The following is a 144,179-nucleotide window of genomic DNA, read 5'->3' as shown; positions in this document are numbered from 1 at the left end:
AAGAGGCTGAGATCAACCCAAGCTTCATAGAGCTGAGTCAACCTCAGCTTGTTCCATAAATTCTCTCTTTTTTTTTTTTTTTTTAAATCAGCAAAAGTTAAAGGTAAAAACATGGAAATTCATCCAAAAAAATGCCCTGCTGCTACTGCTCAAGGACTGTCTAAGATCATGTCTGATAAACAAATGCAGCGTAAAACTGGGTCTAAAATGTTGTGCCAGAAATTGGGCCTTAATTGATAGAACAATGAGAGGCTTGCCTCTTTCTCCTTTTACTTTCTAATTAACAAAAGGAGAAGCTTCCCTTAGCTAATCAAGGCTGTTTCTCTTCCAGCCTTTCTGTAAGTTGCTGGAAGCAATGTCTCCAAGGCCTGGTATAGACATTAGACTTTTACCAGTATAAATAATCGGAAACCAATCTATAACCATAGCAGAAAATGGTGCCCAATGCGACATTGGGACTGCAAAATCTGGAGGCTCTGTGAATTAGGTAGATCCCTATTGATATGCCTTCACTGGGGGCATGTACAGGCTGCTGTGAGGGTCTCCCAGCTCTCTGAACCTCTTGATCCATTTAATTTTTCATAAATTACAGTCTTCTGCTCCCATGACCTTTGCAAGAAAAATAATGTACTATATTTCCATTAAGGGTTTTGCTCAAGCAAAGCTAGCATTAAGCCTTCTGGAACGGAAAGGGCAAGCCAACCGGGGATCAGAGCACCTGCTGTTAGACAAAGCTCTGTCAAGACAGTGGCATGAAATTTTCATGCAGATTAACCCAGTTGGGCATCTGGAGGGGTGGGCAGTAGGGGGTGGGGGAGTGGGAAGAAAGAAAAGCCACATAGGAAACAAGCACGCAGGGCTCCCGGATTCTATCCCGGCTCTTAACGAAGGAGCCAGGGAGTCTCATTAGTGCCATCTTCAGCATCGGGTGTCACCCAGGTGACGGGGAATTCTGACTATTGAGGACAAAAGTGAGTCTTAAGTTTGTGCCAAAAAGAAGAAGAGAAGAAAAAAAAGAGAAAAAACTAATTAGCACTGTAGATACATGTGCGGCACTGGACACAGGATACAGTAAGTGCTGTTCAGCTCTGCGTTTCACAAGGATATTTTCCCCTGCAGTAGGCTGACAATTTCTGAACAAACCCTCGGTTTCCTAATGTACTGAATATTCCCCATGTGTCTTGGATATATAGCTTCCCTTTGATGGAAGCTGCAAGCTCTTTGGAGCAGAGACCATCTTTTTGGGAGGAGGGGGGATGTTTGCACAGTGCTAGCACGAGACAGCTCTGACTAGGGCCTCTAGATCCTATCATGAGACAACCAGGAATAAGGACTGAATCAGGCGGCTTCAAAAGACCATAAAATGGTGCTTGGTCTTCTATATGGGCAGCTCTAACCGTTAACTTAGGCTACATTTGTGATTGGCTGCTCATGTGCCGAGGTCAGCCACCCAAGTCACAGGGTATTTATTCTGCTCCCTTGTTGGATGATAAATTTACTAAAATAGGACTAGAACTGAATTCAGACTAAAGTGCAATCAGCCTGCACTTCTGAAGCAACAACCACCCATAGCTAAATGCTGAGCTCTTCCTGGCCTGGTGAATGAGGGTCACCCTGCCCCGTCCAGGCTGCAGCTTCAGTGGCATCTCTCCAAAAGCCTTCAGTGAGGTGCATCCCCCTGAGCCTAGGAACAGACATTGCATTTGTCCTTGCTCTGTGTTTGTCCCAGAACAGAAATGTCCCAGGATTGGCATGTGCGCACATTTCCCTTTTAATCAGGGTTCAGTGAGCAGCTAAATTCATTGCTGCATTTTTTCCACTGTTGATCCAATGATGTAATCCCGGGACACCCATTCAGATTCACTTCACAATATCACTCGATAAACTGTTGGTACTTCGTATCCCATGAACCTATCTTAGGACAGCAGACATAGATGGTTGTACAAATTCAATTTGACCTGGGATAAAAATCCTGGCATACGTGATGTCTCTTTGTAGCCTGAAGGAGCACTAATCATTTGAGCAGCAACTCTGAGTGCAGATGTTCTGCTATCCTAAAATGTTTCTTGACAGTGCTTATAGTCTTACCATCCTTTGCCTCATAGTGACCTCATCTTCCAGAACAGGAGCAAGTTCCTTTCTACCTCGGAAGTAAGGGACAACAGCCACAGCTCCTTGAAGCCCAATTAGGTCTCCAGGCCGGGAGCTGTTCCTGGACTGCATTTTCTGTGCTACCCTATTTTTAGCTTGCTCTTTCTTCAATCCCACTTTCATTTTCAATAGGCAGATTGTCCTGGCTCAGAGGCTTCTTAGGAGAGAGGCTCTCACATTTCAGAGACAAAAAAACCACACCACGCAGCGTCTTGCAAGTAGTGCTTCCGATGCATTTAAATTCACACTCTGACACTTCAAGACACGTGGCTTCAAACGTGTCTGCCTGACAAAGTCCCCCAAGTGTCCCAGTGAAGAACACCTACTGGACAATCTGCATATGGTCCTGACAAGCATTAAGAAAATGGGACATGGCACCAAGCAAAAGGACTAAAATGCAGAGACAATGCCCTGGGTTGCACTGTGCCCTGTCCAAAGGACTGCAACTCTCTGGTCTCTAGTGCTGAGGGCTGCTTGCAGCCTGCTTAGGAGGGCCCTTCAGATGAGCACAGAGAGGACAAGACAGTTGCAAGCACAGGTCCTGGGTTCTGGTTTCCTTCAGCCAGAACCACACTGGAGGGAAATGGGCAGCATGGGAGAGCAGGACCCAGAACTCTCCCTGGCATCTCCCAGGGAGTGCACGCTGCAGCAGCAGCAGTGGCTTTGCCACCCTTGCAGCTGGTGTTGTATGAACCCAACCCACTCTCACATGACTTGTGCAGAGACAGAAGAGCAGCCTCTCCCTCTCCATTCCACAGCCCCTTTAGCATCATTAGCACAAGCCTCTTTGATTGCCGAGAGAGGCATGGGAGCCCTGAATGGGAACGTGCCTTCGCCCTCTCTGAAGTGGGCAAAAGGGATTTAAAAAATGACAGAAAAGTTGGGCTGGGAGGGACCTAAATAGATCATATTCCCCTCCTGCCTGAAAAAGGTAGGGAAAATGCTATGGTTGAGACTTGTACAACCTTAATTCAACAGCTCCGTCCCCATCTGCATCCTAGACAGTGCCCCTACCTCCTCTACTCAATGGGATGGATATACACAGAGGCTGAAATAAGGTTGTGGGGGCAACCTGAGCTGGGATCTTTAAACTTCCAAGTGTCTTTGCAATCCAACAATATTTTTTGTGATCTCCAAACAAGGGGCAAACTGACATGAGCATCTTCCTTCTGATGAATGTTCAAAGGTGTCTGGGACCTTGCAAGTTGGCTTCCCAGTGGAGGAGAAATCAGAAAGCAAAGACTTGTGGTAGACCTTACTGTATTTCATGTACGTGCACTCAGCAGACTTGTAAGTGAGGTGGTCCTAAACCCCATGAGGCGCAGGCTCCTCAAACAGGAACAGCAGTCCAGCACCAAGTGCCCAGTTCCCAGGGAGAGACGGCGGGGATGAAGGCCAAGGACACATACCACTTCTGCTTGCACAATCCCCTCTCCTCAGAATCTTGCATCGCAGGATTAGCACCCCATAGCATGTCTGCCCAGGCCCGAACATTGGTTCACATGGTAAGAAAGAAAACTCAGCAGACCATGTGTAACATTGCCATCTGGTGGCACCTGCAAAACACTCTTGTCCCACCAAGTTCAGACTGGAAGCATGTTGACAGCTGCTAACAGGATGCCACGCTAAGCCACGCATTCATTGTCATCACCTTATTTACTGTGGGAGAATAGCAAGTCTAGCATACGTAGTAGTTACAGCTATGGTTACTGAGCATGATGCATAACTATGGCAGGAGAACGCACTGTCGGGGTGTGGGGCTATAGGTATTACCTACAAATAAGGATTAGTAACCAACATACCTCTAGGCAGTAGGGGATCGTAAGGAAAATGCCATACTTTTAAGTATAAACAGCCATTACATCTTCCAGGATACTTAAATCAGCAACTTCTTTGTATATTCCTTAGACCACCCTAAACTGCAGCAAGGTACAGGAGGACTGAAAGCAAGCAGGTACTTTCTGTGCCTGAATGCATGCTACCACCTGAAGTAGATAAACACTCACTTCTCCCAAGCTCTGAAAAACATCCCTTGTCACTGCTTTCCATTTGTTTAAATGATGGGCTGATTTAGGTTATTCCAGAGATGTTTCCCTGCCTACCTGCCACCGAGATGAAAAGACTTCAGTAAGTCGGATGCCATGGAACTCCTGCTTGTTTTACCGACATCTTATTTCCAAATCCGCGTGGCCCTGGACGCTCCCATGTGTCATGAGGAATGGACGGAGTTCCCGAGTGTTGCCATTGCCTGCTGCTGCGTCCCTCTTCTCTGCGTAACTGTAATCTGGCAAAACTGCAGTCGAACTCCAGACATCCAGAAGCATGAAGCTGAACACTGGGCTCCATATAATCCCTCAACTCCCTTTCTATAAAATTCAAGAAGCTCACAATCTTTACTTTAAGTAGGGAAGTGCTATTATTCCCATTTTACAGATAAGAGACTGAGGCAGACGCACCAAAGCTTGTGTCACTGGGACTGCTGCCAAGAAAAGCTCCACCCACTAACTTTTCCTGTACTCAGGCATAAGTCTAACAATGAGCAGCACAGAGGGTGGCGCTGGGCTCTCTGCACTGCCTCTGAGCTACCTCAGACCTCTGTGGACACCCAAGCCTGGCAGCTAGGCAGGGCTTGTTTCAAAGCAGTGGTCTTGGGCTTGGCAGGGAGGCAGTCTACATATGGCCTAAGGGAACTGCCTACGGTGATGCCAACAGTCTTTTGAGAAGCAGGAACAGAACCCGGGCCCTGTTGGTAGAGCATCCTCCCTCTCCGAGCCTAACGGCCTTGTCCCAGCAGAAGTTGATGGCAGTCCTTCCAAAAGCCAGCAACATTTTACAGGTGAGCAAAATACTGAAAGAAGTCACAGTTCCATTGGAGCGAACAATGAAGCCATTGGAAATTCACTGTTGACAAGACGTCCAGCCCAGGATTGCAAGGGAAGTGAGCAGGGGAGTAGCAAACATTTGAACATTTGGTTTTGGCCACGGTTTTTGCTTTGCAGCAGTCCTGAGCTGGTAGCTACCTCCACTGACCGGCGTCCCAGCACAGCTGAGCCCGTTTCTTTGCCTACCTGATGGTTAGAACCTAACACAGGTCCTCGGCCCCAGCGGGGTGGCAGGCTGCTGGCCGAGCCAGGCCTTCATTTACCTGCTCGTGTCCTGACAGTCCTCTACAAGCTGTAACGCTCCATCCCTGTGGGATGCAGAGTTTTGGGTTTGCAGCTCCTCCGTCTCTGTGCTGGACACTAATATAGCCTCTAAGACAATATGTTACCAGGTAGGGGCCCTTTCTGGCCCATTTCTCCTCTGCCCTCAGGCTCTGGGCTGCCTTCCCAGCAATGTAATCAAAATGGTCATTGCTGTAATGGCACAGCTACAAACACAGTGTGCGATAGCTGGCAGCTTTTTCCTATACTGCACACACAGAGAGGATCTGGGCTCTTCAGAGAGTTGCACCATCTATCCCTGCTTGCATGGCTGCCATTTCCTCTCTAGCGTCTCTGTGGCAAAAGGACAACGCAATTTTGTTTCTCACTGCCTTTGCATGGGCTCAAAGTCTTGGGTATTTTACCCACCACCTTTTAAACTGTTTTTTTTGCATAGTACCTTGAGTGAATCCCAATGCCTGCCTTCTCAGTCAGTCCACCTCTGTCCTGCCTCCTGGGTTTCTTAGCTTGCCCAGCATAGTGGCCATTTAAAACCTTTCCATGGATGGCTCAGTATTTCCTGCTGTTTGGAGGCATTTCTCTAGGATTTTCCCCTCAGCATTATCTTCTGCAAACTGGAATGACATAACCTACAAAGGCCTCTGCCCTTAACTAGGGGACTATAAACGGTGCGTGGAGGCTGGAGGTCTCAGCTCTGTATTGTGACTACCTGCCCCCGCCTCGGCTTCTCGACTCCTTGCAAAATAAGCAAAGAAAGTCAAATAAAAACCTGCACTTCTGGGATTAGAAATCCCAGTATTCGTCTTTATCAGCTAGTCCAGCATTTTGGGCAGAATACCTAGCAACAGTATCTCACTCATTTCTTGTCCTTTTTTACCCAATGAGGTAGTAAACCACCAACTTTACTTTTGTCTTTTCCCCATCTTTCCAATCATGGACAGCTTCATGTACAGGCTCAGTATTTGCTTCGTTATTATACGTTATTGTGGCTTTGGGGCTAATAGGAGAGAGTTTTGCTTTTTGATCATTTAGAGAGTCAAAAGCATCATGAAGAGAATGAGCTAAATTGAAGCCACCCGTCTCATCACTATACATCTTTCTTTGGAGCGATATTTAATGTCATTCTGTGAGTAGTCAACCTTCCACCAGCAACAGGTGTTTAAAAAGTAAACTGGAGACTCGTGGCTCTCTAGTTGCTTGCTGTTCAGCTGCCTCAAAGACAGTAGAATTGTTCTGCGGCTGAAATTGGGTAAAACTGTCCCTATGAACATGAAGTCATTTCATGGTCTCACTTCTTTCCAAGCTGCCAATTTGCCTTTGATTGCTGCAGGAGGCACTAGAAATCATTCACAATAAGTCTTTTAAATTGCACTCCATCTGGAATAAGCCTCGATTGGTCACATTGTGCCAGTAATTGATTGGCGCGGCCTGGCCTCGTCTTCGCAATGTTGTCAGCGTTTAATCACCATGCCTTCGTCATTCTGAAACCACTTTCAGTCCAGCCCTGCCATTATTGCCTGCTCTCCCCCAGCCATTAGAGCATCCTAAGCAGGAACACTTGAGGCAATCAAAAAGCTTTGGACTCATATGGACAGCAGCTACACAGGTGTTGATGTTATTGTCAGTGGGAAAGGGAACAGCGCTTCCTCCAGGGAACCAGAGGCAGGATGGAGCCTCACACAGGCTACTGGAGGGCACAGCTCTGAACTCCCACTGGATTCAATGGGAATTCTCCATTAGGGAGGAACAAGGGCCACCTACAGACAGTCAAAAAGCCTGAGGCTGACTCAATTCAATCTTCGCAGGTTAGTCTGCACTGTGTAGATTGAACCAATAAGCAAGTAAACAGACATTCACTTTTGAATCCAAAAATGCAGCCACAAGCCTGCAGTGGCCCAGACCAGAAGCTGGAGAGGTGGGTGCTAGAGCGTGCCTCCCTGCTCAGCCGATCCCTTCTCGTCAGCACAGAGGCAGAAAGGGGTCTTGGAGTCACTACTGATTCCAGGATGAAGATGAGCCGCCAATGTGGGGACGCGGTCAGGAAAGCTAGCCGCACCTTGTCATGCATCCATATCAAAGCATCCTGCTGGGGGACTGTGAGTTAACTTGAATCTAGAAGGGAACTGGGATAGAAGTTCAATAAACCAATTTAACCTAAATTAGTTAAGTCTGATACTACATCCATCCAGGTTTATTTTAAACCAGTTTTGGACATTTTGGAAGCGGTTTACATGCACTGAAATTCAGTTGTGTTACAGATTTGAACTGGTTTCCAATCATTTATATTGTTTATGTCTAATTTTTGTCCCTAATCTTGGAGTTTAACTCACTTATATTAAAGGGTTTCTCTTCCCCTTTTCCTTGCCTTCTGAGGGCCCATCCTGTGAGTTGCTGCATGCCCCTTCCTGCCATTAAAGACATTTGTAGAGTGCAACAAAGCCACTAAATATGAATACAACAAGCTGTACAGAGTCCATCCTTCATCTTTCCTGAAAGGGGCCTGGTGGACTGACTTCATTACGTTTCTTTGCTTTCTGTATTACTTCTCATTTGCCAGTGTCCTCCTGGGTGCAGTATTCTGAGGGATGTCACATCACCTTTGTCTCTGGGTTGGTGGAGCTAACACAGCAGCATCAAATTGTACTGGCCCTTTTGTCTTGTTTTAGGAAGGAAACACAACAATAAACTATTGCAGAATTACAAAGGAAGAGGGTTAGAGAGGCTGGTTTTGTGCTTATGTTATCAGATTGGGACTCAGGAGGTCTGGGCTCAGCTGACCTTGGGCAAGGTGCTCTGCCTGTCCATCCCTTAGTTGCCCTAGCTGTAGAACAAGGATCTCAGTGCTGGCTTTCCTTTTTCGAGTGGTTCAGGAACTATTGATGGAAAGTCATAGTTGTTATTTTTAGTTATACCATGGAAAAGGGTTTGACCAAGGGGATCAGCATCCCATTTCTCTCTCTATATGCAAGGGCTTCAAGTGTCATCCCATCACCACTGCCAGGCTCCAAGCTCTGTGCACTTCCACCATACTTTCACATAACAGAGGCTGTGCAACCCCCTTTCTGCTTCCCCAGCCTATACCAGGTGCCCAGTGCCATGAGCAAAGCCTGCATCTCCTTGAGCTTTTCCATTCAAAGCACCAAAATAGAAGGTGTGGGCAGACAACGGCAGCCTTCTTTCTGACCGTCTTTCCCCTACACGATGGGGCAGGTTATATGAAGACATGGTGTTCAGAGGGAGGAAGCAATGAAGCCTCCTGCATGCTCTCCTTCCTCTAACTCTCCCTACTGCACGAGCATCTTGCGCCCAGCAGCTGTTGGGCACCTCTCAGCAGGGAGAGCATGAAGCAGCTTGTCTGTGTTAATAGATGTTCCAATTTTCACCCAAATCCACAGGGATTGGCCCTAGAATAGACCCACCACTCTAAAATGGCCAAAGTGTTCACAACTTCTCATTACTTCAAGACAGACCAGCTCCCAGGTCATTGTAAAGCCAGAAGGGACCACTGTGCTGCAATCTGGGACCACCTGGCCTTCAGGGTTGGACATGGCTGAAATAATTCCTGTTTGAATGGAGACACGTAAAGATGTACCGTCAAGCTGCATCCGTTACCTCACTCCACTCAATGAGCTCTGCTTTCTCTCAACTTCAGACTGCCATGTCTACCTAGATTACTAGATTTGGGGGTGGAGACTGCCCCTTACTTGCAGTTTGTATAGCTGCTAGGGCAATAGGGCTCCAAGTTTAGAGGAGGACACTAAGCAGCACTGCAGTACATACAGAAACTTGGGACTTGGTGCCATTTTCTTTTCTATCATCATAGCCAGGTTCTTCTTTGCCTCTGAAAATATCTGCTCCTGTCACCATCAGCTTTACTCTTTTCCGCTTCCATTAGATTCATCCTGGAAAAATACAAGGCAATTTCTACAAGGATAGCTATTTTTTTCCTTCACGTTTTTCCTGTTGTTACTGGCATTTTCACTGTTCAGTGTTGCAACATCTGCCAGCTTGCAATTTGCTCCCTCTTAAATCAGACAGTTACGTACCTTGTGGACTCGAAACATTACCCTGATTGGGGTCCTGGATGAAATGCCATTAAATAAGATGGAGTCTAACACCAATCCTTGCAACAGCTTGTTAGTATCTCTGGTTCAAATTCATGTAACATCATGTTCATCAGTACTTACACATGTTTGTCTATATCACAGTTTTCAATTGGATTTTATCTTGGGTACAAAACATTTTTTGATGATGAAACGCTTTGCTACGTGTCCAAAACATGGCTTAAGATCCACACAGCTTTAAAATCCCGGAGGTGTCAGTGCTGCAGGCACTTAGGAACGTAAAAGAATTCAACTCAAATGGAAGTTTGGAATTCTGTTTTAAAAAGCTCAAGTCAAATCTTGACCCTAGGGAAGCAATTGGGAGCTTTGCGACTGATGTCGGTGTAGGAGAATTTCACCCAGTGTTCAGAAATGTCCGTTCAGTTCAGGCTATTGCAGACCAATCTTTCACTGCTGGCTTGTTTCTGCAGCCTCAATTTAAACATTCCTTCTCTCTATAGATTCTGGTATGGGGCTGTCTCCAATTGTTACAAGAACAGCTGTCCTGTTCTTCCAGCACTCACTTTATCCAATTCCATTACCGCACCAAGGACATTTGCGATACAACCCAAAGGAAAACCCCCATTCATTTATAATCCTGTTTTATATACTTCCTAAATGAGAATGTTATTAAGGCAGAGAGGAATTAAACCACACTGCTGATGCTATGCCTGGTCGAGGGTTTACAGAGTGATAATTAAGAGGAGCACTCTCTCATATGAGAGCTCTTTAGCTGCAGAGGAAGAAAGAAAAAAAAAATGTTTCTGCTTATTTTAATCAGACATTGACAGACTGCATTAATCAGGTATGCCAGCACGTCACCATGATCTTCCTGCTACAGATCTGCAGCTCACTCTCTTTCCATCTCTCTTTCCGATTGAAGCCTACTCAAGTCCATTGGAAGAACACCTAATGGTGCCAGTGGATTTGGGATCAACCCCTTTGTGAACAAAAGATGCATTTCTCCCCAAACAATAAGGCCTCCTCAGGACTCTGCAGCTCTCCAATCCTTTTCAGGCAGTCGAAGATCTGCAGGCCCTCCAAGGGTTCAATCCCACTCTGAAGTCAGAGTTTTGCTTTTAATTGCAATGAAAGCCAAGACCAGATCTCAAAACAGGGCTCCTGTAAAATTTCCTAATTTCAGTGCAGTCCTTTGTCACCTTCTGCTTCATTCCCCATCCAAGATCGAACTCTTAGTAAAAGAGCTGTCTCCCAAATTTGGCCTGAAAACCTACCGGCATTTCCCCCTGCGCTGCTGTAAAAAGCGAACTCCCCTTTTATCCTGACCTGACAATACAGGTGCAGAGATGTGGCAGCCCCTGCAATGTATTTGTTTCAGCTTGCTGAGCATCGATTTAGAGCTCCTGGTGCTTCCGTGGCACTAAAACAAGAACTAATTGTGTATATGCTTTTTCCAGATTCACCAGGAAAGACCTGCCTTACACTGGGCCAGTCTCAGTGGATACAAATCAACAGAACCGAATTGAGGGCTGAGGAGCTCACATCCTATCTCCAGTAACAATGACATGGAGAATCCTTACATACCTGGAGTTAGTAAGTCTTGTTCTTATTTCCTTCGGGTTAAAGTTATATGCTTGACTAGCATCTCTGGAGGAGGTGCTGATGACACGTGAGCAAGTGAGACCCCTGTAAGTGTACCATTTGAGACTTTAAAATGTCCACCAGCACTGTGCTATCCGAGTAACTCCCAGTGATTAATGCATTGCTTCTCACAACACCCCTGGGAGGTTGGGAAGTGCCAGTCTCCATTTCACAGGCTGGGAGCTGAAGTAGAGAGAGAAGGAGGAGGCAACTTGCCCGTGGTCACTCAGGGACTCCAGCAGAAACCCAGGACTTTGGCTAACAGCTCAGCCCCTAGACCACTCTCTGTCCATAGCAGCACTCAGTCATAGCATCACCACCATCATCACGAGCACACAGCGGCCCAGCTAAGGAGCAGCCCGAGTTGAATTACCAGCATCTTGGTTGAAGTGGTTCAGGGAGATCAGTGTGAATAGTTTACAGACTCCTTGGTCTGGAAGCCACTTGATAACGTCAAGTGAATTTAAAAAGAGGTTCCCAAAGTTTGGGTGTGAAGGCCACCCTGCCCTGCTCAACATTTGGGTGACCCCCTGAATGTCCAACATCATTACACAGCTTAGCCTTTGCTTTCCTGCCATAACAGTTTCTGTTAGTGACTGCCACGTTAAGCCCCTGCTAAGGAGGAGGGATGGTGGGATAGGGGGAGGCGCAGACAATTGGAGATGGCTTGTGAAAGCAGGAGGATTTCTCCCCATGACCCACTAGTCCCTGCCTCCTCCCCACATCTTGTAGACTCCCCTTTGTCTGCTCCCCCTGTGACTGAGGATGAAACGAAGAGAGGAGAAAACCAGTTAGCAGCTGCTCCCTGTGACGTTGCCTCCGCGCAGAGCTGCCCTCTGCATCCACGCGGCAGCTGACCCTGCTGGCAGCGGCATTCGTTTCTCCATGGTCAACTTCACAGCTGCTGCTGCACATGAGGCAGCTGTCTAAGGAGCCATGCCAGCAGCAGGGCCAGAAGGGCACCACGGAGAAGCTCCAGGATCCATTGGCCTCAGGGTATATTTCCCACGTCCCTGGATCGTCTGGGTGAGGGTCCACTTTCTACGTAGCATCCATTGCTCCCCAAGGGGGACCCTTACCAACTGTCCAAGACTGTCTGCTCCCCGCCGTTCCTCTGCACCAAAGGAAGGTGCAATGCAGCCATAATTGCCCTCAGTAACATTCATATAACCCCGCTACACCCTGCTGAGAGTTGGGTTTCATGTCAAACATGGAACCGGTCAGCTTCTTTGGAGAGGATACAATGCAGGCTATAGCTCAAAGAGACTCTTTCTGTTAACTGAAGTACAGAACTTGGACTAGGAAATCCTGTCTATGGCCTGGCTGTCATTTCACTGTCTGATGTTCAGTGATCTGATCACTCTGCTTCCGAGCCACAGTTTTCCCCAGGTGTAAAAGGACATTTCCCTACCTCTGCGGGGTCAGATTTCATTCTCAACTGCGCCATCCCACGTTTGGGATTGATACCCAATGGGCAACATTAAAAGTTGCAAAGTCAAGCACTCAAAAGCAAGAGGATGGCAGGGTTCACAACATGTGCGCGTGCAGTTTTCCCTTTTCTTTTTTCTTCTTCTTTTTTTTTTTTTCAAAAAAGAACGAATTTCTTTGGCGTCCATCTTTTATCATGAGGCATCATCAAGCTTGGGATTTATCGATTTACCACAGAGGCCTCTGCTATAAGGTGTTATGAAGAAACCCATTGCAGTAGTAGGCTGTCATCTTGTGTGTGGCCAGCAAAGGAATAGTGTACCCCTGTCCCCAGGGCTTCCCCCACTGACCAAACTTTAAATACTCCAGTCCAAAACTTTGGGATGCCCAAGCAAGTCAGAGAAAAGGTCTCTGGTATTTTATTTTAGTTTCATATGGACAGTACCTTTCCCCTAAGCTAATGCTCCAAACCCTTACGGCTGACTATTTTTTGGAAGATATTCAATCTCAGATTCCCAGTATATAGCACTGCAGCCAAAAAAATTAGTTTGGCAAAAATTACATGCTAATAAAACTAAAGCCTTATAACAGGAAATGTCAGGCAATCTTAATAAGCAATTGTAGAAAACATGAGGACCTAGTCTATGTTTTCATGAAATGTGTCCCCCTTGTGTAATCCATCCACTGTTTTATTGTTACCTTCTCAGAAGTTAACAGATTTTCATTAAACTCATTATAGGAAGATAGGGAAGAGAGCTCGACTATCAGTCACAGTCGCCAGTGAAGGTGAAGGACTCTGAACAAGGGAAGAAGCTGTATTCTGCTTGAACAACGGTGCTATTTCAGAAGCTAGGCACTAGGTGCAACCTAGCTACTAGGTGATACTAGCTACCTTCAGATCTCTAGAAGAGGAAGAATAAAAATCCCCCCCAAAAAGGGGACCAATGAGGCAGTGTCAGTACTGCTTTTTAAATCCATGAAATCCAAGTAGTACAGGAGAATCAAGGAAAAGGCATACTTCTTGGGCAAAAGGGATCCATTTGGACTGTTGCACCAACAGAATTTGAAGGTTGCAGGGAGCAGGGATACCAGGATTTGGAGGATAAGACACAATCCAGGAGAAGGGACTTAAAATCCTGAAAAGAGATTGACCCATATCTTAGACACCGCATAAGACTGATAGTAAAACTGAGGCAGAGAATGCCTTGATCTGTGCTTATCCAGTGCTGTCTCCAGGTGAAGAACAATTGTGCATTATTTTCTTTAACCTTTCTGTCCTAGAAGAGATATAGATAGAAAGAATTAAACTATGAAGTTAGAGTACATAAGAAGCATGTGCTAATGCCATTAGGAGACTTAACAGGCTCAGCATTGGCATTGATGCCTAGAGCAGCTGGACTGTGAGGATACGCTTCTGTGAATGATTTTGAACAGTCTAGAGATCCAGGAAGCGTGTCCAAAAGGCTGGAGTCCAAGAGAGTTGTGGCCAAACCCTGCTGAGACCCAGAGGAACTTAGGGGCATGTGGATCCATCACCTGGGTCCAACACCAGCAGCTGGGTACGTGCTCAGGCAGAAGCCTCTCACCCAGGAGCACACGAGCTGTGCTGTCTGTTCCACCAGGAGCAACTCCAGTGGTAGCAACTGAGTTACCCTGAATCATCAACGTCTGTAACAAGTAAAATGCTAATGGTGGTCAGCAACAGCAGTGGAGTCCAGGAGCTCTGCCGTGTAAGCCAAGAGTGAGTGATAGAAGTGGAAGTAGCAACACAAAAATGCAGGGGAGTACAGGGTCAGGCCTAAAATACTGAGCCATACTCCTGGTTTTTATCTACTATCCCACACTATCCTTCTTGCAGTGCTCTCTGATCCTTGGCCTAAGTCAGGAAGTGTACAGACATGCCGGAAATAACTGAAAGTTAGCCATACCTCGCCCGCCCTGCCCTTCACATATCAGCAAAAGTCTATTTTAGGGCATGTAGTTCTGGTTTTCAGCAGAAGCTGAAGACTGTTTTTCCTCTAACCCAGTTTGCCTAGGCTTCATAACAGCATTCCAGTCTCCATCTCCCCATGAGATAACAGGCAGTTCTGTTAGGCATTAAAGCAATTTTTTTCCCAGCATTTGCAGATCCACTCTCTGAGCTCCACGTGGGAAGAGGCTGGGGGCACTGCATGGGGCTGGACATACCTCAATGTAGAGTCAAGCCGTGTGCCAGAGGCACAGTCAGAAACCCGTACGTGAGGATCTTATTGTAATAATGCCTTGAAGCACAAGCACTGTCCTTCTCCCCTTCCTGGCAGTGCCCAGCTCAGATCTGCCTTCACCGCGGGAGCAACATGCAAGACACCATGGTGTTCCTTTGAAGGGAAAGAGCTTTCCAAAAAAGACAGTTGTTATTTTGAACGGTGGGGTGGGAAGAGCCATGGGGGTCATGCTTCACTGTGCTGCTTGTTGCCAGAGGCACTGTCCAAAAAAAAGTGAACCATCAAAAATACAAAGTCAAGACACTCCAGGCTCCAACCGAGTGCCAGAAGCAGGTCTGACATCCAAGTGTCCACCCCGGAGGAAAGACCGGACAAAGTGGAACGTCTGTGCCTTTTGGAAAGCTTTGGGCCTCCCACTGCCTCTCACACCTTCCTGCAGCTCCGTGTGGGGAAAGAATTAAAAGTATTTGTTAGAGGAGGGAGCTGCGTGCAACTGTGCCGCCCTCAACCCCAGGTACTGCTGGTTTGACACCTGCCAAATGAACTGCCCTGATGAAGAAGCCAATACAGAGATGCATGACTGGTTTGGAGCAAGATCATTACTGTTGCTGCCACGACTGCCCTGTAACACGTCCAGTCCTGCCACGCTGAGACAAATCATTAAGGGACTGCACTTACTGTGATGATGCATGTGGCGTAAATGGATTAAGATGGAATAGACAAATGGGATAGACATCGCAAGAGAGAGGGGCCCAGCTTCTGAAATAAGGCACATGCACCTAATCATGTCAGACTAATTAACAAGCATAACTACTCAGCATGCATGTTCAGACCATGTGCAGAGGCAAACCACCTACTGTAAGACCCTTCATCTGTGACAGCCAAAATTAGGTGCAAAATTATACGGGGCTAATTTGAAAGTAAGGCCAACTAGCCTAAAAATTAGCCTGTGCTGGATTGCAACCCACTGAGCTTTGAGGAAGTCTGGATAGATTCATACTTCTCCACCTGGCTCCATCTTGGTTCTCCTGCTCTGTCAGTCCAGAGCCATATCTGCCTCTTTCTTACTCTGGTGCAAGTCAGGAGTCAATTGAGTTAAAATAGTGCAGGTGAAAGGAGAAATCAGCCCATGTAATATCTGGAGGGATGGATCAGTGGCCTAACTGTTTAAAAGTTTTCCAATTAAAAGTAGACCGAAGGTTCAGAAAACTAAAAAAGATAACAGAAAGGAGTTGGAGAATGAAGAAGACATGGATGGAGAGAAGGCAGCAGGGGACAAGGTAGAGGTTACACTTCTTCTAGCAAAGCCTTGAGCAGCATAACCTGGGGCCAGCATCCCAGCACTGAAACCCCAAAACAGGTGAAGACTCGCAAAACGTTCAAAACTATCAACAGATCAGTCCCAGCTGAGCCACTAGCCACCACAGACAAGAAAACCCCTTAGCTTATGCCAGTCTTTCAGGCAGCCCTATGAGAAACCAGATGAAGGCCTTGCTTTGATGAAGCAGGAGGTCCTCTGAAGATAAGTCCCTCCAGAAATAGCCATGCAAGGTCATGCACACAGTGCCTATCAATTACTATAAGACTCAGGTCTTCCATTGAATCAAGACAGCTATAAAACCTTTGGAGATATTGGAGGAGGACTTTTGAGCAGGTGCTTCCCTCAGAAAATGAGAGTTTGACTCAGGCTCGTAGACGGGAAGATTTTACTTCGGTCTTTTCATCCCTGAAACAGCTGGATTGAATGAAATTTGGTCGTTTATTCAGTTTCCGTGGCCTAATGTCCTCCAAGCCTTCAGCCACTCCCCCCGGGTTTGTGCCTACAATATCTATGAACCTCATCCATGCACCAACCAGGCCCAGGACTGCATAGCTTCTCATATCAGGTACATTATGTCAGCACAACAAATTTCCCAGTTATATATGGCAAGGAAAAAAAAAAAAATCAAACCAAGAAACAAAACACAGTCCCAGAAAAGTTACATACACCTAAGTGTCTCTTTAGGTCAAGCTGGAATATGGCCATTATTTGCTTCAAACATGGAGCTGGAGGACAACAATGCCTTTCTTCTTGCAGGGAAGAAACAGAACATATTGCAAATATATGGAATTAAAGTGAGGAGACGGGTAAACTGGCTGGTGTGTACGTATGTGTACACACGTGTGTACATGTGTGCGTACCCCTCTGACCTGGCCACAGCTATCCGTCTCATCAGAACCAGCTGTCTATATTTCTACAACAATCAAAGATTAGAAATAACTCTCTGTAGCAAGTGAGCGGCCTCTGTGCTTTGGACCAGTTCTGTTCCTCCCATCTCTCTGCAAAGTCCTGACGTAAGCTGTCTAAGGTAGTAACTATCATTAAATCAGAGGAACTTCCAATGTACAGTAGCTGTAGTTGTGCCAGATGCTGGTTTCAGGTGTCCTTGAGTGAGTTCTGATTTGGGCATAGTACTTAAATCATTACAATCTAACTGAAGTGTTACAGCAGCCTAAGTCGTTTTTATTCATGCTGTTCTGTGCTTTTATTTTATGCCATTGAGTGCCTGGAGAGGAGCATTTCACAAGTCAGCACTGAAAAGGAGCTCTGCATGCACTGGGTTGCTGGGGAAAATATCATAGTAAATAATATGGGGTCATGTTCCACTTGGCACAAGCCAGCCTCCGTTCCTTCCTTCACTGTGACATAGTCATCACGTGCCCCTTTGTTTCACCTCTATGCCAGCCACCAACCTTTAGAAAACTCCAACTAGCAGGGGAAGCTGCAGTCTTGCTCCTGAGCCATACAGGCAACTACAAACACTTCATACTCATCCAACCCACCCATCTCCACCAAGAAAGAGCAGCTCCTTCAGGCATTCGCTAGCCTGGAACCAGCTTTGATCAGCCAAGGCTCTGGGATGCAGACCATGGCAGAAACCCCACAACTTTGGCAGAAGGGCTTTCTCCAGGGGTCAGCCCAAGACTGGGGAATACCTCACTGCTTTCTGCCCTAAGGCCTAGATTAAAAAAGGCAAATTGATATGGCACTAAGACAGCACCAGATTACACATTTGTTTTAGAGAGGGATTCCCCTAATGGGCTTACCTGTCTAATGGTTTTATTGAACTAGAGGAGGATGAGGGTGCTCCCATTTTATGGTCCAGTGGCCTGGTGGTTAGGACCCTTGCCTAGGAAATAAGAGACAGTCTCCATCAACCTTAGGGGGAGTAGAAGCCATCTTCCCCACATCCCAGGAAAGAGCCCACACCAAGAGCAGCCCTGGTCACCCTGCCTCAGTTTGCTACAGCAGACAGAGGTTGCTGAATTGCACATTACAGAAAAAGTGCACACAATGCAGCCAACAAATCAGCAGTGCACTTAACTGTCTTTTTGAATCCAGACCCAAGGGTGCGGGGCACTGACCGTCTCTAACTTCAGTGCAGAGCAGTGGGAACATTGAACAACCCCCAGAAGAAACAACACAATTCTTCCCTGGAGGAAGTGGGGAGAAGAGGCGGAGATGAAGAGTGAATCACATGTGGCAGGCTTTAGCCACATTGCTTGCTATGTTATTGAGAGATGTTCTGCTGTGCTGTTGGGAACAGGGCAGTTATGAACCCTGTACAGAATGAAACCTTGAAGGACATCCCAGCAAGCAAGGCCGTACCTGAGAACAGCCTGTGCTTTTATGAAAAGCATAAACAAACCAAGAAACAAATAGATCCAAGGCTGGCGACAAACACGCGCCACTTGGAAAGGTTTTCATCAAGGCTGAATCCTTCAGAGTTATTGTTTAAATTGTAACTGTGCTGAAGGGGAATATATCTACCGAGCAGTGGCAGGAAAGAAAAATGCTACTGCTCCCACATAACCGGAGGTGCTAGAAGAAAGTAAATACTGCTTGTAAATAAACTGCCTTGATCATTAATTGCTAGCATAGACATCACAAGAGGAGAACTCAGAAAAAGAAATGCTTTTAGTAAAATTTAAGACCAGCAATGCGCAAATTGCTAAAAACACCACATTTCAGAAATGAGTAAAATCCCAAGAGCTTCCTCTGCAATTTACTTAGTGCTAGTGGAAGTTGCCATCTCAGCTTCGAAAAGTCAAGATGTCAAGAAGAGGTTCCAGCCACAAAACACCAAAGGGCACCCCTTAGTTAGATGAAACAGGCCCTAAACTAAAGGGGTCAACTAAGAGGGAACATGATTAAAGCATGCAAAAGGCAGGAAAGAGGTTAAGTATTATGATGGGGGAGATCTCCAAGTGGACCAGCCATCACTGTTCTCAGGGCAATAGATAAGCCAGGCTGCAGGGACAGAGCAGCACAGGACAAGCAACAGGAACCCCACTCTTCAATGTGGCTTCCCTTGCTAAGTAAATGAAAGTGGCTGCAAGTAAAGGTTGAAGTTTCTGACAACTAGTCTAGGAGCTACAGTTGAATTCTAATGCATCTCCAGACCTACCCCCAAGCCCTGGCAGGGCTAAGCAATCCCTCCATGAAGTTGCTATTGTCACATGAAAACATATGAGAACAGGCAAGCACGAAGGCTGACAGCTACACCAAGGACTGACCACTGCAGAGCTAGAGGCATGAACTACTATGGTGTGAGTTAAGGAATCCAGGCTCCTACCTGCAACAGGCCACATCCTCTGCAAATCAGGCACAGATTATGACTGTAACATGCAGATGTTCCTGAATGTAGCTAGTGAGGCACATGCAACAGGGAGCTAACATATCTGCCAGGCCTCCTAGCTCACTCTTGGTCTCAGTGAGTGTTTCACTTGCCCAGATACCCTGAAGTAGTGCATGGATTCTGCAGTGGATGCAAGAGGAGACCTTAGGAAGAAGGAGGGACCCTTCCCATCTACATCCAGGCTCTAGCCCAGAGGTGGGCTGATCTGGCCAGCAGCTGGACTCCCCATGGCTTGGGCCAGTCTCCATGGAGACCCTAGCAGCTGTTGCCTGTGAAAGCTCAAGGCTGGGTTTGCCATGGAGACTAGCCCCAACCATGCTGGCAGGGCACATAGCAGAGCAGGGCAGTGGGCTGCTCTGGTGCTGCTGGGATCTTGCAATGGAGGCAGATTGCTCTGGAGCCAGAGCAGAGCCACGATCTGTCACCAGCATGCTCTGGGCAGGTGCGTGCAGGCAGGGGATCATGGCTCTGCCCCTGCTCCAGACCAGGCTGTCACTGCTGCAAGGAGCTGGGGGAGAGCTGTGATCCCCTACCTGCGTGCCCCTGTCCAGAGTGTGCAGGCGACAGATCATGGCTCTGCCCTGGCTCTGGAACAAGCTGCTCCCATTGCAAGATCCCAGGAGCTCCAGATCCCACCAGCTCCCTTGCCCTGCTTTACCATGCGTGCTGCCAGCATGGCTAGGGCTGGTCTCCATGGCAACCCCAGCCTTGAGCTTTCACAGGACAGCTGCCGCTGGGGTCGCCATGGAGACCGAAACCAGCCATGCACAAGGGGCAGCTGGGAAATGGAGTCCATGGCCGACCGGATCTGGCCTGCAGGCCGGACTTTGCCCATCCCTGCTCTAGCCCATATTGGGACGCACTTGCTTTATCCAGACACTCTTTGTGACCAAGATTGGAGAAGCATGCAATTGAAAGAAAAAGGACAGGCCTGTAGGAAGGTCCATTTGGATGGGTGCAGGGTGCCCCCAAAAGGTATCTGCTATCTATCATATTTGCCCCCAGTTCCAATCCAGGCAGGTTTTGATGGGTTCCCTGTGGCTGGTGAAATATGTAGCCATCCATTCTGTTACCACAAATCCAGATGGCAAGCAGACATATTTTAACCCTGTGACATGCTGGCACCAGAATGAAAGGATTCACGGGAAGCGGGACTCACAAGGTCAGAGGTCACTGAGGGCTGGGACATAAGCTACATTGGTCCACACCCTGGTAGCAGAGCTCAGTATCTCCCCCATGCTCCCACTCCATCTGTGTCAGCTCTGGAAATGAGCTGGTGAGTGTTAGAGTAACACTGTGGATTTTCAGGGAGCATTGAATCTGCAGCTGGAACAAGGCTTTAAGCTGAGGCCTAGCAGAGCTGCTGACCACAAGGCAGAATGATAGCTAAGCTAGCCGTTTGCTTATGCTAAGTAACCATCTTAACTGTGTCAATCATTTTCTGAGGAAAAACCAGCCAGTGAAGCTGTGTGAGTCTGTGTGCTGTGAATGAGGCGATGTTTTAGGAATGTGGAAGATGGTACAACATGAGACAGAAAAACAGACTGGAAATGTGAAAAACAGCATCTAATTGGTAACAGAATCCGAGATGAACATATGCGAAAAGGTGAATGGTGATTGGTAAGAAGCCTCCAGAATCTTCCAGGTTTTGGTCAAAGTCTGACCATTGACTGAAGAAGAGAAGTCAAGGTCTTACACATGTGCTTATAGCAAACATACATGTAAATGAATGAAATGCATAGGCAATTCCATGCTAATGAAGCAAGCAGTAAACAGAGGCGGAGCTTGAGATGGGAGGAGAAATGGGTGGAACAAAAGGAGGGACAGAGGTGGAATGAATGTTAATGAGCACAAACCAAAATGTATAAATGTGGGAAAAAACTATTGTTCATTGCTGCTCCCCATGCTCATAGACTGGGTGTCTGTGAGCGAGCTTGCCTGAAGCGGTCTCCATTCTGAATAAAGGTGGTGCGAGCAATGTGTGCTGGTGTTTGCTCCCTGCCTGATCTGGCTAAATGAGTAACAGAACCCATGAGCAATTGGACCGTTGTCTCCCTAGTTGTTGGGCGCCGCATGGAGTTGGGGTCTAACAGCAAGGGTGCTCTGGGGACGTTCCAAGCTGGAGTCTCATATCCTCAGCATGGTACTAAGACTGTCCAAGTGGTGTCCTGCCTTACTCCAGGATGGAGGCACACCAGATAGGAGTGGACAGGCAGAACTCATGGCAAAATTGAACCATCTGCCATCACAGCACAGGCATAACCTTAGGGGCTGATTCTGAACCTGTTTCAGTTACTAGTACAAAGGGCAGCTGTGAGTTAACCATGCAACGAAGAGCAGTGGCTTTTGTTCATTATGGAGATGGAGGTGTAGGTTTCTAGTAGGACAATCTGGCTCGCAAGCATCCCACCTCATGCCTGCCACAGGGGATGTTGGCTGGACCATCCTGTAGAAGCAAAGCTAATGAGAAATTACACCAAACCAGCAGTGCTGGAGCTCTCAAACCTCAGCTGCAGATAGCAGCTCTTGAAGGAGGAAGAGTCAGGAAAGGAAAAAGTTACTAAATCTTATACCTTTAAAAGAAAGTTGTACTTGAGTTTGCTGCTTTACAAAAACACAGCTCCTTATAAACAAATCCACGGCTGCTTATCTCTGGGCAGAAAAACATCACATTTTGAAACTTCAGACAGTCAACTTCAGATGGCCAAAAGCACAGGACCCTAACACAAGCAAGGGGAGTCTAGGCAGGCTGTGACTACAGGGCTTGTGACCTGTAAACTATCAATTCTGATTTTAACCAGAGGAGGGCAGCGATGTGTGTCATTCTCTCTCTCTCTCCAGTTGTCCCTTGCACAAAATATCTGTCAACCAGGCTTCTTATGAAGGAAAAAAATGAAAGGAGGAAAAACCCTAAAAATGTCCTGCATATTTCAGGATTATCCTGAACTAAATGTAAGACAAAACAAAAAGAACCTCTATAGAAAATATTTAGAAGCACTATTGAAATAAAGCTGGAGGGAGAGATTATAAACAGGGCAGTGAAACCCAACTAAAGCAGAGGTTCAAATTACTGTATAAAATGAAATGCAGAAGTAGCCATGCACATCAAGCTAATGAAATTAGCCCACAGATTTACTACCAGCAAATTAAATTGCCTACTTAGCATATATTATCCAAGCTGCAACCCCAATTCCAATACAATCCCATTATCCCAAACACACGCGTTTCATCATTAAAACACCAGCAAAGCTCATAGTTCTTACCACTCAAATAAAGGAAAAGATTTACATAATATAGTATCTCTGGCATATATGTGCCCAGGCTGTAAAACTAAGGTTAGAATCTGAATGTAACCCAGGTTCAGGGGTATTTGTATGCAAGGTTCAGGCCTAGCTCCAAGTTATGCCTACAGTGTCAGACGGATGAGCTCCTACACCACAGATCACAGGACATCAGGGACATGTCCACCCTGCCGTCTGTCCTGTGACTGAGAACTCCATTGTGGAACACATCCCAGCAATGTGATCCCATTCCACATGCCAAATCCTAGCTGCTTTATATTGGCCATGCACACACACCACGAAGCATGCCTGAGACAAAGAACCTAGAAGTGGCTCAGAGCATAAGTTCAGGGCTGCTCCAATCCAGCTACACTGCTGATTTCTGGGAATCAGAGAGTGTGAAGCATGAGCAGGAAGGGTATGATTCAAACTAGTGCTCCCTAGCACAGCCCAGAGGCAATATAGATACACAAGCACGTTCCTCATTATGCAGCCACAGTGTGGAAAGTGATTCCACACATATGGCTGTGACAGTTTCATGCCCAGAGAGGCCACCGATGGGTGGTGAGTGTGCTGTTCATGATGCACCTTTCTCCCCACCCACCACAACTTTGCTGTTTCTCTCAGATGAGATTTTAATTATGGGGAGGTGATACCTTGGGTCCTTTGGTAGTCTTGGTGCAGTCAAGTTTGCACAGAGCATCTGTGGGGCTCCTCCTCCCCTATGCCCCACTCCTTTCCATTCAGGTGTTAGTGTTGGACCTTGATGATAAGTCAGGTTCCTACTTGGTTCTTTTCTTCTCTAATAAGCACTCGGTGAGATTCAGATTGCTAGAACAGTGCCTGTGCTTCTGGCTCAAGAACTACAAGAAAACAGGTAACGAAACATAAATAGCTCAAACTCACTGGTCAGGCGAGACACTGATGCCTCAGCATGGACTGAGCTATTCCCTTTTGGGGTACTGACATTAGTCCTGGGTGCCCTGGGCCAGGCTCCCAGTGCCTGCTGGTCCGTTGCCCCAGTCCACGAGTTCTCCCTGCCTGCATTCCTGGCAGGGTATCACGTGGCTCAGGCCAGTGAACGCTGATCTTGCGCGGGGCTGGCATTGCATCTGGCTGGTTTCTGGGGCACTTCTGGCTGCGGGCTTTCCTGCTGGTCCTGCAACATTAGATACCCATCTTGGCATGGCTCCTCTGGCCATGCCCCTGCCCAGCTCCTCCATGCAGCCTGCTCCCTTCCCTGCCTGACTTGCATCATTCAATGTGCTGTCTTTGGCATGGACAGTGTCTTGGCGGCACCTGGTGTGGGGCAAATGTGTGGCTTCTCTCCTGGAGTCCTGGCATGTCCTGTCTCTTTCTCTTCTGGACCATTCTTTAGCCCTCTTCTGTTGGGCTCTGGGCCAATGAGCATTTCAGTTCTGCCTGGCATGGCACCAGCCGGCCAAATTATAGAGCCTGGCTGCCTGGGTCTGGGCTGCTCCGGGGGCCCCAACTCCTGTGGCAGGGACTCACACTCTTCTTCTCCGAGTCCAAACCAACCACCTCTTGTCTGGTGAGTCAGTGGGTGGGGCAGGGTCCTGTCACAGCAGCACTGGGGACTTGCACTTCCACACTCCGAGGGACTCCAAATGAGCATGTGAAGTCAGATGAGAGCAGAGGAGGAGAGGTCACCAGTTAGAGGCCTAACTGGATCATCCATTTTTCCTCCAACCAACACAAACTTCTTCTCTAGTGTAACTCCTAGTATAACAGCTCAGAGGTTGGAGGTGCCATCTTCTGAATGAGGCCTTTAGTGCTGGAGCATTAATCTAAGCTTCCCAAACAGACGCTAACATTGCCACCTGCTGTACACACTCCTAGTGAAACTCCTCCCCTGGTTTCAGAGTTAATTTTGCTTCTCTCTCCCACTGGGGTAGCATTGGCAATGAAAAATTCCCATCCTCCCTATCCCAGAAGCAACTGCCATTCATTTGGCAGTGAAAAAATCCTCCCCCATACAAATCATAAAAGCTTTTTGGGATAAATACGCAACATTCATGTAAAAAGTCTGCAAGTCAAACCTCTACCCTCCTTGGCTTTAACACATCTTTTGTAGTGCAAGACAAATGACCTCCACTGAAGAAATACAGAGAGATGGCAAATATCAACCTTTCAAAGTCAGTTAAAGTTTTCAGAACGTACTTGACAAAAGTTCAGTAGCCTCAGCAAGTGTTTCTTTCTCCAGGACATGGCCTCATCTGAATACCACAAAGTCCCCTTCAGCCTGTCTTGATGTCTGATTTCCCGCCTGGATCTTATTATCATTACTCACTGGGGAGACCAGGTATGTTTGAAAGGAGCCAAGTCTTCCAGCCTGTCAGTTCTGAGATGTCGCCTCAGGCTGCTCAGGCTCTTATTATTCCTCATTCAGTATGTGGTCCTTGGCTACCTGCAGCTCTCACCCTCTTCGTTGTACAGATGAGTTTGTGTTTCAGTGGCGACCATTTATAAAGAGGTGAATTGAAGGCATCTTTGGACATTATGTTACAAACCACAACTTGATTGAAGGCTGCGGAGCAGCAAAGTGTAGTCTGAGCGGAGGTGATGTTCTTGTCAGAGGAAAGCCAATAGCAAATCCAACCCATAACAGAATTTGGATTCCTGCCTCAAGCGCAAGCCTGCACCTTGACATGCCACCTTTAATTTCCCCAATTAGTTTGTTTATGTTGATTTCTTCACTAAGCTTCCACGGGGCTACATCTCTCTACCTCTATAGCAGGGTGCTAAGAGAGTAGTACTGCTTTTGACAGCAGCACAGTGTTCAAACAACAAAAGGATAAACAACAAAAGGAATGAAACACACTGAACATGTTTCAAATGGCCAGCAATACACCCAGCATCAGGATTAGGGGATTGAAACTACCGTATTTACTTGAATCTAAGTTGACCCTGAATTTACTTGAATCCAAGTTGACCCTGAATTTAAGGCAACCCCCCCAATAATTCAATTCTATATATAACAAATTATACATTTTTGATAATATTCCAACTATAGAATTTAATTATTGGAGGATTGTGTTAAAATTTGTCCCCCTCCCACCGCTATAGCAGGGAAAGCAACAGTTGGGGGGTGGGGTCAGTGGCTAAGGGGGGAAGGAGTCAGGAACCCTTCTTGACCTCTTCCCTCCTTCATCCCCCTGCAGCCTTCCTGCCCCCACAGGCTCTTCCTCTCTCCTCACTCCCCACAGGCTCTGCCTCTTCTCCCCAAGAAGGTGATGGCGGGGGCAGAAGCTGCAGAGGGCAAGCAGATGGGTGGTGGGGCGTAGGAGGCTGTTGTGAGTCTGGCCCTGACCTAAATAGCATCTTTCACTCAAGCACATGGGGATCAAGTAGCATCAAGTTTTGAGGTCGACTTAAAAGAAGCTTTCAAAGAGTAGAAAAGCAACTCTTAATCTACAAGTTTAATCAGCAAATACTGCGAGGTGTAAATAGTAAGAGATGAGATAATTCTACCTTCTCCAGAAATGGGCCTGTAGATCCCCGCAAAGCATTCACTACAAGGCAAATTCATCAGGAGGCTGCTTGCTTCCTAGGCACAACAGCCAGCTCTCTGCCCCCTGTAGAAAAGGTAGCATGAGGAGAGGACCCAGATGCTTCAGTGGAAGATCCTACAAGGAGAACGAGGGCTAGGGATGGGGCAGCATCTAGAACTGGGCTGAACCAAATGCTAGAAGAGCCTACAACTGAGAACCAAGCTGGGAGCAAGGGGCACCTGGCTGGGCATCTTGTTCAGGTCCACTTTGAGTGGGATGTTGGCTCCTTCACCTCCAGTAGTAACCATGCTTGCCCTCTCAGGGCAAGACAGCATTGACCAATCATTTGTGCAACTAAAATGTTGATTTTCAGGGCAATTATTTGCAACACACACACACACACACACACACACACACACACACACACACACTGTTCCTCCATCAGGCCGAGCAGATACTGGGGCAAACTGTTGTCGAGGTATCCATCATCTTTTTTGTCTTTATACTGACTGGCCACTAACTCATGCACTAGTGTTGCCCTCAGCATCATTCACTCTGCTGGTGATAATAAACCTACCCCATCTTCTTTCTCTCACTCTTCCCTTTTTCCGCCCCCTCCAAACTCTCTCCCCACAGGAGTATAACCTAAGCACGCTCCCCCAGCACATATTGAGCATGTACTAGATTATTCAAGGGATACAACTAGAAGCTGTGTTGCAGATATTGAGGAGACCTTTAATTGTGCAGCTATAGCCCCGGAAAGATTTATTTCACTATGGCACAACATACATCTCTTTGTTGCAAGATCTGCATTTTTTTGAACATTAAGCAAAAAAGAATAATTACATCCGTTGGGTCCCTTTACAAAAACAGAAGAGGGGAACCTACAGTTTTACAAGCTTTTCCAGAGCTACCTCAGGCCCGTAAGCAATGCTCCCTCTAGTGGAAGTATGATGGAAGCCATCCTATGATAACAGTTGAGAAACAAGTGAGAAAAATCATTTCTAAAGAAGTGTAAAAAATGCAACCCAAAGGCAGCTAAAGAAACAGCCTGAAATCACTCCGACTCCTTTGTCATTATCCATTCCCTGCATAGATTTCCAATCTACTATCCCTTCCCCTCTCTGTGCATAGAGCAAAGATGTTAGTAAGAGCCAGCAAAAATAGTCACCATAGAGGGTCACAAATCTTATCTACTGTTTAGCTTAACACGTTTTTGGAGAGCTGTGTGGGCAAGTGCAATGCCAATTGACTCCTCTCTCACAGCTGAGTTTGGTTCAACAAACTTTTGAAAGAAACTCAGGGCAGTTCTATGGCATTTTTAACCCACAACAATCAAATCAGTGAAATTAGAGTTGCGTGAGAAGAGCAGAAGTAGCTTAGCCTGTCCAAGCTGTTAATATTATACACTCCTAGCATACGTTCCTTCCACGCAAACTACTCAAAGAGCTTTATGAACATTAGGCCGTGGCTATACGAGACGCTGACTGCGCACTAGCCCAATACTACTGCACAGTAGCATCGCGTGGCAACAACCGTGATGCGATGTTACTACATTGCAGCATTAGGCTTTTGCGCAGTAGCATCACAAAGATGACGTTTGTCGACACTACTGCTCAGTAAGTACTAAATGACTGCGCAGTCAGTGTCTCATGTCGGTGTGGCCTTAACGAATAAAAGCCTCATCCCACCTCCGAGGGAAGCATTATGAGCGCCATGCTGCAGACAAGGGAGTATAACCATAGAGATGCCCAACATCTAGCTCCAGGTCACGCAGGCCGCTTCTACACGAGATGCTGATTGTGCAGTCAAAAATGATTGCACAGTAACTGGAGTTACTGCACAGCAGCATCACCAAACAGCTTTTAGGTGACACCGACTGCACAGTAGTTCATTACTACTGTGCTGTAGTGTCATGTCATGCTTCGTGCCACATGATGCTACTGCACAATAGTAACGAGCTACTGTGCAGTCAGCGTCCTGTGTAGACACGGCCACAGGGAATTGCTGACAGAAACAGTGATCGAGTCTGAACCCTCGGATCCAGTCCTTTGCCTTTAAAGCAATGCTCTGTATCATTTAAGGGATAAATTAGACGAACACTTCTCAGGGGCATCCCAGGTTCAGTTTGGGCACAGAGCCAAAAAGTTTGCTGATTATCCGAACTATCCCAAGAAAATCAATTGCAGACTGAAAACCTGACTAGGTAACAGCTACTGTGCAAAAATAAAATAAATAAATCAAGAGGACTTTTTTTGTAAAATCCAACATGTACTTTAGCACGCTAGTGGGTGGGGGCCTCTGTTCTGACTGAATTACACCTCGCACTTAGAAGATTCTTACTAGATGAATGACCTCCTCCATTAGAGATGCATCTACTTTGCCAAAGGATATTATCGATGCATTATGATGGGTACATCTCTGGTAGCAGAGACTTATTAAAGAGTGACGACACTCTTATAGGAGTACTCAGTATACTTAATGCTCATATATTATATTTAGTCTTGTAATTCTTATATTTAAATAAAGGCTCTTCATCAGGTCCAAGGAAATTGTGGCAGACATGGGGTAATTTTGCAGTGTTATCATTAATCCCATGAATAGAAAAAAACTAAAAAGAAAATACAGCATGGAAATGAAGCCTTTCTCTAAACAGCCTCTCCTCTATGACCATGGCATAAAAAAGAACAAAGAAATGAATTGCATCCAATGGGCACTGGCACCCTGGGTCAGATGTCTCTGCAGCCAGCTCGGATCTTAAGGTTTTAACCATGGAAGCTGAAAAAAACACCAGATGGCAGCAAAGGACATATTCTGGGGAAGGCATGGCCTTAAATCACAGGAATCTCCTACCCTAAGCTTAAGTTTTTCACCTCCTAGGAGGAAAGGACGGTTCTGAGCGGTTGCATTAGTGACAAGTAAACCTAAAAAAGGAACAAAAGCTTTCTAGACATCACACCTCTGAGCTGAGGGAACAGATTACTGCATCACACAGAGAAGACAACTGCAGAGCCTCTCCCGCAGCACCGGACCGAATCCCATGATACTGCTCATGCATTACTTTTGTTTCTGTGTAACAGGTTTTATTGCCCATTGGCGAACTTAAGCTTGAGCAGCAGAGGCTGAAAAATGGCAGCAAGGTGAGCCTAAGGAATTGGTTCTTCCCTTCAGTGAAAGAGAAGTGGCAGAGAGAGGAGACTGGTTTCAGGCCATAGGCAATAAAGGCAGTCCTCAGACTTAGGACACTTGGTTCCTGAAAACCCGTGTCTTAAGTCAAAATGTCGCAACTTGGAACCGATTTTCCCCATAGGAAACAATGATATAAATAGGGGATTTGTTCCTGAACCAATGCCCAATACCCTATTTTCACTGAAGATACCCTAGAATTTGGTACTCAATCAATTATAGAAGAGTAATATAGCTACATGAATGTATTTATATTGTAAATAGCAATCATATTGATTTGGAAGGACTTCTCTGAGGTGACTTTGTTGGACTTTTTGAAGGATTCTTGGCTGGAGTCTTCTCAGGAGTCTTGGCTGCTGGTTTTTCTGGAGCCTTGTCTGCTTTTTTAAAGAAAGTGTCCAAGGAAGTTTGGAGAGATGTTCTCCAGGGAGATGGGTGATGCAGTGAACTTGTTTGCTGGCATGGCGTTGTGTCAGATCAAGCGTTGTAAAATCAAAACTGACATCAGGACGTTGAAACAGGGTTTCAATTTATAAAGGTTGTAAGTGTAAAACATTGTAACTTGAGAACTGCCTCCATTTAGATAAGTGTAAGGACCTCGGATGATAATTTAGCAACAAAGCCTAGTGAATGCAACAGAGATCTGGGTAGGTAATGGGAGTGTCAGCTCAAGGGTTTTGAACTACAAGGTTGTACTATCAAAGCACGGACAGGCACCTCCTTCCTACCTGCTGCCATCACATTTCCTCAAGGGTCAGACCACAGACTGGTGCAGCAGAAGGAAAGGTTCAAATTGCTGAGGGCAGACTCCTAACCCCACTGCAACCACCTGGACTAAACCCAACTCTCAGCTACACACGCCTCTTACATCCGAGTCTAAGTCAGACTTTCTTTCATGGCTCAAGCCCCTTTTCACCCTGCAGTGCCCTGTCCCCCCTCCCCATGCACACTTGTACAACAGGGACTGTCAATGGGCAGTAAAACACAGGAAGGATGCAGGAACAATTGATATTTATGCATTTATACGTGTGAACAGACACTCACAGGAGATACTTTTTTGCAGTCTTCTCCCTCTCTCAAATGATTCCTTGCCATACAGGTACAGACGCAAGCTGTGTTTCGCAGAATGCAGGACTGTGAAAGAGCCCAACTTCGAATCTAGCTTGAGCAGCAACGAGCACAAGTTGCCACTGGGCAGATATTTGGGAGTTTGGGTAAAATAGTTTCCTGCCCTTAGACGGGACCTACTCAGATCAATGTCTGCACCTTGGCCGATACTACACGCCCAGTGAGAGCGCAGCCTTGTGGAAGAAGCCAAGCACTGAAAGGACACTTGGATAGATCTTTACCCTAGAGAGGGTCCCTCTGGGCCAGGGTTTGAAAACACTGATGGAGAGCCAGGGGACTGCACCATGTCCCAGCTAGTGCCTGCTGAATGAATGGAGAGTTCATTTCTGCTATGGGCTGAGCGCTCTGGCCCTGGTCTAGTAGAGCACCTCACATGAACCAGGTGAATCTTCCCACTGAAGTCAAACACACACATGATGCTTTATGAGGCAAGGGGACCTTCCATCTTCAGCTCCCTCTGCACAAAAATGAAGTTTATTTCCTACCTATGGGGACTCTTTACCATCTACACTTTTCCCAGAGCCTGATGAAGGGACTTTGATCCTGAAAGCTTGCAGAAAAGAACAATTTTCTTGTGATTTCCCAGTTGGTTTAATAAAAGCTATCATTTTGGAACCAAGAGTTCTAGTTTTCGTGTGTCTTCTCATCTCAGACCAACACAGCTACCAAGTACACCCCTGATTAAAGCCAAAGCACTAATGAACCTGCGTAAAGAGTACTGTAAATACCATACTTTTTTGTCTACAACATGGCCCAAATAAAATATGCGCCTTGGTTTTTGAAGGAAGAATGTGGAAAATAGAATATTTTTCCAGAGTCATGGCTGACTGTATGACAGAGTATGTGTAGGTTAGGCAGCAGCAACGTCCTGCCTCCTGGGATTAGAGCAAGTCCAGGAAGTGCAGTATGTCACACAAGGCTAGGCCCCTGACCCCTGCAAGGACAGCGGCACAATGGTGAGTTCTTTACAAGAAGTAATTCTTTATATAAAGCTCCTGTAAATAAAGTGTTGCTTCCCCAGCAGAAGCCCATCAAGATGCTACCAGCAGCTCATGTGCTGCTTCCAGCATTAGTTACAATGCTCATCCAATGGGTGTGAGAGGGTTAAAACACAAGACTCCTTTCCTTTAGCTGGCTGAGCCAGTGACATAGGTGACAGCCATCTGGACAGCTGCATGGCATGCAGCATCTCCCCCCAGCATGTTTCTTTTCCAGCAAAGAAAACAGCTTCTGTGCTAAATACATACACCTCCATTTTGGAGGCAAAGTGCATGTTGTATGTGAGAAAATACAGTTGTACCATCCATAACAAAGCAGAAAAACGAATCAATGCATGTTGACATGCTTTCAAAACCAGGTGGTATCCTCTCGGTTCAGTTGTTGCTTAGATCCAATGGGAGCTTTGCCATTGTCTCAATTGCAGGGGTCAAGCGCTTCATTGGAGGTTAAGAAGGCAGAGACATAATATTTGAAATATCACTGAAATATTTCAAGAGGTGAATGCACAGATGGTACATGCCTGATAAATCTCCCAAAACGTACCCAGAAGGAGCAGGTACTAATTTGCGCTATTTTGTGAAGTCAGGGTGCAGGGAGCACTCATTCTTCCTCCCACCCCTGTTGAGGGGATGGGAGAGCAGAACTGCAGATCCAACTGAACTGCCCCCTAGCCCTCCCCAGCCTGGCGAGCACCACCACTCCCTACCAGAGCAGTCAGTGCTTCAGTAGAGGAGAGAACGGGGTGAAGGGGAGGGCATGGCAGGAAGGTAGGTCCGTCAGGTACAGACAGATGCGTCTGTCAGTGGCCGAAACAACGCAGTCAGTCCAATAAAAAAATATCACCCACAAGAATTCTTGCCTCTCCATCTTTTAAATGTTTCATCTGTTTGTACCTTAGGGGAAAGGATAATAACCTATGCCCAAAATTTTGTTTATACACATCTAGGATTCAACTTTGCCAAAGTTTTGGGGCAGGGGGGTGGCAGATGGAGGGGTTTGCTGGGCACAGTTTTGGCCCCTCTGATTTAATGGAAGCACATTTCTCTTAGGCTATAAACAGACATTATCCTTGGAGCAGCATCAGTTGTGCTGGGATGTGTTCCTTGGAGGGGAATTCCTGCGATGTCCCCGAAAGCCCTGGAAGCGCCTGCCTGGGGTGACTGCAGAGTGCGGCTAGATCTGGACTGCCCATGCTCTCCCACCATAAAGCAAGCAGACACCTGCTGCAAAAAAGCAGCACACATTTTTACCACCTATTGTCACAGCGAGTTTTGGGCACTTGTATTGTGACAAGCATCATGGTCATTTATTTGCTTGGACTTTGTGCTGCCTCCAAAACAGGTGTACTGTCCCTGTAATTAGCTTGCGCTTGTGACCTCGGCTGTCCTTTCCTACTTTTTTTTTTTTGTGTGTGTCCTTGTGCAACAAGGCATTTAGCAGAATTCACACTCGCTGGAAGCCGACAGGCCTGTGCCATGAGTGCTTCTGTTATGGCCTCAAACTTGCAAGCTCTGGACTATCAACTGTGCGTCTTAGTGCCCGTGCCACCCCAGCCCTGCCTGGGCGGTAGTCACTGTACCATGTTCACATGCAAGTCCTAGGAGAAACTCAAAAAGGTTTTCCGTTTTTTCCCCCTCTTCTTCATAGAAGGATTTTAAAACAGTCATTGCTGGAAAGCAGAGCCAAATTAATGCAGCTTGACATTAATGGGCTACTTATTAAACAGAAAGCAAAGCCTTTTTACAGAAACCTATGCAGACACGCACATCCACAATTATCCTTTTAAATTCTAAATCAAACTAAATTACCAGTCTAGCGCCGAGGAGTAAACATGATTTGATTAGGCATTTCATACACAGGATGTGACAGAAGTTTCTGAAGAACTCAATTACAATTTGTGAAGCACGCTCTCTGTGCGTTATGAAAAGCTCACGACATGACCACGACATTTAAATACAGAGGCCCACGTTTTCGAAGGGACCTCCACTGGGCTTCCAATTGAGTTTGACACAATTGGGAGAATTCAAATGTACGTGTGGAAAGAAGCCAGCTCTTGCAATTTTACTGAAAGCCTTGCTATACATGTTGTTCTTTTTTGGAGTTTCAGCTTCTGGAGGCATGTGATTACTTTAAGGAGCATGGAGAGGAAAGCAGGGGCTTAAAGTGAATTTGCACTCCTCGTAGGTGCAGGGCATAAAAAGCTTGCAAACATGCATCTTGAAGGTTCAGCCATTGGACAGCAAACAAGATAACCCAAACTGTTGGTTTAAGTTGAGAGACTTAAAATAGTCATGTGGTACTGCCAGGACTGACTGGATTTTTTAATGCTCTGCATTGGCCACATTGTAACTTGCCCAACTGAGAGGGCGAATCAGGGAGACATTTAAATTCTGCCATTTGTGCCAACCGACTGCGGGCATAAGTGATAGTGGCATCAGTCTGAGGATCCTGGGAAAAGTCTTACCTAGAAAATTAAAGTAATGTGGTGATGATAACCTGTACAGGGTGACATTTAGGTCATGTGACCATGAAACTTTAACTTTGTTCATGTGCAGGCAGTCCAGGAACACATAGGGTCCCTCTGTACAATCACACAATCATGGAGAATGAGGGTTGGAAGGGACCTCAGGTCACATCTAGTCCAACCCCCTGCTCAAAGCAGGACAAGTCCCGACTAGATCATCCCAGCCAAGGCCTTGTGAGCCAGGTCTTAAAAACTTCCAAGGAGGTTTTTAACCTCCTGGAGGCAATGCTTCCAGGAGACCAGGGAGGGCCTGAGAAACTGAGGTTTTGTGGATGCTGTACACCTATACGGCTCTTACCTGAGGCTGCACAGTTTTATGGCCTGCCCAATTCCTTTGGGAAATACAGTGACCCCTGAAATCAACTGTGGATAGCCTATGCCTACTGTGCCCATTATTTTTATATGAGGCTCAGCTTTGGCAGATATGTATTTTTGTCCACAGGAAAAGACACCTGCAAATTCACTCCAAGTTGCTTTCTAAACAGGCCAGTAAACAGATGCTATCCTTGCTTTGATGACCTTATTGTCTCCAGAGAAATGAGTGACCTCACAACTATAAGGAGAAGGCTGACATGGCAAACGGCAAGGACATAACTTTGTATGACTTGGTTTCGCAGCATCTAGCCAGTTCATTATTAAAGGAACAAACTTCTAAGAGTAGGGACATTTTAGACTTGCAAAATGCCACCCACGCTTGGAAGCACCGTTAAGGAGCCAAATAAATAAATCTAATGAACTGACTTTTCAATGGCCAGTTTCTCATCAGCTTTGGATGCATTCGAAGAGCAAGGCAGGAAGCAGACACCAAGAACACAGGTTCGGACATATGGCAAAGTACAAAAGACTCAACAAAGAAAACAAACCAAGCTCATTAAAAGAGAAGGCAAAGTAAGACTTGTCACATCACCTGGTTCCTTAGATAATTCCTCCTCAAGTTATTCCCCTGCTAATAAACTGCAAATACTAATGCTCCTTATTGCTAGAAAAGTTCTTTTCAGGAATGCACATACAACAAATTTGTCACTGACTAGGCCCGACCCCCACACCATGAGCTCAATGTGACTTACATCCGCTATACATTGATCTGAGCCAAGGAATTCTGCACGTGACACACATGAGGCACATGGGGAATGAATGCAACTTGAGCAGAGGGATACTTCAAGAAAGCATGTCCCATATTCCATCTATACATTTTTAATATGGCAATAATTAACATTTTGATGTAGTTGCAACTCAGCACAGCTGCAAGGGAAGTAAATTAAACTAGGATTTGCATATTATACATGGATGCAGAAATTGAGGGACTGATTTTTTAAAAATGCTCATAAAAATCGCTTGATTAATTTGCATGAAGAATTTTTGTGATCATCAACTGGGTGATTTTTCCATGCAAGAGACTAGACAGAGGCAGAACTGACTGTTTGCCCTTAGGCATACTTGCAGCAATCGGAGACACCGTTCTGGGAGTGCAGTGTTGTGTGGATCACGATATCATTTTATTTTTGGGACTTTGGGAGTTTGTGACTCTCAGTCTTATAAACATTCAGTGATGCCTCTGACGGCATTGGTCTCAGTTTGCCATATCCTCAGTCAGCCCTGATTGAGAAAAGCCTTTAAATAGGTGCTTGACTTTAAGCCGGCAGATGGCTCCCAAGAGAAAAGTCGATGAAGCCACTCATATTCACCTTGAAGTTCTTTGGGAATTAATACAATGGTAGGGATATTAATGAGGCTATTTCCACTGACCATTGACCTCGAGGCCAAGCAACCTGATTACTCTGCAGGTTCCCTAGGAATACCAAGCTAGAAGTTTGTGGAATAAAAGAGATTACTTCCGACTGATTTTCATTTCTCACGCTATCCTGCCACAAGGTGCGAGAGAGTGAGAGAGAAAGGAGAGAGAGAGAGAGAGAGAGAGAGGCAGGCAGCTGGCATTTTCCTCTGCAAAGTGCTATGTATACTCTACTTATCATATAAACTGCTTTCCCCTCCAGAGAGATCTTTAATAACTGAAACTTTATTGTACTCAGTGGAGGAAAAAAAATAAATAAATCAGACACCTGCATTTTACAATCACAAAAAATCGCTGTGCGGTAAGAAAGGAAATGAAGTTGGATCCATCTTGCTAACTTTGAGATATTCAACAGTCAGAAGACAGCATAAAGAAACCAGAACATCCAGCTTGATACGCCTCCACAAAGCAGCTCTGCTTAGCTGGTAGCACATAATGCAATGAGGCTGTGGAGGAGCTGCTAGCAAACAAACTGCTTTAATTCCTTTCTAGGGGAAAGACTTGAATGACCTCACGTACCTGTGAGTGACAGGCTAGAAGAAGCGGAGGAGATAGGATCACCAATATCAGACATGGAAATGAGAACTGCTGCCCGCAGCACAACCCTGAACGTGGGCCTAAAGGGAAAATAGCAACTACGCAATCAGGTATTTGAATGTGGATGGAAACAGAGGGCAACCAAGGCCACTAGACTGACTGACATGCATTTACCATTTGGAAACGTACATAACCCACAACTTAGCATGCCGGATGGTGCAAATTTACCCACTTCTAAACTAATAAATACAGTGTCCCATGCTCTTGTTGACTTGGAGAAGTCTGATCCTCTTAACTGGTGGCCACTCCAGGGAAGCAGTTAACGCTGAAAACTGTAATATTGCTATCCTGCCCTTTTGGAGGGAATAAGAGAAAGAAGATATCACAATACAAGAGTGACATGGAGTAGGAGGGTAAAGAAATCTAAATGGTCTGATGTTTGGAAGCCGTATAAATCTCCATGCTGTGTTACATTGCCACAAATAAGACACAGGAAATCTACTGCGACCTTAATAATGTGGGCAGAATTAAAATAGTGCCAGCCAAAGCAACTGGTTGCATTTTTCGTTTCCTAGCTAAATACATCTGAAATGATAGGTTTGCCCCTTACAGGGGCTGGCTTAGCTGCATGTTTGACACCACCAATCTCCATCACTTACCTAAAGTCACATAAGAAGATTGTATCAAAGGACAGCATCAGACTCTAGGGCCCCTATACGTGAGCAGGGAGGCTGCTCCGACACGCTGGAATTCCAGGTCATTGGAGCAGATTTGATTAATCAAAGGGCAATTACCATGCTCCAGCAACCTCCCATGTCTCAGTGCCTCCCCACACTTCAAAATGGCAGCTGGGGCACTTTATCTAAAGCTTGTTTGTTAGATAAAGCACCCCACCGCCGTTTTGCAACCCAGGGACACTGATACGAGATGCTCCAGATGCTTTAGAGTGGCTCTTGGAGCTGCTCTAATTAGAGCGCCCCCTCCGCTGCTCCCAGAGCACTCGTATAAATGCCCCTAAGGTCCAGAACTCCAACCAAACTGTCCCTTCTGCCATGAATGCCCAACCAAGTACAAGGACCCACAGACCTAAACCCAGCATGCACCAGCTATCCCTCTAGCTGATCCGGTGGTGTCCTGTATGCCTGCCTTTCTCCCAGCTTTGGTTTCTAAGCCTCAGGGCACTCTGACCAGATGACTTATAACGGCAGGTACACGTATGCCTTGGGGCCGACAGTGGGGAAATGCCTGCACTGCCCCCAGGATCGGGTCCCTTGCAGCTCTCCCACTGTCTGTCCAAATTACGCATGCACCCACCACCAGCAAGAAGCTGGGCCGGGGCTCCACAGACCCCAGTGCAGCTGCTTGCAGCTTTCTGGCTACATGCCACAGCCAGCCCAGGCCCCTGCTGCCCACCACCGATCCTGGGCTGCTTGTGGCAGGTGGCGGGGAGGCTGCTCTGAACCTGGTGCAGCCGCTTGCAGAGCCCCGGCCTGGCTTCTTACTGGCAGTGGGTGCACACAAACTCCTGGGTGGATGACCAGGGAGCCGTGAGGGGCCCAACCCTTGCTGTGGTTGTGGTAGTGCAGCCCCAGCCCCTGCACCACTGTCTGTCCCAAGACGCATGTACCAAGCAAAATGCCTTCAAATGCAGGGGCTGCCGACCCCTGAATTAGAAGCCTTACTGATATGCTAGAGGGCCAGGCCTACATTGTTCAGCGTAAAAATCAAAGCCAAAACCACTGGAATGTTCACCAGTTTGCTAGATTAGACACAAACTTGAGAAAAACACAACAAACTAGACAAAAACAGTCAGAAGAGTCAACAGATTGTGGGTCATCAGTCCAGGAATCTTTACAGATAAACATATGTCTCTTATTTAGAGTCATCGAACAAGAGTCTTCCACGATCCACTGGCTGGAAAATTGGCTCCGGGGTCGGACCCAGAGGGTAGTAATTGATGGAAGTCACTCATCGTGGTGTCCTGTGACCAGTGGGGTCCCCCAGGGCTCTGTCCTTGGACCCATACTGTTCAACATCTTCATTAATGATGTGGACACTGGAGTCAGAAGCGGACTGGCCAAGTTCGCCGATGACACCAAACTTTGGGGCAAAGCATCCACACCAGAAGACAGGCGGGTGATCCAGGCTGACCTGGACAGGCTCAGCAAGTGGGCGGATGAGAATCTGATGGTGTTCAACGCCGATAAATGCAAGGTTCTCCACCTTGGGAAGAAAAACCCGCAGCATCCTTATAGGCTCGGCAGTGCTATGTTGGCTAGCACTATGGAAGAAAGAGACTTGGGGGTCATCAAGTCTGGCAGAGGAGATCTTGGAGCCCTTGGCAATGATCTTCGTGATGTTGTGGGAGATGGGCCAGGTACCAGAGGACTGGAAAAGTGCCAGTAATAATGCCTCTTTTTTTTAAAGAAAGGCAGAAAGGAGGATCCAGGCAACTGCAGAATGGTTAGCCTCACCTTGGTACTTAGGAAGTTAAGGGGACATATCATATTCTAAGGAAGGCCATTTACAAGCGTCTGGAGGAGGAAAGGCTGGTGACAAGTAGACAGCATGGATTTATAAAATACAAATAGTGTCAAACAAAACTGATCCCCACTTTTGACAAAGTAACTACTTTGTGTATCTGGCTCTCAGCAGGGCATTTGACAAAGATTCCTCATGACCTTCTCATAAACAAATTGGAGAAATGTGAGTTAGACAAAACTGGTGGAGAGACAACTGGCTCAATAGCTGCAAGCAAAGGGTAATTATTAACAGGTCCCTGTCAGGCTGGCAGGAGGTTTTGAGTGGAGTCTCGCAGGAGGCTTACCTAGGCTGGGTGCTGTTCAATATGTTTAATGATTTGGGTGCTGGCATAGAAAGCTTCTTGAGCAAGTTTGTGGATGCCACAAAACGGAGAAGGCAGTGCACGTGTTGGCAAATGGGAGCACAATTACAAGGTTCTTGGCAGATTGGAAAGCTGGGCTAGAGCTAACAGAATGAAGCTCAGTGCAGACAAATGCAAGGAGCTACAACTTGGGAAGAAGCATCAAAAACACAAACACAAAATGGGTGATATGTGGCTGGATGGCAAAACTATGGAAAAGGACCTGGGAGTCTTGGCAGGCTACATACTCAAGATGAGCTTGCAGTGTGACGCAGCCGCACAAAAGGTGAATGCAGTTTTGGGCTGCATCAATAGAAGTATTAGGTGCAAGACACGGGAGGTGATAGTGCCTCTCTACTCAGCGCTGGCTAGGCCTCACTTGGACTACTGTGTGCAGTTCTGGGCTCCGTATTTTAAAAAGCACTTGGAGAAGTTAGAGAGAGTCCAGAGGTCAGCAACAAAGATGATAAAGGGCTTGGAAAGCAAGCCACATGAGAAAAGGCTGAAGGAGCTAGGCATGCTCAGCTTGTGGAAGAGGCTTAAGAGGGGACATGGTAACAGTCTTCAAGTGCCTGAAGGGCTGCCATAAAAAGAGGTAAAACACCTTTTCTGTCTTGCTGCATAGAGGAAGATGCAGAGTAAAGACTTGAAGTTGCAGCAAAGTACATTTAGATTGGATATCTAAAAAAATGTTGTCACTGTTAGAACAGCAAGGCAGAGGAATAGGCTGCCTAGGGAAGTTGTGGACTGTCCATCACTGGATGTGTTCAAGAGGCTCGACAGCCACTGGTTGGGGTTGAACATAGGCATAGCAATGTTCTGGTATGGGTATTTCCCATGCTTCTGGGCTTCGCTCGTTATCCCCTCTCCACCTTTCTGCTATATGTGTCAGGGTGTTTTTTAACTCTCCCTCAAAGGCATTAGGTGTTAGCTACAGCCAAGGCTGGGGATTTTGACTGGGGTGTGCCAGTGTTCCTGCTGGGACCAAAGCTGGAGGTCCCTGGCTAGAAGGGTCAGACTTACTGCCATATCTGTGCTCAGGAAGGAATTTTGCCCCCTGGTCAGGTTGGTATGGATTGTGGGGGGTTTTGCCTTTTTCTGTAGCTGGGGGTATGGCTCTCTACCTGGGATCTCTTAAACATATATTGACAACCTTGTATAGAAGCAGACACTGGCTGCTGGGGTTCCCCGGTTTACTCGTGACAGGTTAGGATGCTATTTCCTGCATTGCATCTTGGTTGACAGTAGTTGTATGCAGAGTTTACGTTATGGATTTATAGAGGATGGTTTGGATAGGAGTGATCCTGCCTCAGGCAGGGGGTTGGACTAGATGACCTCCGGAGGTCCCTTCCAACCCAACTTCTCTGTGAAGTTGATTTAAAATCATTGACCACAAGATGAACATGAGCCTGCAGTGCGATGCTGTGGCTAGTAAAGCGACCAAAACGCTGGCTTGCATCCATAGATGCTTCTCAAGCAAATCCCGGGACGTCATTCTCCCCCTGTACTCGGCCTTAGTGAGGCCTCAGCTGGAGTACTGCATCCAGTTTTGGGCTCCACAATTCAAAAAGGATGTGGAGAAGCTTGAGAGAGTCCAGAGAAGAGCCACGCGCATGATCAGAGGTCAGGGAAGCAGACCCTACGATGACAGGCTGAGAGCCCTGGGGCTCTTTAGACTGGAAAAGCGCAGGCTCGGGGTGATCTGATGGCCACCTACAAGTTTATCAGGGGTGACCACCAGTATCTGGGGGAACGTTTGTTCACCAGAGCGCCCCAAGGGATGACGAGGTTGAATGGTCACAAACTACTACAAGATCGTTTCAGGCTGGACATAGGGAAGAATTTCTTTACTGTCCGAGCCCCCAAGGTCTGGAACAGCCTGCCGCCGGAGGTCGTTCAAGCGCCTTCATTGAACACCTTCAAGATGAAACTGGATGCTTATCTTGCTGGGATCCTATGACCCCAGCTGACGTCCTGCCCTTTGGGCGGGGGGCTGGACTCGATGATCTTCCGAGGTCCCTTCCAGCCCAAATGTCTATGAAATCTATGAAGATTTAGCCTTCTTGAGTATCTTGACAGTGTCTCCAATACTTCACTGTCAGGCATTTCTACACAAAAACTAATATTATCACACCCGAGTTAAGGTTTTTATAGCTAGAGCTAAACTCAGTCTGTAGGGCTGTGAAATAGAATAGCGACATTACCAAGAATGGCCAACAGACAGCAAAACTACAGAATAAAAGATACTTTGAACATTGGAACATCAAGACCTTCAAAAAGGACACAGCGTTGTTAATACCTGTGAAGCAAAAAGAGATTAGCAAGAAGCAGGCAGAGGATAATGAGCCACGAAGTCATTTGACTCTCAGCCTTGCCTGAATAAAAAACGCTGCTACTCCTGCAAGGGAGTTGGTTTTCAAGTTTGAGTGGAGCAGAAATGGAAGTGGGATACAAATGCACGACTGCAGCAGCACCCCCCACGCTCCCCGCCCCACCACAGATCTGTTCCTGCATAAACTCTCCCCTTCTAGGTTGGCAGGAGCAAGCAAAGCCTTTGGAAATTATTACTCAGCCCCTTTCAGTTGAGTTGGGTTTTGCATTTCTTTGGTACATAACAGACAAGCCCCAAGAAAAGGGCTTTAAAACCATTTAAGCTTGGAGCTATAAGCTACAGGTGTCTTTTATTAAAACATTCCAAGATACAGAACGAGGGTTTGGTCTAGCAGCACGTCGGTTGTGCCTGGCTTCAGCTGCCACACGTCCACCCACCTACATGCTGCCCCATATGCAAGCACACCCATTGCCACACGTCACTACACACGCACACATACATACATGCTGCCATGCACATGCACACCTTTTCTACTTCTTGGCCCAGTTAGGAGCCATGGATGGTTGGGGGTGGAGAGAGAGTATTTGAAGGGGCAAAAGGAGCTCAATCAGCTCCCCACACCTGGCCAGTCCTCTGTCAATCACTCCTCGGCAAGCAGCCTTTCAATGCAAAGGCACTTGGGCAAAGACCTTTTGAGAGCCCTAAACCCAGGCTCCTCAGGCCAAATGGGAACCCCAAATTCCCTCAGCTTCAAAATGAAGTGAAGCAAACCCCCTTGTGCCTCCCTCATAAAGGGATCATGAAGGGATTCATGAAGGGATGTAGGACAGAAGTTCAATAAACTAATTTAACCTAAATCAGTTAAGTTGGATATTACAGCCATCCAGGTTTATCTTAAACCTGTTTTGGCCGTTTTGAAATTGGTTTATGTGCACTGAACTTCTGTCGTGTTACAGATCCAAACCAGTTTCCGATCACTTATACTAGTCTACATATAATTTCTGTCCCTAGCCTCGTTGGCCACAGTTTATGTTGTTAGATGCCATCAGATGCTTCATGCTTCTGCTAACATCTGACAAAGTAGGCTGCTGCCAACAAAAGTTCATGCCTAACCTAAGTAGTCTCAAAGATGCCTCCCTGCCTCGCATTCTGCTGGACTTCAGATGACTAGTTTACCACCTCTGTGCTCACAATCATAACCTATGAAACAGTACTAGCTTTAAGGTTTGAACTTTCTATTGCACACAGGTTCAGCAAATAACCTGATCTCTCCCCTCCTCTCCCCCCCATGCACACGCTTTCTGAGCTGCTGTTGAGAATATGATATGACACTTATTTGGAAGGTCAGAAAAGCCTAGCATATTATTTAGGAAATAAAATGAGAAAAAAGGTGTTAGTTCTCTTCCAGGCTCCTCACAGACAGCTCACAACAGACTCTATGGAGGTACAAACAGAGCCCTGCACATTTTGGGATTCAGATTCCTGTTAAATAGGATGCAAGCACACTCCCAAGCTTATAAAGGGATCCTTGGGTTTTGCTTGTTGGCAAGGCTCACAACTCAGAGGGCTTCTCAATCTCTGTTGTAAGAGCCCGGAGGCCCCAGTAAATTCTTTGGCCTTACTTTCTTCTTGTTTAGGGGCAGAAAAAAAGTGGTGGTACTCTCCCAAGCCCACAGGTGGTGCCAGACAAAGCTGTCACTCACAAAAGAGTACACAGATCGTCAAAACACGATCTCTTCCCTTAAAAGCTTTGATGGGCAGTGAGTTAACAATGTTGACATTTAAAGTCTCATCATTAGCATCCAGTGAGATGGATTGGGCAGATATCACACTTCTCAGAGCTTCTGTTTCAGGTTCTGCAAATGTCACTGCATTAGTTAGCCTTGAAAATGTTCAGCAACCATAACAGCAAGAGGCTTTGGGGTTTTTTAAATGAAAGTTGGGATTCTGGAGAACAGGAAGGCAACATCAAAGAGGTGCCAGGACACCATACTGATGCACACTGAATGAGCTTTCCCTGTGAAATTGCTTTTAAGACGGCCTCACTTGACCTACGAATGCAAGCAAAAATGTCTGTGTTTTAAAACTCATCCTCTGTTGAACCAAAATGCTTTCATGATCTTTTTCTTCCATGAAATGATGTAAGAACTTTCATTTAAGTCTATTACAACTTAGAGTCTTGTTTGTAAGAAAGTGTAAAAATGTAAATTGATCCTCTTTCCTACAACAAATACCTTTTTCTCCTCTGTTAGCTTTCTACATGTATTACTCTAAATGTCCCTCTCTAGCCTCTTGAGTTGGGACATCTCAGTTCTTTCAGTGAAAGCCCCCTTGGCTCTGAAGATTGTATTGCAGAGAATGAGCTAATGGTTTGGATGCTAGTCCAGGATTGGGGAGATAGCCTGGGTTATAGTCCTTGATCCCATGTAACAGGGAACCCTAGCCCTGTCACCAGAAAGCCGGTCTACCCCTTTAAGGCCAGAACTTTCTGGGCACGGTGTGCTGGCAAGGAAAGGGTTAAATGCGGAACCTGGCCAGCTAGTCAGCTGACCGGAAGGGGCAGGACTATAAAAACCCTGGGCAGAGCAGCAGTAAGGGATATAACAGCCAAAGGGGAAGGAGTGCCTCTGAGAGTGCTGCAGAGAAGCTGGGTAAGCAGTCCAAAGGTGGGAACTATGGAAGCCGTGGAGAGATGGCAGCCGTGCAGCAGCAAGGACTGTAGCTGGCGGTAGGGAGCTGTAGCATGAACCCTGTGACTGTAAGCTGACCTGCTGCTTTGCTTGATCATACTGGTTGGTGGTAACTTATTTTTTCCTTTTTTATTGACTAAAACCAGTAGCTTGGGTGAGGCTATTAGGGGGTGGAGAAAGCCTCATACGGGACCCACGGCAATGTGGAGGCCCCAGCACCAGAGAGGGTGCAGCAGTTGGGGGTGCACTGACCCAGGTGCCAGAGAGGATGCAGCACTTTGTAAGGCTGTAGACAGCCCAGGCGCCAGAGGCGCAGCACGAGACGGGGCCGTGAAGTGCCCGAGGAAGTGCGATGCGAGATGGGGCCAAATTGTAACAAGGCCCGACACCGAAAAGGGTAGGGCCTCAGAGTCAAACCCTGTTTGGTGGGTTTTGGACAGGGAGGCCTAGCTACAGAAAGATGAGGGTCAGGCCCATGTAGGCAAAAGACCCCGCTATACAAAATACAATGGGCAGTCTCCTGCTTGCAACAATAACTTCCATCAAGACGTAGCAGGCGAATAGAGGGCAGGACATAAAGAACTCCAAGGGTGCCCCACATAAAGTGTGGATTAACAAGGAAGATGGTGCTGGGGAGGGCAACCTGTTACAATCCCCCACAAACTTCCTATTTGACCTTGAACCAATCACTTAGGGATAGATCCAAATGGTCAACTAGGAATCTAAATGTAAGTGATCCCTAGTCTACTACTACCCTGCTTTGCTGCCAGGGGTTGTGAAAAGATTTTGGCCTACAAAGATCCTTACATGCCTAGATTTAAACTTCTGAGCCTGTAAAATACATCAACAAGCCAGAGAGGAAGAACCATTGGGTTTCTTGTTTGTTCGCCTAGCCCCATGGCTCAGACTCCGTGGTCTGCCTGGCTGTCCAGTGAGACAAGTTCAATAGGAGGAATGAAGGGGACCCTGACCCTTCTCTGATTATTTTATAGACTCCTGCTTCAGGTTCTCTCCAGGAAGATGAGAGATGTGAAACTGCATGCCTTCAAGCTGAGAACCTAAAACCTAAGCCTCCCATTTCCTGGACAGGCAGTGAACCCAAAGGCTGCTGTACCAAAGGCAGGCATTGCCACCACCGGCCATGCTTTGCAGTGATAATGGCTGATTGTGTTTTTGTACTGAGCTCAGTGCTGTCAGTATGCACTAGAAGCCTTGGTCAACTACAGGTTTCCTTCAATTTCTATGCGGGTTCTGTGCATGTGAATTTGATCTTGTGTGAGGACCTTTTTTTACCCAAAATTTGTTCTGTGGGAGGTAAATTCACTCTTATGTGATCAGCATAGGTGTTTCCCCCACCCCCCCCAAGCAGGTAAGTCTGTGGGGGGAGGGGAAAGAGCTGTAGAGCCAGGGCCCCATTCACCCCAGCCCTAGCTGCAGCAGCCCTGGGAGCAGCTGATGCCAGCTGCCTGTAGCCACTAGGCTGCACCGTACCCTAAACCCCTGGGGCTCTGCTTGTCCCCACAGGCAGGTGGTGTTGGCCACTCCTGGGGCTGCTGCAGGCCTGGGGGGCATGGGGTGTGGTGAACTTCAGGGTGGTAGCAGCCCTTCTCCCATCATCGTAGCCTGCCCCAAGTGCTGGAAAGAGGCCAGTGCCATCAATGGCCCCAGCCTGCAGCAGCAGCCTACTTTCATCCCACATGTGGATCTGGAGGCACAGTGGAGCCCCCAGCCCACAGCCCTCCTGGGGTGCATGCAACAGCTGTGCCCCACCCCACTCTGCCTCGCACCCACTGACAGTCCCCTCTGCTTTGCTTCTTGCTGCAGCCTCAGGAGCAGCCAATGGGCTGTGCCACACCCCTCCCCGCACCCCTTCCCTAGTCCCAGCCTTACTCCCTCCCTGCCATGGGAACGTATCCTTATTTGTTACTTTGAAAACTGGGTTCCCTTTATGTGAATTTGATTTTGGTGGTAGAGGTGCATCCTATATGCAAGAAAATGTGGTAGTGTCCCCCAAACCCTCCCCCAACAGGTGTTCTGGGTTTGAGACATACATTGGGTTTCTGACTATATACATTGCCATATTGGGTCAGACAAAGGGTCTTTCTAACTTAGTATCCTGCCTCAGAGTAGCAAGCAGTGGATACTTTAAAACAGGACTCTCCAACTTCTAAGCAGGTGGGGGGGCTGCACACTCAAAGTGAGCCACAGCAGGACAGGTCAATACACTGCATACACAGGCATCTCACCTCATCCTTTGCTCCCCAGCTGCATGCTCCACCAGCACCATGAGCTACATCATGTTGCCATGCCCCTTGGGGTAGGGGATGTGGATGCTGCAAGTGGGAAAGAGCCCAGAGACCCCAGATACTGTTGCAGCTGGAACAATGGAGTAGGAGTAGTGGCTAAGTGAGAACACTGGTGGTTATAAATTAACCTACGTGGGCTACATGCGTCTCGTGGGCCATCAGTCAGACAGCTTGCTTTAGAGGACGAGCATCAGAACCAGGGTATCGCTTATCAATCCGTCATGCCCTCCTGGTCACCAGCAGTTGTAGGCTTAGTTATGTAACCTCTGGTTTATAACATCTCTGTGTTTAATGGCCCCTTATGGGCCCATCCTTCACAGAACTCATCAAGAGATTTTAAAATCTAAGTACATTATCTTGACCAATCCCACTCATCCATATGTTTGTTAACAACTTACAAATAAACTAGAATAGGTAGGCACCTGGAAAAATGAGATGCGCTTGGAAAGAACTGGCATAGTTTTTTAAAAGGGAAATTGTATTGCACCAATCTCTTTTTGTATCATGCTGGGCATGTCTACACATGCATTAATGCACTGTGGTTACTGTGCATTTAGTACCTGTAATAACTAAATGAGCAGTAACCGGTGGTACTGTATAGTAGTGTCAGTGCATGCCTCTTAAGTGATGCTAATGCACAGTATGCTAACTCTAGTGTGCATTAGCACAGCTTTTGCTGTGATGTATTCATTGTCTCTTGTAGATGGACTCACATTCTACTAACGTGCTGGGAACAGAAATTAGTCTTGCCAGTCTTTAGTTCCCTAGCTTACCTCTGGAGCCCTTTTATAAAAATTACTGTTACATTGGTTACCTTCCAGTCCTCTGGGACTGAGCCTGGCTTGAGTGATAAGTTGGATACACCCTAAAATGTTAAGCTCTTTTAGAACTCTTGGGTGAATGCCAATTGGTCCTAGGGTCTTGTTCACTATTACTTCTGTTGAGTCAAGTCTTCATACTTATCCTGTAAAAAGTATTATGTGGTGTGGAACCTCCCTAACCTCCACTGTAATAGAGACTGATGCAAAGAATTCATTCAGCTTCTCTGATGTGGCCTATTTTCCCCGAGTATACCTTAGACACTCTAGTTATCTAGTGGCCCCACCAACTCTGCAGCAGACTTCTTTCTGATATACTTGAAAATAAATATTAGAGCTCTTATGGCTTTAGCACGATGCTGCTTAAATCTCCGTCCATCTGTCCGTCCATCCAGATTATGATTTTTATATTGAACTCACCAGAGTTTCTGTGCCTACTTTTTTCATTGGAGCATTATTTCCACCTCTTGGAATTGGGACTTTTTGTCTCAAGCAGCCTCCTTGATTCTACCATTAAACTATTCTGGCATTTGGTTTTGGGAGTTGTTTTTTCTTTTGAGACTTTGATTTGTGGTATATATGACCCTCCAATACAGTGTTTTATAAACTGCTCTATACTGCCTCTAAGCATTTTACCATTTTCTTCTAAGTAACTCTCATGTATTTGTGTAGCTCTCCTATTTACACTTAAATATTGCTCTAGTAGAAGCATTGCTGTGGACTCCAGGGAGGAGTGGGAATTTAGGCAGAGCTCCTATGCCGTTTTAATACTAGGTAAATATAGGCAGCTCTCTTGCCAGAGTGCCTGGGGTGCTCCTGATTTACTCTTTAGAGGTGCCTAACACTCCCCAAAGGAGTATTAAGATGATAAATCCAGTTAAGATTGTAACATACTCAAATACTATGGTTATGGAGCTCTAGAAGTAGCTAGTATAATAAGAATTCACTTTTCTGTGTGAAGTACAACTTCTTTCTCAAAACCCAGGGTAGTGATACTACAGTGAAAATGAGTCTTTCTATGAAGAACTCAAGCAAATGTTGAGGTAAAAATATGTGCAGTATATTGCCTTTGAATTTGCTCTGCAACAAACTACTTAGCATATCTTCAGGAGAGGGGAAAAGAGAAGGACTGAGTCAAACAAGCAAATATATCTATCCCTCCATAAAAATTAAATAAAAAAATCTAAAATGCACAGACTAGAAATCTAATACTGGATTCCTGCATCAAATCTTTTCTTGATCACCAGTCAACCAAGCAACATCTGTGCAAGCCAGTTGGCTCTAGACAGCTCCTGTGGTTCGTGAAGGGCTACTTCTTGGCAGGTTCTTTTTTTACTCTAATTGAAAGGTTAATCAAATCAGTCATACTTGTATGTTGGCTAAATAAACACACTGTCTCCACTGATGATGAAACAGATGCATTATTGCTCACATTTCCCAGGGGGTTCATTTGTTCCATCATTGCATTCACTTTTCTTCAAGCTACTGTATGCAATATGTGACAGCATTTTGGATAGTTTTCATGAAATGAAACTGCATTACCTGTAAGGAGCTATTGCATTCGCATCTCCTATTATATCTTTCTGCCAAACAGTAATACATCAACAGCACTGCATGGTTGCTGAAGATGACAGGATAAATTCATCCTAAAAGGCGAGAACTCTTATTAAAAAAAAGGCATGCAGGCTGAGCCAATTCTATCAATCCTCTCTCAGCAGTAGGCAAAATTACTATTACATTCAGTGCTAGTCTCTCTTAATAGAACTGAAAGAATTTGTGCTGCAAAAAAGGAGCCCTACTAGCATCTGGAATCTAATCCTGCAATGATTATGCATGTGCTTAATTGTATGTAGTGAGTAATCCCCAATGATTATTGACCAGGTGTAAAGTTAAGCATATACATATGCCTTTACATAGTCCAGGGTTAAATTTGATACAGGATCGAACTGTGTAAAATACTCTGAAGTCCTAAAACTATGCTAAGTATTATTAGAACCAAAGTAGATAGAAATGATCTGATATAGAAATAAAAATGCTGAGCCCAGGCAACAAAGCCAGATAATTCCTTTTAAAGAGGCATCTAATAAATGACTTGCTATAAAGAAAATGCTTTTTAAAAATTGCATGCAACAGATAACGCATCCCATTTAGGGTTTTTTTTTTTTTTACATTACATAAATATGTATGTATCCTAATTGTCTATTTAATAAACATTTCAAGAACGGCAAACTTCCTGTTTTTCTTCAAAGCAATAACCTATCAGTAAATACCTCATCGATTCCCAGTGCAATTTTCCCCCTGCTTCTGTCATTTCCACACATCTTAAACCAAAATAGAAGCCATTTCTGTAACTGAAGATTGATTATTTAAATATAAACAACAAAATTTACTACTTTCAGGCCTCATGGAGGAGGGATCACTACATTATAAAGGGAATGGCTTCCCACTGGTGTCACAAATATGTGTAACTTGGGGAGAAAGTCTAGTCAATGTTTTCCTCTTGGTCTGATCTTTGCTAACTTCTGATCTCTCAGACTTGCCATCTGCATTAAATCAAGAGTCAGCTCGTACCTCATGGCTGTGTCCCTTGAATATGACTGCATTAATTGCATGCTACAAAACCATTTTATACAGAGAGAAAATACACAATGGCTGTATCACACACAACTCCCCAAACTTAAAGGAAAAAATATAAAACAAAGCTAAAACTCCAAATGCTGGAGCAAGCTGAAACGAGACTTCAGGGACCCAAATGCCCATGAGAAAATGCAGGGCAACAGGAGTTGTATTTCTTTAAATAAGCTTATGCTGAATCCTTGAATTCTAAGAACGTGTGATAGCCAATACCAACTGCTTTTACATGGCTTTAATGTACTAACAATTAATACAACACCCTATAAACTATCATATGCAAAGGCTGTTCTCTAAGAAGAATTTTTTTTTTTCTCTCAAATTATACAGGTGTTAACTAAAAATACAGTAGGGGCAAGAACAGGCAAAGCAGCTGATATTTTTTGCATGGAAAAATTCAGTGAAATTTTGAAAATTGGAAGAAGCTCAATAGAATACATAGTTCAAGACTTAACATTGTACCAGGGAGCACAAATACTTAAGACATCAAGTCAGAGAACCTATTACTTCATTTCAGTGAGATACTTATCCACGTGCCTTGCTTTAAAAATGTAGTTAGCCCCACTGCCTTCAGTAGAGATATTCTCACATTCAAGTGAGTTAGGCGCTGGCTTGAAGTATCTTGCTGCATGACAGTTTGGGAGAAAACAAAACGGAAGGAAGAGAAATACTAGACAGATTTCTCTCTCTTTCTATACTACAGGGTGTATAATTTTAGTATTTTTATTATATACAGCTTTCTACAGACAAACTAAAACAGCTTTGCTCACCTTTCTGATATCACTATACTTGTAAAAGGTCTGCAAAATGTTTCTTAAGAATATTGTGCCTACCTGGTGTGGTTCGATATAGTTTACTACACTCAATGTTCATTTCATACCAAGCCCACTTTGAAATACAAGACACGGGCAGAAAGGAGGGCAGGGTGGCACTTTAGAAGCTAAATGGTTCACAGCGGCATAGGCTTTCATAAGTTACAGCATATTTCATCGGAAGATATGAATGGCCATGCTAGTTAGCATGAAGTCAAATACATCTAACCACCTCTATGCAAGTTACTGGGTGCCATAATGTACATGGTGCTTTACAAGGAAACAGAATCCACCTTCCCCAAAAAGTTTAACTGCTTGTTGATCAAGTTGCACATCAGTGCATTTAGACTTCTCTTCCCCTATACTACAAAATCTTGTCCAAAGATGTCTACATCTTGTCACAACCCAAAATTGTGATTTCTTTTTTTTGTTTGTTTGTTTGTGTGTGCTTCGGCACTGCTAAATTATTTTCCCGCTAAATTGCAGCTTCTTTGCATGGTGGAGTTTTCTGCTGCAGAAGAGAACCCCAGTGCAACAGAGTATTCCCGCCAAATTTGAAGCTTTCTTTGCATGGTGCATTTCTTTTGCATCCAAGAAATGCACGGTGCAAGGAGTTCCCGCCATTTGTATGAAGATTCGTGCCACTTTATTGGCTGATTCTAATACATGCACACGTGGCGGCTAGCAATTGGCTTGCTAGCCGTATAAAGAGCTCGGGTGGTTTCCGCCCAAGTTGGAGAGAGAGCAATTGGAGTTCCAGAGGGACAGTGTGAAGATCTCTAAGCGCTGCGGATCCTTACAGACCCAACGCATTTCTTAAAAGGCAATAGAGGCCTGATAACCAAACCTGCGGAGCTTCAACAACTCCGGGGAAAAGAACGAACAGCCTCTAGCCTCTCCCCGTCGCTGATAAATTCCTAGATGTATCCCTTCCTGTACGAGGAAACTAACGAACCTGCAGAGCTTCAATAACTCCGGGGCAAAGACCGAACCCGCGGAGCTTCAATAACTCCGGGGCAAAGAACCAATTGTCGTAGTCCTCTAACAAGGATTTAAGCGGAGCTGAACCTGGAAACTGTCCAGCCTACACCACGACCATCTTTGGTGTAAGTAAATAATCTTTAAATCAACCACTACGCATCCGTGACTAATTCTAGCTCACCCCCGGTCCTCTCCGGCCCCGCATGCCCGGGCTGCTGGCCACAGCCTGCGTGCGCAAAGACGGGCCCAGCTCGCCCCCGGCCCGCACACATCTCTGAGGAGTAATTAGGCACCTTAAATAACTAGAAGTATAGGTACTGGCCTGCATTTTGAGGGAAAAAAAATTTTTTTGGTTTAAAATACAGATGTGGCGTATTTCCTTTTAAATATTTATTTAATATCACTTTTTTTACACAAAAGAAAAGTGCAGGAGAGGGGATCATAGTCACTCCCACCTTCAAGCTATTTGTTTTAGTAGAAACACAGTTACGCACTTTATAAGAATTTCTCATTAAATTACTTGCCTTTATATTATTAAAAACATCTAGTAAAATAAATTTAAATCTCATGTCACTTGGGGGGAGGGTGGGGGTTGGAGGTAGGGGGAAAGTAACTTACAATTATGGTACCCTGGTAAAAGTAAGATTAAAAAAAGAAATGAACCACCACTAAAATTTAGAGTAAAACATTTAAAAGTACATTTATTTAAAACTTGGGCAAAATAGCAATATAAAAGAAAATAGAGTATAAGAAATAAAAATAAAGTACAAAACATTTTAATCTTCAACATCCATAATTTAATAGATAGCAAGCCCTTTCTGATTTTTACATCCACATCTTACTTTTGGCTGAAGTACCATATATTTGTCAAAACATTTAGAAACTGGCTAATCATGATACCTAAAGTGGGCTCTTAAAATGGTAGTATAATACAAAACATAGTAAATTATGTTTCCTCATAATAAAATTACACATCCTAAAAAAGATGCAGTTTAGTTTTGCTTTCCTGCGTTAAACTGCTCATCACCCCAAGGAAAACAGCTGGAAAACAGCATCCACAGGAAGTATTAGTTACTTTATATGGTGGCTGGAACAGCTAGATTTAATGCTCCAAGGACTCCGAAGCAATAAGGTATTTTCCTAGCCATCAAGTAAATTTGCATGTAAGTTTGTTAAGGAAAGCACATACTTTCTCATAAAGATAAAGACATACAACACTTACATTTTTATATTCTTTTTCTTGAAAGAATACGGTAATTATCAAAATGTCTGCACAACTTTCTGGAACAGAACTGTTCATCACCCATAGAAACCTCCAATGATATGCTACCACCTACTTTCTGTGGTGCCCATAGTCATCTCTTCTAGAACGTGTGTTTAAACAAGCCAAAATGTTTGTTTTTTCCTATTTAAAAAATCCATCACTTGCACCCTATTTATTCAGTACCTTGTACATCCATCATTGATAAATGGTTCCATTTCTTTAAAGGCTTTTTTTTTTTTTTTTCTTTCAATAATCTGGACAAGAGATGACATTTTTAAAATAAATCATCATTCAACTCGCTTCCAACTTGCCAACCAAATGGGGTTCTCTGAACTTCAAGGGAATTCCCAATAGCCTGTCAAATGCTGAGAAAACAGTGAATGGTCTTACAAATCCACTCATGTCTTAAGTGAAGACAAAGAAAGGCCAGTGAATGCATTACATAGTCAATACCCAAGACATGACCTACTGTGCAAAAAAGGATGATGGTGAATATGACAGAGGAGGCTATTCAGGTGAACAACTGTAATCTCTCTTCTGTGCAGGGGCAGATGGGGAAATTACCAAATTCATTTCACTATGAATCAAAATCAGATCTCTAGAAACCAGACACTAATGTGTTATTCTACCACACCTTCTTCTATAGAAATGCATTTCATAACATGGTGGAGTCTCCCTAACAAGCCCTTAAGTATTATGTAATTTCCACAATAAAAGGATATGACTCGTAATCCAGTGTTTGAGTAAGTACTCCTGTCAGAACAAACTCTGCATTGTGGACATCTAGAAACAAAAAAAATAAAATAAAATGAGACCGTCTTCTATACTCTGCTTTGTAAGAGGCATAGGGATCATTGGAGACACTTGACTGACAGATTTCAGGGGAAATTAGGAAAGTGTGGATTGTCTTAATGTGAATATATACTCTCTATCAAGGTAACAACTCCAGTGGTTGGGCTGGTTTGTCTGTACAATCAACCACCAAGGTACTGAGCCCTCATTCTGCACATAGCTTCTTGTGGGTAGGGTCCAGTATCCTTGCAGAGGCCCCGTGCAGCTTTATAGGGGTGCCAGGTCTGTCCACATGGAGCTCAGTTCAGCTCAGCTCAATGCTTTGGTTACGAAGGAGATTTGGGTTGGATGAAGCTGTCCCTATGAGTGCGGGGCCTAGTGCATATCAGTCTGTCAGGCCCGGGGGGAGGCAAACAGCTGGAGCTGGTGAAGCAGAGTGGCGAGCATCCGGAGTCTGCAGCGCTTGGTGGCAGCAGAGCCAAAGGCACTCAGTGGCAGTTGTGGCAGGGCTTGTATGACACTGTCTGCGCTGCACCCCCCCCCCCGCCCCCCCAAAGCATAGGGCCCAGGGTAGTCACCCTAATTTGCTGCCCCCCTCTAGGGACTGCCATGGTTGGGTATTTGAGGTTTGAAAGTTGCTGGTTATTACACTGGGTCTACATTTCAACATAGAGTATGTACAGTAAACTTAACTAATTTCTGTATGAGCTACTTCACTATGATGGTTTAATTCTTTGTCACTGCAATGCCCAGTCAGCACCCCCAGATATCAACTCCTGATGACTCATCACTACAGAATAATTTGCCATTGCATTCCTCTCAACCAGAGTATGCTGTAGGTGTTTCAGTACTGACTGCAAATCCTACTATTAGCATGGAGGCACTTTGTGCATGCATGATCAGAATCCTTGGCTAGGAAGTTCAGGTGGGGCCACTTGTGGGCATCTGAACATCACTAAAGGAGCAGAAAAAAACCTATTTAAAAAATGAGAACATTCCATTAAAGAGCTGTTCTTTACCCTTGCTTATTTAAGAAAAAAAAATGAAGTAGACACTAGGCATATCTACAGTCTAACTTAACTGTCTTTATAGTTATCTCAGGTACTGGATAGGCAGCAATCCAGGAATGACAGCATGGAGCTGAATATAGACTGTTATCCTACTGAGAATGGGTTAAACTAGCCTATATTGAGATGTGTGCTGCTATAGCAATATTGCTTGAGCTAGGTAACTTAAAGCTAACTAGGCTAACACTACACTGCAGTTTGCTGTATGGACTTAACAACCCCTTTAGCTGTTCTCATCTGTGACTGTTGCCAATAAGAGATGCAGATACTTGATGAAAAATAAATACAGAAAACAAGTGAATTCTTGAGTTGCGCATACGGACATGATTATACTGGCAGTTTATACATACCTATGCCTCGGGCAAAATATTCTCGACATAAGTGAAGGTCATTTTCACAGGATATCAGGATTATTTCTGGCAAACTCTAAATTGAAGAAACTAAATATGAGCTCAATAACACAAAAAAGCTAAATATTTTATAAAAAAAAATAATTTTAAAAATTTATATTGCACCCACTTTGTTTTGTTTATGTTCCATGAGTTTCCGAAATGAAGGTTGTTTAGATAATACTTTTCCTCCTGCACAATCCACAATAGCTTTCATGGTAGAAAGACTAGGACAAATTCCAGGTGTAATGTAAAAATACTTTCCCTAAAAATAAAAACACAACAACAAAAAAACCAGATTAATGGAAAAGGGCTGCCTCCAGACTAGTGACTTCTAATGTGCATCTTGGGGTGACCTACTGCCATGCAATTCATTTTACAGATTAAGGGTCATATTGTCAGATGGCATATATTAGCACTGCCTTAATCTTAGTAGGGTTATGGCAAGACCCATTTAAAAAGGCTTTTCATTTTCTTATAAAATGAAGGCATGGGGAGGGGGGGAAAGCAGGGAGAAGGGGGAGACTGTCTGGATTTAAAGTTGACAGGGACTTCAGAAATTCAGTCTTCTTTATACTTGAGGAGCAGCTAAAGAAGTGCTTTCTGTGACGTAGTAAGAATAATTACTATGCTATAAACACTTGGAAATAATAGACCTGAAAGTCTTAATGATTTGGTAAGACTGGTCAGGATATGTAAAAAGGAATTTCCCTGTCTTTAATTGGAGAGGGTAGGAATGAAGAGGGGATGACTAATGGTTTATAGAGAGACAGAAAGAAGTCCCTTGTTCAAATAACCAGCAAACTTCTGCCACCTGCCAACAAAGCTGTAACTAGGCTCTTACCTACTTGATGGTGCATTTTAGCACCAGACTAACTCGTACTAGCATCCACTGTACAGATGACAAACTCTCCAGACACACTAATATAGAGCTGTGTCCTGTGTCTATTCCATGTTTACACAAATTTAATCTTGCTGTATATCTACACCCTGAGACTACTGTACATGTTATCATGTAACGCAGTATCTTTTCTGCTCCTGCTTTCCAGAAGAAGCCTAATTTTGTTATTTGGATTAGTAAAATGTAACAGAAGAATAAGATGTTATTTATCTTCTCAATCTTACAACCTATGTTATTTCCTGAAACAATCCAAAGTGTTACATTGCTTTTGGCTGCTCAACTTCTGACTGAAATAAGGCAGAAGATTTCAGGTTTCCTCACCAATAATTTATTTTGATATGCCTTAAATGATAGATTTATAAAGTAAATAGGTTTCGGTTTAAAAGAGCATTTCTACTCCATGTCTAAAATTGTTTCTTACAGTGCATACGACCAGAGGAGAGTCTTATGTCTTAGCTGCTCTCAAGCAAACAGGCTGTTCCTCTTCTCCAAAAACATAGCACAGAAAGGCCAATAGCAATAGCGCTTCATCCATTTATATAAAACAAAACCCAGCCAGAACAGGCCCAATACAGAGTGAGATAGTACTAAGTTATTGGAACAGATCAAATTATTAATTTCATTTTGAGCTTAATAGGAAACTTGGAAATGTACACATACAAACACTCCAGAAATCATCATTCTGCTGTCAGATGGAGTCTGAAAGTAAAGATTAAAATAGTGTGCATGTATATATATTTTTTTATTTATTTATTACCCACCCCCCATTAAGTCATCCAATTTAAAACAGCTTTGTATCTTAAGTGAAAGTGGAAACATAACTGGATGTTATTGTCAGCAATGTTACACTTGTACAAATATTGTAGGACTACCTTCCTTTATATATAGAGGCATACATTTCAGCTAGTAGCAACAAGACATTAGGTAGCATATTCTAGTGAATTCTCTCCTTTTGTTCAAGTCCCCCAAGACTTTAACTTTTCGTGATATCACGACACCTCCTTACATACACAAATACCTACAGAAAAGGTCATCTTAAATACTTGTACAGGAAAAGTCATTACAATTAGGAGAATTTTTCAAGACAGAAGAAACGAATAACCAAACATGCCATCTGTTTTATTGTAGAAGCTACAGTCCTAAAGCTGAGAAATAAATTTGGTCAAATGCTCCATAGATTTAAGCATGTTCTTAAATTGTGTACCTTAAAAAGTGGAGCTACTTGTGCTCTCTTTAGGGACTCCTCTAAACTGAAGCAGAAAAGCACTTCAGCTTCTGCATCTCTGAGCATGTAGTTCTGCTCGTCTGAAAAAGAAAATTTATAGGTCACAAATGTAACAAAGGAAGAAAAAAAAGGTGTCAACATAACCCCTCTAAGCCTTAACTCTTATTACCAAGCATTAGGGAGAAAAAAAACAATGGTAAACACTTTATTTTAAATCCCACTTGTTTTGACATTGTCACCCCACCATGAACAATGCATGCCCCCACGGCGGTGGCAGGAGTGCAGAGCTCCCATACATAGACACGGCCAGCGCTGTTGGCGGGGGGGAGGTGGCAAGCACCGACCAGGGGTCAGCAACCACCCACAGGTGCCAGCGGCAGCCAGTGGTGATCGCAGACTGCCTGCAAATGCTGCCAGTGGTGCAGTGGCAAGCAGTGGCTGCCTGCAGGCACCGCCCAGTGTGGGCAGCGCTTTTCTGTAGGGGGTCCACTGCCACGCTCAGGGGGTGCACGTGCACCCGCATGCACCCCCTAAGCATCACCCCTGCACCTCACTGTATCTTCAGGCAAAATTGCTTTCTTATTGAAATCAAGATATCAAAGAAAACAATTTAAAAATTGTTACTTTACTTATCGCTGAGAATCATCCAACATTTCTATAACAGGAGAGTCTTATTTTTTTCTTTTTGTACATTTGACAACATCTTACCTCCCATGTCCTCCTTTATTGCACATAACTATTTTAAATATAAAAATATTAAAAAAATTAGCATGTCTATCCTTGTTCATAAAAGCAGAGGCACAGAGTAATTTACTGAACCATATGCCAAAGGAATGACGTCCAAGACAAAGAAAATCCAAGACTGAGCATAGACCTAACTTCAAGTCTTTGGGTTTAACCCCATGACAGTCTTTCAATTTGTTTCTCACTGCATAGTCATTCACCTTCTTCACTGCATAGTCATTCACCTTCTTTTTGTCTATGAGGGGATTTCAGTCTCTCACTCATCCTGCCCCATATCTTAATGAGACATAAAAAGCATTAAACATATAGAACAGCAAAGGAAAGACTCCTAGCGGGACCTGGATAGTGTCTGAAAATAGCAACCCCATTAGTAAACTTAACTAGATTTCAAGCTGATGGTTTATCTTTAGTTCTATAACCAACATAACAATGTCAAATTTTCACAACGTTATAAAAAATTATTTCTACCACCTAAGAACTTTCAAATTGCTTGATTAGTCTGCCTGCTGTGGCTGAACCAAACAAGTCAAAACCCTAGAAAACAAGTCCAACCCCCACACCATGTGCATAAGATATCATTAACAGAACATATAAAAATAGATCAAAATTGCAGTACAGTTCTGGTCCTGTGCTGAGTACAAACCTGATGCACTTTTAATGCACTTTTGTCCACAACTACACCAGATATAAATTTTTATTTTTATTTCAGGAATGCCACTATTGAGCAATGCTTAACTTGCTGTTAAAGACATTTCTACTTAAAAAGGTACTGATTTGTGTCCATGTTAAGGTCATGCCTTGCCATGTAATGCACAAAATTGTACACTGTTGGAGAACAATCAAAAAAAAAAAGTGATTTAAAAATTGCAAGCACCAGTGAAATCTAGCACTGACAATGACAAGAGAAAGGGACATGAAGGGAAGAAAAAGGAGCCAGGGAAAGTCTATGTAGTATTATTACATCCTGTGTTGTTTGATAATTCTGAGGATCTTTTATTAAATAACATAATTCTATTTTTTTTTTAAATTCTCTTCTTCCTATATTAAATCGTGTGGCAAGCTAAAATCAGAACAGTAACTTTAAAGTTAATTAAAAAACAGGCAAATTTTGCTTGTGTGATAACAGCACTGGTATCTGAATGGTTATTAAAAGCATGAAATATTTAAAAAAAATGATAACACCTGTCAATTGTGAAATACAAACTAAAGTTTCAGCTGTCAATCTTCAAACAGCATTTTGAAGATTTCTAGCTGCATGCAAATTATTCAGAATTCAGCAGACTGAGAATAACTATTCTTAAAGTAATGCCCTAATGCACAGATGTCAAAATTATGGCCCATGTGCCAGATCCAGCCCACAGAGCCTCACCGTCTGGCCTCTGGTGCTACCCCTGGATCTGAGCAGACCCTCAACAGGGCATGGTGTGTGCTGGACCAGCCACATGGATAGGGCCTTGTATGCACGTGACACCTGCCCTGGCTGCTCCAGGACTGCATAAGCAGATGCATGTGGCGCAGATCCCGGAGCAGCTGGAACAGGTGCTGCTTGTGAAGCAGTCCAGAGGGAATGCGTAGCACAGATCTCAGACTGGCTGGAGTGCGTGCGGCAATACACAGAGTGCCCACCCCAGCCAGACTGTGACACATGCGATTCCTGCTCTGGGACATGCAATGCATGCAGTGCAGGCCCCAGAAGCTCTGGGACTGTGCCACACACAGCACTCACTATGGGACAAGCACCGCACATGTCCTACACCAGCTGGAGCAGAAGCCATGTGCAATAGAGCAGGGCGCCGTGTGTGGTGCAGTCCAGCCAGGGCAAGCACCATGTGTAGCACAGTACTTGCTCCAGCCAGTCTGGGATCTGTGCTAAATGACCCCAGGTGGACTGCATCACACACGGCACCCATTCTGACCACTCTCTGTATGAGGCCACACACAGTGTGGGTCCCAGACCTGCTGCAGCAGGCAACGGATCCAGTATGCTGGGGGGGAGTTTATGCGTCTAAATCCAGCCCATGGATTAGCCCTGTGCCATTTATCCAGCCTGTGGGGGCAAATGAGTCTGACACCCCTGCCCTAACATCCCATGGCAAATAGCTGTCTGCATAAAATCAGTCAGCAGAAAAGATACTTCCATGCAAATAATTACAAAAGTTGCACACTTCTTTGTTAAAAAAATTAATCAATTACTTGTATAATAATCATCAACTGATGCTAATATTCACTTACCAACAAACTTCTGGCATTTGAAACACTCTTCTAACCATTCTGGAGTTACAATGTGCTTGACTATTGAAATGGCTGTTAAGAACTTTACAGTGCGGGTCACTTTGCTGGCAATCAGATGTGTACATTTCTGTGCAGACTCTGCCACTTCACCGCCCAGAATATAGAGTTTCTGAAAGTTTTACAGATACGTAAATCAGAAGCTGAACACTTAATTAAAGTAAATGTTTCCATAGCAACATAAGAGAATGCAAGTATTATACAATGAGAATGAGATCTGTATTGAGTAAGCAATGCAGGAGCTTTCTGGTTTTGCATAATACGCACACCAATAAGATGCGCATATCAAAAAGTCTTCCTGTATATACAAAAGCTGGTCAGAAAATAGAATTCCCATCTGATAGGAAATTCTGACATTTCAAACCTGAAATATTTTATGCTTGTTGACAAGGTGCAGTACAACAGTATCAAAATGCAGACACCCTAATTTCAACAAGTTCTTTAGAGACAAACACCTGCTAAAATGGGTCACAGGCTTCTGAGAACTCAGGTGGACCTGACAACTGGGCCAGGTCTCATTTCCCTCCAAACTACTCTTTTCACTGTTCTGGAAGAGTTTTCAGACTGGGGGCAAAGTCTTACTGCCACAGGGCAACACAAAAGGGCTTATGCATAAATGATAATCATATTTCTAAAGTACTCTTTAATCAAGAAGCAGACCCAGTGGATGAGGTCACTTAGTTATGATGGAATGAGATGTTCTTTTTCAGAATGAAGAGCAGCAAACAAAGCACAAGTGCAAAACATGCCCTTGTCAAGCAACATGAAACAATTGAAATAAATCAACTGTTCTCCTTCCTACCCAGCAAGCACTTAGCAAAATTCAAGAGGCCCCCAACTTTTATTTAGGCAACTGTTTATGAATTGAGATATTCTGTGAACAAGTTCTGGAAGGCTCAAACCCATCTTCAGTAAGGGGCCCACTTCTGCCTACCAGGTACCATGCAACATCATCTTTAGCTTCTGGTCCTGGTCACTGTCACAGAATATTGGACTAAATGGTTCTGATCCAGTATGGCAAGTTGTGTGGCCAAGAGATTTGTTACCAGAAGGTGCCCCCTTCCAATTAAAATTAGCATCAGGAAAGGGAAATGTAACAACATATTAATAATAGTAAGTGGGATGGAAACCCCCCTCCCAGGTTTGGGTCTGGAAGGGTTAGAACATAACAAGTGTCATACTGGGTCAGACCAGCGGTCCATCTAGGATGCTCCTTCCTCTACCACCTCTGGGGGGGTCCAATATGACTGGCAGCTCTTATCTGCAAGGCCTCCCCATACGAGGCCTCAGTGAGCTGCCGGAGTTCTGCCAGGACCTCTCCAGGACCTGGAGACTGGTTTCCACCCTTGGGTGACCCTGTCTGGGGACAGAAAGCGCAGACCTCTTAGTCAAGCCCCTGCTGAAAAACGTGCAGCTGAGATGCCCTACGTGTGCTGGATAAAGGTCCTGGTCAACATCATTCATACGGAGGTCCTCCTAAACTGTGCCAAGCAGGGATGGAAAGATCCCTCTGTGCTGGCCCACCACATGAAGCTGCCCACACTGCATGGACCACCACTTACTGCAGTTGATCAAGGCCCCCCTGCTGGACAATGCCTTCACCTACATCCAACAGGTCCTGTGCAAGGGGAGTCCCTGCCTTCTGGTATCCCTGTCCCACAAAGCTTGTTGTGGGACCCCTCGGTACTCCCCACCACACCATCTCAGCAGCCTGGGGGATACCAAATCAGTCTGCTTCCACGCAGCCCATCGCTGCTACTCTACAAGCTTATACTCAGAACAATCCACCATCCCGTCCTTGTGTCCCACGCAGACACAAAGTGGCAAAACATCCTTGGCGAGAGCAAGGGTGAACAAGCCTGTACCTCACCTTCATCCCATGGGCCACCAGGGACCTCAGCTGGCAGTTCCTACACAAAGCTGTCACCACAGGTGTGTATTTGGGTGTTTCACAGACACACCTGGCCCTTCTGTCAGCAGAGGGAGAACCTAGCACATGCCTATCTTGAGTGCGCCAGGCTGTAGTCCCTTCACTACCTCTTGCTGAGGTTCTGGCTGCACCATGCCCTGCACCGTTTTGCTTATGTATTGTCCTGCCCATGGTCCCACCACATTCCAGGACCTCCTGGTTAAGCTCCTCCTGGCCCTAACTAAGATAGCCATCTACCTGACAAGAAAGAGACTCTGGCTGGGAGGACTGCAGGACCATCTTCCTGTCCCTCAACTGTTCACATCTCCAGGCAGTTTCACCACCAGTGATGGGTGTCCACTAGCTCCCTAAACTCATTAAAGAGCCAGTGGGTCTGGCCAGTGTGCTCTGCCTGGTGTACCCCCCTTGCAGCACTTGTTATTAACTTCTGACCCACACTCCCATCTGTTGTCACAACTGTTGCCCCATGAAATCAATTGTATCTCCAGTAGCCTCCCTAATTAAGGGAGGCTTGAAGTTTTCCTGATGGACCTAAGGCCCACTGCTACAATGGCACATCTCTGGCAGTGGCACAAGTGGATGCTTTGGAGGGAAAGTGTTGAACTGGATACATCTGGAACGATCTATCCTATAACCATGATATTAAGCTTCTTCCTGCTGACCTTTTTTTGACCGCTCCCTTAGCTTGGTGAGATCTTTCTGCAATTCCTCTCTGTCAACTTGGGATCTGACTACCTGGAATAAATTTGCTATCATCTGCAAACTTGGGAGATTTCAAGTACATTTCCATGTCCATATCATTGATGAAAACATTGAACAAAACTGAGCCTAGCACAGTTCCCTGCAGAACCTTACTTCTGATTTCCCTCCACCCGGAAAAGTGACCTTTGCTTCCTATCTTTTAACAAGTGCTCAATCCACGAAAGAACCTTTCCTCCAATTCCATGGCAAGGGAGTTTTTAAAGAAGACTTTGGTGAAGGATTTTGTTGAAAGCTTTTTGGAAGTCCAAGTATATTGTGTTGACTGGACACCCCTTGTCCATGCACTTGTTAACACTCTCAAAGAACTCCAGCAGATTGACAAGGCAAGATTTGACCATGCTGACTCTTCAAAAGCAGATCGTATTTGTCCATGTGACTGCTGATTTTATTTTTATTATAGAGTCTATCAACTTGCCAGGGATAGAAGTGACACCCACTGGTCTGTAGCTCCTACTTTTGGAGCCCTTTTTGATGATGGGTATTATGCTGGCAGCACACAGGCCATCTGTAACCATAGGTTACATGCCACTGCCAAGAGTTTTGCATTTTCACTGATGACTTCTTTTAGAACTCTCAGGTGAATGCCATTCAGTCCTGGGGACTTACTAGTACAGGCGACCCTCGCCATTCGTGGGGGATACGTTCTCATATTCCCTTCGAATGGCAAAATTCACGAATAATGCACTGTGTTCACAAACACCATTTGCAGTCATGAACACAGTGCCCCCAGCAGCTGGGGGGGAGGCATAGCTGCTCTGGTGGCGGCGGGAGCCCGGCTGCAGCAAGCGCAGAGCTCCCAAGGAGCTCCTGAGGAGCTCCTTTAAGTGTATTACAATGTGGGTTCAGCACTTGCAAATACTTGAAACTGCGAATGCTGAACCCGTGAATAGCAAGGGTTTCCTGTATTTAATTAATTCATTTGTTCTAGAACTCTTCTGTCGTCACTTCAATATGGTCCAACTCTTCAGACCTGTGTACTACGAAGTACTGAACTGGCATGGAAATTTCCCTGGTAGCTTTTGCAGTAAAAACTGATGCAAACAATGAATTCAGCTTCTCTGCTACGGCTTTATCATCCTTGAGCGCACCTTTTGCACATTAGTCACTTAATGGTCCCATTGACTGTTTCACTGGCTTCCTGCTTCTGATGTGTTTAAAAAAGTTATGATTTACTTTAGTGTCTTTTGTTAGATGGCATGCAAATCGTTTTTTAGCCTGTCTTACCTTGCTTTTATATTTCACTTGCAAGAATCTGTGAGCTTGCCTGTTTTCCTCCTTTGGGTGTGGCTTCCATTTTTTGGGAGGATGCTTTTTTGACTTGAATAGCCTCCTTAATGATACTATTAAATCATGCAGGTGTTTTTACTGAACCGCCTGGTATCCTTTTTGATTTGTGGTACACACTTTTCCTGAGCCTCTAACATGGTATTTTTAAACAAGCTACCTGCAGGCCTTTTATATTTCTAACTACTCCTTTTAACTTCTTTCTAATTAACTTCTTAATTTCTGTGTAATTGTTGTGTAACTTTCTAAAGCTGTATATCAGCATGGTGGATTTTTTTTGACTTACTCCCTACCACTAGTGTTGAATAGGATTATGCCATGATTACTATTACATAGTAACTCACCAGGTCCTGTGTGTTACTCAGGATTAGATCTAGAACTGTTTCTCCTCTTGTAGGGTATAAGACAAGGTGTTTTAGAAAATAGCCATGTATTACATCCAGAAATTTTACTGTCACGTCTTACCCTGATGAAGCACTTACCCAATCTAAGGGTTGTTGAAGTCTCCCATTATTATTGCTTGTCCCATTTTAGCAGGCTCTCTAATCTAAGCATTTCATAATCAGCTTCTCCTTCCTGATCAGATGGTCATTAGTACAACCCTAGTACTGTATTCTTTTTATTCAAGTATGGAATTTCTACCCACAGGGCTTCTACGGTAGTTTCCTTTCCCCATTGACTATTAACCTTCTACCAGGGTCTCTGAGATTCCTATGATGTCAAAGTCACTATTTACTACTACCAGGTGTTCTAGTTCACCCATCTTATTTTTAGGCTTCTGGCAGTTGTGTAGAAGCATTTATAAATGTTGTCCTTGTTCAGCTGCCTGTTATTTCTCATGCTTTTTGACTGGGATTCTAGATGTTTTGATTTATCCTCACTATTATTATACTTCTTACTCCCCTACTATCCTCTTCAAGACCGTTTAGAACCTGAATAATGTCCCCTTTTGGGGTTGCATGAACCCAACCCATGTGGTCTTTTAAACCTGTTGGCTTTCCCCTAGTTTAAAAACATCTCTACTACATTTTTAATTTTCAGTGCCAGCAGTCTTGTTCCATTCTGGTTCAAGTGGAGCCCATCTTTTCTGCACAAGCTCCTCCTGTCCCAAAAGGCTCCCCAGTTCTTGATAAACCTAAACTCCTCCTCCCTGCCCATCTCATCCACACATTTGGACTCCAGAGCTCTGCCTGTATCTCTAGCCCTGCACATGGAACTAGAAGCATTTCAGAAAGTGCTACCATGGAAGTCCAGGACTTTAACCTCATGACTATCAGGGAGGCCGGGAGACGACACGTGAGCATGAAGTAGCAGGATAAAGCTACATGGAAATAATTAGCAAAATACATCACAGAACAATGTTCTTTTCTATTTTAATCCCAATTTCCTCATGTTTTCTCTTTTTATCTAGCAGGCATTCACACATGGAGGTAAAGTCTTATACCCTCATTTTTCTTTAAATCAGGCAAAATTATCTGAAGCCATCAGGTGTTCCAATGTAATCTGCATTGCAGACAAACATGAAAGTCACCTTGATATACTGCTGAACTTGCATAGGCTCAAATCCTGTGAAGAGCACCATTGGCGTCAATTCTGGTGTGAGCTTTTTAGTAGGAGGTGGTAAGTCTTCAATTCTACAAAAATACATAAATATCAATGTACATCATATACTTCACAAAAACATTGTGAACATTGTCCCAAAGTGTTTATTTTAAAATCAATTAAACACCATCCTGCAAGCTTTTACTCCTGTGAGTAGTCCAATGAGTTAATAGTTTGCAGAATTTCTCTCTTTGGCAAATAATCTCCATCCTGGAAACAAGAGAAGTTTGATTTGGATGACTGCATAAACACTCATCAGTCCCGACTCCTACCCACTGAAGATGACCTTGCCTCCAGAATGGCTTCTTAAAATGCAGCGATTTTCCAAAGAGATAACAGAAATTTTCCAAGTGTTTTGCCTCCTTATACTTACATGTCAAACACTTCACCCTTATAAAAGGCTAAAAGACTTCCCACTATGAATGGCAGAATGACTCCCTGGACAGAAAAAAAAAAATCTCACCCTCTTCAAACCAAATATCCAACAGGACTGCAGTACTACAAGCATTTATGTTAGCAGTGAAACTTGAAAGTAAAACATCTGAAAGAACCTACTCGACTATTTCAAAAAATGGTTGGTTGTAAGCCAAGTAAAACACAACCTCTCATGAAATGGTGTAATTTCAGTTTCAAGAAATGTTCAGGTTGTGTTTGTATGTTTTAAATAAAGAAAAAGATCTTTATTATTATAATGTTTAGCTCCTACTCTATTTTAATATGAGTATACCATTTCTATCTTGATTGTTTTTGTCCATTCCCTTCTCCTCCCTCCCTTCTTGATCTCTATTATTTTCTCTTTAAAATCCCTTCTTTCCAGTTTGGCTCTTTCCGATTTGAATTATCAAAAATTTCTCTCCTTCATATCAGTCCTTCTAATGCTCTTTTGTCATGACACCTTCAAAAATCTTAACAGCTAGGCTGCTGACATACCTGTTGCGATGCCACAGCCTCTTGGCTGTCTGAATCCATCTATTCTTTCTTATCTTAGGGCCGTAGCTGGCAGCCTTTTTTAGGCTGCAGGCCGAAATGAACCAATCTGGGTCAGAGACAGCTGGGCAGGTGCTAGGACCCAGCTGCCACTGTCATTTTTCCCCCATGGTGGCACAGGGAAAGTCCCACCACCGCTGCTTTTCCCCATGGCTGCAACCGCCACCAAAGTACTCCCACAGCCAAATGCCACTGAAGCCCCACATCACGGGCTGGATCAAATGACTCTGTGGGTTGGACCTGGCCCATAGAGATTGGCAACCTACAGCCTATCTCAGAGTATAGACATACAAACAACGCACAGTAAGTTAAAGCACGGGTAGGGACTGACTGCAGAGGAACAAATGCAGGTAACTGCCTATGGGCCTGAGCTTAAACCAGTAATAAATATGAGATAAACTGGGGTAATTCAGCTCTGTTTTACCAAAGAAAACCTACTGCACTTTCATTTATCATAGGTAACAACAAACAGTAGGCAGGCAGTACTACAGGGGGATTGATGTCCCTTTTTTAAACTTGCTGTACTTTGTTATTTGACTGTACCCTTAGCTTGAATTGTAAGCCCTTTGGGGCAGAAACATCTTTTTGTTCTATGTGTACAAGCATAGCACAATGGGATTCTGGTCCACAACTGGGCCTCTTGCATGCTTCAATGTCTCCAGTCCTATAACTTTCTTCCCTCTACCTATTTTTGAAGGTCCCTGTTCTCAGCTTAAGCTCTCCCTACCTCACTTTACCTTTACATTTCTTTTACAATCACTCCCCTCCCCATTTTCTCCTTTCTTTCATCCATTAGGTATTGTCTTTTCCCTCTGAACTCCTCAATGCTTAACTAACAACATGTGCAAATGTGGATAAGAAAGTGACTGGACAGTTGACAGTTCTGTGGGCAGCCTGCTAAATTTCTGGTAAAGAAGGAAACAGATGTCTGTGCAAAAGGAAATGAATGATTCTTGTCACTGGTATCCAGTTATTCTTACCTTGCTCTTTTAGAAGAAGGCTGAAGACTTGTTTCATTTTGCTTCGGTTTCAGGGGTAACCTCACACCCTGTAATAAGACCACAATGTATGTCTGAAATTAGCATAAGCTTTTTGACAGGGAATCCTAAGTCCCCTCTTTCACAACCCTACCGTTGCCTACTTCTTACCACATATTTTAAGCTACATGAAAACAAGTAATTATACTTGTTGATGAAAAATATGACACGCGTTCACTACTTTTACACAAAAGTTCCTTAAACAATTGGCTTGCCAGCAAATTTTGTTAAACGCAAATCTAAAAATGTTTTGTCCTTCTTAAAAAAGCACCAACTTGGGGAAAAGTGTACTTTAAGTGAATCACCATTACAAAAACTCATTCAAAAAAGGAAAAGAAGAAACAAAATGTTTTCTGTTGAAGTTCATTGACAATGTGTTTGACACCATTTGTGTTTTGTCAATTAGAAGAGAAAAACAAATAAAAGAAGCATTCACAATGCCAACAGCAGAGCAGAAAACACCTAAAGAGATTACTATTCAAAGTTTGAATAAGAAGTTTGAACACAAACATGCTATTCGTTAGGGGTGTGCGAAGTGGGCCCTGTTCGATTTGGGTTTGGATTCGGCCCAAATCAGGGACAGCGATTCGATTTATTGATTCGGATCACTGTCCCCGATTCGATTCGGCCGAATCCAAATCTGAAGATTTGATGCCGATTTGGAGAATCAGCAATTCAGCCATAGACACAGCTTTAAATGTTTTTTCTACATACCTCGAGGTATCAGAGCAGCTTGTGAATGCTACGATGCTGGGGCGGATGGAGCGTCCCACAGGAGCATGGGGGGCTCCTGTGTGCTTGGCGGCAAACCCGGAAATGGACCAGAAGTACTTTGTTGTTTGTACAGTGGGTCCACCGGGGAGCGTGATGGGGGGGCACCCCTGTATACCCCTGGCTCCATGATCGGCTTTTTTTTAAATCAAGTTGTTAATGGCCCTCTAAGTTACTGAGCACTTCCATTTCTGATAAAATGTGTGCTTCTCAACAGCAAAATATAAAGCACAGAACAGTTTCAACTGAAGTCTTTACATCTTCATGAGCTGCTTCATGAGGAAAACAAGAACTGCACATGATCCAGATTTGTAATATATGTATTATCTGGTATATTTATAGGAAAGTTTTACATTGTTAGTATCTTGTATATTCTTTGACCAAAACTATTTCAAATAGTCCATAAAATGTTTGTCAGGCCCATGGAATACACCAGGAGACTGAAGAAAGTTAATGCAAATGAACAAAAGATGTAAAGCCAATGAACGCAGTGAAGTGAAGATGTATGAAGTAAACCCCCATACAGATTCTCAAGCCCACTTGACTCTGAGCAAGAGCAACCAAACAGGGATTTAATGTTATGTTCAGTGACTTCACAGCATTAGTGGGGTCACCTAAGGTTGAGTGTCCCAGCACAGCTAAGAACTTAGTGTATAAAGCCCCCTTAAAAAAAACAACAGCTATCTTTCATCCATATGGGCATGATGTCTTGACTGTCTGTCTTGCCAAACATTCCCCCTATAGTTTTGTTAAGTATCAACTAATGGGGACACAAGTATTCTTAACTATTTAATCATACAAAAATAAGTTAAAAGAAATGACTGCCAAAGGAAGGAGGCTTAGATTCAAATAATGGTAAAATGATTATCAAAAAGATGATGAAGAAGTCAGAGCACAAAGACCCAATTCCTAAATGTCTGCAATTCTATTCCAAACTGGAAGATAGCTTTGGGCTTACGGCCAACACTAGGAACACTTTAGTCCTGGCTATTGCTGCTAAGTGCTTTAAAAAAAATTCTTTTAAAAATATTTTGACAGCTTAAAAAAGTACAAGTTAATTATGACAGTTATACAGTTCCCGCTTGGTGACGAGCGCGATAACAAGGTTCAGATACAAATGATCCAGAACAAAAGAGGTAAGGCAAAAATTTTCCCTGCAACATGAGATGTTATCTAAAGCCAACTGAGTTGTATGCTCATTGATGCAAACAAGGACTTATATTGGTCAAGTGAGATACTGTGAAAATAATTATTAGAAATATACCTCACATGACCAAGGAAATTATAATCTGAAAGCCTGCAATATAATAAACTAAAATGAAACTCTGTGCAGCGACAAAAACATGGAACTTAAGGTTGACGTTGCATGTTCCACTTTTACGGATGAACTTTTACATAGCTTACGTTATGTATCACAATATCAAAAGAGCCTTGCTTGTGTCAGTTTATGCCACAGTCTGACTACATGCACCAGGGCAGCCTATCTCTATAAGGAGAAAGGGTCAGTCCTGCTAAGAGAGCCCAGCTATGGGGCATTAGGGTAAGCAGTAAATGTCCCACTGGGAGATTTAAAAGCTCCCAGAAGAGGAAGCAGTGGGGAGGACGAGCCAAGCTACAAGAAGGCTCACCTCCTAGTGTCTGGGAGAGGACAGAAGGATTTTTTTGCTTGTTTAAGACTGAATTTTGCTTTGGAGAATGGGCTGAGGAGGTCCTCAGGGAGTGAATTCTCTTGCAAAAGCCAGCAGGCTAGAGTAACCATTAGGCTGCAACCTCAAACCTGGGGCTTTGCCCTGACTAGCACAGTTGCTCAACCCACCCTGCCATCCTACAGTTGACCACCCAGGCTGGGCATGGCTGACCTGAAGCCTCCATCAAGGCCAAGCCCTCCACCCATTCTTTGTCACCAGAGTGGCCAGTCAGGATCAGCTGAGCCTCCACTTACGATTTCAGGTGCCCATATAAACTGACCTGGAACAGGGTTCAACCTCGTCCCAGACCACATTCTATACATGTACCCTCCGGCCTTCTCTCTGACTCTGCTCTCTGTCTGATCCCCCAGCTTCCCAACTCAGCTTGTTCCTAGACCCTGTTCTTGTATTCATCTCCTGGTTTCCCCTTAAAATCTGTTCCTTCCTCCCAGCCCTGGTCAGCACCTCGATCCTTGAGTGGCCCCAGACCTGGCCATCCTTCACCTGGTGTGACAGTAACCCACTTACATTATTGTTTTAATCATTTAAAAACTTTAAAAAATATAATGCTATAATGAGATAAAATATGAATAGCACATCATTCACTCTACCAGGGGCAGAGCCCCTTTCTACTCTGCCCCCAGCAGCTTGGCCCCTCCTTGCAGCTCGCTTCCTCCTCTCCTCTGTCTCCTCATCTGGGAGCTTTCACTCTTTTGTACTCATAATATTTGAAACTGGTAAGAAACATATTGCTTTAATTTTTCCTAGTAAGACTTTTATGCTTTAAAACAGATATTCAAAAATGACCACTGATTAAGGCTCTTCAAGTTGGGCACCTGAAATCGTAAAAGTGGTCTGATCTACTAACCCTCTGAAAACCAAAGCATTTGAAGAAGTTTGAAGGAACTAATCAAAATCCCCAGTTGCTTTTGGAGCTCTTGTCTAATAAATGATCGTTGGTTGGATTTTGCAAAGGATATTTTCCTTTTTCTCCTGACCCTGATGCATGGTAACAAGACAACAGAGAAAAAGGAAGCTTTTTATTGTTTCATAGCCTTTACAAATTTATGCTCATCCAGTTCTTGTAGACGTGCTTACACATGCATACAGAATAAAATCTCAACAATAACTTTATATAATAAAGTTAACTTTCATAAAGTCAACATACCATTAGAAGTTCTGATGATACCTTTAATGGCACTCTCCATGCATCTATAAGAGGTGAAGACAACACAAAAGGATTGTATAAGTAATCTGCTACAGGAGAGGTGTGTCCCAGTCCAGCAAAGACAAGTACAACCATCATTTTATCCAGTGAGCTAATTTCTAGGCTACCTGGAATTTTGTGCATCGATATTTTACTTACCCAGGAGATTCAGAACTAGATGCTGACTAGGAGACAGTGGATCTTGAAGGTTGAATACTATATATCGGCTGTGCTGAATCTGCCGCAAAGCTTCAAAGTTTCCTAGAATTATGTCACACAACCACTGTGCATTTACACATGGTATCCTCCACTCTTTGGCTTTCTCGTACTTTAACCCACTAGGCCTTATTGTGTGAGGGAAAAGAGGAAACGTGCATATTAACAAGCTTCTACCAATATGCTCTAAAACCCCAAAGTTCCCTTCATCACCTGCCCTGCTGAATTCATTTAACTGTAGCTATAACTAAATAAATGTTTTCAGTAAAAGGTATTTTTGTTATACATGTGAAGAACAAACAACTGGTGGTGCCCTCAGCAGTGTATCTAAATTGGCTCTAGTAAAAACACATTTACCCAGTCAATATTAACACAGTACTATACAACTTTTAACTTTTGAGCCATTTCAGTTTTCACTAGCTTGAATGGTCTAATAAAGAAAAAAAAAAATCAATAAAAGTGTAACTTTCTAAACATTCAGAAGATTAGGCTTTTTTTTTTCTTTTTCTTAAAGACTAGCAGGGTGTAGTATATAGTATATAATTAAAAAACACTGGGCATCCATAGCATCTTTAGGGAAGTACTTCCCACTAGGGAAATAACTAAAAAAAAAATGTATTTTTATCATGAAACAGATAAACAACACTTTGTAAGGTAAAAAAAAGGATATGTTTGTAGCTTAACTGCCAATAAACTATTGATGTGCATGTTGGCAAGAGAAACTACTTACTCTTTACAGATGAGAACTGTGTTGCTGCGACACAGATAGCCTGTATACTTGGCTCCTGCCAGGTATGCCATTAGTTTGAGGTCATCTCTGTCACTATCAACAAATCCTGTTACTGAGATTATCTATTGCAGAAAAGAATAAGAGTTATAAATATTATAAATGAAAATAGTAGGCAGTATTTGTAGGTTACAAATAAAGTATTAACCTCTAACTTAGTGCATTTGCTTACAAATCTCAATGAATTCACAGCATCCTCCCCACTTTGCAGGTAAGCAAACTAAGACTGCATGGAAGAGTGACTTTCCCAAGCCTTGAAAAGACTCGAAGTCAAAGCTAGCGCTAAAACTATCAAACTCTTGTCTTTGTTTTTGCTTTAAATTTCCTGTTCTATCAATTTAACGCCATCTTTGGAGCTACATATATTTTTCTGGGAAATAATTTTTGATCTTTGCCCTTCATGAGAAAAACCAGTCACAAAAATGTGTTAAGTGCTGAATGAGAAATTGCCCAAACACATGCAAGCTTTATTCATTATTTTATTATAATCCGTATTAATCTGAAATGCTTTTGTTGGAAAAAAAACGATTATCTCAGGTATCAAATACAGCTGTTGAACTAAGGCAGATACAATTCCTAGAGAACATTCCTGAGCTGTAACTGCAATGTATGTTTTGCCTGTAACAAAAATGTATTGCTGTTCTTGTATAACTATTAAAATTGCTATTTTTTCATGTATGGTATCAATTAGAAGAACTGGACCCAGTTCTCAATTATGGCAGCTGCAAATACTAGGGGTAGAATACTAGGGGTAGAATCCTATTACCTTAGCCACTCAGCTTTTGGGGCTAAAACAAAGAAGTCCAAAGCCAGACTTATGCCACTGTACAGGTGGGTACACTATATAACCGCCCCGCCAGTGGTAGCCTATTGTGTATGTGTAGTATACATATGTATGTTTACATTCCTACATTTCATATGCAAGAAAAAATTGCAAGCTGTCAAAAATGGGACTTGTTGGGTAACTACTAATTAAGCACATAAAGTCTGCCCTAAATTGTTCTTATTAAAAGCTTCTGAGGTTTCACTGCCCAAATTAGCTGCACCTTACATGCTGAGAACATGGTTTTCCTCCTGGGGGGAATGCCACTGGAAAATGGAGGGCACGATGTGGTGGTATCATTTTCTTCTTCTTCAAGATTGAGTTCAACCAGTGTGCTGTTATGCATCTCTTCCTCTCTCTCAAAGCCTACCAACAAATGCATAAACAACAATTAGAAACTGTTACATACTTTCTTGAACTTACTCTGAAAACAGTCTATTGGACACCCACTTAACCCATTAAAAGAAGACAGACTTTGCTCGTTCATACTTTCTCTCAAGAAAATCTTTATATCTAGCCCTCTTTCATACACCATATCCTTCAGATATACCATAGAACACTATGCCGGAAGTACAGTTTGTTATAGATGACAAAAGATAGAAAAAAAGTTTTATGAAAATGCTTGTTAAGACTCCATGAGTAAGGTTATGCTCCAATCTGCATTGAAAAACAAACAAAAAAAAATGTTATATATAAAAAATATAGTATATCCCCCCCAAACTTACCATAGTTACTATCTAAATGCAGGATGAGTTTGCTCAGAAAGTCTGGGGGCAGGTGGGAAAACAGAGGTGCCCTCCGTGCATAGACACACACACACACTCTCTCTCTCAAAGCTGTGTTAACTGGCATTTTAGTAACCGGTGCACTCTACTAACTGGGATTTTCGGCTGGCCACAGGAAGGAGGAGGGCGAGGGAAGCTCACCACCCTGCGCTGTCGCTGCCCCCATGCTTCAAAATGGCAGTGGGTGCACTAAATAAAGCACCTCTGCCACCATTTTTAAGCGCAGGGACACTGATGCATGAGGTGCTCCGGATGCTTCAATTAGAGCGGTTCTTGGAGCCGTTTTATTTAAAGTGCCCCCCACTCCCACAGCACGTGTAACAATGCCCTTTATTTTAAACAGAATGTAAAGGTTCGTATGTCAATACAAGTTAGGTACAGACTTCAGCCTTGGGTCAGGAAACCCTAGATCGCTTTTATAGGTACAAAGATGTAATATAACTACAGCCTTGTGCAGATACTCAAGTTTCTCCTGGGAGAGCAACAACCTGCACTGGCATTTTAAGTGTTAGGCCAGTCTAAATATCACTTTCTAATCTTTTTAAATGCAGGGTTCCATAATTCTTCTTTGCACTGCTGCTCCACACAACAAGATCGTTTCCATTACACCATAAATCTAATAATTTTGTCTGATTTGTATTTTCAGCTATCTTCTTTCCCCACTGGACTATCGAGTTATTAATATTGTGATACAGCCTGTACTTGTTACCAAGACAAAATTCCATAAACTACAACAGAACTTCTGACTTAGTGAAGCTGGGAAGATTGGACCCATACTGTTTTATGTTCAATAAAGCTGCAAGCACTGGCATTTCTTAGTAAATCTTCAAAACAAAAGTGTGTCAAGTCATATTATTGTTTTGCTTACCTGAGCGTACATATTACTGACTTGACTTTCACAGAGAAGATGCGTACATCTGTTTGTTAGTGTAGGATCCACAGTGCCGCCATGTGCTTGGATTATCTGGTAAACCAAAAAAGCTAAACTTTTAATGTCTACAATTTACTCTTAAATTTTAACCTAACAAATCAACAGTTTGAATTGGGGCCAACTGCTCTTCTTAGCAGAGTCTTTTTGAATCTCAAGAGTTGGAGCCATAATTAAAAACAACAGAGCATTCTTATATGCAGACAAATCATAATTATTACAAACGTTACTTGAGAAGGCCTTTCCTTGGCATGATTTAAGACTATTTATTTTTGAAGGAGACAGAAACAGCATTAAGTGCCTCAGCTTGAGGAGCAACTAACACTCCTACCATTCTCCCACCACCAAACTTCCAGACCCACGGGAAGCTGCATGGGACAGATGACAAACGCTGCAGGGCAGATTTGGCTCTCAGGCCAGAGGTTGTGCACCGCTGTTTTAGATCATATAACATGGGACATATAATATGTGCACACGGGTCACACACAGAATGGGTAACGAGAAAATTATCAGGGTTTTAAAAAATAGTGCACGCAACCTTTATTCTTTATGATTTTACTGATCAGCCACCATGCTGTATCAATTTAGTTCTTTTGAACAAAGCAAAATCTTACCCGTTTCCAGGTCGCTAGCAGTTGTTTATCAGACATCTGTTCTGGATAGTCAGCAATTGCAAACACGCAGCCCAGTAGAAAAAAATCTTCTGGAACTAGAATAATTTGGCACATGAAAGAACAGAATTATAAACCAAGAGTTTGGAGATATCCATCTCAGACCATATTTGTTGTATTATTTATTTCCCACTACCAAACTATGGAATAAATACATTTTGGATTGAATATATACAAATCAATTATAAACTACAACAGAATAATAAAATCAACATATATATAAAATTTTGTGGATAACTCAGCCCTCAAAAGATTTAAAAAAGTGATATCCATGAAAATATCCAGTGATAGCCACTGAAATCCTGGTCATCTAAAGAAATGTATAGTTCAGCCCATACATACTTTTTGTAATATGACGTGATTAACAGGGCAGAGAACCATAAGCTATTTCACAAAGACCACCAATAGACAGCCAAAAATGAAAAACCTTCCTGCTGTTACCAGCACAGGCAGAATTTGAAATGGCACTACAGGAGGTGAAAAGTTGATATCCCAACACCAATCTTTTGAGCTATCTAGTTTCCCCAGCCTTTCCAGGACTCTTCCCTAACTAGGTCCTCTTTGAAAACTTCTGTCCCTCTCAAAAAATGGACAGTAGACATGGACTAACACCACAGCCATTGCACAATTCATGCATTTAGATGCTAGACATTAAAAGGTGTTTCAGTACTTCTGCCTGATCCAGAGTTTGGAACAGTCTTTTGTTTTACCGCTCCGTGTGTGCAATACTTACTAGAATGAGGTCCAAACCATGGTGCCTAGGCAATGCAGTGGCATACTGTAAACATACAATTACTTCAAGTTCTTAATCAAAAACATAACCTATTTAACCTAACATCCTTTCATATCACCAGGCATCACATTAAGGATCATAAAATCATCACTAACTCTCTACTGCTGGGTCATGTCCAAAGAGCTGTTGCTGCTGCAGTTGCGGCTGCTGTTGCTGGTGATGTTGGGCCTGCTGGGCTGGAACTTGATGCTGTAGTGTTTGTGATGCTTGGGTCAAGTGTTGTGATGCTTGATTTTGCATTTGCTGCTGCTGATGCTGTTGGTGTAATCTCTGCAGGTGCTGCTGCTGCAACTGCTGTTGCTGGATCTGCTGCTGCTGATGCTGCAGCTGCTGCTGTTGTTGCAGGTTCTGTTGCTGTAGTTGTTGCAGCTGCTGCTGTTGCAGTTGCTGCTGTTGTAATTGATGCAGCTGCTGTTGCAAAGCATGCTGCTGCTGAAACTGCAGCTGTTGCTGAGGCCGGTGCAGCTGCTGTGGATGTAGCTGTTGCTGTGGAAACTGTAACTGCTGCTGTGCAAATTGGTGTTGCTGATGAACTTGCTGTTGCTGTTGTGAAAACTGATGCGTCTGCTGCTGTGGGAAAGGCTGTTGGGAAATTTGTGGTTGTTGCTGCTGCTGTTGCTGCTGCTGCTGTTGCTGCAGCTGCATCAGTTGTTGAGGCTGCAGGTGTAAAAGAGGGTGGTGCTGTTGTTGCTGGGTTTGATGGGGTTGTTGTAATAAATGTGTCTCTGGAGTTAATTTCACTTGGCTAAACAACACTGCATTTGGGTGTCCCTGTTGGCTGTGATTGACTTGTTGCTCTAAACTTTTTGTAGGTGCTGAAAGGGATTGCAAGATCTAGAAAACAAAGATTACTCTTGTAACCTTTATGTCATCAGCCACATACAACAAAACAAAGCACAAATGTGAAAATGACTTTAAAAAAACAATTAATATAGCGAACTTGTTTTACATACAATTCAAAATCAATAGAACCTTTAATATTGTTTTGTGATTTAAATCAGTGCAGTAACAACTATCTAAAATGAAAGAGCATATATAGTGCATGACATGGCAAAGAACATTTTAGCATGAGTCTAAAATAAGAATCCAATCCAAAACTCTTGACAGTATCTTGAATAAAAATATGATATTTACAACATTTGTTAATCATGCTCAGATGCCTCAACTCCATAGGTTACATTTATTCAGAAGAAAAATGAAAACAAATGGGCTTTTACTCTTTAGAGTCTATTGGCCCATACAGCTAAATTTTAAAGAAAATAAGAAAGACAAATTATCTCCCCAAATCTGTAAAAATGTCCTAATTTTCTAAACTGTATGGAGGAATTCAGTATAAGACAGCTTCCCCATCAAGACTAGGAGCAACAGTCTCAAACCGCAGCAGAGGAAATTTAGGTTGGAGATTAGAAGGAACTTTTTGATAATGAAGGTGGTCAAGCATTGGAAGAAGGCTGCCTTGGGAAGCTGTGCAATCTCCAACCCTGGAAATTTTCAAGAGCAGCTTAGACCAGTGGTGCTCAAGCTCTCCAGGCGCATAGGCCACATGAGCAGTGTGGGGCTTGTCTGCAGGCCACACATGGGGTTGGTCTGCACGTTCAATGTGGCTCACAGACCCACAATCCAGAAATTTGGTGGTGAGAGCAGCAGCAGCATTTATTGTTATGGCTCTGGGAGCAATTAATGCTGCTACCGCTCCCCCGCTGCCACCCTTACAGACTCATGAGGAGCCCCACAGGCTGGACCACACGGCACTAAAGCCTGGAAGTTGAACACCATTGCATTAGACCAACACTTGACTGGGATGGGTTTAGTCAAGACTAATCCTGCTTTCAGCAGGGGCTTGGACTAAATGGCCTCATGAGGTCTCTTCCAGCCCTGCTACGAACCTATGATCCTTTTGGCATATCTCAAGGGGGGGTTTTGTTCTTCCTTTTGACTACATCCCACAATGCATTGTTCCATATTGAGAAAGCTAGTAGAGCTGTAACAGCAGCATATGTGATGCCACGGACGTGTCTGTTCTGGGATGTCTTCTAAAACTAAACAGTAAAGTTACTAGAATGAGACAGATCTTAGAAACTGTTTAAAAAAATTAAACACCTGTTAAAATGTAGCACGTCTATACCAAAGGCAACACTCACCTAAAATTTCTGAGGCTTTTGTTCACAAAGCTTGTTTTTCATTAAACAGAAGCCAAAAATTGTCACATGTATTTGTTTAAAAAATAGCAAATAAAAGAGAGAACTAGACAAACTGCCAGTAAAACTAGAATGTATACTAAAAGGCAACAATGAACTCTTTTCCAACAGTAAAAAATATTCTACTTCTAACCTGTAAAAAGCCATAGGAAGTTAGAATAGTTTGTATTACAAACTACTCGCTCACGAATCTCACTGCCTTCTTGAGGCATCTAAAAATTATACTGAAATGAGTAGACATGGTTTATTATCCCACTTCACTGCATAAACATCGAACCAATAAGACTATAAAATAGCTTGCACTTAAACTTTTATGTTTTAAGATAATATATTATCCCTTTCCACTACTGTCTTGTGCAATTCTTTAACTTCTCTAAAGAACCTTTTTTGTTATGAAGTTGCAAAATGCTGGAGGCTCTCTTTTACTTTTAATTTTATAGTTATCTTCTAGGGTTTGGTGACTTCAGCCTTCAAGAACAACACAGAATGACATTTCTTCTGCAATGGTGCTGTCCATAGTTTTATAGTTTCTAGGGTCAGATGAGACCTGAACAGATCATCATGTCTGACCCCCTGCCCTGGGCAGGCCCGAGTGCTGGGATCATAATACCCCAGCCAGATATCTATCCAACCATCCATCCATGTTAGTGGATGACAGGTTACTAGGGCTAGGAATCATAACAGCTCCCACCTATCAATGGGAACTATTCCTTGCTAGAAGAGAAGTCTATGAAATCTATGAAGCCACTACTGTATTCAGTGACCCATATACTTAGTGTGGCGGGCCAGTAGGGGGACTCCTGAGCAGAGACACCCACTTCGCTGTGCCCTGCCAAAAACCAAGCTTCGGATGCCTCTCCAGGGGCACCAACTTCTGGCCAACCCCCTTCCTGGAGCACACCCGCAAGCTTGGGATAACTGCTGCCACCACCCGGAGTCAGGTCTCTGTCTGGGCCCTATGCTGCCCGAGATACATAGGCCCTGTAGACCTTGGGGTGCTTCTATTTGCCTGAAGCCTAGAAAGTAGCCTCCCTTAGTCAGCTGAGCCAAGGGAGCAAGAAGGCTGGCCCAATCCCACTCAAGCATGTACCGCAAGGCTTGCTAACTTTATTGGGTAGAGAGGGTAGGCTTGGGGAGGGGTACAAGTCTGAGAAGTATTAAAAGAAAATCCCAGAGCAAACAAATGGCGTGGTAGCCTTTTGACTAGCGACTAAAACACTAGATTCTGAATTCCCAACTACATTTCAGGTAAATTACTCACAATTCCATCCTGGGGCTGACTGAGCCTGCTCTACAGGCAGCATGGCTTGCTGTCTGTGTCCCCAAAACATGTCCCCCCTTCTCCTTCTAGGAAGGAGGACCTTATATATCCCTGTTGTGACCTTATATACCCCTGTCGTGACCTCATCACTAATTTCCACCCCAAATCAGTATCTTCACACTACGGCTGATGCCAGTTGGTCAGTCTGAAAAAACATCACCAACCTCAGGTGAGGGTTTAAGGTTACACAGGACGAGAGAACGAGCTCCCCCTCCCGCGGGAATGTCTCCAGCCCAGGTCACAGCTCAGTGGTAAATGAAACAGATGGGGGCAGGGGCTGCCTGCTTACAGCAGACACAGACTAGGGGGTGATTTCTCCACACTTAGTACATGTCTTATTTGTCTTTACAAATAAACCTAACAGAGGTTAGCATGTTCAATCCATTTTTCAGTCCACCTGGTTTTGTTTTCGGATATGAAAGATTATCAAACATGGTCCTGTCTTCCCCTGCAGTAAAGTCCATTAGATGCCCCAGACTCTCATGATGGGGTAGAATTTATTATAAATAATTATGCAAAATAGCTTCATTACTCTAGTCTTCCCTTTCCAGTTGTTTCTCATCATTTTTTTCAGGCAGGAACTTATTAGTGTATGCTGGTCAGTACCCAGCAAAAAGGCAACCTAACCCCATTGTGGCCTCTGAACACTACTCTAATATAAAAGGTACATAAACAAAGAAATCCACCACACACAGTATAGCACACAGTATAGCACTGGAATTAATCTAGTAGGCTGAGATCTGACTATTGGCCTCCACCCCAAGTCCAAAACATCACATACTCTGCAGAACACAATATACAAAATTTTAAGGTGTAAAATCTCCCAGAGTCATCCCAGGGCTGACTCTACAAGGGAACCTGGGAGCAAAGCTCATCATCATAGCTCACCCACCAGACACACTTGCTGCTCCAGCAAAATACCCAGCTTTCAGCTTCACATACATTAACTGGCTTCATGTTAGCCAGCTGAGCTGAGAGCCACCTCAGGTAGACAGTAGGTAGCGTAGAAGAGATGGACGTGACCTGGGATTCTCAGGGGTAAATCCTTACCTGGAGTTGCACATACAGGCCAAGTTGCCCCCACCCCTCTCACATAAGAGAGGAAAGACCCATCTCTTCCTGAGGGTTTGGGCACTTTCTGGAGCTATGGGAGAAACTGCTTTTAAATCCCAGCTCCATATTAGGGAGATTGGAGACTTCAAAACAGGCCTCTTGTAACCCAAGTAAAAGCCCAATAAAGTTAACTGCCTTCTAAAGCTCTATGAATATTATTTATACAAGCTGAAACAACTATAGCAGGAGAGATCGAATGAGATTCAGATCAGGGGCCCAAAATGGCTTAATGTAATAAGGACTCGCTCCAGGATGCAGGAACCCTGGCTTCAAATCCCCAATCCAAATCAGGCACAGCGAGAATCTGAGACTAGGTCTCTGACCTCTCAGGTAAGCACCCTAACTGCAGAGCTACTCAACATAATCATGCACTCAGTCGAATACAGAAGTCCAGCAGTCAGTTGTGTGATAGGTGGGTCTGGAGAATGGCTACTGGACCAGGCATCACAGTTAAAGAACACCTGGTTTAGATCTTGATGGGAACTGGGCATGAGCTAGGGCACTGAACAACTCAGGAGTGGGTAGTTGTATATATTCCCACTGGAAGAAACTTAGGTACCTTGAGAAATAACGCACCTTGAATGTCAGCCAGTAGCTGAGCATGCGTTTTGTGATTTTCCATGATACTTAACATTTCACTTAAGAGCTACATTCATAAAAGGGATTTGAAGCTTAAATCGCTTTTCTGAAAATGTGACATAGGCACTCAAAAACCAAAATCCGAAAGCTCCTAGTGCCTGAAGTGCACTAGTTATAATCACCTTAATAAAATGTACCTGTCTATAAATACAAAAAAAAATGTGGTAGCATAGCTCTCTATCTATTCATTTTTCCACATGCATCACTGAAATGCAATTTTGCAATTCTGAAATGTATACTGAAATGCAAGTGCAACTTAGGGCCGCATTAGCAGAATCACTGCATGCAAGACACCAGAGGTGAAAGTACCAGTTAGTGCTGGTTAGGCCTCTGTTGGAGTACTATTTCTAGTTCTGGAATCTGCATTTTGAGGATATAGAGAAAATAGAGATGACCCAGAGGCAAGTGACAAAGATGATAAAGGGATTGGAATGCAAACCATAGGAGGTAAGCCTGGGGGGAACTAGGTACATTTAAGTTTGGAGAAAAGGGCTGTGTCCAGATGAGCGTGGATGTTTGCTTCCCTGGGGACAAGAAGCAACAGTGCACCTTGCGCCACCGCTACTCATCCCCGCAGGGAAGCCGTGTGCCATGTATACTTTTGCATGCGGTAAGTCACCCCGGGTGGGGTAGGGGAGCCTGGGGCCACCACTGAGATGGCTCCAGCAGCCTTACCTGGGTTCCTCACGGGGCTGCAGCAGTGGCAATTCTGCCGTGCGGAGCTTGGCCAGCAAACAGGGCATGGCTCTGGGCGGCCTGGCTCTACTTCTTTTTTGTGGGTTTTTTGACCCCTGGGTAGCCAGGGGTCAAAAAAACCCAAACAAACAAAAAACCTGCGGGGGGTAAAAAAAAAAGCAGAGCAGAACATACACGGGCAGTACGCCCTTGGAGCACGGAGAACATCTAAATGTGTGGCATTTGGTGCTGCTGATGCTTTTGCAGCATCATATAGTGCATGGCCACGGTCATCTGAACACGGCCAAGATGATTAAGGGGGGGCCATGGCAGGAGCTTTCAAATCTGAAAGCCTGCAGAAAGAGGAGGGGGAAAACTATCTTTTGCTACAAGGGCTGAATATGAAACAGAGGATTTAAGCAGCAAAGCAGACTTAAAATTAAACAGAATTAAAAAGCTTCCTAACCATAAGAACAGAATGAAACTAGCTGCCCATGAAATCTCCTTCACTGACAGTTTTTAAGAGGCTGGACTGAGATCTAGTATGGTTTACAAACAGCACATCCTGCCTTTGCATGAGAAGCTGGACTAAATAACCCCTAATTTGATTAAATCTAATAGCATGAAGCTCCTACAGATGTGCGGAGAGCCTGCTCCAACGTGCTGCAAATCCAGCACATCGGAGCTGACTCGATTAATCAAGTCTGCTGGAGCACAGAAATTGATGTGCTCTGACAGCACAGCCTTCCACGTCATGTGTATCAGCGTCCCTGTGCTGAAAAAACGGCAGCAGGGTACTATGAAATAAAACACATTCGATAAGCTTTAGTTCACAGCACCCCACCGCAATTTTTTCAGTATGGGGTTATTGATGCACATGCTGCACAGGTGCTTTTAATTAGCACCGCTTGCTAATTAAAGTGCCTGGCACCGCGTCCCAGAACACATGTATAAAAGTCCATAAATGTGCTCCCATATACATCATTACTCTCTTTCAAAAGAAATTCAGTGCAAGCTTTGTTATAGCTAATATAAGTAAATGTGCGGCACATGAGAGAACCAGCTGCAACTTATGGCTTTTGCAATTGTACCTTGAGTGTACTGCACAATTTAACAAATACCCAGTGGTACAAAACACTACAAATGCAAAATTGGAAATATATTACAGCTGGGCAGAAGGCTTCAAGTTTATGAAGTTTGGTGCAACTCTACTGGCTAAATAGTCTGAAGTCTATGAATCATTTTTTGTGCTCCTGCCAGCACAGACAGTATATCACTAAACATAAATAAGAACAAGCTGAAGGGAAATAAATAAAAAGAACCTAGGTATCAAAGATCAGTTAAATTCTGTTTTAACATCATTAATTCATATATTCCATCAATCCACTATTTTTGGTTTTACAAGAGAAAAAATAAGAGTCTATCTTGGGATATATTTAAATCTATCTGCAATCTATACAGAACTTGGGAGCACTTTGCATTTTGTGGGTTTCAAAAGGAAAGAACATTCTTAGAAGACTTAGCTCCTAATAAAACGCACAATATTTTATAAGTTAAAAATTCAACACTTACATGTGCTACATTTGATGGTCTATTAATCTGCTGAATATCAGCACTATTAGTAATATTTCTTAATGTCCGTGCGGCTGGACTCCACGTAGCCATCATTTCTGGTCGTTCAGAGCTTTGGGTCCCTTGTACTGAAGCCATTATATTACCTCTGATTTCTGGTGGCAAAATATTGCCTGGTACTGGAGGAACATTGGCACATAAATTAATTAACCCAGAGTCCTTGCCCTGAGGCAATCTGCGCTTTGCTGTAGATGTCTGTGGAACTTCAGCTGGTGTCCAGTTCAAATTCCTTTCTTGCTTTTCTGGAGAGGAATCTGAAGAATCATCAAACATCAGTTCCCCTTTTGTTTTATCAGCACTAACAGATTTGGGTGAAAAAGCTCGGTCACCCAAAGGCGAGCCTTCTCGAGAAGATGCTGGGCTTGATAATTTTTCATCTGTACTAGCTTCATTTGGGGAATCTCGTTCTTCATTTTCTGCTTCTTCCTCTTCCTCCTCCTCTTCCTCCTCTTCTTCCTCCTCGTATACAATTAGACGAGGATGATAAGGTATCTCTTCTTTTTTAGCTTTATCAGATATAGAGTCTAGTACCCAGTCAGGTGTCACAATTTTAATGCTCTCTCGTTTACAAGCACATTCATATTTTTCCTGGGGAGAAAATTTAAGAGACTGTTATAAACAAAGTTTGACATTTCCCCTCTCACTCGTATTCAGATGAGATTTAATTATTCTTAGTGATGTTGACAAATCCTACCATCAAATATGCTTCAGTACATAAGCAGCTTACCCCACAATTAACAACTTTTTATTTCAGAGCATATGACTACTTAAGACTACCTAAAACAGTAGCAACTGAACAGTTTCAAATAACCTTTGATAGAGCTCAAATCAAAAAAGCTTCAATAATTATCAACAGGGAGCTTAGTCTTCTCGGTTTAAAAATCACATTCTCTGATAAAACCCAGAAAATCCACAATTAAAATGAAAAGCCACTATATATATCTATACATATATCTATATAGGTATCACCTGAACACAATGTTTTACTGATATATTAAACACATTAAAACAATTTGGAAGCCTACCAAGTGCTTCAATCACTATAATAAAATAAATTCCAAATACCTATACAGTTTGGTATTTGATCTTGTTTTCTTTTTATAATAGAAAATCAGAGCTCCCTCTGTCCCCTTCGCTCATCAGGACGCAGGTCCAGGCCCCTCACTCCCCACCCAGAGCCCCCTAGCCCTGTGGGTGCCCCTCACTCCCACCTGCAGCCTCCCAGCCCTGCTGGTGACCCTCGCCCCCAACCCACAGCCCCCTGCTCCCCCAGCCCTGCCAGGGAGCCCCCCAGCTGCCAGAGCTACAGGGCCAGAGACCTGGGTCTGCAGCCCCGTCCCCTGCAGCAGCGCCCGCGCCCCAGCTGCCACCCACGGGAGCCGGTGGCTGCTGCAAAACAGAGCACAGAGCTCCCCTTTCCCAACAGGTGGCACAGCCAGCGTGGAGCCCATGGGGGGCAGGGGCAGGCTGCCTGCTGCGAGCTCGGGCTCCCTACCCTGCTGCCCTCTCCTGGGGCCTCCATATCCCAGTGGGTGGGACCGGCGCAGCAGGGCAGAGCGGGATCAGGTAGGGAAGATCCTTGGCACTGCAAGTCGTGCACTGCCCTGGCAAGGTGCCCCCATCCGCACCTGGCAGCAGCGAGGACCACAACTCTGCACTGCCATTCCCACTCCTGCCGGGTGGGCAGGGGGTGGTTTGCCAGGGCAGCGCAGGGCTCACAGCAGCAAGAAGCTTCCCTGCCCGTCCCTGCTCTGCCCTGCCATGACAGGTCTTGCCAGCTGGGCCACAGAGGCCCCACCCCATGCACAAATCTGGGGGGCACATGCCCCCTACCCGGGAGTGTGCGCACAGCAGGGAGCCAGCCCTTCTGCCCCGTCCCACTCCCTGCCCAGGCCCTGCAGCTATGCATTCCAGCCCTGGGCCCCAAGCTTCATGCACTACCCAGATGGGCAGCAGCCCCACCCCTACCTAACTCCCTCCCTCCCTCCCTCTGGGGGCTTCAATCCACCTCTCTTCCCCCAACAGACTTACCTGTGGGAGCTGCTCTCCAGGCTGCCTGGGGCCACGTTCATGTACATGCACCCCCTCCCGCCCCCTCCAGCCCCTTGCAGGCTGGAAATCTGCCAGCCTGCAGACGGCTCTTTGCAAAACTGGAAAATCTGTGTTTTTTTCTCAGGTAAAAGGGAAAACACGTGTTTTTCCCCCCATTTTTCTGTGTGAAATAGAAAACCCAGATCCCTGATTATCATGCATATTATGTCAAGTAAGGCCAAATGTTTCCAAGCAACCAACTGTGGTCCTGTCTATTCCAAACTACTGCAATTTCTATAGTTATGTATTTATTTGTGGATGCACCTGAACAACTTTCACATCACTAGTTTATTAGATGCCTCGTATTAAAAGTATTGTCCAGTGAAAAGATTAGAGAATTTTTGTTGAGAAGTGATACTGAACTATGTTCATCCTGATCAAAAATTTTCAAACTATTTACAAGATTTATAAACCTGGGAGACAAGATGCAGTCATTTCATTCACTAGACCAGAGAAATCCATGCCATCAGTGACTATCAAATATATATAGGCATCAGAACTAGTGTGAGCTTAAATTGGGTGCGTAACGTATTTTACAGGGCTAAATGTATTGTTATGAGTAGCTTGTTTTGAATCATCTTCAAATAAGGAACTTTGATTAAAAACTTATTTAATTTTAATTTAAAAACTTATCCACATTCAAAATTACAAATATACCACTTAGGAAAAACAAAAGCCACACATATTTAATTCTTCATTGTCAAAGAGAATCTGAGCAAAGATGCAATCTGCCTGACCAAAACTACATTGATTTTCCCCCTCCCCCAAATTTAAAATATTACACTTGTGAAGAGATATCAAGCATAACCGTGTTCATTTTCCAAAAGGTTAATGTTTAAGAAGTTACAGATGACTGCAGCTTCAGAGTGAAAGTACATCCTGGAGCGTAACAAGAGCACTGCAGTAATAACTAAAAAATGTCATTTTATATCTGCCAACTCTTAAACACTCTTTGAACATTTCTTTCCTTTTGTAGTAGGATATAAGGATTTCTCCATATTTAGCAAAGAGTTAAGTCTCTTCTAAATAATAGCAAAGAAAACAGGAAAACAAAGTGGTGAACTACTTCTTAAATTGCTTCTTAAAATTCTTATATTGCATCAAAATAGACCAGATATAACTGAGGGAATGATCTTCTTTGAATCTAGGCCTCCAATAGAAAAACCAAAACACTACTGCCAAGAGAAAACACTGATCAGGCTATATTGTTAAAGTAGTAACATTTTATTCTTTTAAAAGGATCTCTTTCAGTATCAGAAAATGATTGAAGTAAACTAATCATTAAACAGAAAGTTCATTTTTTTCAAACCGTGTGTATGGTAAAACAGGATTAAATTTAAATGTTTAAATTTAAAGGAAGCACTTTTAATATGGTAGTGAAATCTGACTTTAAAAGTAATCCACCACTTTGACATTATATAGCCCTAGCAATCTAGAACTTTGACATTATATGTATTTTCAAAAGGGGTTCATGAAATCAGGCACTTTGCTAACATTAATTTGGTGTCTAGTACCCTTAAACCCCTTTGAAAATTCAGCCTAAGAAGGTATGTATTACATTCCCTTCTTCTATACCTTCTGTCATATATATTTAGATCATAATCTCTTTAAAGATTAGACTGTCTCTTTTAGTACATTTGTATAGCACAGTGTAACAACAGGCCATGTTCCTGCCTGCAACATCTCTAAATGCTGGCAAAATAAAAATATGTTAAAAATCCAATCTGAACAGATTTTTAAAAACGAACTAATTGCAAAGCCAACGCACTAAATGCCTATAAAACAACAGATGGCTGGCTTCCGCGCCAAACAATGCCTGTATCATCCCTTTGTTGAGAGCAAAGCCACAAAGGAATCTTTCTGCAGCATAAGGTCAGCTTAAGAGGATCAAACTCTTTTTTTTCATGAGAAAGCCTACAAAGCTGTGTCATGCCATATTTTTAAGATTTTAACTCCCAAAGGATTTTAAATCCCAAAAGCAGCATTTAAAAAAAAAAAAAAAAAAAGACAAAAACACAGAACTATGCCAAACCTGACCTTCTACAGGCTGGCTCCATGCCCCAGCAGAGTGCTGCAGACCTGTGACGTCACCAACATAAGGAATGCTGGGGCATCACTGGGAATGGGAGGCAGCAATCTATTAATTTGTGGGACCTGAAAACAAACAAAAATCACTTATGTGCTGTGCGCTCCCGTAAACCTGCTATGTGGAGAACAAAACATCAAATTCTCAATTTTATTTCAAAATCAAAGAGTCCTGGTTTGCTGAGCGTACATATTTTTAAAGTTACCATGCCAAATACTTTTGAAACTTTACACTACAGCATCAAAACAATTGTCATGTCACTGTGTCTGTAAACAGCTTTGCAAAAAAAAAACAAAACACCCCACCTAGTAAACCGATAAAAGTAGCTAAACTCACACAAACAGCCCAAATGTGTTACAAGCTTTTGGACAAATCCATGAGGCTTTAAACTCCACCATACTTCCTACCACAGTGTTAAAAGGCAGACATCCTATTGTTTATGGCCAATAAAACCATTTGGGCTGGCAGGATTGTCACACGTGCAGGAAGTAGGCTTAATGCCGCTATTAGCTAGCCTGCTTTATTCTTTGGGGTTGTAGAATGATTGTCGAGATAACACAAAAGTATTTCTAAATAGAAGCCAGCCTCAATGGGGGCAACTTTGACCTCTTCCAAGGAAAGCTCAAAAACACGAGGCTAAATAAGAGGTAATCTCTTTTCCTTTGTGACCATTCTCATTTAAGATTAACGTCCCCATCCCAGACCCTTCCCCCCAGACACAGACACAGACACATACACAGGAAAAAGAAGACCCGGTTTTCACTCCAGCCTTCACTGGGACTCCCTTTCTGTGCCTGCCATCTGCAAGCGCAAATAACTCTAGAAGTAATTTAGTCATTCAGATATCTAAGTCTTTCATTTGTACCTTAGTCAAATTGCAGGTACAAAGCAGATGCCACTTTCTGAAAGTCTGGCCCACAAACGTTTGTTGTATTGTTCAGACTAAGTTAGGAGTGAAGTTTAAGAGGGAAAAGCAGCCTATGAATACCTGAGGGGGTCTCTAAGAGGATTCATTGGATGAAACCCAGAGGAAAAAAGTCAGACTGAGTAACAAGACATATCCTCCCAATAAAATCTATTCATCTGTAGAACGTTCGCCCCAGTAGCTGGAGTGCTCCATCGCTATGCCAAGGATGTCAAACTCACCTTGTGCCCTGGGCCAGATCCGGACTGTGAGGCTCCTTGCAGGCTGGATCCAGCACAAGGAAGCGGCCGTGGCAGCAGCTCCACTCCTCACTGTATTCTCTGCATTGCAGCTATGTCCTATGCCATGGCAGCAACTTCTGCTTCATTTGCAGCACAGGGCATGTGGTGGGAGCTAGCGGCTGGGAAGGTGTGGCCACAGCAGTGGCAACAGGCAAGGCGACCGGAGAGTGACCATGGATGTGCGAGCCCTCACCCTCCTACCACCGACTGCCCTGGGGCCTGAAGTCCTTAGATTCCTTGGCAGGCCACTTCCCCTGACCACATGCCCTAATTTCCACCAGTGGTCCGGGAGGCCAGAGAGCAGCTCAATGGACAGAATCAGGGCCACAGGCTGTTTTCTGACACTCCTGATCTCCACTGTACAATAGCCTAGAACATGTAAGTTTATCATATATCTGGACTTTAAAAAAAGCCTTTGATCCGGTGTCCCATGACCTCCCCATGGAAATATTGGCCAACTTTGGCCTCAACTACATCACAGTCTGATGGCTGGGAAACTGGCTCTCAGGTTGGACCCAGGGAGTAGTAGTCGATGGTAGCGAATCATTATGGCACTCCATGACCAGCGGTGTCCCGCAAGGCTCTGTCCTTGGACCAGTTCTCTTTAACATCTTTATTAATGATGTAGACACTGGTGTCAGAAGTACACTGGCTAAGTTTGCCGACGACACTAAACTTTGGGGCATAGCATCCACACGTGACGGCAGGTTAGCGATCCAGGTCAACTTGGATAAACTTAGTAAGTGGGCGGATACAAATCTGATGACGTTCAATACCAATAAATGTAAGGTACAGCACCTCGAGGAAAACCCCCCGCAGCATACTTACAGGCTCAGCAGTGCTATGCTTGCTAGTGCCACGGCTGAAAGACTTGGGGGTCATGACTGACCACAAGATGAACATGAGCCACCAATGAGATGTCGCAGCTGGTAAAGCAAACAAAACTCTGGCTTGCATCCATAGATGTTTCTGAATGGAAGTCAATGCAGACAAGTGCAAGATGCTGCATCTAGGAAGAAGGAACCTGCAACACACCTTTGGCTGGGGAACACCCTTCTTGTATACACGGTGGCAGAAAGGGATCTTGGAGTCATTGTTGACTCCAGGATGAACATGAGCTGCCAATGCAAGGAAGCAGTCAGTAAGGCTAACCACACCTTGTCGTGCATCTACAGATGCATCACAAGCAGGTCCAGTGAGGTGATCCTCCCCCTCTATGCGACATTAGTCAGGCCACAGTTGGAGTACTGCATCCAGTTCTGGGTGCCACACTTCAAGAGGGATGTGGCTAGCATTGAGAGGGTCAAGAGGAGGGCCCCTTACATAGTCAAGGGACAGCCGGGCAGACCCTACGAAGAGAGGCTAAAGGGCCTGAACCTATTCAACCTCCATAAGAAAAGGGTGAGAGGGGATCTGGTGGCCATTTACAAACTCATCACGGGGGGACCAGCAGGAACTGGGGGAGGCTCCGTTCCCCGAGGCACCACCGGGGGTTACTAGGAATAATGGCCACAGAATGCTAGAGAGACGGTTCAGGCTGGACATCAGGAGACAATACTTTACAGTTAGGGCTGCCAGGCTCTGGAACAAGCTTCCAAGGGAGGTGGTGCTCTCTCTTACCTTGGGGGTCTTCAAGAGGAGGCTGGACAGATATTTGGCTGGGGTGATATGATCCCAGCACCCGTTCCTGCCCGGGGGAGGGGGTCAGACATGATGATCTGTTTAAGTCCCTTCTGACCTTAAGTACTATGATACTAAGTAAATCTCAGGATGTCATCCTCCCGCCGTACTCGGTCTTGGTGAGACCACAGCTGGAGTACTGCATCCAGTTCTGGGCTCCACAATTCAAGAAGGATGTTGAGAATCTCAAGAGAATCCAGAGGAGAGCCATGTGCATGATCCGAGGGCAAGAGAATAGGCCTTATGAAGAGAGGCTGAGAGCCATGAGACTCTTCAGTCTGGAAAAGCGCAGGCTCAGGGGGGACTGGTGGCAGCTTATATAAGGGGTGTACATCAGGATCTGGGGGAACGTCTGTTCACCATAGCACCCCAAGGAAAAACAAGGACCAACAGTCATAAACTCCTCCAAGACTGTTTTAGGCTGGACATAAGAAAAAATATATTTACTATCCGAGCCCCCAAGACCTAGAATAGACTCCCTCCAGAAGTGGTGCAGGCACCTACTCTGGACTCATTCAAGAAACACTTGGATGCTTATCTTTCTGGGATCTTTTGACCCTAGATGACTTCCTGCCCCTGGGGCAGGGAGCTGAACTTGATGATCTTCGAGGTCCCTTCCAGCCCTAACATCTATGAAAAGCAAGATAAGGTCAACCCTTTCCCAGGGACTGACAGTTATAAGCATACCCAATAAAGACAACGATTAGAGTATTTAATTGAAAGAGAGAGAGGAAAAATATTTTCAAATTCCCATCTGCCTGATTTGGAACTGGGACTTTAATCTGGCTCTCCCACATGCCAGGTGAGTGCTCTGGCCACTGGGCTGATAGCTGCAGTGGAACAGATGTGCACACACTGCTCAACTCCCAAGCATCAGCTCCAACTCTCTTCCGTGCAAGGTCCAATCTGGAAGGTGCATTCTGTGAATGCTGACAAGATCAGATGCCCCAGGTGCGGGAACAGCTGGCTTGAGAATCTCACTGGGACCTAGGGACCTATGCTGAACATAAAAAGCAGTTTAGCTGTATGCATGTATATCAGGGGAAATGCAGGTGCCTAGGTAATTCCAAAAGGAATGGACTTTCATAGATTCATAGATGTCAGGGTCGGAAGGGACCTCAATAGATCATCGAGTCCGACCCTCTGCATAAGCAGGAAAGAGTGCTGGGTCTAGATGACCCCAGCTAGATACTCATCTAACCTCCTCTTGAAGACTCCCAGGGTAGCGGAGAGCACCACCTCCCTTGGGAGCCCGTTCCAGACCTTGGCCACTCGAACTGTGAAGAAGTTCTTCCTAATGTCCAATGACTTGGTATTGACAATGTTGATTTTCTAGGATGGATCTCTGCAAGCATTTATGAGCAGCATGCTACTCCTTTGGATTTAGGGATGAAATGATAATTGCCTGCTATACAATCATGGGCTTGGTCCTTCTGATGTAATCACTCAGGTCTCTAAGAACTGGATTACAGCAAAGAAAATAAATCTGCTGCCTGACAGAGGAAGGGATGGCGAGATGTGGCAGCTGATGAAAAGAGTTTCCTCTTAGACAGTGTCTCACTACTCCACCAGAGCCTTTGGTGGACTATAGCGACGGTAAACAGGTGGCCCTACCTACGAAGTGCCTTGGGAGGAGAGAAGTGTTGGGAGATAAGGGAGGAGAGATGGATGGAAGACCCCCAAGGATAAGAATCTTAACTCTCCATTCATTTTAACCTGACAAATTGTGGCCTTTGAATGGTAAATCTATTGTTCATCTGGGATGCTCAAGCAAGATCACTAAGAATACCACAAAGAAACTACACCTCCCATAACTAGAGACTCGACAAACTGTATCCAAAGAAAAAGAAACCTGCATCTAAACAGAAATCTTCAAGACTGAGTAACTGTTTGCTAAGATAAGCTTTGAACATGAAGTCATCTGTATAGGTATTAGCACTTCATTAACTAAACACCAAATGGCACACTATTTTACTCAGTCGTATCTTGATACCTCAGAATATTAATTTGAATTCTCATCTCCAGACTTGATTCTGAATGTAACTTCCAACTGAAGAGAGCAAGGATGTTCAAATGCTCTTTTTCTTCTGATTTTGTTGAGAACTCACATTTCTTGATGTGATGATCACTTAAGACGCCAATCCCATGAGATGGAAGACTGGTTCAAACCTAGAAGCCAAGAGCTGATACTATTTATTTGCATGGTTTGAAGTCAGCACTAAGAATGCTAACATCACTGCAGGATCTTGACAGTTTCACAATCTGATTTTTTGAATCACCAAATGACCTGTTATCGTGTTTTGTAGAAGATCCAGTAGTTTGCTTAGCTTTTCCTATACTGCTTTGGTGTGCACTTCTCCAGAATTGCTGCCAGTCTCTTAATTAAATCCTGGGAGATTTTATCATCTTCAGAAGTCAAGAGGTTTGATTTGGTACAAAGTTGTGGCTGAAGGAGTGAGGTGAAGGAGGGGATGAGATGGTTCTTGACCCTACTCCTGTAATGGAGGATGTGATGTCTGTACAGAGGGACAGAAGGGTTGTTTCAAAGAGGATGGAGCTAAACTGTTCTCAGTGGTGGCAGATGACAAAGCAAGGAGCAATGGTCACAGCAAGTTAAGTTTAGGTTAGAGATTAGGAAAAACTCTCTCACCAGGAGAGTAGTAAAACACTGGAACAGATTACCCAGAGAGGTCATGGACTCTCCATCCTTGGAAGTTTTTAAGACCTGGCTAGACAAAGCTTTGGCTGAGATGATCTAGTTGGGGATGGTCCTGTTTTGAGCAGGGGTTGAGCTATGATCTCCTAAGTTCCCTTCCAACCCTAATTTTCTATGATTCTATGAATATCTCAGTCTAGTGTATGCCAGAAACCAGGTCTTCTATAGGAAGGACACCACTTCCGCTCTCCTTCTCCCTCACCAACCCACAACCAAGAAGATCCATGGATACTGGAAATTAAACAGAACAGGTGGCCATGGGAAGGATACAGCTGTCAAAATGAACTGGTTTTATTTTTATGACGAGCTAGGGATAAGCAGACCCCTAGTTTTGTTGGCTTTATGCCTCCTGAAAAGTTTTATGGCCATGCAGCCAGACACTCTTATAGGACAGCAGCACTGCTGTCACTTCTCTGGTTATTCTTGGGCAATTCACTTGCTATTAGTAGAATTCACACAAGTTACGCATCTCTAATAACACTCCCCCCCCCCCACTCAAGCTTCCAAAGGAACAGTACTGTAACATTGCTATGATGATTTATATGGACATGACACTTAACTAACCGCAAAATAATGACCAGTCCAATAAGCTTAAAACTCTCAAAAAAGGCATGCGATTCCGGAAAGGATAACAGATGGAGGGATAGTATTTGGAGGCACAGTAAAGATGACTGGTAAAATGGTAAAAATTCATTAGCTGTATTTTAGTTCCATATTCATTTATTCTGATTTCTATGTGCAGATATTAAGATAATTCATCTTGATTATGTCAAGTCCCCTTTTACTATGTTTTAGAATGACAGATAAGCTTTACAGTGATCCTTAAAGTAATTTAAACTAAGTTTAATACCCCCCCTTTGATCTTACAGAGTGAAGAAAAATGAGCTTATTGTAAATGAGAATCTGTCAAATGATAAATATTGAGGTACAATTAGAGATACCAAAATCTAGGAACACTGTACATCAGGGTAACTAAAGAATTAGAAGACTATCCCTTCTATTATATGCATCTTAACAGAGGAACTTGATGAAAGGACCACATGTACTTGGAAGTAACATTTCTGTCTGAATGTTTTTTTTAACCTACTATAGTCACAATCAGCCAAGACTATTTATAATGGCAAGGTGGGTCAAATGCATGCGTTTGACTAATATTTGAATAAAACAAGTACATACAGTCTGTAGTTTCAGGGTATCCCCTTTTTCCTGTGATAAAACTACATACACCTACACTTGCAACAGTAAAGGTGAGATAAACGAAGGGACTTAAGCAAGGCAGCACTGACCATTTTTTGCACTCCAAGGTGAGGCACCTGGCCCCAGAAATACAATCCACTGCCCTAAAGCAGGCACATAAGTTTCCTGTGTCTTAACTGGGAAGGCAACAAGCACTGATTCACAGCATGCTGAGTGGGAGACACCTAGTCCAGGGAACAAGAAACACGAAAGAGGGGAGACTATTCCTCAAATAGGTATTTTGCCCCTCTCTAGACTTAGGCTGAATTTGATGTCCGTGTGATGCTTAAGATTGATATTATGTACACAGCTGTGAATCCTCAGTAGCTTTGCACAGCAGACTGGTGTGTAAGGGGGTCTATACACGTGCTCAAGGGTGGAGGTGTGCTTTAATTAGAGTGGCTCTGAGAGCTGCTCCAATTAAAACGCCCGCAGCAACACGTGTATTCAGCGTCACGTACTTCAAAATGTTGGTAGGGGCGCTTTAACTAACGCTCATTCAACAAGCTTTAGTTAAAGTGCCCCTGCTGCCATTTTGAAATGCAGGGATGCTGAATACACGTGATGTGGAGGCCGCTGGAGTGCGCTAATTAACACGCTCCAGCAGACTCAATTGAGTCTGCTCTGACGTGCTAGTTAGCATGCGTGGAGCAGAAGTCCATCGTGTATAGGTGCCCTAAATGCTCAACTCAGCTTAGATGGCAGCAGTTCTGGGAATATGTGGAATCAGAACTTTACATATGTAAAGCTTTTACCACTTAATTAAGTTCATATAGGCTATTCGGCACCTAAACAATTGCAATTTATTTGAATTGGGGTATAAATTCCACTTAATTCTTTCTTGTCATCTTGCCTTAAGCATCATCTTTGTTGGAAACAACCCTTACAAATATTACCTGTCCCACATAAAAACCTTAATCTCCTCACAGCAAGTTTAAAAAAATAACCTTTCAAGGCCCAATATTTATACACAGTTCTATCTGAAACTTAAAAAAAAAAAAAAACTAATTAAAAACGACAAAGTCTGATTAACAATGAGATACATTCTGAATAAATATATGCTAACTACCCTCCAGAGTTTCCGAGAAGCAAAGCTCATTTGCATAATAAAATATTTAGAAAGAAATAAGTTTAATTTGTAGATGTGTTTTCCTATTTTCTGTTCTTGCTGGCACTTATTAGAGGTCTTGTTTTATTTCCTTCTGTCTAATCAAAATGATCACTTAAGCCTTTATTGGTGCTGTGGATATTCTCAAAACATATTATTGCACCAGATTACTCAGTTATATTATGACAAAGCAGAAGGACAAAGCGGACTCAAAGTGCTCATCCCTACTTTACCCCCCTTGTGATAATTATATAAAATTAAATAAGATGTCTGGAGGTTTAAATAAATAATATGAAACACTTATGGGTTTCCTCTAGCTCCATAAATCTGCACAGAATTCAAAACAGAAAATTACATTCTCTGCTGTAAAAAAGGCTTACTAATGTAGAACCTCAGTCTCATAAACACTATATTCTCACGTACAACTGCATCTCCCTGCCCCAAAATTGGGATACATATTTTAAGCGGTGAACCCATTTTCTTCGCTGAAAAAGCAGCAAGCCTGGAGAAAATATACATGCCATGCAGCTGCCAAGATGCGTGAACTCTTCCACAGCCATAGCTACTTGCTGAGCACTGTAGTTAGGTCTGAAGCAGGAGTTGAGTTGTTAGCAACCTGATGAGGCTTCTGATGTGGAAACAACACCTTATTTATGGGAACTCATTCAAAGCACTACATACAGTGAAGGACTAAAAATCTTGCTACTGCCCAGAGCTTTAAACTTGTATGACAGAGTAAGTCCCCCTGAGAGCGCTGTCTACCAAGTGTGGCATCCCAGCAGACAGTCTAGGCGAGACAGCTGACCCCAGGAACTTCTTGGTGCCACACTTCCTGGACAAGTTTTCCCAGGAGGACTTACTTTGTCACACACAATTAGCCATGATCCTGGAAAAATCTTTTTTTTCCCCACACTCTGCTGTCCCAAAACAAAGCGTGTGTTTTATTTGGAGGGGGGAGGGGAGGGGGGGAGCAGGGGTGTTATACTGAGAAAATGTGGGATACAACATGTCCACCTCCTGTGTGACACTCCAGTACAAAGTCAAGAGGGTGCCACATCCAAAGATAACTGCTGTTATGAATCAACTGAGAAGTCTGAAGTGTATAGGTTTCATAAAACAAAGCGTCTTATATAAAGACACATGACAAGGAACTAAGTCATAAAAGGTGTTCCTGTTTCTGTGCCTAAAAGAGGAACCAACATCTGATATCCTCCAAAGGAATAAGAACATTAAAAGCATTAAAAGGTGGAAGAAGTGCCCAAAGTAATGAAGAGGCTCTATGCCAAGGAAGGGAATGGCTAAATTCTCCAGGGAAGAAGCCCAATGCCTGCAGTCCATGCTGCCAAAAGGGAAACTAAAAACTAGGAACACTATGTGTTTTCTGCTCAAAGACCTAATATGACAAATAAAAAGATGGAAGGAGAACTGAACAGAGATCACCGTGAACAAAATTATAAAGTATCTTCTGCTAGTGGAATTGTATTGAATGCACATCATTATACAGCGAGGGAGAAAGGGCACAGAAAAAGGAAAGGCTGTGTGACCTGCACAGTGAAAACCTGCTCCTTTTTCACTCCTCCCCTCAGATACTGAACATGCTCTGTGCTTTGGGTCCCTTGCCAGAATAAATTTTGCTCTAAGATTTAAACAAAGTTCCTGTGCCACTGGGAAGAGTTTCTGGGTAAGATTTGCTTCTTATGGCTAAGTACCAGATACATACTGCAGCAATTTATCAGACGGGACACAGTGTTATTTCTATGCCCATTCAGCTACTCCATCAGACCCCATCCTCTTTGAACCCAAATAAAGCAAAATGCCAGAATACTGAGTTTGGTGGTAAACTTTAGAAAAGGCAAAATTTAAGTCTCTCGTAGGAAACTGAAAATTACGGAACCTGAGCAAAACCCAGTGTAAGCTGATAAGCTGCAACTCCAGGAGTTTAAGTTAAGATTGCTACAATGGGAAAAATAGCTTCATTTACTATTGCACAGACAACTCTTAACTGATCAACAAATGAAAGTTTGTTAAAAATCTTATTTTAAACATCTAACGTAATTAATTTATGGAAGACTTAATTTGTACCGCACTGCATTCAAGTTGCTAGTATTTAGATACTGCACGTTCATTTCAAAACTTTTGAATCAGCTACACACGCTTTAACTACCACTTCGAATATGCGCTAAAACAATGGTTCTCAGCCTTTTTAGCCACACAGCATAAGTTTTTGGAATTTAGCAACACCCCACTGAGAAACACCAGTGCCAAATGAGTGTGACACGGGCAGCACCTCACCTCCCTGCATTCATGTCTAACTCCTCCCCTCCCCCTTGACAAGTATGGCCCCTACTGCCACGGCTGCTCCTCTGGCAACTGGCATGCCAATGACTGCAGCCACGCTCATCCGTGGCCCCTCTCACCAGCCCTGGGAGCACCTGCCAGGCCCCAGCCCCTGCCTGCTCCCCCAGCCCCCCTGAGTACCCCCCTGACCCTGGCCTGCTCTCCCAGCCCCATCCATGGGTGCCCCACCCAGCCCCAGCTCTTTAAAAAAAAAAAAGGCCTGCACTCACTGGCTCCTGCAGCAGCTCTGGGTCTTCTGGGGGTTCGTGGCAGAGCCCTTGCAAGCAGCGCAGGGCAGTGGGGGACAGCAGGGATCACCCCCTGCCTGGCAGGAGCCAGTGAGTTGGGGGGGGGGGGGGGGTTTGTTTGTTTGTTTTTAAGAGCCGGGAGCTGAGGCCAGGCAGGGCAGCCATTGACAGGGATGGGAGAGCAGGCGGGGGATGGGGCCTGCGTGATTCGGAGATTCGGCTGATTGGGCAGCAGTCGAATCTCCGAATCAGATTTAGCCAAATTGATTCAGGACAGTGATCTGAATCACTAAATTGAATCAGTCCCCCAAATCAGCCGAATCCAAAGCAAATCCTAGCTGCTTTGCACAGGCCTAGGTGGTAAGGCTTCCTCTGCTCTGATGGAAAACGTCTCTCCTCTCAATTCCAAGGCACAATTTACATCTAGAAAAAGCACACCATTGATGAAGGGGCAATAAATTAACATAACATATGATATATAAAACACTACGAGCCAATCTCAAAGATACTGTCAGTTACAACAACACATAAAAATTGGGTTCTGGTCCCAGCTGCCACATCCTTCCCGTTTGCTTGGGAGGAGCGGGGGGTGCAACCAATAACTGTCTCATGTAAAAGTGCATAAACAATCTGGGAGTAAAGAGACTAAGCTGGGACCTCACTCTCCCAGGTGAACACCCTAATCCAGATAGTCATGCTCCCTTTTGTGCTCTTGTCCTCACCCCACAGCTCCTTAATTAACCCTCAGGCTACTGCCTCAAAGGTGGGCACCACCTCTGTTCAAGAATGACAGTGGGGTACTTCTGCATCAATCAGGTATATGGCATGCTCTACAGATGTCCAACAAGTGAGAGATTTCCCCAGAGCGTAGGAGCCTCCCAGAACCAATCTGGATCACAACATGGGCTAGGCAGACTCTAGATGCTTGATCTGGAACACTTATCAGCACATGAACATACCTAGAGCTCAGATACCAGGAAACTTTTCAGGCCAACATAGAGGCACATCATGATTCTAGGCACTGGAGCTAAAGCTTTGTTGCCCACCTAGATTAATTTTGGTGATTTAGACACTTATATTCCACCATGTCTGCCTGCAAAAATAATCTGGATCTTGCACTATGCTCTTTTCTAACAGAAATTAAACTCATTTCTTCCAAACTTGACAAGTACATTGGAATTCTCTTCCCAGAAAAGCAAGTACCTGAAATAAATCCTGCCACGGGTTAAATAATGGAAGTTGTTTGAGAATATCATTAGCATGACATATCAGAAATCTGTTCTGATACAATCTCTTTGTGCTGCCTTTGGCAAATCACTTAACTCCTCATTTGCAGTGAAACCATGCTGTTTACTTGCCTACATCAAGGGAGTGATCTAATACTGTAAAGAGTTCTGAAAATTGTAAGTGCTGTATATATATATACATATATATATATTCAGTATGGTTTATAAAGCATTTATGTACTAAACAATGGCCCAAAATAATACTTCATCTTCCAAGAGGAAAATCCTTTCTATATTTTTTAATTTAGCAAGATCCTCCTTCTAGATTACTTTCCCTCCATCTCCAGTACCTGAAAGATCAATAAAAGAGGACACTGCAAGGGCCCTGTTACATATTGCAGTTAGGACATGCTAACTGCACTTGCAATACTACAGTCCAAGCATTCAAGCGGTGAAACCTGTGGTAACTGTCACTGCAGCACAGTAAAAGGTAGGCCCTTTCCACAAGGATTATCTCCAGATCATATTGTTTAACATGTGCTGAGCCAACTGTGGACTACTCCATGGAGGTAACTGCAATCAGAAGACTCCAGTATGGTGGGAAAGGTAGGAGCCTAACAAAACTGGCTGTCAGGCTCCCACCCACCATTGCACTGATGTAATGATGGTTCAAGGCTCTGGTGCAGTAAGGACGCTGGGAGCCTGACAAACAGCCATTTGACAAGCTCCCAACCCTCCCACTATACAGGACCCAAAGCTCCAGTGTAGAGCAGGGGTTTGGAGCAATACTGGCACCGAGCCCCATGTACCACATAGGAGCCAGTTCAGGGCTCAAGTGTGGTGCAGGGACTGGGACCAGCTCCCACGCTGATGTCACTCCCAGCCCCTGCACTGCACCAAACCCTTAAACTAGCTCCCATGCAGTATGGGGATTGGCTCCTGTGCCATGCCAGTGTTGCTCCCAGCCCCCATACCTCACCAGCGCCTTTAACAAACTCCAATGTAATAGCAGAGCTGAGACTGAAGATCAGCTGACTAAAATCTATACTGTGGTGTGATACTACAATCTATATTTATATCATAGTAAGCATTAGAATGTTTTATGAGCGGTCCCATGTTAAGTCATATTAACGCTTACTACAATCTAAATATAACATGTGCTAACTATACTATGTAACAGGGTCCTAAATCTCCCCTCCCAACCATGATACAGTCCAGCAACAGCAATAAAGTTAACATGGTTTTATAACATTTCTGCTGTAGGCTTGTATTTTTGTTCAGGACTGCCACCTATGTTTTTATGAAGAATCACTAATGACCCTAGTGTATCTAGATATCTATCTATAGATCTCTCTCTCTCTCTCTCTCTCTACAGAAAGAGAGAGAGAGAGAGAGAGAGAGAAATAAAAATAAAAAGGTGGTTTATCCTTACAGTTGGCTTATATAAAAACTAATAATCCAACTGTAAGGATAAACCACCTTTTTTATTAAACAGCTATTTCATAACATCTGAATTCTTTATTAAACTACAGAAGTAGATAAAAATACAACAGAAGATGGGACACCTTTTGAATTAAACTTATGGCTGTAGGGAAAATAAATACGAAACAATGAACGCAACACATTGCTCTGATCGGTTCAACAATTCAAGATCAGCAAGCAATTTGAAGACACTTATATTCAGGAAGAGCGAAAATTGATTACTCAGAAGCAAATAAGAGCTACAAACAGGAAGGACTGCACATGTAATAAACTCTTACCCCCTTTGGCTCAGGCACAATCAAATGAGTACACGTATTATTGAGACTCAGCTGGCAATTCCCTCCATAAAAAGTAATCAAAGCCCAAAGAGTACTTCGGTCTTCAGATGAAACCTAATGGAAAGTTAAAAATAAAACCTTTTAGGTCAATGCAACAAGCCTTTTTATTTCTGTTTCGGGGGACAGGGGTTTGCTTTAAGACCATTAATATAATTCATGAAATTCGGTAGAGGAATCTGGCTAGTGTTCTACTTCACGCTACTGTTAAATATCAGATTAGCATGGAAGTTGAGGGAGGCAAATGCATTAAAAAGGAGGAGTAGTGCTAGTAGATGCTCTTTACTTTTATAAACCTGAAATCAAGATATTTTCTTCTGAGACAATAATGTTACAGCTACCAAATCAAATGCAGTCAACTATCAAGTATTGCACGTTCACTTATTATGGCTATACTATGTGTTCTATGTATTATAGGTCCGCTTTCATTTGCCTCACATTTGGTAACATTAAATCAACATAAGGAATATGTGGATTCTGCTTGCAACATTCGATGAAGTTTGCTGCTAAACACCACTCTGACGATCACCCACCTGTCACACACTTGAAGAAAGTTGTACGACCATTTAGAACGACTAAAAAGATAACAAGTATGAGAATATAAAAAAGCCAACGCATATAGCCCAATCATTCTGAGTTGTATGTATTTAAAATGTTCTCACCTGAGAGAGACAAGCAGTGACTCCAAAAAAGATCTGGCATGATTCTGGAGAGAAACCATTCACTCTGGAAAACAGATGTCAAGGACAGAACTAACCGAAACAAACTTATAGAGGGAACTTGGAAGGAAATCCTATTATCCCTCAGACTTCCCAGACATTGGCATACATTTGACCACCCAAAAAATAATCCTTCATAGCATGCCTTCTTTCCCCTTCAGATTGCAATTTCAAAACTCAGGAGCTTTAACTCAAACCAATCCAGATTAGCACTCTGGTAGTAGTCCTAAATGGCACCATGAACCTTGCATCTCCTGCATATCTTCTTTGACAACCTCAGACTCATTAAGACTACTTACTTACGTAGTAAAGTTAAGAAAGCACATATGTTTGGTGAAGACCTTAAGTTCCACTTCATTTTGTTCTGCTCCACACTGCCTACAAAATACTTTGGCAGAGCAAGGACAGGAATGCTTTATAAATATTTTAAATGTCTGGCTGTCATTTTCTGTATTTCACTTTCTTCAGTAGCACTTTTTTCCCCACTTTCTGCAGCAGAACAGTGCTTTTTCATACAAAATCTAGCAAGATGTACTACTTCATTATTTATAAAGATAGTTTATACCTCTTGCTAAAAGAGCATCAGAGGTATGAGTCTTCATCTGAAAATAGCTTAATGCCTTACTACAAGCATTGTAATTCAGGATTGGCAACATGCCCATGACTGTATTCCCATAAACTAACTGTAAAGGAAATCACCATGTCATGAAGAACTCTCGTCCAAATGTTTAAAAAGTTCTGGAGAAATTCAAACATTAAAGAAAAACTTTTGGTCATTTTATGCTAGTGCATGTATGCCTCCAAACCTTCATTTTCAATCCAGAAGCAGAAATACTACAGTAAAGTTTTTTGCCTGGCTTATCCAAGAAATGTGTATATGCAGTTACATCATCATCTTCGTTAATCCTTCATGGTCAAGGATGGCTGTCTTCCATGACTGCCTTATCTGTGGAGCTGAAGAAGGCAGATCAGGCTGATCCGAGATCAACAGACTTTGCTGCAACTCAAGCATGTGTTTCTGCACAGGGTGGGTGGCTCTGGATTCTTGATTTAGCCCATGACATATTGTTTCTGCCACTCTTGCTTTTCTGTCTCCTACTGTTGTTGTTGTAGTAAGGTTTCTAAGTACTGAGATCCTTGCAGCAGACTCTTCCTCCATTTGGGGCAGTTCTGGGTAATAGTCTCCCACGAGTTCATGTCGATGTTGCATTTTTTTTCAAGTCTGCCTTAAGTATGTCTATGAAGAGTTTTCTCTGCCCTCCTCCTGAGCATACACTTTGACTGAGCTAAGAGAATAAAACTTGGTTCAGGAGTCTGGAGTTGGAAATCTGGATAATGTGGCCAGCCCAGCCAAGGTGATGTTGAATGATCATCCCCTTGATGCTTATATTTGCTGACAAGAGGACATTAATGTTGGTGAATCTATTTTCCCACTGGATTTAGAGAACCTTCTGCAAATGGCGTTGATGGTACTTCTCCAACAACTTGAGGTGTCTCCTGTATGTTGTCCATGTCTCGGCTCCATGCAATGAAGTGGAGATATCACTGCTTGATAAACCATGAGCTTGGTTTCAGATACGATGTTGCAGTCTCCGAACCCCCATTTCCTCAGGTGTTTAAAGGCTCCACTTGCACATTTAAGGTAATGGTGGATTACTTTATTATGTCAGCCTTCTGTGACAGATGGCTCCTGAGGTACGGGAAAATACTCAACCTTCTCTAGAGTCTCATGGTGAATCTGAATAACCAGAGCTGGGGATTGCTGAATAAGAGCTTGTTGATGGAGGACCTTCGTCTTCCGCAAGTGTCAGTCCCATTTTTTTGTATGCCTCAGTAAAGCCAAAAACGATTCTCTGAAGGTCTGCTTCTGAGTGAGCACAGACTACAGCATCATCATCAGTGTATTGGAGCTCAATGACTGAGCTCAGGGTGGTCTTGGTTTTGACTCGGAGTCAACTGGGATTATCATCCATTTGGTAGGTTAGCTCCACTCTGACTAGAAGCTGGTTCGTGGTTAGATGTAGTATCCCTGGGGTCTTCTGGGATTTCCTCATCATTCCACATCTTTAAGATGAGGGCATGGAGCTGTGATGTGAGCTTCTCTCCCCCTGCTTGAAGATTTCAGGGGGGAATCCATCACCTCCAGGTACTTTTTTTAAATTCTCATCAAACCAGTCTTGATGTTTCTCTACCAGGAAACATCAAGACTGGTTTGATGAGAACGACGGAGAGATCCAAGAATTGACTTACTGTAAGCACAAGGGCTTTTGTGCTTGGCAGAACAACATCAGCTCCAAGCAAAAGAAACTGAATCACCAAGCCAAGGCAGAGGTCCAAAGAAAGACCTGGGATATGAAAAACAGCGTGACAGATACAGCAAAAAGGATACTAATCTGACCACTACAATAAAAATTGGGCATCTGTTTGTTATCACTGTTCCCCATCCCCCACTATAGTCGTCTTCATCTTCTGCTAGCCTCTAAGATTAGATTTGTACCCAATAGTATCGATCCAGGCCTATGACTGACTTCACTGGCATCACAGGCCCATATATCTCGAAACCAAAATACTGCAGGAGTTAGATTACTCTTTGTGAATTTCAGCTGTCTCTCTATACAGATCCCAGATAAGAAACGTTATTTGAGATGGGAAGAAAGAAATTTGTACGATATCAACATTATTGCTATTATGAGCCAAGAGAAAAATGCTGGAGAAACACAGATATATAGAAGTTCAAATAATGATAACTATGGAAACGAGATGTGTTGCCAACCTGCCACAGAATATAAGAATTCTATGAGGATGGTAAAATGGGGAAGTTTAAGAACACGTTAAAATACTTCAGACAGGGTGCTGCTCTGCTCGTCCATGATTCTCCAAGAAAGAATGGGAGCTGGCTTTCACACTCCAACCAGAGGTGAGCAATGGCTAACTTAAATCACATCACAGCCTCTCCAGTTTACCACGCTGGGAAGTGGACAAAGCCGTGCCTATAAGTCTTGCACAGCTCCATAAGGACAATATCCAGTGAACTCATTAGATCAGTTATGGGGAGGCCCCTTTACAAATATCACAGGCATCTCAGAAGTGGAAGTGGAGCTGAGAAAATGTAAATCAACCCTGAGAAAATTCTTCAGCCAAATTATTACAAATGTTTACATTAACAAAAGCTGGAAATTGCCTCAAAAAAATCTGCATCTGTGTGGTCTGGTTGAATCACCTGCCACTGCAGATACAGAAAATACATGAGGGAAACTCAGGAGGTAGGACATTCCTCTCTTGCCAGCAAATGACAGGTCTCTTGCACAAAGCTTCAAGAAGGCTGAAATTCCTATTGTAACAGACCTATGGACCATGACATGGGGAAGAAAAGTGTCTGTCTATTAAGTTCATTTGGAGCAAGTCCAGACTGACAAAAGGCAGAAGCCTCAGAGAAGCCAAGGATACAGTCATGGCCAAAAGCATCCTCCCCCAACAGGCAGTCATGGGAAAAGTTTATGAAAAATTTAACTAGTTAAAGTTAAAAGTTAGCAGCCTTAAAAATTAACTTAATAGTTAAGTTAAAAGTTAAATATTTCCACTTTCAACTAGTTAAAAGGTAAGTAAAAAGAGTAACTAGTTAAAAGTGCAGTTGATTCATGAGAAATGCATGAAACATGGTGAATTGCCTCTTAGCATCATTTTTCATTTTCAAATGCAATGAATGGGTTTCTTTTCCATAAGCTCACAGAAGCACACTAATTTACTTGGCACTCACCCTGCTTTACCTGAAAACAATGTTATGTGTCATCCAGTTTTCAGCATAATAATTTACCAATACCTCTGTACTGTTAGATCCTTCTCACCCTCTCCATGTGAAGAACTTTGTAAAAGTCAATGCATCATATAGATATACCAGAAAGGAGATATTCATAGCCAGGTGACAAATGAAAGCTGTTTCCACAGAAAACCTCTGTTGTTACAATTTTTATTGCTCAAATGGTAACAAAAGGGTATGAAATACATTTGAATTAGAAATAATGAAAGTGTCTGAAAATCAAAATTAGACTGAAATGAGAAAATCAATTTAAATGAGAAAAAGACTGTTCATTTGCATAGCAGAAACTGTTTAAACATGCTTACTGAACTTCAGCAAAAGCTGCATTTCAAAATTTACATCTGACAATTTTCCTCCTCTGTCTTGCAAAACTAAGCCTCCACTACTGAACAATCGCTCTACATCAGGGGTGGGCAAAATGCAGCCCGGGGGCCGGATGTAGCCCGCCAGGCCACTCTATCCGGCCCACAGGGCCTCTAAAAAATTTAGAAAATGAATATTTATCTGCCCTGGGCTGCCTGTCATGCAGCCCTTGATGGCTTGCCAAAACTCAGTAAGCGGCCCTTTGCCCAAATAACTGTCTGCCCCTGCGCTACATGGGCAGATGAGGGAATGCTTGTGTTATAACGGATGAATAGTTTTTTCATAGTAGGTGATATCTCAGATAAGTTTTTCACAGATGAGAAGTAATGCCCAACTTCTTGGGCCCTGGGCTGCTGGTTCTGATCTTCATTAAAATTTAAAAAGTCATCATCTGCTTCACCCCCTCTACTTGTTCCCAGTCTTACTGGGATCCATGTCTCTGCTTGCTTGTGCTTGTTCCCTCTCCTGCAACCAGCTGGCTGCCCTGTTGACTTCTGCAAATGCACAGAAAATGCCAACATGAACTAAGCAACTCTGGGACTTGTAGTTCTTAAGAGACCATATCTCATAGGAAGGCACACTACTCTCTGTCTCAAACAAGAAGTCCTAGAGTTTCAATAAAGAAATATCGCTCCATGCAAGTCCTAGAGTGACTGCGTCAGGAAAAACTATGGGAAAGCCGGATTTCAATTTTTTAAAACTTTTAATTTATACTTAAAAAATTAAAGTTAACCTTTTTTTTTAACTAGTTAAAGTTAAAAGTTAGCCATTTCTTTACCATTTTAACTACTTAATTAACTAGTTAATTCCCAGTACTGCCACCAGGCCATTTGCCCTTTCGCAGTATAATAAATGTTGTAACCAAACATTAAGTGTGGGATTTTCAAAACCACTCAAACTGTGCCTCCATTCTGCTGAGCACATTGGTCAGACTTCTGTTGATTTTAGCCACAGCAGAAGTTAGGCCAATTCTGAGGACTTCTGCAAATCCACTCCCTTCCATATCTTTTGGTTATCCCTCTTCCCATTTCCTAGCAGTTTCACCTGAATTCCCCATGAGCTTCTGTCTGGTAAATATTTTTTAAACATGAAAAGGAAAAGAAAAAGAAACAAGATGAAGAAAGCGTTAAGTATATTAAGCATATTCCTAGTATCCTGAATCTTTCACAGATGAAAGGAAGTCTATCTTTTTAAAATTTTCAAATCCTGTACAAGTTGGGGGAGAAAGTAAATAATACAAGAGACAGGTCGTGCTCTAAGATTTTAGCTCAAATGCCAGGCTGTCCACAGAAAAAAGAAGCATCAATTAATCTCTTTTTGTTGTTAAGTTCCTCATAGGGTAACATTTTCAGAAAGGACAAATTTCAAAGCCTCACATTCAGACTGCTTAACGACTCAGTTGCTATCTGTTGACAGAAATGGGCCTATCATTTATGTCCACAGACTAGTCAGGAAGACAATTACGCGAGTGTCTGAGCAAATGCAGATTGCATACGCATGAGCCTAGCAAGGTCTGTTAAAACATCTGACCATCAGTATCTTGAAATTGCAATAATAAAGTTGTATTTTTTCCGGCAATTGGTATCTCCACAGTCTGCACTTTTTCATGTTGTTAAATGTGAGGCTTGTCAAACGTTCCAGAAGGACAGTCTTGGAGACTGAAGACCTCTACAGACAGAAAAGGCAGCGAGTGAGCAGCAATGCACACAACTTCCCCATGCTGCCCTGCCAGTGAGCCAAATCCTGGTCTAGACATCACTCCGAATCTTTAGCTTCTTTGCCAATTTCTCCTCAGCAATTATTCACAAGACAGTCAAATTTTGAAGCTTAGCCTGATCCATTTAAAACCCACCCCAAACGATGGTCAAAATAAAAATAAAGACTGCTCAGGAATTATTTCGTAACAATTTCTGCGGCGCTAAATCAAGAACCGTCAGCCTTTGCAACATGCTCCCTGATAAACTGTCAGGCACAGGAGTTACTACCCTGTTACTGACACTCAAGACAACTTGCTCCAGACATACTGTACATGACTCACTGGGACATAAAAAACAAAATGCTCCAATAGTACTGTCATAATCTCACAATTAAATAAATAACTTATTAATTTACAACCTCGCTGAAATGTCTACTATATTGACCAAACTACTGCAAATTCTAAGCTTTTGTTAAAAAAAAAAAAGAATCCGCTGCCCTTTGCTCAAAAGATAAAAGCTTTGTGACAAAGAGAAACATGCTACTTAGTCAAGCCAGACTTTCAGAAAACAGTTTTCAAGTGATCATAAAGCCAAGGCCTGGAATTCACCATATTATTCACCTCAACGAAGGTTTAACATTAAAGCCTAACTGATACAACTTTGTTTAAAGGCAACTTCACTACTTTTGCTTACTAAAATTAGAAGTACAACAAAAAATGTGAAATACAGGTTTTTGGAGAGGTAAAGCTGCACACATAAAGTCAGTGAAAGTTTATCAATTAAAAGGTACACAGCCAAGCTGTACACTCTCAGTGTCTCGTCACAAAGCTTTATAGCATAACATGTTAACATTAAAGCTCTATTTTAATCAGAAGCAGGATCAAAAAATACAGGCAAGCTGCTTGGTATCAGGGACCTGGGCTTTCTGTTTGCTGTGGAAAAACGTGGATTTTCTCTTTTAAAGGACAAAATCACAGATTTTCTTTAAAAGGAGAAAAACCTGGGAAACCATGGGTTTGCCATTACAGCCTGGAAGAGTTCCAGCCTGCAAGGGGCTGTGGGACATGGGATATAGGGGGTGCCATGTGAATGTGCACATGCACACATGCACGTGGCAGCCAGGCAGTGTAGAGACCAGATCCTGCAGCTCACTCAAAGTAAGTCTATGGGGGTGGCACGGGGAAGGGGGGGCACAGGCAACATGTGAGGTGGCAGGGGCACAGGTAATGCAGTGGGGGGGCCACACGCCCCCCCCCTTCTGATTTTTGCTCCCACAACGGGGTGCAGGGCTGCAGCCTGGCCAGACCAGCTCTGGGTAGGACCTGGCACAGGAGGGAGCACCGCATCACCACCGCTGCTGTGCCTTATCTTGGTAGCCATGGTGGTGTGGTACTACCTCCCGCGCCAGGTTCTACCCGCTAGGCTGTGGAAGCAGCTTCTGCTCGGAGCTGGTCTGGCCCAGACCCCACTGTGGGTGCAGAAATCTGAAAGGAGCATGTGCCCCCACAACCTCACAATGCTTCACCTGTGCCCCCACCTTGCTCTCTTCACGCATGGCCTGTGTGCACACCCCCTTTCCCCAAGCCCACCCATTCCCCACACATCCACCCCTTCCTCACACATTGGGGGGCTGGAGCCTAGGGCAGTGGGTCTAGAGTGATAGGCACCGGTAGGGCCAGGGGGCTGTACGTTGGGAGTAAGGAGCAATGGCAAGGGCAGGGCACTAGCATATCAGGGCTACTCAACACCACAAAGCAGCAGGAGGGACAGCTACAGCTGGATTCATGCCCTGGTGAATGAAGGGGACAGAAGGAGCTCTGATTTTCCATGATAAAAAACCAAAATCAAATGCCATAATTTATATGTATTTAGAATCAATGTTATTATAGCCATTCAGGCACTGGTAGGCTTCCAAATGGCTTTAAAATTGTAAATGTATCAATAAAACATTGTGTTTAAATGACACCTATATATATTATATATAGGTGGTGTTTCAGTTTACTCGTGGAAAAACACAGATTTTAGGGTTTTTAATCACAAAATTTGGGCTTGGTTTGTTTGTTTTTTTAATCGCAGGATTTGGTATTTTTATGCAGAGAAAACCAGGATCCCCAATTATTATCTGCATTGCAATAACACTGCTGTTAGAATCCCAGGCCCAAATCCTGCAAACATTTATGTACAAATATACCTTAACCTTAAAAAAAAAATCCAGCAGAACTACAATTTCATGTTCAAATGCTTCTAATACAGTCTGTGCTGCTTGGATTTTAGTTTTTAACTATACACAACTATTTGTCATTGTTTTGCTATTTTACTTCAACAAATTCTGACATTTAACACACAAAAACTAGTTTTACATTTTACTCAATAGAAAGGATACGGCAGAAGGACTCCACAGCGAACAGACAAGATCACCCAGGAAGGCTGCAGGACAAAAACAATGAAGAATATTTTAAGCAATGTGTTTACATAAACATGTAACAAAACAACACATTAACAATTAAAAACTCTTAACGTTTTAATTCTACAATGTCTTTCACCTTAGGTTTTCTGAGTGCTTTACAAACAAGTAACTTAACCCTCTTTACAATATTAGATATCATTAGCTTTTACAAACTGAGAAACTAAAGGAGAAAAAAGTGACTTGTCCAAGACAAGAGGCGTACACTTATTCTAAAACCCTGTTTCTGCGCCTCATAATTTTTTGTATTTCATTTTTTTTTATCCTTATTCTATAGTTTTATTACATTTTACATTTTAAGATACTCTTTTTCCATTAATTCTAGGTCTTTTTGCACTAAGCCTGGTCTTGATTTGTAAGATTGCATTATATTGTTTTCAGATCAGATTGAACAGCATGGCAGAAAGTCTTGCCCCTGGTGAGTACGGTGAAGGAAAAGTTCACAGTATTTCAAAAAGTACATCAAGTCAGATCCATTAGGAAGGGGAAAGCACCAGTTGTGCTTGCAAGCCCTTCCTCTAGACTTAAGTAGTCTCTACCACTATGACTACCACTCTTCTCAATTAGGAATGCAGAATTAAGTCAGAGAGCACGCCACATTATAAAACGTGTCTATAACATGGCCATTTCTATTGCTCATCGAATTGAAGCCTGAAGTTGGCAGAGGAGACAAAACTTGAGAGGCAGCATGGTCCAGTGGAAAGAATACTTAACTGGGAGTCAAGAAACCTGAGCCATTTCCAGCTCTGTAAGCTTGAGAAATTCACTTCCCCATTCTGTGCCAGTTTCCCCACTGCCAGTGGCTCTTCAATCACATCGGCTAACTTCCTCTGGGCCCTCGCATGCATCTACCCCATGGACTTATACACATCCAGCTTTTCTATATAGTCCCTAACCTAGTCTCTCTCACTTGTGGCCCAAACTGTGGAAAACAATGTAACATTAAGTGCTATTAGTAATGAAAAAGCCCAAAGGCATCCTAGAAAATTGACTTCTTTTTTTTCCAAAACACAAAGGCTACTGTTGTCCTTAGTGCTGTTTTTTATGCTTTTATTACTTCTTTTTCTGCTTCTATTACTTACATCACATTGTTTACCTGTATGTCTATACTGCTACGCAAATCTATGGAATATATCATATACCAGACCATATGAATTCACTATAGCCAAATTTCAAGCATTCAAAAAATTCACTCCATATCATATCATATCTATAGAGCATTCTTAATTTGTCTTCTGCCTCATGAATTCTGAAGGTTTATCTTTTCCAAGCTTAACACCACAACCATAAGAACTGGAAACTGATTTTTTTTTTTATTATTTAATGAAAGCTGAGAAGTATCAGCCCTTTAAGGGGAAAAAAGCAAACAACAAAACTACAACAACTATTGCAGGACTCACAGTAACATCAAAAGAACTGGAAATACTACACTCTAGAGAATCTACCTACAGTACTATCAGCTCTTTCAGGTGCATGTACATAAAGACATGCATATCTGCCACCACCTTGACTAGCAAAATCCTTGTTATACAGACAACAATTACTTTAATTGCCAGCAACTTTAGGAGAATTTCTTCAGCAGACCTTATTGCACTAAATAACTGATCAAGAAAGGGAAAGGGGATTAAGAAAATTATGTGATGAGGAGAGAGGATGCCGAGGGCACAACAAAATGTTCACCGATGCGGGGGACAAATCAGTTGGGATAAAAAAAAAAAAAATCTTATACTAAGCTGCGGCATCCTACAGAGCTGTTGCTCAGGAAATAACTGGCGTGCCAAGTTTCAAAGCAGATTACCTACGTCACATTTTCTATATACATCACATGACTGGGAAGGGTACTTAAACTCAAAATTACAATCAATGGCTGCAGCTGACAATCACATTGACAGTTCTGCAGTCTTATATACTGGTTATTCACCTTTACCACAGGAAGATCAAAGACCTCACGAGATTCTCCAACCTCTGGATTGTCCCCATCTTCTGAAATAATGTGTGAAGCCAGTGCATTATAGGAAACTTCCTTTGCCTTCCCAGCTTTCAGAAGCTGAATAACCTACAAACCAGGGAGGGAGATAAATCAGAAGATCATCTTACAAATTTCAAAGAAAACTACTAATATAGGAGCTCAAAAAATACTGGGGGTGAAGCAAGGAATACTATTTCATCAGGTTCTCTCTTGACTTTCCTAGAGAAAGCATAAACACAGTGTAGGCAGGGCTAGTAGTACCAATTATGAAGGTTGTCCAACACTTTCCATTATTAAGACAGTTTTTGGTGGCTTGTAACTTTGCCAAATTTGAACCATTTGGAACATGGGAGGCAAGAATTCTTGCGAGTGATCTTTTATGGACCAACTGCATGCCTGGAATAGACAAAGACAAGCCTTTAGGTATCACATTCCCCTTCCATAGGCCTCTGGGAGAGAGGATGTAGCAGAGCTGTAAGTAGAATGAACAAAAGCTTGTGTAAAATTCCAACTATAAACACAAACACAATATAAGAGAAGTTATCAGGTAGCCAACAGACAAAAGTGCAGTAAAAACCCGACAAAGGAGGAACAAGATTGTTCAGGAAGGTCATTACCACCTGTGAAGTGCAGAGGTTAGCAAATATTAAGCAGATTATAATAGACCATGGAAGTCTGTAAGGCCAAAAGCTTGGATGCCACTATTGTAGTGACTTCCACCACAGGTTTAGCAACTATCACCCTTCAACAATGACTAAGTCCATGATATTTAGCATTCAACAGGCTGATGAATTTCTGTTTCCATGCTCATCTTCTAAAGGTGTCAGGTAGACTTGAGTACAAGAACTTTGAGGTCAGACAAGAAGTTAACCCACATTATTGCCATGGGGGCATTTGGTGCACTGCATGAAATATACCACACTTTGGGACACACGTGTATTGACTGGTCCATAAATTCTGATTTTGGGGGAGCGTTGATTGATGTGGCAGTACAGAGGTGTTAACAGGTCTTGCATTTATTGTTCAGGCAGGGTTGGGTCCCCTTAGATGCCTGCTGAGCATCAGGGAGTTTACTTCCAACATTGCATTAGGCAAGGTTAGGGGCTGTTTGAAGACGAAGAGCCAGGGGAACTGGGAATATTTTTCTCAAGGTCTGGTTCTTTTCAAGTACAGCAGTTTGTAGGGTGCCCTCATAGTAGTTTGATGATCGTTCTTATAGGTTCAAATGTGGGATGGTAGGTGACAACCAAGAGTGTGTGGTCAAAGGGGGGTTTTCTTGTACTAGGCAGGGGTGCTCAACCCCAATCCCTGGAATGGTATCATCTGGCCCACAGGGCTCCTCAAGAGTCCAGAAATTTGGGGAAAGGGAACAGTGACAACATTAATTGCTACTCTCTCACTGCCACATTAGCAGCCCTGCGGGCAGCTGGATCTACTGTGCAGGCCAGCAGGTGCCAAGTCAGGCATGTGGCCAGACTGAGAGACAGGGGCAGGCAGCTAGATCAGGGCAGCATGTGGCCGGCTCAACCCTGCATAGGATCTGGCCCACAGCTAGATCAGGGCAGCGGGCAGCCAGACCGACCCCACATGAATGAGTCCTGCACCACTCACCCAGCCTGCAGGGCCAGAAGGTTGGGCACTGCGGTAGTATACCTAGACTCACTTACTGACTTTCACCACAGGTTTAACAATTACCACTCTTCAATCAAATTCTCTCCAGAATACGATTATATTAAGATTAACTTTTTAGACACCATGAAATAGATCCAGAAGAACATTCTACAAACTGCTGTAAACAGAAAACTCACAAATTACCACACTTAAAATCAGCAATTTCCCCAAACACAGCAAAAAGTGAAGAGGTAAAATAAGGCCTCGCTCTGGATCTGCTCTGAAGAGAGTACTCGCAATACCCAACTAGCCAAAATTAAATCCTCCCCACTGAGCCACTGATTCAAAGTTTTGCTAGAGGTCTCCCACATTTCATAGCATTGCAAAACTTTCCCTACTTCAAAATCCTTAATCAACCTTAATCCTTAATCAACCATGGCAGGTACTCAAATAAAAACAGAACAGAAAATCATGCACAAGCCAAAAAAGGAAAAAAGATTGGTTATTATTATACAAATTGCTAAATCTGCAAAGGGGTTGAATGTAAGAAAAACTGGCCATCCAAATTCCACTTGATCAGGGCAGGGTTGAGTGCCAGGCCACTGCTTGCAACCAAGCCACTGTCACAACCTGTCAATCGCCACCATAGATCCCCCTTGGCAATAGCCTCACACCTGCTCCTACCTCCACCGTGAGCCACCACCTCTGCCAAGTGCCACTGATTCCTGTCCCTAACAGCAACGGGGAGGGGCAAATTCAGCAGCACTGCCTGTTGCATAGAGCAAGACAAGGGGGCAGGGAAGACTAGAGGGGATGTACGGCCCAGGGCAAAAAATGGGGATGCACCCGGGCAAGCCATTCACCACAGACCCCCTGGTGCCACCACAGGCCAGATCAAAACTTCACAGGCTGGACCCAATCACCCTGCGGGCCCAGGGGACACAGGTTGCCAGCTCCTGCCTTAGACAGCTTTTGCCCATAAGTGGAACATGTAGGTATGTTACATGTAGGATACGTAGGCTTACATATGTAGGTGGAATAGAGAAACAGACTTATAATAAGCTATGACTTACAATGAAATTATGCATTAAAAGTCCTGAAATATTTCCACATGCTGCAACACGGAAATAGCAATTCTGATGAATTCTGAACTTCAAGTTTAAGGGCTTGCTTTCACAGGAAAGCTCATAGGACCACAGAGTTGAAAGGTCCCTTCACAGATGCCTAGTCCACTCCTCTGCATGATGGCAGTCCTGTCTCATATGCTGATGGCGGACCTAGGTCCACTAGGAACAACAAGCCCCGCTAAGTGGCTAAACAGAGACCGCTAAATGCACAACTAACTCCACGGGACACTATTCTCGACCCATCCCCGTCAAGTACTTATCCAGCCTCTTCCTGAAAACCTCCAATGAAGGAGATGCTCAAACTTCCCTGGGCCGCTTGTGCCATCGCCCTGCAGTTTTCTGAGATGTAATACTGATATAAGGCAGGGAGTGAATTTCGAGTACGACTGTCACCCCCTGCCTAACTCCTATCTGCACGTCCCATCACGGTACAAGAAAACCTATTACAACACGACTCGCAGCGCTTCCAAACGTTTGGAAGCACGAGCTGCGGAGAGGAAAACAAAAACGAAACCCCCGCTCATTGCGAAGGCAGGGTCTACACGGGGCAGCGTTATCCTGGCGTTAATTATATAGGGGTACAGCTGGAAAACTCCCCCAAGGGTGCAGGCAGTAGCCATGCGGGTCTAAGGACAGAGGCAGACAAGGTTAACAGGGTGTATCGACTGAAGTTGGTCTCATAAAAGAGATCCGATTCACCCAAAAAAACCCTGTCCGCCAGGCAGACCACGCATTTGTTGTTCTCGTGGTCACAAACCAGCCTGAAATCTCACGAACTTCAAGAGCCCGCGAAACCCCGGACACCTGCGAAAGAAAACAGCGGGAAGAAAGTTGAACGCGGCCGAAACCCCGGAGCGAGCAACAAGCGCTCGCAGACCCTCCTGCCGGCCCGGGCCTGGCACCACACGTCCCGCCCGCCCGCCCGCCCGCCTCAGGTACCCCCAGCCCGAGGCCCGGCTTCACTCTGGCCGCCAAGGAGGAGAGCGGCGCGGGGACAGAAAGGGGCCGCCCTGGCTGGGCCCAGCTCCTGGCCGGGCCCGGTGCGCGCCGGGGCACTGCGGCTCCCGGGAGGGACAGGTCCCTGGGGGGACACAACCGCTCCAGCCCCCCAGCACGGCCGGGCGGGCGGGGCAGGGCGGGGCGGGCCGCGCCGTGACGTCACCGCCCAGAGGGGTGGGGGAGGGGCCCGTCACTGGGGCGGGGGGGAGGGGTGGAAGAGCCCACGCGGCCCCTGGACGGGGTGGGGGGGTGGTACCTGGGGGTCGATGTCTCCCACCGCGAAGAACTTGACGTCTTTGAACATGTCCTCGGGCACACGGAGTTCCTCCTCGCCCGCCGTCGCCGCCATGGCCCCGGCCCGGCCCCGGGGCTGCGTTGCCGGCCCCTCCCCCTCCCCGCGCAGCCCCGCCCCCACCCAGACCGCGGGAGCCCGGCGCGCGCTGCGGAGCGAACCATTCACCGCCGGGCCGCGGGGGGGAGGGAGCTGCCGCCAGGACCAGCCGCCACGCGTCCAACCCCCGCAGCCCCGGCCTCCTCCTCGGCCCTACCCCCCGGCTGCACTCGCCGGGCTCCGCCGTCCCTCCTCAGCCCGGGAGGCGGCTGAGCCCTCAACCCCCCCCCCGCCCCGTGGCCCAGATGGACTCTCCCCGCTCGGCGGCGGCAGCTCTGGGCCCGCCCATGGGGAGGGGGCGGGGCGTCGGTCGGGCCTCGCCCCCCAGCCCCGCCCCTTCCCGCGCAATCTCAGGCGCCTCCTTGCGGAGCGCGCGGCCACGTGCCGGAGCCGCGTCCCCACCTTTGTTGTTCGGGACCCTCCCGCGGCCCCGGCCCTGGCCCCGGCGCGGCACGTGCGGGTTGCTTTTTTTGGCTAATTTGGAAACAAAAAAACAACGACAAAAAGTCAATGTCAATAGCCGGTCCCCATCCAGCGCCCGGCACTGCCGACCCACGCCCCGCCGCAGTGTGTGGGGCAGGGGGTGGGCGTGTGGGACCCCCAGCAGCCCCTTGCAGGCTGGGGCTCAGAGAGAAAAGCCACATTTTTTTCTCCTAAAAAAAATGGACTCTCCTTTAAGTTTGTTCACGATGTCGTCCTAGGTTCTTGCGGCCCACTTTCGGGTGGTGACACACGGGTTGAGAAACGCCACTCCAGGAGCATGGCTGCTGATACCCCTCCAGGCTCCCGAGATGATGAGCACGTTCCACGTCCGTCGAGGACGGGGGTTGGCGATGGCTCGGTTGCCGGCAGGGTCCAGCGGCGGCAGTGACTCTGCAGGCAGGATCCCACGCACGTGGGCAGGAGCTTGGGCCCACTTTCCGACGGTCCCCTGCAAACCAGGGGGAAGTGGACCCCCGACCGCACCCCTCTCCCCAAGGGGTCCCGTGTCAGCCCTGGCGTTAGCTGCTGAATTAGTGTGCCTTAACCGTGTTACTCCACGGGCCTCTCGGCTCCTGGCAGGCCAGAATAGATCATACCAACGCTGATCTTCGTATGAGGAACTACATTGTAAAAGCACGGGGGTGAGAGCCAGATCCAACCGAAGATGTAGATGCCTGCGTATCTAGCTGCAAAGGGTCTTGCCCCCAGTCAGGTGCCTGGGGTTACGGTGCCTGGTATGGGCAGCGAGGTGGCGCGTTGCAGGGTGCTGGCCAGTAGAAAACGCCAAGCAGAGAGATGCGTCCGCAGAGCCGAGGCACCCAAGTCCGAGCTGTGAATACCAGCGTTGTAATAAGCTGCCACTGAGCAAGCGTTATGAATGGGGACCTGTCGAAGTCGTGATTTCACAGATTCTGCAAATTCTGGCTTTGCCCATGAAATCCATGGGGAAGAAAAAGAATTACTTAAAATAAAATGCTGGCTGCCCACAGGGAGCCAGCAGTCCCCAGGGTGCTGCAGCCTGGGGAGGAGGCGGCAGTAGGGGGCTGGCCACTTGAAGGGCTACAGGCAAGATGGCTGTGAGGGCTGCTACCCTGTTCCTCCAGTTGGTGATGAGGGGCTGGGCTGCATGATGGATGGCCCTTGCAGCCAATCAGTAGGGAGGGGTGAGGCCCTCAGCCAAGCAGAGGTGCGGAGTGGCCCACAAAATAGCTTCTGGACCCCATATTCTGCCTGGGAAATTGACGGGCAGCCACCCTGAATTTGGTAGATCCATAATTATTGAGGACAAACGATGGTTTGCTGAGAGATGCAATGCAAATGCCTTCAGCTGCCAAAAACAAAGAACCTATCAGTGCATGGACAGCTATGGCTTTTGCTATTTGGATACAATCCCAATACTCATGATCAGCATCCTGAAAATCCTCGCCTGAGGGCTGGACCCCATAATTGTTCTTTCAACGAACTGAGTTGGACTTACTGCTTTCTTTTTAAAGAACTGGCACAAAGGGGTGCTAGAGAAAAGAAAGACATGCAACTCATGACCTTTTGTGTAACTGCCTGCTGATGACAGCATTTGCCTAGGACTGCGGTTCCCAACCTTGGGCTTGCAACCCATTTGAGGTTACAATGATAAAAAATAGTGCCACAAAGACACTCAAAACTGTTGACTGATTATGATGAAAATCACAGAAAGAAATGGGAAATGGCAGGCTCGCTTTGCAGGCTGGCAGAGGTACAGCCTGCCCAGGGCTGCTTGGGGCTGGGAGAGCCGGAGGAGAGCGATCAGGCAGTGGTGCCACGTGCATGTGCATGCATACAGATGCATGGGCAGCCAGGCAATGTGGAGAGCAGCTCCTTCCAAGTAAGTCTATGGGAGGGGAGGGCAGATTGAGTCCCCCACGGGGTGGAAGGGAGGGAGCAGGATGAAGCTGGGGCTGGGGAAACTGCCCAGCTGGGCAGGTGCATGGGACCCAGGGCTGGGGTTGGAATATGGGGCCTGACTGGGAGAGCAGGATGGAGTCATGGGCGGCTCGTCCAGGGGGCAGCAGGGGGGCTGGCTCCCAGCTATTGCACATGCTCCCGGAGGAGCATGTGCCCCCCAGATTTTTGCATGGGGTGGGGGCAGATGCAGGTGTCATGACCCAAAGGTCTGATTTTTTTTGTGTGTGCTTCGGCACTCGAATTATCCCCGTGGGTTTACAGCTTCATTGCACGGTGGAGTTCTGCTGCGCAGAGAACCCGCGTGCAAGGAAGAGAGTTCCCGCCACTTTGCAGCGGTCTTTGCAGGGTGCATTTTCTTTGCAACACAGAAATGCATGGTGCAAAGAGTTCCCGCTCGTTGTATGCAAATTTGTGCCCCGCAATTGGCTAGTGCTAAATTATTCACACGTGGCAGCTAGCGATTGGCCTGCTAGCCTTATAAGAGGCTTGAGCAGTTTCCACCCAAACCGAAGAGGACTCCGCATCCATCTCGTGGGGACTCTGGGTGTGTGCGGCAGGGTAACAGAAACTCTGTGTGTTGCCCAGAGGAGTTTGGCGGCCTGATCCACCGCCCACCTCTTCCCGTCTTCGAACGGAGCCTACTATAAGATGTATCGACGAGTTTAATGCGCGCTTGTCCTGGACATCCGGAGTTTGTCTGCGTGGAGCCTAGCAACCTCCACGTGATTGTTCGTGTTTTGTCTGCGTGGAGCCTAGCAAACTCCACGTGTGTTCGTGTTTTCTGTTGTAACCGCAACTCAAGCAAGTTCTCAGCCTGCACCGCGACCGTCTCGGTGTAAGTAAACAATCTTAAAATCAACCGTTACGTGTCTGTGCCTAATTCTAACTTGGCGCCCGCCCTCTCCGACCCGGCCTGCCCGGGCTGCCAGCCACAGCCCGCGTGCAGAGCGACGAAAAGGGCCTGGGGTCTGACCCGGCCTGCACAGCAGGCTTCCTGCTGCAGGCTCAAGGCTCCCCACCATGCTGCCCTCTCCCAGGGTCTCCACGGCCCAGCAGGTAAGATCCAACACAGGAGGGCAAAGCAGGGCAGGGAGGCTCAGTGCCACTACCAGGAGCCCCACACTGGATAAGCTGCCATGGAGAGGCACCCCCTGCCAACCCAGCACAACTCCACACTGCTGCTGCTGGGAATGCAGGGGCACCTTGCCGTGGCAGTGCAACTGGTGTGGGGCTCCCGGCAGTGTCACTGGCCTCCCCACCCTCTGCCTTCCTGTGCCGGGTTCCACCAGCTGGGCCATGGAGGCCCCTGAGGGGAGGGCATCAGGGCAGGGAGCCCTGAACCTGCAGCAGGCAGCCCACATCCTTTCCCCCCACCCCCATGGGCTCCACTCCAGCCATGCCATCCACGGTGAGAGGGCACGTTGATCTTGTCTGCATCATTTTGGGGTTGTGAAAATTTTCCAGTGTTTACATGGGGTCATGCTAAGGGAAAGGTTGGGAAGCACTGGCCTAGGAAGTGAGAGATCTGGATTCTAGGCTTTCCTCATCCCACCAGGTTTCAAACCCATTTTTCTCATCTCCCAGGATTCACCTCCCAACCTGTTAAAGCTGGCCCACTGGGCAGCTTTAACAGAAATGAAATGTCTAAATGTTTAACAAGAAATGAAAGTGTCATGGGGCCTCTCCCCAGCATAAAAAAGGTCTGAGTAGTTAAGATACTTACCTAGGAAGGGAAAGTCTTAGATTTTAATTTCTGTTCCTAGGAGTATTTCTGTTTTTTATCCAATGACTGTTTAATGTAAAACTGATGCAGGTGCCCCAGCAAAACCCCAAAATCAAAAGCCAAAGATATTGTGCTACATGCATTTCCCACCACTCACTAGCGTCTTGCTTTACAGATTTGGATTTCTATTAGAATCTCAACAATTTACGCATCCTGGCTCTTTTTTTCTGTGCTGGCTATTCAAATTGAGTCCACTTTGGCTCACGCTGCCCACCATGTTTTTGCTATACAGCCAGATTTTACGTTTACTTAAAGTTTACAGTAATAAAAAAGGAAATACAACAAAATAGCAAAGCTCTACAGAGTTTTTTTAATAGTACTCCACCACTTTTTACTTTGATGGCTCACCACTTACTGGAATTGCAAGTTGTTAGGATCAAACGTGCGATGTCCAGTTTGATTCTAACAGGCAGCAGACACTGTACTGCGTGACCTGCAGGCCTCGATTCAGCAAAGCACTGAAATCTTGCTCAACTCCTTTTGGCTTCAATGAAACATGATGAGTATGTTTAAAATTAAAACATGTAAAAATGACTGAATTGGGACCTCAGGTTCCTTATCTATAATATGTGGATAGTAATTTCCAATTCACAGCGGTATTATGACAGTTAATTATTATAAGCTAGTTTTTGGTACCCTGGCATATTATTACTTCAAAATCACTTCACTCCGAGTAGTTTCACTGAAGGAAACTATGTGCAACTAAAGTACTGCTTAGCATAAATTATGGGAAGCAGAATCTGGTTGCTACTGTTTTCATTAGGTGCGTTGGATAAAAGTTCTAAGTATTATTACTTTATTGTAAAATTTCATTAAACTGTTGAATTAAATGAACAATAATTGCAGAAAATACATGGAACATGTTAAACGAATGCTAGTTTTATCCAGAAATTAATGAGATTTACTGTATAATATAGCGGTCTTATTTTTTAAATATGCATAAGTGACGCAGTACAAGACATAGCACACGCAATATGCAACATCAAGGAAGATGCATTTTATAGCAAAGGGAGAATTTTTTAGAATTATCTGTAAATACTGACAGCCCAATTTTGCCAACCTTACCCACACTGAGAAAGCCCTTACTCTGTGTAGAGCAGGGGCGGGCAATTATTTGGGTGGAGGGACGCTTTCCCAGTTTTGCAAGCTGTCAAGGGCTGCATGAGTAGCCCCACCCCTTGACAGGTGCCCCACCCCCTGGTCACCATCTTGTGACCAGAAGTCCTGCCCCCTAACCCCTGAGCTTTGCCACCAGAAGTTCCTCCTCTTGCTCCCCAAAAATACTCCTTTCAGCAAGGGGTTTTGCCATCTTGGAACCAGAAAAATGCCAAATTATATTCTGAAAAGCAAACATCTACGACATTCATTACTTTGATTTAAAAAAAATATTGGTGTACATGTATTTGTGTAGTGTATACAAGAGGTGAATGTATATAATAGCTTAAAATGAAGTCTTACTTTGGTATATTGTGGGAGTACATGTATGTGTGGGGGGGTTTGTGGGGCAGTCGTTGGGTGAGGGAGCACGTGGGGTGTGAGTGGGTATGGGGGGTGTGAGTGGGTGCAGGGGTCTGCAAGTATGGCAGTGCGAGGGGGGTGTGGGTGCATGTGTATGGTAGGGTGTGTGTGTGGGACTCGCCCTACAAACACACAGCCCCACCCTTCCTATACCCCCCATATCGGTGTAGCCTCATGCTCCCCAGTAAGGCAATGCAGCCGGAAGCCAGGGGCAGGAAGCAAGGAAATGGCTGGGGTGGGGCAGGGCTGGACTGCTGTGTTCCTGCTGAGGCTCCCCCTGGGTCCTACTGCCCCTGGCTCCTGGCATCTTTGACAGGCAGCCAAGAGCAGATAAATATTTTCTAAACTTTTTAGGGGCCCCGCTGGCCAGATAGAGTGGCCTGGCAGGCTGGATCCGGCTCGCAAGCTATATTTTGCTCATCCCTGATGTACAGCCTCACTGGCTGAATGGTGACTGCTCTTGTCAAAAGATGCTACTCAGTTTGAGTAATGGAAGCAGAACTGGACCCTACAAATTACTGCTTATTATTTGCTTTTCTGTCCTTAATTAAATGCAGAAATCCTTTATGATGTTTACATTAAAATGATCAGTTAACTTCTGGATGTATTTTTGCAGAAAAAAAACATTCCCATTACTTTCTACTCAATAGATTAATGATTCCAAAATTAGCAATCATATAATCCACTGTGTGAAAAAATAGGTACACATATACACACATCTTATTCTAAATCCACCAGGGTCCAACTCCTCGACTTCATATTGCAAAATATACAGTAAAAGCTGCGCTATCTGGCACCTTACAAGCCAGCATGCTCTATTAACCAGCATGCTGGCTTGTAAGGGAAAAGTGAAACCGGAAGTGCCCAGCAGAAGTGGGGAAAGTTAAGTGCATAACTCCTGTGAAAACTATGATTTTGATAAACTTCTACTGCATGTTTCTTTTGGAGCAAAGGATGGGTCAAGCCAAATGCTTATCCAAGAGTTGTATGAATAGCTTTTTCATGCATGTGCAGAATCTGGTCCCTGCTGTCCTTCCTTTCTCCTGCATTTGCTCCCTTCTTCTCCCAGTCCTTTCACTTTACCATTCCCTGGGTCCATCTAAATGTAAAAAGTGTCACCATCTAAACATACACCCATATTAGGTACAGTAAGTTAATGAACTCCCCTGTAGGATAGTACTGTCCAGAACAAGTACTAACCTCCAGCAGAGTAGTTGCATACACCAAAACACACATGTAGATGGTGACCAGGGCTGTCTGGGCCAGGAGCATGCTACAGTACAGAGGCTGCCTGCTGGCTAGCCCCGCAATGAAGGTGCTAACCTTCATGCCCCAGCTTGCCCCTCTGCAGCACGCTGAGCCGAGGCAGAGCAGCCCTGGGCTGGCAGACTTACCCTCTGGGCCCCCTGCCAGTCGGGCTGCTCGGCCCTGGCTCAATGTGCTGCAGTCCAGAGTGCACATGTAAATGCTGCACCCAGGAGAAATAAGCTCCAGTGTGAATTGCACTGGAGTTTATTGCTACATGCTAATTGCACATGTAGATACTCCCCCTATGTCTCACTTTCAGGGGTGTTGGTTCATAGATTCATAGACTGTAAGGCCAGAAGGGACCTCGAAAGTTCATCGGGTCCAGCCCCCTGCACCAGGCAGGAAAGACGACTAGGGTCAGGTGGCCCCAGCAAGGTGACTGTCCAGTCTCCTCTTGAAGATTTCCAGGGTAGGCAATTGCACCGCCTCTGCTGGGAGCTTATTCCACAGTCTGGACACCCTGGCTGTGAGGAAGTTTTTCCTAATGTTGAGCCTGAAACAGTTTTCCAGGAGTTTATGGCCATTACTCCTTGTTTTCCCCAAGGGCGCCCTGGTGAACAGTTGTTCACCGAGCCCTTGATGCATATCCGTGATGTAGTGGTAAGCTGCTATCAAGTCCCCTTTCAGCCTTCTCTTTTTCAGGCTGAAGAGTCCCAGGTCCTTCAGCCTTCCTTGTATGGCTTGCCTTGCAAGTCTCTGATCATACGGGTGGCCCTTGTCTGGATTCTCTCTTGCTTTACCACATCCTTGTTGAAGTGCGGCGCCCAGAACTGGATGTAGTACTCCAGCTGTGGTCTCTCCAATGCCGAGTAGAGTGGAAGAATCATTTCCCTAGTTTTGCTGGAGGTGCATTGATTGATGCATGCCAAGGTATTATTTGACTTACTGGCTACAGCAGCACACTGCTGGCTCATATTGATACTGTGGTCTATTATTACCCCTAGGTCCCTTTCGTTTGTGGTGCTTGTCAGTTTGGCATTGCCAAGCCTGTAGGTGTGTAAGGGTTTTTTTGGTCCCCAGATGGAGCACTTTACATTTCTCGACGTTGAACTTCTTTTGATTCTGAGCCGCCCAACTTGCCAGCCTGTCTAGGTCCGCCTGTATCTGCGGCCTATCTTCAGGCATGACCACACTTCCCCATAATTTGGTGTTGTCCAGTGAGCTCTTCACCCTGCATCCAAATCATTGATAAAGATGTTGAAAAGCACTGGACCAAGCACTGACCCCTGAGAGACACCACTGGCCACTTCTCACCAAGACAACACAGATCTGTTCATTAGAGCTCTCTGGGTCCTACCCCACAACCAGCTCCCCCACAGCCCAACTAACTGTCTCACAGTTGAGCCCATGGTCCTCTGATTTACTCACGAGAACATCATGGGGTACCAAAAGGCCTTTTGGAAGTCAATGTGTACAATGTGAATCTCTTCTCCCTTATCCAGGTGGCAAGTTACCTGATCATAAAAGGAGATGAAGTTGTTAAGACAAGACCTGTCTGTGATAAAACCATGCTGGCTGTCATTCAGAATCCTACCTTGTGCAAGCCTATCACATATAGCAGGGATGGGGAACCTCTGGGCCCTGGCCAGATGTGGTAGGCTGGGGAGTCTATCTCCCAGGCGCCCTGCCTGCTGTCACTGCTGCAAGGAGCCAGGACAGAGCCATGATCCCCTGCATGCATGTCCCTGCCTGGAGTGTGCAGGCTACAGATTGCAGCTCTGCCCTGGCTCCAGAGCAAACTGCCCGCACCACAAGATCCTAGCAGCTCCAGAGCAGCCCCCTGCACTGCTCTGCCGTGCATGCTGCCAGTGTGGCTGAGGCTGGGGTCTCCATTGAGACAGACCGGCACAAGCCATGCGGGCTTGGGCAGCTAGGAAATGGAGTCCCCAGCCGACCCCATCCAGCCCATGGGCCGGATGTTCTCCATCCGTGGCATATAGACTCCTTGATGAATTGTTCCAGGATCTTCCCCGGGATAGAAGTTAGGCTGATTGGCCTATAGTTACCCAGGTCCTCCCTTTCTTGAAGATGGGCACAACATTGGCCCTCTTCCAATCCTCAAGGACCTCCCCCGAGCACCATGAGTTTTGGAAAAGTTTTGCCAGTGGTCCCACAATGACTTTGGCCAGCTCCTTCAGCACCCTCAGATGAAGTTCATCTGGGCCTGCTGATTTATATATGTCTAACTTTTACAATGATCACACACCAGTTCTACAGTAATAGTAGGAAGGCATTCATTCCTGATTGTAGCCGTATTGGTCTAAGGAGACAGGCAGGCAAGGTTCTTTGGGTAAATCTGATATCTTTTATTAGACCAACTAAAATAGTTGGAAAAAAAATTGTCTCTCTTTGCAGTCTAGCTTTTATGCCTCTTGTCACCCAATCCTTACTTCTGGCAATCTGCCACTTGACACCCTTCAAGAGCCTCTTCATCTTCAAATTCCTCCTTACTACTCCTTTGTTCCAGGAATCCTTCTTTCTATCATGTCATCTGCAATCTCTCCACACACACCCTTTCCTGAACCGTTGATCCGTGTCTTGCATTTGTTTCTTTAGGCAATCTTAAGGTCAATTTTTTCAAACACTTACTCATACTTTTATTAGTCTTTGAAGAAGTCTTCTTGGAGTCACTGGACTATTAATATGAGTTAGGATTTTTCTAAATTCTGAATTCTTATTGCCCAATTTAAAGAGTTTGCAATATCTGTTTACATTGCTTAGAAAGAGCATTTCAGATAGTGAATACTGTACACTGGATTTGTAATAATACCCATGCCCAAGCCTTCACTTCAGTCATGCTATTGCAGAGCTAGCCTGGGCTACTTTGATCTTCTAATATTTATTCAGCAAGACAAATCAGAAGAATAAAAGATCCATTTGATATTTAAAATCCCATCAACCTGACAGCACTCTCTGAAATATCAGATGTTAGCTATGCAAGGTCAGAGCTCTGCACATGTTTAAATCATTGAGGCCCATCACTAAAACCAGTTTTCAGCAAAGAGATGCTTATTAATAAGGTGTCAGTCTTAACTCAAACTGTTTTTCTTGGCCAATTATGATAGAGATTTCAGAATGAAGTTTAATTCCATTTGGAGCTTGGATGTTTAATGTGATGTGAACAAAGAGGAGGGAAAGTGTCTATTAAAACAGCTTTACCTAAGGAAATCCATTTTGTAATCTTCAGTCCCTGGAAAAAGGAAACATTTAAAAAAATTGCTATACAATTAAAACATTTCTTTCTTGATTTGTAATTTACATATTTTCTTTGATAGCCTTTTCCTTTTAAACATGCCTAAGTTATGGAACGGTACATAAGGAAAACATCAAAACCACCAGACATTTAGAAAGAGGACAACTTTTCCTATAAGGTTATAAAACTAAATAAAGATAATATTTTGTCCCTAAAAATTGAGTTACAAAATCAAAATACAAAACCAGTTGCTGGATCCTTTTCGTGTTTATGAAAAAACAAAGTTTGGCACAGCTAGGAGTGATAATGGGCCCAAAGTTTACACTTCTCATACATCACCATTTTTATTTTCTATTTGCAACTTCAATTATTATGTTTCTGTTTCCCATTTTTTAGAAATTCTGCTGGAATGTTTTTAGTCAGAGTTAAACCATGGTGGTGAACAGTTGCAAAATGCATATTGCTGTTTGTGCAGGGAACTGTTTGCCAATTTTCTATACCCATTTTTTGAACTTGTCCTTTCCCAACCAGAACATGCTCTTGTCTTTCCCCACAGTATATGAGTATCTCCCTCTGGCTGAAGTCAAAGAGAATTACTTTTATCCTAAGGGGCAGAATCAGCTACGAGTCTAAGAATATTAGTGCTGGTTTTAATGTAGGAGGTAGTTCTCTTTTCACTAAGGATTCCTCAAGGCATTTTAAGAAAGAGCTTTTAAGTAGCGTGTCAGAATTTTTTTAACTTCACTTATTAGCCGTCTGGCCTGAGAGACTTACAGAGAGCTAATTTACGGGGTTGTGTAAATCCATTCCTGAAATGACAGTTGCACAAGGCTCTATGAGGCCCTAAAAATGGAATATGTATGTAAAGTTCAGAAAGCTATTTAAGCCCATTCCATTAATTTTACATGCATATATTTAAAAATGTTTGAAATTAACTGAAATTTATGTGGGATTTTTACAGATTGTTTGCCCTGAATTTCTTCTCCCTGAAGTGAAAATTAGGAATAACACAACTTAAGTCCATTAAGAATTAGATCCAATGGCATTACTGTCAAAGAAAGTATTCTGCAAGAAAGAATTATCCTCTGCGCCCTCACTACACAACTGCGTGGCCTTCTTAGTGATCAATGGACTCATCTACAACCCTTTACTTGACCCACGGACATGATCATCCTTGACCATGAGGGATCACTGATGATGAAGAATAAAGCACTAGCCTGGGCTGTGCAAAACCACCAGGAGCACATGCACACCCACGTGCTCCAGATGGCTCCGCTACAACAGCTGTTGCTAAAGTATGAGGTGCACTGTGGGAAGGCACCAGCCACTTACAGAATCACAGGGTAGGAAGGAACCTCATGGATCACCTAGTCCCACCCACAAAGGGAAGGTGCTGCAGGGCCTTCAGACACTTTCAACCAGCTGTTGAGCAGTGTCAGAAGCCTTTCTTCGTTTGGCTGATGTGGAGTGACTGCTAGCAGAAAAGAGAGCTCTGTTGCCACCGAGAGGCTTTCCCTGTGATTCTACTCAAAGTTTTGCCAGAGGAACTGGTGTTCCACCAACCATACCGTAAACTAGAACTGAATCTCTCCTCTGCTGAGCGTACCTCACTGCACATCTCCACCTCAGGCAGAGGAAGGATTTCTGCTGTGTTCTCTCACATCCCTGTCAAGCGCTCTAACCACTGGGACACTGGATAAAAGGGGCAGTGCAATGGGCACCACTAGCATCATCTCCTCCTGGCTGGTTTTTGGACAGGGGTGGACTCCAAGAGCACCTGCTGGATTGGGCCCCACGGGTGCGAGAGACAGGGGTTGACCTAGTCTGAATCATGCTGGGGTTTAGGTATCAGCTAAGTACCTAGCAGCTGGACATTGTCAAGGCTTAGGCATTTCTGTGCATGCCTGGCAACAGGAATATAGGACACTTTTTACTGGTAGACACTTAGGGACTCTTGGTACCTAACACAGCTAGGTGGCAGCTAAGCAGGGATTTTAAAGGTCTGAATTTTCTACCTAGTCAGTTAATCTGCCATTGGGTGACTAAATCCTTCTGTGGGTTGAGCTCTAAGGGTCTCTTCAGTATCAGTAAGAGTCTCCATCTGGTCACATAAGAATATCTTATTTTGTATCCACCTGAGGAGTCTTGTTGCTTTCAGAGTGACCGCTCACGTGAGTAAAGATTACTCAACTTGACTTAGACTTGGCAAACTCTTTCCCTTAATTCCCCCCTAAATTAACAGAGGAATTAAACTAACCAGCCTTCTTTTTAACAACTGTGTCTATTTGACCATAGTATTTAATTGCCAGTAATTAAACTCTTGCTTTTTTGCTCCTGGTCCCCTAGAAAGGTGGTGTAAAGCTAATATGGGCAGACATACAGTGAACTCATTCAGCGCCAGGGATGGGGGGTGGGGAGAGGGGAATTTGCTGATCACTGTAGCAGGGTGGGGTGGGAGGAAAGGGGGAAGTCTTATCTGCCTTCCCAGGCAGCAGCAACCGAGAGAAAGCAAAGTCAGGCAACAGCAGCCCCGTGGTGTGGGCTCCCTGGGAGCTACCCCTGGAGCTCTGTTCACTACCCGCTATGCCCTATATATGTTACTGGGTGCAGGGCTGTGCCTACTGTGAGAAAAACTCCCCAGGAGTGGAGTATCATTGCACTTGCCCTCTGCCCTCTAGATGCACTTCTGGTTCTTTGGCTGTAATGCCTGGCTGCTGTGGTCATAGCACAGGGCTGCCCCTGCTGTGACAAAGACTCCCTGGGAGCGATCCTGATGCCCCCTCCTAGTTCAGCACCCAGGATTGGTATCCTGCTCATCCCACCCTAGTAACTCTACTGAGTATGGGTGTGTCTACATTCACCTGTGCTGGGAGGGCAAGGCTGATGCACCCTGAGTCACAAAGACGATGTCAATAATGTTAAGTGCCATACATAAACATATTAATATTTGGATGGAATGGGAACAGTCCTTCATAATAAGAGGATGCATTAAAATTGATATATTACCCTAATCTAGAGGAACAATTCATGAGGGGGGAATCTATCAATCTATAGCTAATATTCATTGGAGTAGGGGGAAATGCCGTAAAACCAGGATAGAAAAATGCCACATACATGGCATGTCAAAAAGCTTTTGGTCAGCTTTTTTCTTTAGATACAAGAATTCCTACATTGACCACTTTCTTCCCTTAGAAGTATTATCATTAAAACACCTTGCAAGTATTTATTTCCAGACTAAATAAATCAGATTAATGAATAACAACAACAATAACAATTAGCATACACAGTGCAATAACACCCATTTTTGTCTAGTTTCTCTAACCCCCTTCAGTCATCACTTCTCTCAGTAAATGCCAGAAGTACAATTCTGACTCTGCTAAAGGCTGTAGGTGTTTTGCCTTTGGACTTGCCATGACTCTCAGCACCTTGCAGAAGGGAGACTTTAATCTGCATTAAAAACATAAGACTGAGGCTTTGCTTGAATCAGGTTTTGCACTAGTGAAAGGATAATGATGTGGATATATAAGTCAGACTCAGCATTGCTTGACTGTGCTTATGTACAGGAGATAAATTACTGGGATAACTCATTGCACTGTGTGCCCTGTCTTCCACTGGCAGTGTATCTGCATGGGGTTGCCAATAATGGAATTACAACTATAAGTTTCTACCTTCCTCAACGGCCCTGAATAGAAATTTTCTGCCCCAGGTCCCAATGTATGGTATGCAGATATTTATGGCCAGATTTTTAAAGAAGCTTCAACCTGACCTTTACTTCAGCTCATACAAGGAACCTCTTGCATGCTATTACGTTTATAAACATTTGCGTTCAGTGATTGCGTGTGCAAATGGCCTTTATTTGTATAAATGAACTATTTGTGTGCACAAACAATCATAGAGACATACAGTGTGATACTTGTGCATGTTTTTCTCATGCAAAAATAACACATCATTTTGAAAATCTGTCCTCCCAGTAATGCTAAGTTCTGAGTTTAAATTAAGGTGTAAATTTGTTTTACTCAAGTGACTATAAGCCTTTACCATCATTTAGTTAATAATGCTTAATCTATTGGCTGCACATGGCTCTTGAGAAGTTATTTTCTAAATAAAACGAATCTTCCAAAATTATAATATAGTATTCAGAAAGCTTCTGTTAACGTCACTGTCCATGGAAAGTTGTTGAAATGTCACAACAAGTCATGCTTGCTACACTGTCAGGGTGCTTAGTTTTTAATATAGGTAACATATTCCCATGAAACTAGCATTAACAGGAATCTTTTTGTTAGCTGAACCTGCATGTTTACAAGTCAAACACAGAAATACAAGGTTAAACTCTGGATTGAAATGTACATGCAGGTTTTCATTGACTGCAACATAACGATTTGCAAAAGCAACCAGGTTTTATAACTAAAAAGTTTTCTGTAATCCGTGCCACAACTTGAATTCTGAAATTTTGACTTGAAACTGATGAAATCTTAATGTGAAACTGACATCTCCAAGTCTCTGTCAGCTTCAGAGGAGCTGCAGTGAAAATGTCCTGTCATTTGTTTGACAGTTTTCTTTCTAAACAGAAATGAAAAGTTCTTGCAAATGTCAAGGAACAAGGTGCACCTTTAATATACTATGGGTACATCTACACACTGCCATACAGCAACGTTGCTACTGCGCCACACTTTCGTACTTCCAAAAGTTATGGGCAGTGCACGGTTAGATGGGCGGTGTATGGTTAGATTTTGCTGCTATGTCGCTGTAGCAGCACACTACACTAAGGGAGCACGCTGCTACAGTGATGTAGCTGCCGATCATGTGTAGACCTGTGTAATCACTATGTTGCTATAAGGCAGCGTGTAAATCTGCCCTATGTATAGCTGGAAGACACATTTCACAAATGTCTAATACCACAAATAAATTAAATCAGTCTTTGTGGTCTCGGATGAACCTATGAAATAATGTCTATTCTCCACAAAGTTGAACAAACAGTATCACATGGCTAAGCACAAAGCTTGTTCAAAGACTTTAGACTAGCCTACTAATTTAATTTTGAAATTATCATGAAATGCCTTCTATACCCGAGATAAGATACAACACTTATATACCCCAGATAAGCCCCTGGAAGTCCCAGAATCACAAAAAATGGGAGTTGGATATGACCTCAGGAGGTCACCTAGTCCAACTTGCCACATTGCAGCAACCACCTAAACCACCTCTGAGAGATTTTTGCTTAATCTGTTCTCATAACCTCCACAGAAGAACATTCCACAACCTTCCTAACAAGTGTGTCCTACTGCTTAGCTCGCTCCTAAGATCCTAAAAACTAAATTAAATTTGCTCAGTTGCAAATTAAGCCAACTTTTTCTTGTACTATCCCCAGTGGGCATAAAGAACAATTGATGATCACTATCTTCTGTATAACAATCTTATACGGACTGAAAGAATGAGATGTTCCTGTTAATTTCCCAATTGTTTTAACCCATTTGCTAATTTTTACATTGTGCACAGGCATCTGCAGAGAAACTCTCGTGAAACCTGGGAGTTCCAGGCCATGTTACAGTGGTGTGTAGAGTACAGGTGTTATTGACACTCATTTTGGATGACCTTCATAAGTCATCCATGGCTTTGCCAGTTGTGAGTAGTGTGAATATCCTTAAACCTAGAGCTCATACTCAGGCTCCTGCACCACTTTTCTTCTTGCCCCAGCTTCTCTAATCCTCCAGGTAAAATGATCAAAGGGCCACCCAGTCCCAGCAGCCTCTTAGGCTAATGTGTTTAAGGCACACAATTTTTTATGCACAGTGACACACGGTGGTTTAATGTGACCAGCTTCATGTCCAGCTGCCTTTGACTCTTGAGCTGGAAGCCAGTTTAATTGTAAGCTGCTTTTGGCATAAGTCTATAGCAAGGCTCAGACTAATGCCTGTGGGTCATGGAGAAACAGCCTTACTTTCCTGCCACCTCCCCTCCCCTCCCTTCTCATCCTTCAGACTGCCAGCCTTTCCCTTCTCCAAGTACAAGAATGCAAAGCAAGCATCTCATCATTTGTGGTGTAGGTGCTACAACTGGAGGGAAAGACTCCCGACAAGAAATTAATGCCAGCCAAATTCTGTTCTCATTTACACTGGTCTTAACTGAGCAATTCTGTCATATTCAATGCCGTTTCTCTACACTGAATTTCAGGCATTCGCGATTCTAAAGCCAGAAGGGACCATGATGATCAGTGAGCAGCTCTACTACTGCAACTGAGTGGGATTTATTTCTCTATCTTTTCCTTTTAAAAGTTGCTTCAATAATAGGCTCATGTCTCCTCTTCCCTCACGCCTTTCCAGCTGTGGATAGTGCAGTGGCATTTAAGAGTGGTGGTTCAAAGAAACCACTTCTTCCCTGCTTCTTTGAAGTATGTGATGAAAATAAAATATGTTCCACTAGCAGTTTTATACAAGCACGTCTACACATGAGTGATTGTTCCTCTTTAGCACATCATGTGCACAGCTGCCCTCTAACAGTCTCAAATGTGTCACCCCTTTGTGGTTGCAGCCTACAAAAGACATATGGACTAATAGGCCCACACTTCTCCCCTGTATGAACTGGAAAAGTTTATGTGCTATCACTAGTTGCTTACTGTGGGTTAAGAGCATTTCAAATCCAGAACTTCAACAGCATTTCAAAGGGTAAATGGTACTGTAAGTAGTTAAAATGTACCACAAGCAAGATCAATAATTGTAATGTGACTTCTGTGTTGTATCTTAGCTTAATTAATTAAAGATTGCTATCTAAAACTAATTGCCTTTTCATTAAGTTGTAAGCAAAAAACATTATGCAGTAACACACTGGGCACTTAAGCCCTTAATTATCTGCTACCTTTCAATGCAAAAATTAGAATTATTGATTTGGTATCTAGAGTAAGTCTTTTTTAATGATCTCAGCTACTTAGTGTTAACCATGAGGCACAATCCAAGAAAGCAGCTCTCCCTTCCAAGACTTATTAATTATTTTACACTTTTACAGGATGTGTCCAGGTAATAAATTTAATAAAAAAACCTTTGGGTCTCATTTTCAGTTCCTCTATCCCTGCACTTGAACAAGAAACAGAAGAATGGGGAGGGAAAGTAGATTTAAATCAGCTTCTGGATTTGAGGCTTCTGGATGGAATTCAAGACACTGGATTTAAAATGTAAAATGCTAAGCAGCGAGAGACCTGGATTCCTAAGAGACTGCCAAAGCTGAGATCAAGAGGGGCTCATGCTGGAGCTCCCTCAGTAGAAATACTGATAAGAAGGAGCTGCTTCTGAGCATCCTGAGTTTGGTGCTCCCTGCTCCCCCTGCCTTTGGCTGGCAGGACTCTGCATGCTGCAAAGCCCATCGTTCCCTCTTCTGAGGCTGTTGAGAAAGGTCTGAGTCAAGGCAAATATATTTTCAGTCCATCTTTTATTTACATGATAACTTTTAATTGATGGAACAAGCAAGTAGTTTTTTTTAATGTGAAATAATCTTTTTATCAATATTCTGTGGCTGTAGGAAACTTTGATCAGTTCCATATATACGTTAGGGCAGGCTCAGGGCCCCAGGACTTGTCAAATCTGCTGCTGAATTCTCTGAGTTCTTAAACGAAGAAACTGTGCCATTAGGCAGACATGTCACCGCTGTAATGCTGTTCCTTCTGGGTGTCAAACGTATTTGCTATTTGCCTCATGGCACATGTAGGTGATTACAGTGTGAAGGCCAAGAGACATTTGTTTAATGTATGCTTCAACTCTATTACATTTTCCACTCATCTTGCTATAGCCTTATCTTCAATTACACTCCTTTCCGGAGGCCCCAAGCTGTTATTTGCTACAAGCCCAGTCTGACCCTGTTGTATCCAAAAATGTCAGTGAATTAAATCAAATTTTTATCCTTTTCAACCTGAACAGTTATCTCATGATGCACATAACAAACAGATAATGAGATCTGCATTTTATTAGACACACTGGAGCTTACCAATGTTTAACTATTAGGCTGAACCACTTTGCTGCTCACAGTTGTAATTACATTTTTTTCCTCTCCAGCTGCAGGGCTGTCAATTAATTTAACTCATTCTAAATTTGTGGGGAAGTATTTTCCTTGGTGCCACTTGCACATGTACCTAGAAAACTGGATATGTTTCTACTGTTTTCTCCCAAAAGAGAAGGAAACTTTCCATGGCCACATTTGTCCAGCAGTGTAAGATTTTTGACTCTCCCAGATTGTGATAATATTGCCAATCCTCATTACTAAATTCACAAAAGCACTAACCCATATGCTTAACTTTAAGCAGGCTCTAAAGTCCCCTTAACTTCCATGGGACTAAGGCCCCTGCTACAAATTACATATATTATGCAATTAACTGGGTAATCACACAATAAATGTAGACCAGCCACTCATGCAAAGTAATTATCACACAATAAAAATGACTATCTAGCTATAAGCAGAGCCAAGCAGCTGTAAAGTTGGTGCTTGAAAATGTGTAACAATTCTGTCTCTAGTTTCTATCGAGTTTTAATTTGAATGTGTAGCAGAACCCTAAAGCACATGTATCAAGTTGAACACGTGGGCAGCATACTTTCCAGAACCAGCACCTCAGAAAATCTGATCCATTTCACATATTTCAATTTATAACCTATGCATCTCTCCATAGAGGTCTACACACTTGTACATGACTATGATTGTGATCCGGAGCTCCTAAACTCTGAAACTCCCTCCCTCTTTCAGGCCTGCCAGAGCCAAAACCTGGACATCTTGCAGTAGGGCTGCAAGACCTTTCTCTTTGGGCAGGCATTTAGCAACCAGAACAAGACTGAAATGTTGCTTAGTGGGTCTCTGCTTTATTGTGGTTTTTTTGTTTAAATTATTCTAGTGGCCCTTTTAAATTGTTCCATTTCTCTTGCTGTAAATCGCCCCGAGCCTTTGTTGGGAAGGGTGACATAAAGGGTGTGTACAGAAGTTACATTTTTTGTGCAATGAGGCCCCCAAAAATGCTCTGCAGCCATAACACAACAACTGTCCACAGAATCAGAGTGCTTTTAAAATGGCCGATCACACAAAAATTTGACCCTTGTCTGATGTAGTATCAGACAGGGCGCTCTAGGCCAGAATGCCATAGGGAACTTGTGTACAGGTTCCCTGCGAGGATTAATTTGGGGTGATTCTGCCTGCATCCCATGTGGCTTTGCAGGGCTGGGCTGGTGCTCACGGGGGCAACCAGCCCCACACTCAGGGCTATCACAGAGAGGAGACAGAAAACCTCTGTCTCCTCCCTGTGCCGCTAGGCAAGGTGGGGAGGAAGGCACATCTCCCGCCTTGCAGACCCAGCTATACTCCTGCTGGGGTCCTGGGGGGAGGCAGGCCAGGCCCATGAGGTGGGGGGCTCCACTTCCCCCCTTCAGCTTCAGGCACGGCTGCCACTGTCAAGACACTTGGCCAGCACAGGCAGGCTCCAAGCCTCCCCCCCCAACAGGCAAACGCTCTAACTATGGTTGTTTAAAGTGCCATAGTTTGAGGGCCTCCCCAACAGGCTGCCTACACTTCTGTACACAGCCATAAATGGCATAAATAAAAAAACAAAATGATGCAGAATACCTAAATAGCTCATCAAATTAAATTATAGTAACCCCAGCTTGGATCAGCTCCCACTTATATCAATCAGATAAGCTGCAGAAAACAAAAAGGCCCACCTTTCCCAGGAAGAGCCTAGCCATCACCTGCATCTCAAACACTGTAAGACAGGGGTGGGGTGGGCAAAATGGCTGATCTGGCTGGTGGCCGGACTCCATTTCCCAGCAGTCCCTACCTGCACTGCAGCGACGGTACGGGGCCGGGGTTTCCACGGAAACTAACCCCAGCAGCTCTGGCAGGGTTGGTGGCCGGCAGGGAGCTGCTCTGGGGCGGGTGCTGGGATGTCGCAGTGGTCTGGAGCCAGGGAAGAGCCATGATCCACTGCCTGCGTGCCCCTGCCCGGGGTGTGCGGGCAGCAGATTGCAGCTGTGCCCCGGCTCCAGACCACGCTATCACCACCACAAGATCCCGGTCCTGGAGCAGTTCCCCGCCCAGCCGCACACCCTGACAGTACTACTGAGGCTGGTTTCCATGGAAACTGTGGCCCCATGCTGTCACAGCTCCGCTGCTCCTGGGGTCTCCATGGAAACCGGCTGCAGTGACATAGGCAGGGGCTGCTGGGAACTAGAGTCTGCCATGGGTCCGATCCAGCCCGTGGCCCAGACTTTGCCCGCCCCTGCTCTAAGACGTGTTCATAGTATCTGAAGAGGCAAGCCATACCCTACAAAAGCTTATGCCTCACTGAACGGGTTAGTCTTAAGATGCCATACTGACCTGCCTTCTGCCTTCACTCAGATAGATACCTCCTACAACAGATAGGCAGGCCCTTCCCATGTAAGTTTGAATGGATAAAGCATGCAAACAACAAAGCTCCTCCACAAGACGTCTCCTATTCAGCTAAATAAAATAAAATCTAAGTCAGCCCTTAAATCTCAAATATGTCAGGCTGAAATCTGCATAGCAATCGCCAGTATTTGGACACATACTTTCTTAGGTGTACAAAGGCAAGAGTATTTTTATTAATTTTAAACATAAAGTCACATTAATTTTAATGGAAGATGCTTTAGACTGCTTTTCAAATCTCAGCCTCAATATTTTATTGATGCTCAAAGAAATCAGCTACCATAGATTTCCACGTAAAAGAAAACAGACATACAGATAGTTAACTCCCATTCACAGACATAACAAAAGCCTTACTGTTAACCTGGATGCACGCAAAATGTCCAAGTTCTGTATGTATCATTAATTATCCCTTTGCAGTTCTTCACAACCAATCTGCTTTTTTATGATACCGTTGCCATTAATCCGTTATTATAATACAGTGTTTTGGGGGGCATGCCTCTCAGCGGGCACAAAGGATTATCTGGGGGCATGGGCATGTGTGTTTATAATTTGGCAGACACTGAGCTTTCATTTCAAGTAAAAAATAGGTCCTAAATAATATGATTGCAACAAAACCAAACCAAACAACTAAAACACACATACAAAAATAAATATAACCAATGCAGAGGCATCTGCAAAACACCTAGGAGTAACTAGGAATAATGGGTACAAACTAGTGGAAAGTAGATTTAGGTTAGACATTAGGAAGAAATTTTTTACAGTAAGGGTGGCCAGAGTCTGGAATGGGCTTCCAAGAGAGGTGGTGCTATCACCTAACTTGGAGGTCTTCAAGAGGAGGCTTGACAGTCACCTGCTGGGGTCGTCTGACCTTGGTCCTCTTTCCTGCCAGGGGCAGGGGGTCGGACACGATGATCCATTGTGTCCCTTCTGACTCTATAATCTATGAATTGATGAAAACCTAAAACAAGACCATCTCATTCACTCCAGTGGGTGCTAATAATGATCCTGCAAAAATCAACAATGTTCACTATCTCACTGATTTTCAAAGCACGGAAGAAAAAAGGAAGTCTCATGTTATGAAGGTCTATGTCAGCATTTCTCAAAGCGGGTGGGAGAGTTGGGGTGTCAAAAACCTAGCAGTAGGGTACAAAGTGAGATACATAATGCTGTAACAAGTTGCAGGGAACCTCATGGAGTTTTCTTCTCCTTTCAACTCTTTACAGTGTTTTCCTCTCTAACCAGAGCGGGAAATCCAGCCTGTAATACTTATATGCAGAATATATTGATAAAACATACCTCTACCTGGAGACTTCTTGGAATCAGCTGTAATCCGCAGTTTTCAGATCTGAGACAATGCAGAAAAAACAGCAATTTGATATTAAAGTGTACTGTCAGACAATGAAAATATCTTGTAACTACTGCCAACAAAATAAATACTGGACAGGAAAAATAACCCTGCTGCTTATAAAAATGATAATGAGAACTAAAGGCACTCACATTGATGTAACTTCCTTCATCCCATAGGTTGACAGGTTTCCAGTCTCAATAAGCAGATACAGTCTAGTGACATGCCACTCAGATTTAGGCATCTCTTTAAGAGTTGGGATTGGCCGTTGTGTTTTTTGTCAGTGGTCTGGGACAGACATCGCATAAACTAGTTTGACCCAAATAAATTAAGTCTGATATTACATTCAACCAGGTTGATCTCAAACCCATTTCAGCCATTTTCAAACTGGTTTATGTACACTGAACATCTGTTTGGTTACAGGTTCAAACCAGTTTCTGATCACTTAAACCAGTTTATGTGTAATGTCCCTAGCCAGTGTGTCCTGTGCTTGAAGGTTTAAGGACACTTTCCTGCAAACCCTTGCTAATGCGAATAGCCCTTATGCACAGTTACTCCCAGTTCTACTTGTAGGAGAAAAATCTGCATGATCAGACTCCATGATAAGTATTTTAGTAGCTTACACATGACTTCTTAACTGTATGAGGCTCCCAGCTACCCTACAAGTGAGTCCAGATATAAGCACATTAATGAGTACATTCACAGACTATTGGCAGGGCTCACTTTATCCACTAAGGAAATTCATCCAGGAAGGGACCCCACCATGTCTCAGTACTAGGACTTGAGAGCACAGAATATTTTCCTCAAGTGAAGGGCAGTGTTGTTAACCTGCACAGTATCAAGAGGCTGCATCATAGAAATTCCCCTAGAAGTCTGGAGAAAACTGACAATTTGTGGTTAATAATCAAGCGGGGAAACAAACATTCCACCGCCAAAGGGGAAAACAATATGTGAATGTGGATGTGGTACAGTGTCTCAGATGCTTCTCTTAAAACAACTCACAGTCTGAGAAGGCAGCGCATTCTGATAAATCAATTATGCGAACAGCTATAGTGCTCTCGTTGGCTGGTAGACAGTAATAGCATGGCTGCTCAGGAAGGCAATCAACTGTGTATCACAAAATGAAAATCAAGATGCTGGAGATACGATAAGAATTTCCTACAGAAGACATCACATATATTTTATGTCAGATGTCAGTGGTTTCATTACTACAAGGCTGACGTCGTGTTTCAACAATAAAAACAACCTGGGAACATTGGGGTTGGCCCAAGGCCACTGTGGCCTAGAAAACTATTTAGAACAATTTCTTTCCTTATCCTTCAAACAAACACAAAGAAGCCAGCTTCAGGATTGCATCTCACTTGAGAAGAGCAGGTAGCACTTACTTCTCTGGTGTCATCAGGAGCATTTCCATAGTCTAAAAGGATTTATAAAGTTCATAAACCCTCCTGTGGCAAAGCAAATTTGCATTCAGGCAAACAAAACACGCAGAGAAGGCCATGTTCAGTCCAAAGATATTGCAAACTTTCTCACCATTTCAATAATTTACTAGCACCAGTGCCAATTTTCCACCTCAATGCTGAAAAGCTTGTGATAAACAAATTTCTTTCATGATTTGGCATCATGAAAAAGGGTCAGAATTTGAATGATAATTGAGTTTTAGAGAACCATCCATTTCCTATCATCATGCCATCTGTCTCTCTGGCAGATTCCTGACAGTTTGCATTGCCAGCTTTGATTTCCAAAGCTCATGTATTAAGCTACAGATACCCAGTTACACAATTTCTTCCTATTATTTCTGTATGCGTCTGCTATTCTAAAGCATAACTCATAGTGGAATATACTTCTGCTGGATTAAGTCCAGCATGCTAACAGCTCCTATAAGCCCAGTTCACTTTAACAACTTTAACGTAATTAATTACGTTTACTTTTTTATTAATGTCAGAAACACTTGAAAACAAATGTGGATAATAACTTCTAATTGCAGCCTGTAAACATGTAACCAACTCCCAACAGTGATGCATGTATTTGTGCATACAGTAGTGCTTGTCGTTTAACTTAACTAACCAGAATCATGAGACATACAATAAAGCATACATTATAATTGCTGCAAGAAAGGCACACTTCTCTTGGCCTGATCACAAATAATGTTGGTTGTCTTGCATGTGCGTATGCACGTGCATGTGTACTGAGCACCTTCGACCACCAGTGAAGTTAATACCACTTGCAGGTGCTCCATATCTTTGAAGGCTCAGCCCATGGTTACTGGGTTTTCACCACTGTAAAGTACCCTTGATAAAGCTGGGCCTATTTCATCCACAGTTTTACCCTGCTGACTTCATTGGAATTACAGAGGTGATGAATGATTCACCTTAGGCATAAAGGGAGCTATAAAACTAAAGTAATAGTCCATTGGTTTATACAGAGCACAACCTTACCTACAACTGTAAAGGATTTGAGAGCTACCTGTAATATTTTATGAAGATGATATGGTCCATCTATCTGTTATTGCATTGTTTGCTATACTGTATAATAGTAGCAGTTAATTCCAGCAAAAGCTGACCTGCAAACAGGCTAGAAAGTGGACAAACACTTCTGAGAGCACCCAGTAGCTAATGCTCACAAGAAAAAGCAGAAACCTGCTTTGAAGTCTATCCTCAATCCCCATGCTGGAATAAATGAGTTTGACTAGGTTCAAGAGTCACAGGGTGATGGAGATGGGGAAGATAAAAAAGCAATCCTAAAAGAACAGGAGAGACACAAAGGAACTGCAGGCAAATAGACTGAAACCCAGCCCAGAAGCGGAACTAAATATGGCAGACCCAATTAAGCAAGAGTGATGTGCTCAGTGACCGTTGTCTTAAAAACAACTTGCTCTTGTTCTGTTTCGTTCCTACTGTTGAGCTGAAACAATGCTTTGCTTCACCTTAGCTGCTTTAGGTTACTGTATTCACACTGGCCATAGCTTCACCCTATCTTCCTGACACAGCAGCCCCGCTTTTCTTTCCTTGTTTTCCTTTTATTGTATAGCCAGAGAATCTTTGCTGTTTAATTTGATGCCACGTGCAAGGTCTAACTCAGCTTGATGTTGGACAATACTCACTTTATGCCTGCATTCCAGGACAGTTTCTTTCCTAACTAGTCCTTTTCTCCAGTCCTGGAGACTCTCCACTTATTCCTAATCTCTTTCTGGAGGTGATTATGCACCCACCGTTTACTCTGAAGCCTCCCCCCCCCATAATTTCCTCTTTGCTGGAGATACAGTTTCTTTATAATTTTAGAACCTTGAACTTGAAGAAGTTCCAGACGTCCACCACACTCAAGTCCTTGAGCTCTTTAGTCCAGTTCACAAAACCAGTTCCCTTAGTTTATCAAACATCCTTTTGAAATTGTGAAGCTTAGTTAGAGGCCTACTTCTGTTGATCTGTCTACTTAACTTACATTGAATCAACTACAGTAGTGATCACTTGACCCAAGGTTATTTTCTATGACCAGTTCTTCCATACTGGTTACCAAAACCAAGTCTAAGTTAGCATTGCCTGTTGCTGTTCCAGTTATTATGCAGTGAAGAAGCGGGGTATTCAGAATACCAGGAATATCAGTGCCCTACCACTATCGATAACATTTGTTCTCCATTCTATAACTTGGAGGTTACAATCTCCCATAATGAAACAGTTTCTGGCAGTATTTCACTAATATTATTACAGAGATCTCTGCATGACTGGATCTGGCCACAGGGGTGGCCATGATGCACCCTAGTGGCCATGCAGCCCCTGCCTGATAGGCTCTGGTGTAGCTCTCCCTTGATCACTTGCTGGCCATCCCTTGTTCTTAGAGGCAGCATAAGCAGGGTTTGAATTACAGGGGAGCTGAGGAAGGCTGCGCCCCTCCCCCCTCCCATAAGAGATGAGAGGCCCCCGGTAAGATTTCAAAATCATAACCTCCGGGGGTCTCTGATTTCATTAGGGCATTGTGATGGGCAGCCCATTTTTTTTGCAGACCCCGCCATGAGTCAAAATGTAAGCACTGAGAGTAAGGGAGGATGCCTGTGGGCTTTAGAGTGAGCCTGATTCTGTATAAATCACTGCTGGACTCTCCTGGACCCTTTTTCCTCAGTTCAGGCCTCATGTGAAATCAGCATTCTTGGCCTGTCCAGTGCAGAACACCTGTAGCCTTAAGGGCTCATTGCATGGCTCCATCCTTCCCTACACCACACCCCATGCCTCACTGGTGTTATCAATCACCGATGTCACTTGAGGTTCATTCCTCTTAGCTCCTGTCTGGGCTACCTTTCTCAGCCCCTCTGTCCAGACTCTTAGATATGGAGCCTCTCCCTGGGCTCTTGGATGCTCTGGTTTCATGCTCAGTCCCTTCCTGGGCTCTTGGACCCCCTGGTCCCACATGCAGCTCCTCTAGGTCCTTGGACCTCCTGGCCTTGCACACAACCTCTGTCTGGGTTTATGGGCCCTCTGGTCCACCTTTCACCCCTTCTCTGGGCCCAGAGACCCTCTGGCCCGGCTCTCAGCCCCTCTTGGACTCATGGACACTCAAGTCTGACTCTCAGCCACTCTATGGCTCCTGGACTTTATGGTCCCACCCTCAGACACTCTCTTGGCTTCTAGACTTCCCTTGGCCCCACTCTCTCTCAGCCCTGCCCTGGTCTCCTCTGATCCTACTCCTAGCCCTTTCTGGGTCTTGGCTTGTGGATCTTCTGATCCCCATTCTCTGGGCCCCACTCTCAGCCCCTCTTGGGCTACTGGTTGTCTAAGTGGGCCTTAAGCCTGCCCTCAGCAGGGCTCAAGCTGCCAGTGTAACTCAATTAAAAGCATCTGCACCCCCTGGCAAGCACCCTGGGCCTCACTCTTAGTCCCTCCTGGGCTACCAGTTCTTTAAATATGCCTTGAGACTGCCCTCAGCAGGGCGCAAAGCTAAACACTAATAAAAAGCACTTGCAACCTCTGGCAGGCACCAAACCTTCTCCGGGCTTAACATAAACCCAAGGCCACCTGCCCCTGGTACAAGTCCCTCT

At 44.3% G+C, this 144,179-nt stretch overlaps 1 protein-coding gene across 3 annotated transcripts; it reads right to left on the bottom strand.

Moving 5' to 3' along the window:
* Positions 1-52,418: 52,418 nt before the first annotated feature.
* Positions 52,419-117,174, bottom strand: PAXIP1 (PAX interacting protein 1). 3 transcript variants are annotated; one of them, XM_059729194.1, is made up of 21 exons: positions 117,038-117,173; positions 112,997-113,131; positions 110,995-111,038; positions 102,678-102,741; positions 101,959-102,072; positions 84,205-84,852; positions 76,782-77,520; positions 75,837-75,931; positions 75,163-75,258; positions 73,738-73,875; positions 72,630-72,751; positions 71,843-72,027; positions 71,645-71,688; positions 67,961-68,028; positions 65,923-66,025; positions 60,359-60,527; positions 57,362-57,462; positions 55,387-55,521; positions 55,218-55,293; positions 53,732-53,791; positions 52,419-52,908 (listed from the first exon to the last, which is right to left on the bottom strand). In XM_059729194.1, the coding sequence occupies exons 1-21, from the start codon at positions 117,128-117,130 to the stop codon at positions 52,892-52,894; spliced, it is 3,246 nt and encodes a 1,081-aa protein (XP_059585177.1). In that variant the 5' UTR covers positions 117,131-117,173; the 3' UTR covers positions 52,419-52,891. The 3 variants fall into 3 exon arrangements, 2 of the variants coding, with proteins under 2 accessions (XP_059585177.1, XP_059585178.1); XM_059729195.1 differs by lacking the exon at positions 117,038-117,173 and adding an exon at positions 115,729-116,665; XR_009462719.1 differs by lacking the exon at positions 52,419-52,908 and having other exon boundaries at positions 55,218-55,307; positions 117,038-117,174.
* Between the last annotated feature and the right edge of the window lie 27,005 nt (positions 117,175-144,179).

Source organism: Alligator mississippiensis, chromosome 5 (genome assembly GCF_030867095.1).
Source record: "Alligator mississippiensis isolate rAllMis1 chromosome 5, rAllMis1, whole genome shotgun sequence".
NCBI classification, from domain to species: Eukaryota; Metazoa; Chordata; order Crocodylia; family Alligatoridae; genus Alligator; species Alligator mississippiensis.
This window is presented reverse-complemented; position numbering and strand designations above follow the sequence as displayed.

Bases quoted from the DNA above. Each gene is read 5' to 3' on its own strand.
- PAXIP1 (XM_059729194.1), bottom strand. From the start codon at position 117,130: ATGGCGGCGACGGCGGGCGAGGAGGAACTCCGTGTGCCCGAGGACATG. The intron at 102,073-102,677 runs GTGAGAACATTT...ACTTTCCATTAG, and splicing joins TCACTGCTTGTCTCTCTCAG to GTTTCATCTGAAGACCGAAG. The intron at 55,294-55,386 runs GTGGGTGCAATA...TCTTCAATTTAG, and splicing joins TGGAACATAAACAAAACAAA to AGTTTGCCAGAAATAATCCT.